This window comes from Falco rusticolus, chromosome 7 (assembly GCF_015220075.1).
Source record: "Falco rusticolus isolate bFalRus1 chromosome 7, bFalRus1.pri, whole genome shotgun sequence".
NCBI lineage: Eukaryota > Metazoa > Chordata > Aves > Falconiformes > Falconidae > Falco > Falco rusticolus.
Genome location: NC_051193.1, coordinates 67,238,729 through 67,382,907, shown reverse-complemented (window position 1 = coordinate 67,382,907; position 144,179 = coordinate 67,238,729).

The window sequence follows — 144,179 nt, the reverse complement described above, 5'->3', positions numbered from 1 at the left end:
TTCAGAAGGATGAGTACAGGCTGTCACTTCAAGCTAAGGGTTTGGCAGGCCTGTGGTGGCCAGGCTGGAAAAGATGATGAAGGACAGGAACTACTGCAAGTTCAGTGTCTGCAATTATCTCACGCTGATGACTGGCCAGGGATAACAGGCTGGCAAATCCAACATGGAAAATTTTTTTAGCCTGAATAGTGGAGGCTGGCATCTGTGGTCTTCAGTTCTCAATGAATGACCACGATTTCTGTTTAGTTGGTGTATTGTTCATCCTGCTTCCTCAGCACACTTGACCCTTGACTGTATCTGTTAGTAGTTAGCAGAAAGAAAACCGATCCCAGTAACCCTGCCTCCTGTGGTATCACAGATGCAACCTCAATAGAAACAGGACTAGCTGGAGGGATATAATGCTTTGAAAACTGGATTTTGTGTCTCCACCCATCCGTAACAAGACTGAACCCTGCAAAATCAATGTCTGTATCATGTTCCCCAGGCGCTCTGGACCACGATAGAACACACAATGAAGAAAGGACACCCAAGGAGAAGCCAGGCTGATGAGAGCTAACAGCCTACCAGGGCACAAAGCATGCCCAGGAGCTACTCCCCTCCAACCCCGGTTCAGAATTCTGCAGGAGACTGCAGCTGCTTGCGAACAGCAGGAGACCTGAGAGGTCCACTTTGAAAAAGGAGTAGAAGAAAGGCTCTTTTTCGTTTGGTCATTACTCTGTCTGTCAAGCTGTAAAACTCTCCCCTAGATCATGTTTTCAATACCACACACAAAGTCATCAACAGTTCCTGTTAGTTTTTATAGGCTGAGCACAGGGAACATTTTCAACATCACTGAAAAATGAACTCTCAATTGTCCATCCCATTTTGCCATTCACAGCATTAAAAAAATTAAAAGCCAGCTCAGTCCTTTTCTGGCTACTAAAAGCATGAAAACAAATTCAACTGATGATTTCAATAATACTGAAAACACTTCGGAATAAGGACTGAAAAATCTCTCATTAAGTAGAACTCTAATTAAGATAGTGATTTGCATGTTAATGACCAGGTGGCAATCTTAAAGATTGGTCTTTTTTTATTATTATTATCATTAAGATAGCTTTGGTCTATTTTAAATAAAGGGAGCTTTATTTATGAATTCTAGTAGCCTCTGATGTTCATACATTTAGTTACATTTCCACTAAGCGATCCCTTTATTTCATGACATTTGCAATCTCAGAATAATTATCCTCTCCCTTCAGGCATACTTTTAATGTCAAAACAAAAGGCTTTAGCAATAGTCTTTAGAACTTTAAACATGGATCTAGGCTTTTGAAATCATACTGGATGCCACGTATGGAAAAAAGAGCGTTGGCTATGTCTGTATCTAGTCTAGCCCAAATGGTGTGTTAAGGATGTGTTTATTGAACTTGAAATTTGCCAAAGCACAGACTGACATAAGGTCCAACACCAGGTGTCAAATGGAACAACAAGCTGAACTGCAAAGATGGAAAAGGGATTTTCTTTCTCTTTTAATTTTAGTCAAAAACCCGAAGTTCTTTGACCTGATCAAATGTTTACCTCAGAAACAGGAGCTGAAAGAATTGCCAGCTTTTGCTGGAGAACTTCTGAGGAAGTCAGTGAAAGTCAGTCTGTCTTGGTTAACAAAATACAGATTAAATATTGACTGAATCATCTCCAAGTTACTAGGAGGAATCCTTCCTTGTATAGAGGAGGGGCCTTTAATGTAAAGAGAAGTCGAATGCAGGTAAATTGACCGAGTACAAATACATGATAGACATGACGTGTTAGATCTGACCTGCTCCAGAGAACTCCCCAGACCTGACATGCTGCACCTCTACTGTCTTAGAGGCTACTTAAATGTGGCCTGTGTTCAGAGCGCTTAGAAACTCCTCCTATCCTTGTAGCAGCTGATTCTTGGGACTCTTCTAGGAAAGTACTGGGTGCCATCTGGCCTGCTGGCCATCAGCCATGTAATACCTCTCACAGAGCAGATGGATTAGACGGAAGCTGCTTGTCTCGGCAGAGTCCTGGAGCTTTAGTGTGTAACAGCCAAGTGGGCGCCTGAGCGGTGTGCCCTGGGAGTTTGTTCTGGCTTGTTCAAGAGGCAGCCCTGACAACACACCCAGCAACAAATTCAGCAACTAATAACATAGATGGTTGGTCAGTATGACTGTGTGCTTGGCCTTAGGGCCAGAAAAGGGTAAATGCAGTGATTCAGGCTGCAAAGGTGGCGTGTTGAATTCTCTCGTTCTACCAGCAGTGTTGAACGTGCAGAAATCTCCAGGGCTGTGTCATGGAGGTGGATGAAATTACCATAACTGTGGCAAATAGCTCCGGAAGGGACCCCCAAAAGTAATCTAACCCAAGGCACGACCAACTCATGTTTCCAGTTCTAAAGATTTCAGTCATTTTTCCAGTGATTTGCTTTCCATTACTCTTACAAAGGGAAAGACTCTCCTACTGCCTAAATTCTTTGCCCCTTCTCACCATAGATGTTGCTAGTCATCAGCCCCTCCCCCTTTATTTTTTTTTTTTTTAAACTAAGTATTCCCAAGTGAACATTCTATCCAGTCAGAACCTTTTAGACAAGTGACTGAACAGGGCAGGAGAGGGTAAATCCACTCCACATTTAAGAACACTAGATGGATCTCACAAGGAGGCGAACAGCCAAAGGTCAGCTATCACAGTTTTTTCATTTATATATTTAACCATAGTTACATTAAGTTGTATCTGTGTCTCAGAGTCTAGCTCAGTCTGAAGTATTATCTTAAACTATCAGTGAAAGTCTGTTGCTTTCCTCTCATTAGTGGTAGCAGCAAAATGTACTGGACAAGTATCTCACAGAATATAATATTTAACACAAAAGTAGCACAACATACTTAGAACTGATCAGAAGCAGTGGCAGCACACACTTCATTCACGTTACCCTTTTACAACTTCATCCTCAGGAAACTATAGCCTAACAGAGTAATTAACCATCTAGGCCTGAGCATAATCCCAATCCTCCCATGCAAAATTTGTTGAGCAGTTGAGATTACTCAAGACTAGCTCTTCTAGACCAGCTGGTAGCCTTGGAAGAAAAGTGGATTCTTCTTATGATCAGATGTTGCAGCACAAACAAACTAGTAGGCAGCAACAATACTTCACCACCAGTCAGATTCTACTGTCTGTACTGCAGCTCCTTCCTCCAGAGACTAAACCACACTACTGCTCCTCCTCTATCCAACCCCCTCTGCCATCATCCTCGGAGCTATTTAACCACTTAGTGGGAACGAGCTACAGCTGCACATCATCCATGTCAATCAATCCACTGCCGCTGAAGCAAGGCCACAGCTGCATGTTATCAATGCTAATCAACCCACTGCCTTCATTCCTCTACAATCAGACATAATGATGGGGGCAGTACTGCATTACTAGGTCCTCCTAACTCCATTCAGCTTTGCTACCGTTGGATTACTGCTTGGTGGTGAAACCGCTCGGTACTGCTGAGGCTGGGTACATTTAAGCAGGATATGTAGAAATACCTAAATCCAGGTGCCAAGCACTTGAGCTATTCCCAAACATATCTCCACCTGCAGAAATTGATCAGTTCTCTGTACTAAAACTTCAAAAATAAAATAATTAAAAAAAAAAAGAAAACAATCTATGTCTATCATGAAAGTAAATCAGTCCCAGGCAAAACTTAATAATTATTGTGAACCTGCCATTGAGAGAAAGGAAACATATTAACCATGTTTCATTTAGGAACAGAAACTGTACACAGATAGCTGAAAAAATAACTACATGGAACCAGTTCCATGCCAAGATCTTCCACTTATTTCCACTGGCATAATGGCCTTTCTGGTCAGGATGCCAAGACTGCTATAATCAGCACAGTTAAGGGCTCTCAGCACTTCAAAAGACTGGGCCCTAATTGCTGCAAATTTAGCTAATGCCAAGGGGGAAACACAGGCATCAGGATTTGGGCCTTTGCCCCAAAAGAGCAGTACAAATAACATCCATATTCATTAGACAGTTGACAGGAGAGTGCTAAGAACTGGGCTGTACAGCAGCGTGCCTGCATATCTGATGAACTAAAAAAAAAACATTAATGAGCTTTGGGTTCAAAAGCTTTCCTTTAATGTGCATCAAGCATTTTCATGAAACACAAGTAACTACACATATTTGCTATTTAGCAATAATGGGTCATGTCAGAGCTGGATATCTCTTGATCTCCTGTTGAGGTGACAGCATACACCATGCACCGGTCTTCTGCCAACATGAAATGAGTGTTAGCAAATTTACCCTTAATGAGCTCATCACACTGAAGGACCAGTTAAAGGGAGCAGGTCACAGATTACGTTTGTTTAGTTGCGCTGATGTTTCTTACTTATTAATTTAACACACGAACGTGGTGTTGTGGGTAGGAAGCACCCCCAGCCCGCTGTGCCTGACCAACCTCTGCACTGACATTTATAAGCTTTCTCTCTGCCTGAACCTGGGGTAAACTGGCACAACTCCAAGGTCTACAGTCAGACAAATTTGATTTGTGTCGGCTTTGGATTTGGCCCTGCACATGTGTACTTTCTCCTCTCACCATCCTTTTGACCTCTCTCGCTACTGAAAAAAATGGTAGGCAAAGTTTGGGATAGGGGGAAGAGTTTGCAGCCTTATTATATTGGTGCTTTCAGATCATATTTATGTTTATGCATTTACCTTTCTCTTGCATGCTTGTATGTGGTAGAAGCCTTAGTCATGCAAACTCTTTGGATTTAAAGATGATCACAGCAAGATTAGGAATAAGAGGAGACAGCCCTACGATGCAGGGATACAACAGGTCTGCTGAAAGACTCACACTGTGTTCTCTTCAAGGTACATGAGAAATCTGAGATCAGCTTGTGGGTATTACTATAGCACATAACAGCACGCGCAGCCACATTAACAGATACTAATGTATAACCACCGTCCTTCATTTGCTCCCCTCCACAATGAACCCATGCCTACCTACCTTTTATCGTAACGCCTTTGCACACTACAGAACATCACACTACATGTGAAAGAAGGAGCCTTGCTAGAGGAAGAAGATCTTCAAGCCCCAGAAGCTCTGCTGCATCTATGTATTTTGTTGTGTGGGGGAACTAGGTTGACTGTTTACTCCATGACTCCATTTCTTTGTTGGAAAATTCTTGAGATTTCATGAGAAGTTTTAATCCCTTTCTCCTGTATGAGAAGACAGTATTCAGTGCCATATTAGGAAGGAAAGACATTTATTAAGCTAGAATAACCTTATACAACTATATATGTACCAGTAAATTAATTTTCTTGCAGCTGCATCATCTCTCTTGCTATTCTTCTAACATCAGTCTCCTTTTAAATTTTCTGTCTTGGATTTCATAGAAGAAGCAGTATATGGTAAGGCTGTATGAACATTTAACAGTAAATTCTATTTTAACTGAAATCAGTTTTGTGTCATAGCCCATTTGGTACTTCAAGGTTTGAAACTGCAAAAGCTTTAGTAGGGCATATAGATTACACAGTAGAATCTTCTCTTGCAGGATATGCTTAAACTGTGACTTTGATGCTGAAGATAGTTAAAAGGACTCCTATTCCTCCCTTCTCTTCAGTTTTGTTCACAGAGCTATTTGGGAAACCGCATTACAAACTGATTCTTTTAGATAATTAAGCTTAAGGATAACCCCTCCTCTGCTTTGCTGAAAAGAGGCTGAATCCAGAACACAGCGGCGTAACCCCACTAACAGTTGTACTGGCACAAAGAAGGGACAACACAGTGTTGCACCAACAAGGAACAGAGCAAGAGCTACTTGAGCCATTTGCAGTGCTCGCAGTCAGTATCTTGTATAATCTACACTTAACCAAAAGCTAGTCCTATCAATGACTAGTTCTTGCAATTCAAAGCATATTTTGGTCAATGACCAGTTTCCTGAGGATTTGTCCCTTGTGATTCTAAAAGTATACAAGGATTTTCCACCAACTCAGACTAAATTATACTCCACAAAAGGCAATTATTTGGAATACAAGTAAAGCACAAGAAAATGCTATATAGTCATGGTGTCAAAGCTGGCTTCATTTTGAAAACAAGGAAGTTAAGGCAAGAATGAATTGCCATTACTGATAAATCATAAACTCCACGCCAACAGCAAAAGCATTTCCCTGACAGAAAAAGAGTCAATACACAATAGCCCAACTGTGGAGGAGGTTATGGTGGCTACACAAGACAGAGTTCAGGAATAGTAAGAGTAGATCAATGAGAATGCCAGTACCATGCAAGCTCTTAAGAACACAAGCATAAACGCTCTAACCTGAAAGTTCAAGTTGTACGTAAAAACTGTTATGAGCACAAGCTTTTTGTCACCAGAAAGCGGTACTGGCAATACCACCTACCAAGCACTGCTCTGCTTCAAATAAGGCAGCTGGACCCAAGTGTCTGTATGCAGTCTTCATTTTGACACCTCACGGACTTCATTATCCATCTCCATAGACTTCATCATGGCTATCCCTCCAAGTATTTTCCTCCTTTCCCGGCCCAGAGTTAATCAGCCTGGCTCTCAGAAGGCACCCTTTGGCAGCTATCAGTTTGCTCTTACCGAAAATCCTCTGCACTGTTGCTTCAGAAACCACAGTATTTACCCTGTCATTACCTCACCTCTTTCCAGATGTCTTAGCTCATCTATGTTTACATTTTACTTAATTGCAGGGACTGAATTCAAACAAAATCATCCACTGCGTTCTTCCCTGCTGCTTACTTACAGAAATAGAAGCATCACTGCAGTACAAGCATGAAGGTTAGGTCTGTGTTTAACAAATAACTCTGCCAAAACTTGAGGGGTTTGTTCTGTCCTTAATCACACACAAATGAAAGGGAATTTGGCCAGTGTAGGAGTAAAAACTGAGAATTAAATTCTGCTTCATTCACTCAGTGCAGCGCTTGATTCTGCCAACAGTTCCATATATTTTGAGCTATTACTCAAGGGTACAAGAGTACAGGTCTCTGGATGCAGAAAAGTGAAAGATCTGGTTCTCAACGTATGAAGTTCCATTGAGACCCATGAGATCTTTGAGAGACACTGATATTACCTTGACATTCATTTCATGTTTTAGCATCCCCAAATTGCCTCGTATTACAAAGTTTTTGAGGTACTTCTTTAAGGCACCAACCCTTAGAAGTATTTTTGCAAACATAAATACTCCTTAGCTTTTGCATACTTGTTACCTAAATCAATATCCAATTACTTAATCCTACAATCAAAGTCTTAGGCCTCCTTACTGTCTTTTATCTGTAAATCTCCTGATCCTCTCCTTTCTCTAACTGCTGTGAAGGTCTCAGAGGAGACACCATCCAGCTCCTTTCAATGCTCTCAATTTCTACTCAAACTGTGTCAGAAGTTACACTGTTCCTCTTTACAGACTTAGTCATCAGACCTCTCCAGGATACACCATCCTTTCTCTGCTTTATTTCGTTTCTTGCTTTTGGCAGCTCTTGTATTCTAAAGTCCCTTGATGTTTTCCAGGCTTGTCTGTGATGTTATATGAATACTGTATATCCCTTGGAAACAAGTAACCCCTTAATTCTGTAGTTTTGTCCTATACGCTTCAAGAATTTGTCTGGAATATATTTACCTTGTACTTTGAAATTCCTCAGGTTTGTAAGATACAAATATGAACGCAGAGTACAAGAACCCAAACACAAGGAAAAAAAATCCTATATGAGAAAGGATCAGGACTCTGGACTGGGATTTAGAAGATCTGGGATTATTTCTTGATTCACAAATTCTGCATGTGATCATCAAGTTACTGCTATACCATTATAAATAGAAGTCTTTAAAGGGATAATGAAGTTCTGCCTCCACCCATCCCCTCTTGAAATCATCGCCTTGGAGATGAATTGGAAAGACTCTGTATGCCCTAGGGTGTTAATGTACTGGCTGGATGTTTGAACAGGCAGATGTTTGAACACATTAGTCCTTGTGTGCTTCAGAAAGCATAGCCTAGATCCATATATAGTCTGCATTTGCAAGTTGGCAATCTGTATCTGCAGCCTGTTAGAACTTTCTCAACCCAGTGGTGTAGATATGACATTGTTGTCTTTTCATCTCTATTTCTTGACTTCAACACCACTTTTTCTTCCGTTCTTAATCTTAACTATTGAGACTATATAAGACTCTGGGCACAAAATACTCATAAGACAACAGTTAAGCTGTACATGCAAGTAACGCTAATTAGGACGAGGTAAAATGTTCAGACAAATGCCTTATATTCTGCACAAATTCAGTGACTAGTTTCAGGATGAAAAAAATACAGATCTCTTTCACCTTTTAGTATTTTCAGGACAATTTTAAAGCCTTTTATGCTAAGCAGACTTTTTGTTCAAAAGATTCCTCATGTTTGTTTAAAAAGAGGTGTCAGGAAAAAAATGGTTTCTTAAATTTCTCCAGTGCTGGGATGATGCAATCTCAAAACATTTTCAATTCACCTAGCATGTAAAATAAATCTATAAAATTATGCCCCTATGTCATAGTTTCAGCTATTTTCTTCCTAGTAGCTGGTACAGTGCTGTGGTTTGGATTTAGGATGAGAATAATATTGGTATCACTGATGTTTTCAGCTGTTGCCAAGCAGTGCTTACACAAAGTCATGGACTTTCCAGCTTCTCAGGCCCTGCCAGCGAGAGAGCTGGAGGGGCGCAAGGAGCCAGGAGGGGACACAGCTGGGACAGCTGACCCAAACTGGCCAGAGGGCAAAGGGACACTGCATACCATAGAATGTCATGCTCAGTATAGAAACTATGGGGAGTTGGCCAGGAGCTGCCAGTCGTTGCTCAGGGACTGACTGGGCATCGGTCAGCGAGGGGTGAGCAACTGCCTTGTGCATCACTTGGTTTGGGTTTTTTTCCCCTTGAATTTTATCTTTTTTTGTTGTTGTGTTATCTCCCTTTTCATTACAATTATTACGAGTCATATTAGTATTATATTTTACTTATTTTCAATTATTAAACTGTTCTTATCCCAGGCCCCGAGTTTTACCTTTTTGTTTTCCGATTCTCCTCCCCATCTCAGTGCAGGAGTGAGCAAGTGAGCAGATGTGTGGTACCCAGTTGCCATCTGGGGTTAAACCACGACACCCTGTTACAACCTTCTTAGCTGAAATAAATCAACTGCGCTACTCTATAGCATCTCTTGGGAGCTTGCCTTACAGTTGAACGGCATACTATTCAAATTCACTAAATATCCTTAGAGCTGTGCTGATAAAAAAAGGATCACTTACAGTCTAAACAGGAACCTCGTAACAAATGTGGGCTCCTCTGGGCAGGTCCCTGGACACCAACATGGTAGGAGACAATAAATAAACCTACACTAGTGATCTCTTGGCAGTACACATTAGCATTCAAAAATAAAATCAGGGCCTCGTTAGCTGTTTCCTAGTTTGGGTATGTGGGGAATAGGGTTGTGAAATAGATGCTAAACAAGTCACTTGAGGCATGTCCCAGGCTCTTGAGGTTGCTGGTGATTAACGCACTGGGAGTGTGCCTTAGGGGACCTCCCCTTGGTGCCCACCAGATGGTCCACCACAATGTGTCCCAGCACCAAGGACACAGAGTTAAAGCAGGCAGCAAAATCTGAGTTACTGGAATTCATTTCACTAATCGACTTAATTAAATTGATTAATTTAATTAATTGATTGATTTAATTAATTTAAATGTCATTAATCACTTTACTTCGTTTCTCCAATGACAGAATTACAGTGGGAGCCAAAACAGCACAAAGCAAACAGGCAATTTGGAGATGCAAGTTACATGCGAGGCAGTTAAAGCTAAATTAACGGTGTAAACACAGCACATTACCATACTGCAAGGTCATGGCTGCCCAGTCAGACCAGGACTGCATCCACCTTACCTGTTTCCAACGTTTTGTGAGAGTTAAGTTTTCTGAGGGGATGAGAACCTGGCAACTCCTGGCTGCTATGCTAACACATATTACGACTCAATTTAACCAATAAATCCAAAACAAGAAATGCACATCCGAACAGTGAGTACAGCTTTGCCCTGGAAGGGAAGAATCGATACTTCCAAAGGATGGTTTAGCCCACAGTGGTCCCTTCTGTCCCTGCCTGGCTTCCCTGGCCCATCCCCACGGACCTGCCACACCAGGGCTCTCTTTGACCACCATTCTCCTCACTGAGCCTGAGCCTGATTTCCTAATTTACAAGCCCTTGGGCAGCAGCCCTGGAGATGCAGCCAGGAGACCTGTCTCCTAACCATGAATCACCCTGACGGTCCAGACTCTAGGCTGCCCCTGGCTGCACCCCCAGGCGTGCTGCCTGATGGCCTGTGTGGTGCCAAAGCTGAACCAGAGAAACAAGTGAGGTTACTCCAGAGCTATACCCTCTCCCAGAGGCTGATCAGGACAGTCCCAGCTTGCCCAGGATGGCGCCCCACTGCCCTGGTGGGGTGGAATAAGAGCTGCACATTCACATTGTTGGTTTCAGCTTACTTCTGTGACCTTGTCTGTGCTCCTCGCTACTCCCACCACCCTATAAGTAGGGCTGCTTGTTTAGTTCTGCCATAATTTCCTTCACATGTTCTACTTCGGTCTCCATTCTAGGGAATAAACTGCTGGAGATGACTTTTAGGATACCAGTATGCCCATTTAAATCTTTTCAAAATATATATGGACCATTTCTGCCAAAGCAACTTGGTAATTGAGTTGATTTAAAGTCCATGTCTCAGCACAGAGTTGCTCCATCTCTCTCCCCACAAAAGTAATTGTCTAATAAAATATAGACAAATGCAATTGCATTTTTTTAATACACGATGCTCTTTTCTCCTACTCCCTCCACATCTTTGTCTTTTAATTGCTATTACTAAATTAATCACGTCATCCTAATGCCTTGTGGATACCATCAAAACCCATTAATAAGTCACCTCAGAAGTCAGGTGGTCTGACTTTGAACACACACAAAGAGCAGATCTCTTAGGATGGTGCCATCATTCTTCAGCACAGAATCACACTTTAAAGCTTTGCACACAAATGCAGGGATTTTTTTCTAAAGCAGATAGCCACAAATGTCATGACAAATGTCTACACAGGACTGTGTTCTCCACATTATTTTTCATTCATTTGGACTGAATTCCATTCCTGTCTTGTGGGTTAAAAACAGTCTAGCAGCTACACTGCTCTGAAAAGTGGAGTCGTCAGTTCTTGTGTGGCCTGTAGCCTATACCCTCACACTAACTTTAATCATTTAAATAACTACACGGTAGTTTTCTGCACTTCAATTGAAGCGTATAAAACTGAACCTTATTACTTTTTCATCTAATTTGGTAGTTCCACAGAAAATAACAGCTGAAGCACTTTTTATCCCTTTTTTCCATCCCCCTCCCCCCCCCCCCCCCCTCTTTTTCTTAGTCAAAACTACACTACTTCATTTAATGAGACTTGATGGGGGATAGCCAGCTGGAAATACATGTTTGGGTTTCCTTTAATTCTAACTAAACCTAGAAACTGTTTAGAGTCATACTTGTCTTAAGTGGAAACACAAATTACTCCAAAGTTAAAAGGTGGTCAGCCTTTCAATGTGAAAACCAAGGAACAGCTTCAGCATCTTGGTAAGTCCCAGGCTTGGTTAGTCAACACTTCTGTACACAGCATTAGTGATCGTGATAAACACTGTCTTCTGTCTTTTTTAACAAAGGCTGATGAAATTGCCGTTGACAAAGTACACAAGTAGTGGGAGCTTTAAGTCTCACTTGTAACAACACTGAAGTCAAAAGACTGAGATGCTTAACTTTAAAGACATCAGGCTCTCTGTTCAGATATAATTCTGAACAGTGCACATTGCCAGGGGCTAGAGTGAACTGTGTGAAGGAGGCAAGGAGCAGCTCCAAGCTCCATGAGGGCTTAAATTCTCCAGAACTGCAGAAAACCGAAAAATATCCAAACAACTTTGTGTGCTGTACCCACAAGGAATACATGATAATAAAAAATAACACTATACATATCTTGTGCTTGATAATAAGTGATCCTTGAGTCATTTGATATGCTTTAGCAGCTTCAGTTAACTCAAACTAAGCCCACTATTAATGAAACCCTAATACAGAAACATAAATTCCAGGCAAAATGAAACACAGAGGCTACAAAACCAGCATAGGAGTACAGGAGATTTTGCAACTGTGAGGAAGCCAAGGAAAGGATCTTTTTTCTGGATTCAACACTAACGAAAGATCAGCTCACAACAGCGATCACACACCAACACAATCACTAATGAGGCACAATCAATTGTTGACAAAGAGATTGGAATTTATCCAGCTCAGAGCCACCCAGCCCCAACGATAAAGTGGTTTAGGGTACAATAGTATTCTGGCAATGTAGATATGAAAACAACTTTGAAACAGAGACCAAGTGAGAAGCCAAGGAAGCACAGCACAATGAGCTCACAAATTACTTGCAAAGACCAAGGTTTTCTTTTCCAGCAGAGAATAGAACATCCCTTTTAAGGACTGAATGACTGTTAAATTGTCTGTCTCACTGGACAGTAGAAATCCAAAGCAATTAAGGAAAAGTCTCAGGATGTTGCCATGTAACATAAGTCGCCTTATCAAATCCAGAGTTTGGTAAAGAATTAGTATTTTTCCATGTGCTTAAAAATCAAGCTCTTGTCAAAAATCTCCACTGAAATTTTCTAAGGCTTTAAAGGAACGATATGTGGGAAGCAAGTACAAGTGCACAATAAAAAAAATTATCTTGATTATTATTTCTTGAAACATTACATCCGATCATACATCCAATCATTATATCCATCTAAATGGAAAAAATAATCTATAAGTTAACAGCATACCAGTAGCATCTTTAAGGAACTAGTTGAAGAATCTACAAACACAGCTGAAAAATTGTGTGGCATGTTTCATCAGGATTGCTCATGAATATTTATGTCGCATATTTAGACTAATGTAAAAGGCCACTGTCAAGCAGAAATCATGAGTCAGATCCCAAGAGCCCATTCAAAGTTCCAGGCTGCTTTTTCATCTTTGATACTGTTTACTTTGCACCTTTCAGTCATCTTGAAATACAACACTAGGCTCATCTTGCTTTGCTTACAGTACAGATGGCCAGAAACAGCACCTAAAATTCAAATTACATTTGGTAGACGTGGGATGGATTAGAGGTGATTAGAGCCTCCTTTTGCTGCAGTAATTATAATTCTGACATGCTAGAAAAGTCTATCACTTTTAAAGTAATTTTTGTTTCTAATGGAAAATAATCCCCACCCAATGACTGATTTCTCAAACACTTCCACCTTGACTTAACCAAAATCCACCAAAAACCCAAAAGTCGATTTCTGTATATGCGCTATGGAATTGATCTTCAGTACTTAAGTATAGAAGGCATTACAAAATAGAGCTCAGGACCTGTGTCATTGCCTCAGAGACGCTTGGCAGGAAAGGTACTTGTGCAGCAATGCACAGCTGCAGGGATTTGGGCTGGGAAGATTGCAAGTCTGGAGATAACCCCACTGACATCATTAAACAAACTCTTTCCCCCTACCTGGGCAAAGATAATTCTGGAACAGAGAAGATGAAAAGTTGAGAGGCAGATCAACAGCACAGAAACAGTCCTTACTGCTCTAGTGGGAGCAACTTAAAGGCAGTCCTGTATAGCTACAGGGAATCACTGGCAGAACTTCTATTACTACCTCATTCAAAACCCTGCTTATGACAAAAGATTGCCAGATGGTCCTCTTTATCCAAAGAATAATGCAGTGGGAAGCAGCAGGAATAACCAATCAGATGACTCTATGGAAAATGCTTTGATCAGGACAGCAAACACGCACCAGCCAGTGTCCATGGAGAGATTCCCTGTCATTGTTTCCTAAGTTGAGAGCTACTGGCTGCCTTTCCATCCTCTGCTTTAACATAGAATTGTAGAATCATAGAATGGTTTAGGTTGGAAAAGACCCTTAAGATCATCAAGTCCAACTCCTAACAGTCCACCACTAAGCTATGTCCCCAAGTGCCACATTTCCACTGTCTCTTAAACACCTCCAGGGATGGTGACTCCACCGCATCCCTGGGCAGCCCGTCCCAGTGCCTGACCACCCTTTCCATGAAGAAATTTCCCCCCTACCCAATCTAAACCCGCCCTGGCGCACCTTGACGCCATTTCCCCTTGCCCTGTCGCTTGTTCCGTGGGAGCAGAGACCGACCCCCCCTGCCCACAGCCCCTGTCAGGCAGCTGCAGGGAGCGACCAGGCCCCCCCAGCCCCCTCCTCTCCAGGCTGAGCCCCCCCAGCCCCCGCCCGGCTCTGGACACGCTCCAGCCCCTCAGTGTCCCTCTGGCCGTGAGGGGCCCAGAGCTGAGCCCAGGGCTCGAGGGGCGGCCTCACCCGTGCCGAGCGCAGGGGGACGGGCACTGCCCCGGCCCCGCTGGCCACGCCGTGTGGGACACCAGCCAGGGCGCTGCTGGCCTCCTGGGCCACCCGGGCACGCGGGGGGCTCCTGCCCATGGCTGTGGCCCAGCGCCCCCAGCCCCTTCCCGCCGGGCCCTTCCCAGCCCCCTGCCCCCAGCCCACAGCCGCCTGGGGCTGGTGTGACCCCGGCGCGGGGCCCGGCACCCAGCCCTGTCCCACCCCACACGGTGGCCTCGGCCCCCCGGCCCGGCCTGCCCAGAGCCCCCGCAGAGCCCCCTGCCCCCCAGCAGCTCAACGCTCCCACCCAGCCTGGTGGCACCTGCAAAGGGGCTGAGGGAGCACTCGGTCCCCTCGCCCAGATCATCGATACAGACACTGAACGGGGTGGCCCCAGCACGGAGCCCTGGGGACACCCCGTGTGCCTGGCGCCAGCGGGATGTGACCCCGCTCCCCACCGCCCCAGGGTTGGCACCAGCTTCTCACCCAGCGCAGAGCACACCGGCCCAGCCATGTGCATCATTCTAGCATTATCTTTAAGAAAAGGTTAGCTCCTCTCTTCCCTTCTCCTTTTTCTTACAATGATAGAGGTTAAGTACAGATAAGAGAGACAATTAAAATGGGTCTGTCACGCATTTGTTACTCCGATGTGTCATGCTGTATCCCTTCTCTGCAGTAGCCTGACACTCTACCACAGTAATTGAAATTCACTGTAGACAGCTCATAACTAATATGGTGATTTTCATTACACTTTCCACTGAATATAGCATAGATGAAAGCATATTAAAACTGGCAGCTGCTTAGGCCTGGGTAAAACCACTGCTTGCTTAATTGAGCACCATCATGGCCACATAGCAACAACGGTCACTAGCGTTATAAAAAATAATATGGAATCAAGGTTCAAATCCAATCAAAGAAACTGCCATGTCTTCTAGGCACCTCTTAGACAAAGTACCTCTGAGCAATCTCTCTCTAACTCACAGCATGAGTTTTACCTCTGTCTGAAAAAATACACTTTTTGCCATTCAGTTTCCCCACTGCATCAGCCAGAAAACAAGTTCAAATGAAACATAAACCTCCTTCCATTATTCCACGCAATTTGGAAAGCCATGGAGTACTCTTCAGGTGGAGACCAAAACCTGCAAGGTAAAGGAGCTGTTCCACGACGATCCAAGCTTTGTGGTACAAAAGTCTAGCTAGGCGTTCTGAAAAGAAATGCTAGTGAATAAAAAGGTGATAGAGCAATGAAGAAGCAGGAACATTGGACACTGCATCCCATCTAAGCATTTTTCATAAGTGTTCTTATGGGTTGTTCACACCATATTTGTGCTTCCCTGACAAAGTACAAAGAGAAGCAGAAAGAACAGTGTTTAGGATAGTAGTTGTTCCAAAGTGAGAGACTATGTGAAAATGCAGTGTCCCAGCAAATTTGCAGCTCCTGGCTCGTCAGAATCACAGTGAAAGTGTCTCTACTATCACTTCCATTGGCCAAAAACAATCACTCATTTGGCTTTCCTGAAAACCTATAATACATATTATGGTGTATATTATACTTACCCATCAGCGCTGTGGCTGAAAGGGCAGAGACCCCTCAGCAGGGCTGCGGGTGGTACAGGATGGGGGGAGCGGCCGGTAGCCCAGAGGCTGCGCTGCTGTTCAGCGGGACCCCGGGGCTGGGGGGCTGGGCAGGGGGACCCCATGGAGCTCAGCCAGGTCTGGTGCCGGTGCCGGGCCCTGCCCTGGGGGGGGGACAGCTCTGTGGGGGAGGGGCTGCCAGTGCTGGTGGGCAGCCGGTTGCCCACGGGCCAGCCCCGTGCCCGGGTGGCCAAGGGGCCAGTGGGACCCCGGGGGGCACGAGGAGGCGCGTGGCCAGCAGGTGGAGGGGGGGGTCCTCCCCCTCTGCTCTGCCCTGGGGAGGCGCATCTGGAGCGCTGGGCCCAGTGCTGGGCTCCCCAGTTCCAGAGGGACAGGGAGCTGCTGGGGAGGGGCCGGCGGGGGCTGCGAAGGGGGTGAGGGGCTGGAGCATCTCCCCGGGGAGGAAGGGCTGAGCGGGCGGGGGCTGTTCAGTCTGGAGAGGAGCAGCCGAGAGGGGATGTCACCCATGGCTGCAGGTATCCCAGGGCGGGTGCCCAGGGGACGGGGCCAGGCTCTTCCCAGCGGTGCCCAGCGGCGGGACGAGGGGCACCGGGCACAAACCGCCACACGGCCGGTTCCCTCTGAGCAGGAGGGAGAACGTGTGTCCCTGGCGGGTGGCGGGGCGCTGGGCCGGGCTGCCCAGAGCGGCTGGGGAGGCTCCTTCTCTGGTGACATTCCCACCCACCTGGATGTGACTCTGTGCAACCTGCCCTGGGGAGCAGGGGTTGGACTGGGTGATTTCCAGAGGTCCCTTCCCACCCTGACCAGTCTGGGATTCTGCAGCTGAGCCCCAACAGAATATGGAAGAATCAAAAGGTAAAAACTGCGGTTATGTGTTTAAGATTCAGTGTTGCTATGAACCATCCTAACTTAGGTTGCTTTTCTGAGCAAACTTTGGAAATACAATATCCAAAATACAAATGCTGAAGTTCTATTTCATTTCTCCCATTTCTTTTTTCCTAATAATGACATTGAAGGAAAGCAGCACCCTATGAATCAGCTGCAGTGCCAAAAAAATATGGAACAACTGTTGGCATTTTCACATTTCATTGATGTATAATTACATGAAATGAAATGACAAATGCTTTCATGCAAAGCTCCACAAGGGAGAAAGAGTATTTAGATATATCCAAGACCGTCTTCTAAGTTACGGAATGGCCTCATTGGTTCAAGGAACAGACTTTTTTATGATCTGATTTTAATTCATGAACAGAAATGCAAAGAGATTATTTTTGTTTGGGGGTTTTGCCTAATGTTTTTTACTGCATATTACCTTGAATGCAATTTCTTCGCCAAAACCCAGTTATGAAGAAAGGTGGCTGCTAAACAAGCTGCGTAGACCAGCTAGAACTTACAGGGAGGTACATATCTATGCCAGGTTTATTATCTAAACTATTTTGCACAGTTCTGTAAAAATACACCGGACAACAGTGAGTTCCATTTTCTGGGCCACCGTAAAGACGATGCCAAAAATACCATTTAAAACCTTTTTATCTGTGGATTATTTAGTTCTATGGATTACCAACCCTAGAAAGCAACAGGTTTTGTAAACTGTAGAACAAGCATCACCAGCCAAGCACAATGCAGGGGAATCTCTTCCTTGCCTGTGACTGTGCACAAGTTTCTACTTGGAGATACCACGGCATGCCAATAAACAGAATATTCTCTTGGAGTTAATCTAAACTAAAACATCGGTGTGTTATCAACATAATTCACATAGTAAATCCAAAAAAACCCTAGCACTGTGTTAGCTAGTAGGAAGAAAATTAACTCTATCCCTGCCAAAACCAGGACAATTTCTTTCAGAAGACTCAAATGGAAATGATCCATTTGATCCCTCCCAGCACTTATATTGATCTAAACAGATAACCCAAAGGGGAAAAGCTGCATAAATCTCAGACACAAACCTGTCTATTCTTCAGTCAAAAGCACTTTGACATACTAGTGGGGAATGTTTTTCTGTATTTCACAATGAAACATGCTGTGCTTTTGGCAAGTGATGGCTTGTACCCATCTGGCAAAACATGAATCACAGTCAGAAACATAGCCTAACTCTTGTTATGAATTTGGGACAAGTCAAAATTACAAAACTTAATGAAGGCTTAAGATTTCCCAGCGCTGGCCCCGGCTGGGAGCCGCTGGCCTGGGCTCCTGGGGCACAAGGCAGCTCTGGGCAGCACGTTGCATGGGCCCCCCTGCCCCCCCAACAGCACCGCGTCCCGGACCCAGCGTGGGGTGGCTCAGACACGGCCCACAAACACTGCAGCGCACCCAGGTCCGGAGCAGTTGTTAGCGATGAGTGGGCCGGGCAGCAGAGAGCAGAAGGCATTGCCTCTGCATCGGTGTGGAAGCCCCCATCTGTTTCTTTAAAGCCAAAATTGTCCATACAAAAATGTTTCCGTGTTATCGATGGGGTTTATGGCTTGTGATTAGATGCAAATGTAAAAATCAATTAGTTTAAATGGAAAGAAACCGTGCAGGTTCCCAGTGGCTTTTTGATCAGGGTTTAGCCAGAAGCTGGCTGCCACGACACATATCTGACACAAGCAGCAGCTGACCGGTATCTTCGTCAACTATTTCAAGCATGTAATGGACTTGTGATATGTTTTTAAAGACTTTATATCCCATAAAAAGAGAGATATTTTTTTCCCTCTGTACCATCTCCCTGGTTATTTCCATAAATGACAATACAGCAAAACCTGCTTTTATTTGCCACTAGAAGTGGCAGGCTGATTTATACTAGAGAAAGATTTGGCTTTATCCACTAAATTTATCCCCCAAGTAACATCACAGACTCTGTAAACATTGTATGAAGGAAAAAACTGGCCCATCACCATACTATATAATTTGCTTGATGTCTTAAACACAAATTTAATTTCAGTCCATTTTGAAAACTGGTACTGATGCAAAAACTAATAAACAATTATTGGCCTGTATATCCACTTTGGCACATATTTTTAAATTTTAAAAAATATTCCTCATTGAAGAAGTGCAAGCAAATATAATGTTAAAAATTAAATGCCTTTTGAGTTATGTGTATTAGCATCACTCAGCAATAACACAGAGTCAAACGGCATTTATTACACAGTAATTACACATCCATAAATGTTTTCATAGTGTTTTGGAGAGGATGTCTTGCTTCTGCTTAGAGCAGACACTAATAGTTTGGACAACAGCAGGGGATGCAACAAAACCAGGGAACTGGAATATGCTGGTCAAGTTCTGAACTTCCTTGACTGGAAGACTCATGCTGAAACTGTATCTTAGCCTTATCCCTGTAAAAATGGAACTACTAATGAATACAGTTTCACAGCCAGCCATCTTTTAAAGAAATAAGACTCAAGCCTAAAATGAAAGAAAGACAGAGGTAGTTTACCTCTGCTGATTTAATAGGATATTTCCTCCACCTTAAAGTCAGCCCCAACTAACAACAGGATTAAGTCAATTTTAAAAGGATCGGGACTGAGTCTTTGAAGCCTAAAATCAATGATTTGGAAGCCCAAGAGAGTTTCTGAGTATCACAACAGGAAGAGAGAGTCTGGTGCGGCCAGGATTCAGGGGCTAGACGCTAACCAGCAAGAAATAAACATGGATCATTATCCATATAGGTTGACTAAATTCCAAAAGCTAAAATTCAGCAGAAAAACAGGCTTGAATAGAAAAAAAAGAGTTTGACTCCACAGGACTTTGCCATTAGGACTTTTACACACAGATGGACTGCAATCTCTATGTCCAGAGCTGTTAAGCTTATTCTTTATTTATTCAACTGGGTCTTTGAGGTAGAAAGAGTTAAATGAGAAGGTTCCTACTCTCTTGTTAAGGACTGGCACTCTTTTTTCCCCACAAGCTTATAGCTTAATCATACCGTCCATACAGAAGTCTATAAAGAGATGAACTTGTAGGTGGATCTTCAATAATTAATGCTTCAATTTTAGCTTTTTTCAAAGAAATGGCTTATGCTTCATTTGAATATATTATTGCCATTGCTCTTGCCCATGTGTTATGTGCACTGTGACTTGGGTTTAATTCTAAATTCATGCATTTCCTAGGATTTTCTTACAATCTTATTCTCCATGCTCAGGGGCTGTATTTCGGAGTTTTAAAAGTCTATTAAAATGAAAATAATTGGTTACTTTTAATATTAGAGTGTGCCTGTAGGTATAATCTAGTACAAGGTCCAAACCCCTAGGAATCATACAAAACAAAAAAAAATTATAGACTGCTGAAATCCTCCAAGCCCCTGCAAGTGTTATAAAGCTTTACAACAGCATCTTAGTATATGCAACAACTAGCTGAACTTTCTTAATGTTCTGCCGGGAGATGTAAAAGACAACCAACAAAAAGCTGAAATCCTATTTATTGGGTACCTTTTCCATCTGCAGGTGAGGCACAGCAAAGCTACTCAGGGAAGAAAGGAGGGGCTCACTGAGTAGTCATAGCAAAAACTACATCCTTTTAAAGGATTTGTCTTCAGCAAAAGAAGCCTGAGAGAGAGGTAAGAGCAAACAAAGCAGTTTCAATGGAATAGCTCCATTGAATGCTTGAATGGCCCTTACTAATGAATAAAGCTCTCTGAGATGGAGCAGTGAGTCAGTAAAGCAGGTGCTAGGCTGAGGGGCAGACACTGGAATGCAATTGCCAGCTAGGTTGCCTTTCTCTGCCTGTTCAAAATAATCACTTTGGTGCCTGTAATACATCTTTGTGGGAGTTATTGCCACAACTCAAAAGTTTTGAACCCATTAGCAACAGCTGAAATTGTTCAGGTTGGAGACAGGACGGAGAACACTGAAGAAATACAAATAGCAGAAGAGAGGCAATTCCGTTCTGTTAGTCTTTGCGACAAACAAATGGGCTCACCTGGATTAACAAAGCTAATAATATTACACAGCGCTTCATCCTTCTCCAGCAGTTTCTATCTGAGCCTCTCAACATTTGCTTCAAGGAGGGAAGCATTTATTTCCCTTTTGTGTTTGGGCAGCTAAAGAACAAGAAATGAAGGTGATTTGTCCAAAGCTGCACAAGTTTCAAAATGAGCTGAATGCATAACCCCCAAACCTGGGTTCTCTAAGTTCACCCATGCTTGCAGAAAGGTAGTACTAGGTACAGAAATTTTTTCATACCATATGGACCAGTCAGTTAAGAAAAAAAAAAAAAAAAGTGCTGTTTTAAGAAAAAAAAAAAAAAAACATAAAAATTCTTGAGAAAGGAAGTGTCAAAGAATTTGTACATGCTCAATAAAACTAAAAGAAACATTTCATGTCGTATTACCATTCATATGTAATGGATTTATTTGGGCGCTTTTGTTGTTGTTTTGTGAGGGTTTTAATTGTTTAAACCAAAGAAATGAAAGCTTTATTCCCATTGAAACAAAATGACAAGTACATTTTAATTACAATCATACCTAGTGCATAAAAGTCATCACTCATATTTCCTGCCATTAAAAAAAACCAAAAAACAAAACCAAAACCGAATCAAACCAAACTCAGTAGTTCTTAGAAATTGATGCTTTTGTATTAAAAACTTGATTCAGTTACAAACTTATTTTCCAAGAGGAAAATCTGCAGCATGAAAGCTACCGGTGACTTGTGCCATTTCCTCTTTTGATTGGATCCCTGTTATAAGTAACTTGGTAACTTACTAAAAGCACTGTGATAATCCAGTTCAGCAAACAGTCTCATCCTAGCTTTGAATGTGAGAGCTACAGAGTGAGACTGAGACTGGGAGTCCTTGCCATACACCTAGTAATTTCTAAAATTAATACACTTTTAAAAAAACTCTCCAGAGCAAGACTGCCACTGACAGAAAGCATCCCTCATTCTATCATGATGTCAACTGTCAAACCTGTTCACAAAGCCAGAGGAGCAAAAATGCTGAACTCAAAGCCACAGGACTTGTCTGACTTTCAAATACACAAATACAGAATGTTTGTCCTCAGGGTTTGCTCAAGTTCTTAAAACCTCTGCCCCAACCTCTTTTGAAATCAGCTTAAAGCTAGCTGTTCAGATTTTCAAATTTTGCTTTCTTAGTTTAAATTAACTTGAATCTGTGCAGATTACAATGAATGGTAGAAGTCTCTGATAATTCCTAGTAACAACATCAAGCAGGATTTAAATTCTGACAGCAGGTCAATCCACTGAGAATCAATTCATATTTTCTTTTTTTGTTTTGTTTATAATAAGAATGGTTCGATTGCTGCTTCTCATGGAGAAGAAACAATTCCACACCACTAATATACATTAGGAGAAGTGTAGGATGAGAACTTAGATTCTATCCCAGATCTTCCCTTAAATTTGGGATAGATAATTTTACCCTGTATTTCCATTTATTCAACTCCAAAATGCAGCTAATAAATGTGACTATGTACCTTGCTTGCATGGATTTATCAGCATATGGGATGCTTTGGGGAACGCTACTCTAACAATCTATTATTAAAGTACACTTCACCCTACTAAAACCTATTGAGCATTTATTTTATTACTGCAAAAGAGCTTGTACACAATGGTATAAATTCTCTGACATGTGCACATCCCTACTGTGCCTGATCAGATCACCATACTTAAGTGCTTTGTTGATACCTATCATTGCATCAACAATACGGTTAATCTGGATATTTTCTTAAACCACCATTTTCTCATCAGCTGCTACTCCTCTCTTATCTGGCACCCTACTAGGTACATAAATGATAATTACTGGTCTCCTGACTTGGCACCTCAATACCTTTCAGAGGTGATAGAACATGCACTGTCCCACATTTCCTTTCAAAGCACAAGGTGGCTATTTCATCACAGCTGAAATCTCTGAATGTTCTTAAAAGTAAATAACATTTTTCGCCCTTGGAAGTGGACAAAGTATGGCAATGATCAGTGATTCACAATGTGGGATTTTTAAATACTTCATTTTCATCTTACTTGAAGTATTTTGTCTTTGAAATAAGGAAGCTAACATGAGATCAATTGCCTTTCTGCCTAGCAGCAGTGTGTCTTGCATTAATGATCAATTACACCTACATCCGAGAACAGACTTGTGCTAAGAAAAGGAATAGGATTTAAACTTTAAATTATGCAGAATAGAATTGTAGCACTTTTGCACCTCTTTTCACTTACATGAGAATATCTCGCAACTGGTATGGTAATTCTATATTTAACACAAAGTAAGATTTGTAAGGTTTATGGTTGGACTCAATGATCCTAAGGGTCTTCTCAAAACAAAATTATTCTATGATTCGATTATTTTTCCCAAGAAAGAATGTCATGTGGTATAGTTCAAACCCCTGACCAGTTAATTCTTACCAAGCATCAACCAGAGAACCCAAGAAACTGAGCTTTGGAGCTTCTGGGTTCAGTTTTCCCTCAGACTCATGTCAACTTCCTCATGTCACTTAGTCTGCCTCTTTTCTCCTCTGCAGAACGAGGACACTACTTCATCTTTGTCAACACAGTGTTGCAAAGCCTACTCGATAGTATCGGTAAATCACTCTGTATCTTCAAGTGCAAGGCATTCAAAATACTTCGGCCAGTAGTTTGCTATTACACAGAAGAAACGTATGCTGCGTTTCATGTTATCCTTTAAGATGAACAGACTTTAGTGATCCCCCACCCCACCCCCAAATCACTAAGTGTAATCCAGGCTTAAACATTTTTGGAACAGTGTGCCTTTATTGCTCTAAACAAAGTTGGAATCTTTATTTCCTTTTTAATGGAACGTGACTTTCCCTTGTTCCATGGTATTTTGAAAAAAAAGCTGAAGATAGGTTTTCCTGAGAAGGTAAGGACACAGAGAGTATACGATAATAACACTAGAGACAAAAAGGTTTTCAGTGCAATTTTAAATGAAAATAAACATATCAACCACTTTTACCACTAGAATAGTAAGAGTAATTCGATTATTTCACACAGATCCCTGTAGGAAGATGGTACTTTCTACTACAGGGCTCTTTCAGTCTAATTCAGAAAAACAAATCAAGAAGCAATTACTGTAAATTAAAATAAAATTGAAATTAATACAATAAGCAAAATTTTTAAACAGTGTGGATGAAAAAAAACCAAAATCCACCTTCAAAATAACTACTCAAAAAGTAGCAGATTGCCAGTTTCTCTATGAACATTTTTTGAGTCAATAAACTTCGGTCCAGCACAAAGTGCTAGATACAATACAAGAAAAACTGCATGAGTCTTAATTGGCCTATGATATGCACAAGGCTAGACTGAATGATCTCTCCTGGCCAAAGAAAACTATGAATACTCCTCATCTCCAGCATTATACATGGATTCAGTGGCAACATCCTTCCTAAAAATTCACCAAAGAAGACATGACTCCTTTGTCTTCCAGTGAAATTCTTAAGTCAACAAAGATTTAGCACAGATTTTGACAATGACAGGCCACTTAAATGACTGGAGTGTGACTCCACAGCTTCTGGAGCATCTGTGAAAAAGGCCATCTCCTATTTCCATGCTGTCAACTTCATAATGCAATCCTTATCCAGGCAAAACTCCAGCTGTCCTCATGGAATAAGGCCTGAGCCAGGGAAAATGATGCGCGGCCCTTCTGTGAACAAATGGACATCTACATTTCTTTCCTGAAATAGCAGGCTGCAGCGTGCAAACTAGATTCATTATCAACCTAGTTAACAGTGCTGCCTATCATCGTAATGAAAATTGCCTGGCAGCCTTGGAGGTTCTGATGTCATGCCACTTATACAGTCTGAGTTCGACTAGGGACAATGTGGGCCTGCTGCTGCATGAGGTGGGTGCCCCAGTGAGGAAGGACACAGAGAAGGCAGAGTTACTGAATGCCGCCTTTGCTTCAGTCGGCACTGCCAAAGTCAGCCCTCAGGTCTTCCCAGACCCTGGAGGCAAGAAAGAAGTCTGGACAGAGGGAGAGTCTCCCTTGGTTGAGGAGGGTCATATTAGAAATCACTTAAGCAAGCCTGACACCCACAGATCCATGGGCCTTGGTGGGATGCGCCCCCAAGTGCTGAGGGAGCTGGCGGATGTTATTGCCAAGCCACTCTCCATCATCTTTGAAAGGTCACGGAGGACAGGAGAGTTGCCTGAGGACTAGAGAAAAACCACTGGCACTCCAGTCTTCAAAAAGGGAAAGGAGGAGGACCCAGGAAACTACAGGCTGGTCAGCCTCACCTCCATCACTGGAAAGGTGATGGAACAGCTGATCCTGGAGGTCATTTTGAATCATGTGGAGGAAAAGAAAGCTATCAGAAGCAGTGAACATGGATTCAGCAAGAGGAAATCATGCCTGACCAACCTAATAGCCTTCTATGATGGAATGACCGGGTAGATGAGGGGAGAGCAGTGGATGTTGTCTACCTTGACCTCAGCAAGGCTTTTGACACTGTCTCCCGTCACATCCTCATGGGAAGGACGAGTTAGCTGAGTGGACAGTGAGGTGGGTTGAGAACTGGCTGGGTGGAGGAGCTCAGAGGGCTGCGAGCAACGCGGCAGAGTCTGCTTGGAGGCCAGTAGCCAGCGGTGATCCCCGGGTCAGTGCTGGGTCTGGTCCAGTTCACCTTACCCATCAGTGCCGTGGTTGAGGGGGCAGAGACCCCTCAGCAGGGCTGCGGGTGGTACAGGACGGGGGGAGCGGCCGGTAGCCCAGAGGCTACGCTGCCGTTCGGCGGGACCCCGGGGCTGGGGGGCTGGGCAGGGGGACCCCATGGAGCTCAGCCAGGGCCGGGGCCAGTGCCGGGCCCTGCCCTGGGGGGGGACAGCTCTGTGGGGGAGGAGCTGCCAGTGCTGGGGGGCAGCTGGTTGCCCACGGGCCAGCCCCGTGCCCGGGTGGCCCAGGAGGCCAGCAGCGCCCCGGCTGGTGTCCCACACGGCGCGGCCAGCGGGGCCGGGGCAGTGCCCGTCCCCCTGCGCTCGGCACGGGTGAGGCCGCCCCTCGAGCCCTGGGCTCAGCTCTGGGCCCCTCACGGCCAGAGGGACACTGAGGGGCTGGAGCGTGTCCAGAGCCGGGCGGGGGCTGGGGGGGCTCAGCCTGGAGAGGAGGGGGCTGGGGGGGCCTGGTCGCTCCCTGCAGCTGCCTGACAGGGGCTGTGGGCAGGGGGGGTCGGTCTCTGCTTCCAGGGAACAAGCGACAGGGCAAGGGGAAATGGTGTCAAGGTGCGCCAGGGCGGGTTTAGATTTGGTATCAGGAAAGATTTCTTCACCAAAACGGTTATCAAGGACTGTGACAGGCTGCCCAGGGATGCGGTTGAGTCACCACCCCTGGAGGTGTTTAAGAGATGCACAGATGTGGTGCTTAAGCGCTGGGGTTTAGTAGTGGAATGGGTACTGTTAGGTCGGACTCAATAATCTTAAAGGTCTTTTCCAACCTAAATGATTCTTTAATTCTATGATTTTCTTTCCTGTATTAACGTTCAGACAGCTCAACCTAACACCTACAGGAAACCATATTCAGGTCTTTTCATTTCCAAAGGGCAAACAGTTAATTCAAGTCTGAATTTATCCCTCCCCGTGTGTGGGATAACCATCCTTTCCTCACTTAGTAGAATTTTGAAGGAGAAATTCAGCTCCAGCATGAACAGGGACAGCACCTATTGAGCTCTGCCTGGCTGTTACATTTTATCCATATAAATACGTTTTAACTTAAATCTGGCTACTTAAGCCAGTCACAGTCTCTTAACGCAGGAATCCCTGAAAAAAGGCCTCAAAGAGAAAATTCAGTGCTAAGAAGGGTATGTTTTGCCTTTTGTACCCTCAGTTATTCAGTCACTGCTAATCTGTTACAACTCTAGATACTACTGAAGATGCAAAAATTAGGAAGAAATAGAGCATCAGGAGCCAATGGCATGAAACCCAAGGTAAAACCAAAACAAAACCCAAAGAATCAGAAATCCACTAAAGAGCACTTCCATAGGGACCACAGGATTGTTTCCAGTGCTGATCTACCTTGCATGAACCTGGCATTTCATTATCCAGGGGGAATGAACATTTGAGGTTTTCCCTATGACAGAGACACATTTTGGATAGGTTATTTGGATACCCTTTTCTGGAAAACTGAGGTCCTGTCATTTTAACCAAATATTATTTGCACCCTCCTGCACCCTATATTTATTAAAAATTAATTATTTGTTATTGAATATGTATTGTTAAATACTGTAAACAATCATTTATTAACATTAAATAAAACCCCTATATTTATTTTTAATAAATTTCCTATTGACACAAGGAGCGATGGCACGAAGTATCACTGAAACAAAGAACATGTGCTGGGCTTTTCATGTGTCCGTATGCAATTTAGCCAGTGTTTTCAGAAAATCTCAGCCTTTTTGTCTCAAATTAACAGGCACACCAACAGCATTATCTCCATTAAGATTGAAAGGTCTAGTCTAATCGTGAAACTATATTTTTGAAATAGCATTTTTCTAAAACCAAAGCGCTCATATGCATGTTTGTGTGAGCAGATGGAAAGCACATCTGTTTTAGTTCCATCAATGACCTTATTTTAAAGCAATTAAATATTCTTGCATAGTACATGTGATGCAAGCAGTGGAGCTACATGAAAGTGTACCAAACCCGGGAATTAAAACCAGTGATTAATCAACAAGATGACTATTTCCATTGCTGAAACTGAGAGCTATAAAAGAAGGAAATAATTACTACAGAAAATGAACTTTTAAACCCATTTCCATCACCAAAAGATGCATTATAATTTTAGCATAAACAAATATATCTATATAAGCTTGAATAAATCAATATAAACTTAGAGAAGTATCTCTTATGACCTAAGTGTTCCAACTTCATATGTACAAACCTAAGCCTCAGTGGCACAAGCCCAAGTACCCTAAAATTCCAGTCTTCAAGGAAAAGCCAGACAGCTACAATTCTCATTCAGTTTTTCTAAGAGTATTAATTATTCTCCACATACATGAAATGCTCAGGCTCTGGTTCTGATAGAGTGCAATCCTTGTGATTATATACACTTTATAGAACAGAAGTGCTGCGACGTTGCCAATGAATCGACTATGCAAAGTTTGAGGATGGGAGGTGAAATTTTATTCTCTGTGACAATGAGTGCTTAAAAGCAGCTAATGATACTGCCCAAGAGGTAGACAGGATAGAAAGAGAGAATCATGCAAGCACGTAAAAACTTAGACCCTTAGTTTTACATTTAGTCTTGCTTTCCTGAGCCGTTTTCCCACAATTAACACTACGCAGCATCAAGGATTAGCAATTCTTATTCTTTTGTTCTTATTACAACCTTTATCTCTAAGACTAAAGAGGAATTTAGACAAGTCTTCAATATATTTAGTAGAGCACAGTTCCCCTCTTCAGATAATTAATAGTGCCACAAGAAATCCTTGTAAAAACACATGCCTGCTTCTCATGCTGAATATACTTTTCCCTCAATATACTTTTGCAAGGAGTACGCTGAGCATTAAATGAGTTTCTGATCACCCAGGGCAAGGTCAGTGAGACTGTCACTGCTGTCCCAAGCAGAATAATGGAGCTATCAATAACAGTTAGATCAGGGTTAATAAGTGGAAGATAATGAGGGGGAATGGGAGGTCACATTGAAACACATTGCAAACTCCTTGGCTTACAAGGATGTTCTGCAGCAGGGCTGGCTCTTATTTCCACCTTTTCCACAGAAAGGATCTATTTTTTACTATGCATTTAAACTGATTCCATCTTCATCAGATGTTCATTTTCCTGCCAGCTTCAGGCAAATAAGGGTCAAATCCTGCTGCGTAATTGAGTTCCTACAGTTCAGAAAAAAACAAAATGAGGCCAGAATGGAGTGAAGAATATTGCAGTACATAGATAGCTTTGTCCCAGGTTCCATTGGTTAAGAATAATGAGATAAAAATACCTATAGTTCTTCGGTGCATTGCACAAAGACACATAGTTCATTCTTACCGCTGCTCAAAGGTTGAGATTCAAGGGGTCTAGTTTGTCTTGCAGAGTGTGCTAGACAAGGTCATGGCAGAGGTATCACCCTATGGTCCACCCATTTGTATAACCAAACACCTATCATGCTTCTTTCTCCCTGAACACATGGTTGAATAAAACATGAGATCGTGCTTAACCTCCATATGTTCTCCAAAAAGCTACCTCCTCTGTGAAAGAAAGAAGTAAATTCCTGAGTCTAAGGTTCAAGAGCCTGGAGTGTTTTCACTTTTTCAGAGCCCAGTAGCCCAATCCAGCTCAAAATCAGCATGACTGTTCCACTACTTTGAAACCGCTGACACTCAGGGAATACACGTGGTGCTCTGCAAGGGCACAGAAAAGGACTCTGCGTAAGCCTGATGTCCCACCCTTCAGTTCTGATCCAGTCCCTGGGCCTCCAAGACCACTAGCTGCAGCCACAGCTGTAACTAAGATTTTTAGACAGGCCAAAGCATCACAATGCTCTACAGTCTGTGCTTGCATGAAAACTCTCAGTAAAACATTTCTTTTCCTTTAGCCTCTGAATGCTGAAATGGTTAATCTAACACAAACTACTGGGCTGACTTGGGTGAGCTTTAATGGGTTAATTCAATCCTTCTAGCAACTTGCCCTCAGAGTTTCTGGTGGTCTCTGCCCAAAGCCATTTTGTGGTATTGAGGTGGGGGGTACGCTCTACCACTATGTGGTTGGTAAAACTGGCTGCTGACCTAGCAGCAGCTCCACTTCAGGAGTGTGAAATGCCACGCAAAGGGATGCGTTAACACAAACCTCTGTCAAAGCCTGCAACCCACTGTAGGGACCACTACCTCCCAAGCTCCCCATCAGACCCAGGCTGATGTGACAGCATCCTGCACGACTGGATGACAAGAGAGTCCAAAAGCATCACAGGGCTGTAAGGCAGGTCACGTTAAGGAAAAGGCTTGAGAACTTTTATGGGGGGCCTTCCGATCTCTGCTTGCAGAGACTGACCTCTCAAATCAACACATCTTATCGTCAAGGTTTGGAGCTAACACCAAAAACATGACATCCTTGAAACCTATCAGCACTTGATAATAGTGTGCTTTAGTATCAGCATGCCATAACTGGACAGTACTGAAAAGCATACCCACACCCTGATCTCTGGTTTTATTTTGCTACCTGGTGCAGCTATCTGCACCTTTTCATTCTGAACAACATGGTTATCATAGAATCATGGAATGGTTTGGGTTGGAAGGGATGTTCCAGACCATCTAGTTCCAAACCCCCTGCCATGGGCAGGGACACCGTCCACCAGCCCAGGTTGCTCCCAGCCCCGTCCAGCCTGGCCTGGGACACTGTCAGGGATGGGGCACCCACAGCTGCTCCGGGCAACCTCTGCCCGTGCCTCGTCACCCTCACAGGGAAGAATTTCCTCCTAATATCTAATCCAATTGAAATCTACCCTCTCCCAGTTTAAAGCCATTACCCATTGTCTTATCAGCTATGCTGAGGTCTGGAATTATTTCTGAGGGTCAGAGATACACGTTTGGAAATGGCTTCAGTAAAAAGAGATGCATGCTGTAGAGATGCTGAGTGAAACAAATTGTTATAAAGCTATTTTTCACCTAGAGAACAAAAGAGGTTTATGAAAAATGGTCAATCGTGTCTCCTCTTACTGGGTACTTTAAGACTCACGTGAATGAATATTGTACCACACTTGACTGCCACTGAGCAATTCTAATTTCTTACATGTCACCATGCACTGCAGCTTCAGCTAAACAGACTGGGACAACGGCTTCTTCCCTCAACATACCACCACCACCTTTTTATTCTACCAGTGTCACTGTGAGTATCAGGATTATCTAAGAGCTGCTCTTTGGATCCACGGCCAGCTGATTCCCACGTATTCAGGCAAAGAAACATCACTTCTCAAAAAGGAGATCTCTTTTTCAGCCTCCCCAGTGCTCTGCCCACACATAAAGAATAGCAAGATCTTCACCAAAAAAAGTTATTTAAGGAGGTCTGTATCAGTGCTGCCCTGTTGTTTATCCTCATTACTGCATTAGCAGTGAGCTCCCTCAGGCATGTGTCTCCTGCATGCCAGTCATAGGGGCCCAGAAATAAAAAACAGGGTTGGCAGTTGATTGGTGTAAAGGAGACCTAAGAAACTGATGTAATGCAAAGAAAATAGCACTCCCTTCCCCTCATGCACAAATATTTGCACACAAATCCACAGTTAACATGCTGCTGCTCTTTGCATAAGCACAAAGCAACAGTACCTTTGAAGAAGTGTTTTAATCAATGTGTATATAATTTACTTCTTTGCAGAATTACCTGTCATTGAGATAACCATGCACTTCCTGATAGGTACTCAACTCAACCTAAGTCTATTTGGTGAAGAGATTCTACTCACTTGAGTATTTTCCAGCCAGCCTTCCTGATTCTCTTGCATCCTGGTAATCATGCAACGTGCTCCAGCTAAATTCTTAGTTTCTCTTGCTTTAATGTTATGTGACACTCCATGCTGGTTTCTTTGGGGGATGAGGGCAAAAGGTTAGAAGCACCAGCTGCATTTTTCAGCACCTATCTTTGGTAAAATTTCCATTCCCAGGAAAGATGTAGCTGGCTTACTAACTCTCAGTAGCTCTCAACCTAAAATAACTAGTATTTCACCACTAAACAAACCAGGAAGACAATTCTACATTACAACAAGGTCAGTGTGGCAAGGCAACTGCCAACAAAAAATCATTTCTAAATCTGCATAGAGCTGGCAACTAACTGGAACATTTATGAACAGCCTCTTCAAAAAGGAAACTATAAAGCTGCTTCAGACCTGGCAGTCTTCTTGGAGATGCAATACAATGGAACACAGCAGAGGAGACTTCCCATGTCTGTTCCCGGAAGATCTGCAGTCTTGATACCGATGCGGAAGGCACATTGGTCAGTCCACATTAAACAGGTAACTGGATAGATGTCATTTGTTGTCAGCACAGAATGTTTTATGCAATTATTGCTGTTTCTTTTTTTTTAGGGAGAAGGAAGGAATTAAAGTTTTAAAGTTTTCCTTAATGTCTAAAGGAGTTTCTCATAAAAGCATAATGGCATCTGTGGTTACATTGCATATCCTCCTTTCTTGAAAATATACTCTGACTACGTTGCATCACCTTTTTTTATATATATAACACATTTTAAAAGTCGTAAGATTACTAATGGAGAGCATATAAGCAGATGCTTGCACATATAGTCAAACACGCTGCCACCAAAAGGTACTCCTACACCGAGTATCATGTTTGTTCACATACTCTCTTTCATGGGTTTTTTTAACAGCCTGGTATTTTAGCATTGCCAGAGGATTATAACATCCCCACCCTGATGCTACCCAGCTCCGGCATTCTCTTCCACTCCAAGAAAAGGTCACTCTGCCATATGCCATTCTCCTCCATTTCACTCTGAAAGTGAGCTTCCCTCAAAAGACAATTCCCAAACACACGCTCTCTTGCCTCTGTTGGAGTGGTTCTTGTGCTGCATCATCTTTGGCCTTACAGCAGGCTTATTCACATAATCAATGGACCTTTCAAACAATCATCTCCTTCCTCTTTCCCACACTAGTCTGGTTGAATTAGAATGACAGCTTGCCAGCCCCCAGGGAAATTACACTGTCGATCCTAATCCTGTAGAGCTGTAAGAGGGCACTTGTCCACCAGCTCTCTCCCTGATGCTGTCTACACAGTTGGAATCTCTTCTCAGAAGAGAGGGAAGAGCAATCAATAGTGTGTCTGAAGAAGATGCCATCACCAGCACGGTAGCACTTAACCACTGCAGCGAACCACATGCTTCTGATTAAGATGCCCAGGCAGGGGCCAATTGATTTGTCTGTCTGCACAGCATACTAACCACGCGTCTTAAACTCAGCAGCTTCCCCACCCTGCCGTCCTCCTCCTTCCTCACACTTCTCCTCCTCAGAAAGGAGGGAGCATATTGGTGAACATGGAGCTTAAATCCACAGATTGGCAGAAGAAATGCTGATAGCTGATCGCACTCGGTGAACTCAGCTACTGAAGTAATGCAGTGCATGGCTACAACTACTGGAGACACACAAGGAAGAGATAAAAATGGCCTGTTAGATTACACTTTGCCCATCTCCCTGGAGATTAGTGCAAAACAGTGTATTCTTTCGGGCTGCATTCAGTCCACTTTAGAGTGACTAGAGCAATTCCTCAGCAAACTATTTCAGAGCCTAGCAGGCTCCACTGCTGGTAACAACATGGGATTTTTTTCCTCTCCATGCTATTCAATTTAATCTTTTCGGGGTTTTTATGGTGTCATTATTCTCATAAGATCCGCTCCACTGGACCATCCAAAGTCACTCCTTTCTTACACGCCTTGCTAGTGTTTGCAGTCTCAGACATTTGCCACAGGAATGATTCTTATTGCCGTTAAGTATTTTTGAAACACTGCCGCTGTATCACGAGCACTACACAAATATAATCTCTAAGGATGCTCGCTAACCCAGCAATTTCAAGAAGAAATAGATGTGGGAAGGAAGGGGAGGTTAGGAAAAGCAGTAAGACAGAAGGGCTGAAGACAGGGTACTGAAGAGCAGAGCCTGTTGCGGAATCTGATGTGGCAAAGGTGATGTTTCATTCTGGGAAGATATTTCCATGCTGGCATGGAAAAAGATCCACAGGGCTATCATTTATTGTACTGAATCAGTTTCTGTCACAGCCTTGCATCAAGACTCTAATCCCTCTTAAAAAGTCAGTGCATACAACTTCGTTATGCCCTTGCCAAAGGACTAAGGAAAGTAAACTAGTGCCCTGAGTAGCCAGGAAGCAGCCGAAGGATCAAACAGCCATTCTGATTATTTCACCCAGGCTGGCTGCCACTGCTGCTGGCACCAGCAGTTAGGAAAATCTAAGGTTATAGGAACAGTAGTTTTGGAGCAGCAGTCAATACAAGATTGATTCCCACCATCAATCACTCATAGGAACAGCAGACCTGACTCTTCACAGCTGTCTTCCCAGCACAGCTGTTTCTTTTTTTTTCCCTCCTTCTCCATCTTTTTTCTCCTAAGAGCAGTTCAGCCACAACTCTGTGCCAACACTTCATCCTTCTGGGAGGCACAACTTCATTTTACTGGCAAGCTGAGAAACCCCAAAGCATCCTTGCCTTCAAATATTCTTCTTTCCTTCTTAACTTCTTCAGATTTGATCACGTCTTCCTGATAACAAAAAAGGAAACATGGTACTTCATTGCAATCGCTTCTATGTCGGACAGTTCATCCCCATGCAAACAGCCACTGCACCACTCTAAAATAAATCAAAGTTCTCAAAACAGTGCTTAAACAAAACCTAGACTACAGGCATCTGGCCTGTTGTCCCCTCTGTTCCTTGACAAGATGGCTCAGAACATGCATTTCCAAAACTTTCTGCAATAGCACATGCAGATGCAATTTCAGTTGCAACTCACTAGTAGCTGTATTTTTTGGCATTGTACCTTTGCATGGGCTTGCATACCTCAGAGAATCTGTCTGATTCCTTCCTACTATACATGTCAGATTCTTTTCCTTCGTGCAGGATAACTCTGTACACGTTTCCACTCGCATGGCAGTGACGCAGGCATCTATGGAAGTGATGGCCTCTCTGGAGGCCCCTTCTAAACCAACCTGCCAGCTGACATTTAGTAAATGCCTTTGTGCTTAGGCCTCTTACCTGCCTCACAAATCTTCCTCTTTTAGTTCAAGAGAACTGAAAGCGATGAACATGGTCTGTATGCCACCGCTCTCTCCTTTTTCCTTCAGCTTGAGTTTTTTCCTTCCTTGCCTTAGCAGTCTCTAGAAAAATACAGATGTTTGGGCTTTTTGAGTGTCAATATCTGGACTGTCAGATTCTCTGTGTGGGCATCGCTTGCAGATTCCAATAAAAAGCTGGTTCATTCCATTTCTTAGATCAGCAACGTATGTCTCATGTAAAACCAAGTTAGTGCAGCACTTTACTTGACACTAGCTCTTTCAAGTCTAATACCTTGCTTTTCATTATTTTCCTTTCTGTCCTCTGCTCCTTCAACCACACTTCAATCCAGAGTTACACAGCCCTCAGCTCATACCCAGAGTTAATTCATATCTGAAATAGACTTTTTCAGCCATTAGGAAAAACACAAAGGAAAATAATGCCACTGATTTCTGCAAGCCATAATACGAACTAAATCCAGAGGCAGGGATACATCTCTATAGCCAGTACTGCTGGAAAATTAAAAAACAGCCTATATAATTATACCCTGGGGAGCCATCCTGTATCTCAACCACCAGGTGGCAATTTCATCCCATTATATGTTCCATTAAGTAGGCAATGGCCTAAATGGTGTGGAAAGATGAATGTGTTTTCAGTTGATGCAGTCTGTAGAGGGGCTGAGAGATTTCCATGGCAGGCAGGAAAAATGGCTTTTCACCAGCGACGAGAGCTGATGCCTCCACATAAGTGGGAGAGCTTTCCTTCATTTCTTTGTGGCTATTGTAGTGTTCACCCACAATTGAAGAAAATCCCTAGCTTCTCACCTGAGAACTAGCATCAACATAAAACTTGGCAATCAGAAGGGAAGTCCTGACCTCACTGAAGTTCAAAGGAACTTATCTCCCATTCAGTCAGGGGGTTTGATCAAGAAGGGCACATGAAGATAAAACAATTCTCAAGAAACCAGACTACATCCTGTATCAGCCCCTTCTGAAATGAAACCAAACTTGTCTTTTTTGTATTATATGGGTTTCGAAATGGTTCGATAAATCTTTCCTGACCCTCAACATTTTCTTTGCAAACACCATATTCTCTGAAGTCTCTGACATCTCTCTTCAATCCCAGTGATGTTTGTCTTCACATCTTCCCCTCAGTAGATCTCCTAGATCTGGGGCTGTGTAAGAAAGAGAATATATCTCCTTTGCAAGCCACATCAAGGAGTAACTCTTTCTAAATCATTCACTCTTGATCTTTACACACAGCATAACAAAATAACTAATGACATACTTAAGCAAGCCCACATGGCAGTCAGCTGTTCTATATTGCAATGTCTCACATCCGGTTCTGCTTTGAGCCCATTTCCAAAAACACATAGACATTACAAACCCAGAGACAAATTCAACTTCGTTCTGAACTCACTACTGTTTACTAATGAGCTAGAGTTCCTATTTTGTTTATAAAGGGTACTGACTATCAATCTACTTCTGAACTTCGAGGGTTTCACACTCAAAACTACATGATTTTGATATCAAAAAGGGGGAGGAGTCACATTATATATAGATACACACAAAGTTCTGCTTTGTTTATAAAATATACAAATATTCTAAATCATTGAAACTGAAGTTAAAGCCTTTATGTGATCTGTGTTCAACTTCCAGCTTTAAATTCTCCAACTGCCTGGAAGAGAGTAGTTAACCGACCTATTTCACATCAGTGTGGAAGTTTTGATAGAAATACACCACACCTACAGATGAAAGGCTGTAAGTAAATTCACTTCTTTACAAATCTTTTTTTCCAACAGGAAAAAGGATATATTCGTGTGATGAGGCTATTTTCAACCCTTTAGCAATTATAGATGATTCATTCTGCATTTCCTGAAGTGTTCCTGATGAAGTTTGTCAAGCAGAAAAGTTGTCTGGAAAGCTGTGCTCTGGTACTGACTATGCATTTTCCACTGATGCTGGAATAGTCAATATTTTAGCATAATAATTCACGAGGTTTATTGTATTTCCCTTCACTGCAGATATGACTTGAGGATTCAGTTCTTCTCCTACATAAACCAGCACTGTAGAGGAAATCTCTTATCCCTTTGTTATATTGCTCCCATATTTGAAGTCTGAACCCAAACACCTGGGAGCATAAAGGGAAGTATTATTCCAACTCCATTATCACAGAAATCTGTCACACCAGAACAGACAAGTTTCATTTTGCTTTGGCAAGTTGATCAACAAGCTTAACCTTTGTTGGACACCTCTAGGGCTTTAACAAGTGCTGTGCTGGTGGCAGACAGACCTTGCCAGTGCATCCTTCCCCTGGGGCTATTAGCCAGTACAGACTGAGCATGCCCTTCCCCTTCAGAAACCCAACAGAACGACAAGAATACTTGAAATTTCTTTAGGACAACCTTTTCTTAATCTCAAAAATTTAAGATTATTAAACCTGTATTGTGTTTAAGTGGCAAGGTTTTGCTAGGGGAAGAGCTCTGTGAGAAGACACCAGAAGCTGCCCCCATGTTGGACAGAGGCAGGGGAGAAGGTGGGTTTAGTTTTGTCTGTTTCTCACTATCCTACTGCATTTATAATTGGCAAGTGTTTTCCAACCAGCAGGATGTCAGCTTGGACTATCATTTGAGAAGCTCTGGTCACAGTCAGCAGGCCCACAGAGCCTCCACAGAGGTTGTTGCTCAATTACAGCCATGCCGCGCTGGTGACTCAATTTTTCCCTAGCCTACGTGGAAAGCTACCTTCGCCTGACATGCAGCAACCCCCGAATGCTGAGCAGCGTCATGGCTCTAGAAGGACATGCCAACCTGAAGGCCCAGACAGAGCTGGGGGAAAGCAAAAATGAAAATAACCCATATTAAGCACCTTCTTATAAATTCTTATAAGTTGTTCAGTTTCAACTGCAAATATTATCCACTTCCCTTTTATCAGAAGTTATGGAGAACCTACAGGTGCCCCTTCAATCTGCTTGGGGATGCACAGGTTTGCTTGCAGCCATTGTCAGCTATCTCATGAACCAAGACTGATGAAAGCATTTGGCAACCGGGCTAGTAATTGAAAAAACTTATTCTTGGAATAGCTGCTTAAAGCAGCTATTACTAGGTTCACGGAAAATTATGCCTTTAGCAAGAACTGCATTCTAAGGCCCTTCAGCTTCAGACAGATAATGTGAATTTTTTCACACCGGTGGCACATCAGTGGAGAAAAACTCCTTCCTTCCGTGTTCTGCAGATCTGACACGGCCAGCTGTATGGAAGAGCATACGCAGCTGGTGCACCTGGCCAGTAAACAGAGGGAAGATCAGAGTGTATTCTCTGATGGGGAAGAGTTTGCCACAGGAGATATTGTATTTGTCTTGTCTCCTGATGAGGTGTGTACACTATTCACTTATTATTGAAACGGGGAACTTTAAAGCAGAAACAAACTTCTCAAGAACTTAATCAATTTTTGTTTAACATTGCTGTGTATGGAGTTTTTAAAACTAGTATAGAGAAGAAAACACTTTTTGACTACTTGTGAAAATGGACTCTCACCCACCACAAACTTCATAGGCAAATTCTTACTCATAAGTCCTGATGTCAAAATGGGTTTGATTCCTAGTGGCATCCTGCTTTTCCCCCAACTCTGTTCTCAGTTTTCTGTTTTCTAGAAAGACGATGAAATGCTTATGCGGAAATACCCTGGGAAACACAGAATATTTCAGCCTAGAATTCAAGAACTTCTCTGTTGTCTGAAGTAATTCTCCCTCACAGAAAGGGTTGTCTTCTGAACACATTTTGAAAGCATATTCTGGTCATTTAGTTTGAAAACAAGTAATTGCGATGCCACTCATATATATGTGTGTATATATATATACACATATTACAGATGTAGAAAATCTATCTGTACTAAAATGTACTATATACACTTTTTATACTGTATATACAGTATATGCTACAGACCGGTTTTGACAGTCTAGGTCATTTCAAAACCTATTTCAACAAATCCACTCTTGCCTTTGCAATTACCCTATTCCTTAATAAAACTACATTGCTGCAGTCTTGTTTTATTTTTAGACGCTTACAGAGAACCCCTGTAACGAAAGAGCATGCTAAGGAAACACAGAGTTTATATAAATACTAAAATCACTATATAAGAAAAATGAAAAAATACAATTATTTTAACCAATTCCAACCTGTTAGTTTTTATATTTGACAGCTTTAGCATGCAGTTGACATTTCAGGTGTTCTGGTATGACCCTCCCAATATATCTGCGTGTAGTACAACATGAGTTCTTCCGTCAGACCAGTGCTTTCACAGAAATACGCCCATTCTTCATAAAAGCATCCCCAGCATTAGGTGTGTTGTAATGACACAGACGAGTCTGGGAGGCACGACAAACTAAACTGCACATATTATAACCATTAACAAGAAAGCCCTCGATTATCCAAAGGGTAAATGTGTCTGCTGGTGCATCTTCTGGAACAGACATTTCTTCCTACAATATGTTTTATACAATACAAGGCTTTCTGACTTACAAGGTAGGTACTGAATCTGTTACGGATGTCTATTTTCTGCCTGTTTCAGAAGACATTATTGACTTTTCCTTTATCTGCATCATCCTGCCTCAAATGACAGACACCTCTGAAGCATAAAGAAGCAAGTTATACTTTTCTCAAATTCATTTAAACGGAGTCCTTACAAAATAGCCTTCACTCCACAGCCAGGACCTGAGCTGCTGCAGTTCTTGTTTTCCCCCTTTTCAAGCAAAGCCCCTCATTCCCCCTCTTGTGACTGAACACCAGATCTATTTTGGATTATACACTCATTTTACTGTCTCAGATTAAAACCAATAAGCAGAAAATACAGCAAAACTTAGGAACAGTCTGATTTACACCCCTTCCCCAACTGTTTCACTGCCATTGCTTCTTTTATGAGAGAGCTTTCTCTCTTAAAATCTCCAGATTTTAATGGGGGTTTTACCTCTTTTTAAGGACTCCCAATTTTGAGTCCCATTGAAAGAATGTTTCCTGTTAAGATGTTACAAGATGTTTCTGAAATGGTTGTTATTCCATCATGTGAGAGCAAAGTGCATGTGGCTTTCTCTGTTGGGGGGAACAGACTGGATGAGTTGCTTTATAAGAGGTTTATTTCTCTTCACACAGCTGGACATGTTTTCCTTCAGCAGACTCAGGCTTTAAGAGTCTGTTCCTACATCATTTTATACCCAGCAGTAGCTCTTTTCAGTATGTCAACCACTAGCCAAACTGATGGGAGAGCTCTACTCTTAATCAAAAAGCTTCTGTTATAACATCTAAATCCATCAGCAATTAATCACAATGCTTTTGGGAGCATCTTCAAAATTTTCTACAAAGAAATAAATGCTACTAGATACATCAGTTTCCTTGTAGCTGTAACTTGCATGTTACACCAGAAAGTTTTAAAAATAAAGATGTTTGCTCTCCTCCCCTGCCCAGGGACCATGTTCTGGAGTATCCACCTACTATTCCGTTGCCTATAATGTAGATTTTCCCAGTTTCATTACTTTCACAAGCAGATGACATCAAATAATCTACAATAACTTATTCTTATTCCATGGCTGGTGAACAGCTGGCTAATCAAAACAAAAGATACACTCTCTACAGTACTAGTAAAAGGATATTTGTAAAGCAAGTCTATACAGAGGCTGCCAACTATTATAATAGTCTATTCTGTTCTCAGACCTACAAGCAATGCTCACGTGGCATTATTCAGTACTTTTTTCATAGAGTAACTTTTACTGAAGCTGGTGGTCCCTGTAAAATTTCAGGAAAAAAGGTGTTTCCATTGTATAACAATTTCCAAGAGCCATCAGACTGCAATTTATCTTTCTGGGTTTAAGCCTCTAATTGTGAATACTGCTGAGCTCAGGATTTTTCTTAAAGTGTTTTTGCTTCTATTGCCTGGTAGTGCTCTTCCTAACAATTGGCACCTGTGGTGGCTCTCTTGCTTTCTTTAAGGCTGCTTCCCTTAAGAGCTGCACCATATTCTGAGACCGAATCGTTCAAAACTAACAAACCTCATTTTACATGGTTCAGAGTAAGCCCTTTGCTTTTTATACACACCTTTCTACCCAACATTTACCCACACTTTTCCAGTCCAGCTGACACACAGAGCACGATATGTTGATTTTCTCTGATCTCATTTATGAGTTCCCTTAACTAATCACCCACTGGATCGTTCCAGTCTGGCTTATGATTCATGAATGTTGCATCACCTGTCAAGGTATTGGCAGTAATCTTGCATTTCTATAAAAAAGTGCTAAGTGATTGTAAGAAGAAGTTAAATGGGCTATGAAAATATTTTTATTACTAATATGTAACTGTCTTTGGCATGCTTCAAAGGCAGGCAAACCATTTCATCACATCTACAATGGTATAACGAACCCTGGTAATTACTGGGAGGGAGAATAGTAAAAGCATTTACTGGGGTCAATGACAGCCCCAAAAAAGAAAAGCCTTATTCCTTCACCACATTTACCACATGAAGAATTTTAGAACAATTTAGTAATTTGGCATTTAGTGGGCTCACCGATTAAATTGTTTGATTAAATTCACCTGCCATTCTGACCATGCAAGTGGAAAAAGATGACACACATGTTAACGCTGTCAGTTCCCAAAATAACCAAGGGAAGGGAATGTGTCATAAAAAAAGCTTTGGGGTATTCAATATAATTCTCCCTGCTTTTGCTTACATAAAGGAATGGAGTACCAAAAAAATAGGAATAGATGTCACCAGCTTTAACTCTGCAGTGCAAAAGGGTATCACTGCTTCCCTGCAGATGGTACATAACTGGGCACTAAGGGCTGGGACAGCCAAATCTTTTTTAGAGAAAACCCCCATCTCCCACCCCAATTCAAGCCGTGCTGTTCTGCTTGTGCTCCTAGTGGGTTCTACTGGCACGTCCTCATCTTTTGAGATCATTGGCCTTTTTCTATATCTTGTAATAAAGAAAAGCATTATCCCACATCCCTTTAAAGTTTTCACTCCATTTTAGAGTAAGAGGAGACACAACATAGGAAAAAATAAATATTAAATTGAAATTAAATTGTGGATTCCCTGTCTATTTACAGCATGACCACCTAAAAAAGGACTCACTTTCAATTCCTCACCCTGGAACGCCTAACATACCTTAATGGTTTTTTTCTCTGCAATACACAGTAGCCACTGAATAGATGGAGATGAATACCTGTCTGCTATCCCTGCTTTGAGGAGGAAGTGCTATGATGCTCTGAGAACATAAAGCTGTAAATAGCTGTGAAGACAGATGCCTGGATCATGCACTGAAAAGGATTATGATGTCATCTTACAATATAAATTTCCAGCCACAACTTTTTAGAAGTACTTATAAGTAAAGGGCCTGTTCTTCGTGCAAGTCTAAAGTCTTATCTCAACACATACAAGAAATTCCACTTTTTCTCGCCAGCACATTGATGCCAACTCTACAGTATCAGTCCTGGTTTTGGCTGGCATAGTTAATTTTCTTTTCAGTAGCTTTTACAATGCTGTCTTTTGGATTTAATATATTGTTGATAACACTCTGATGGTTTAGCTGTGGCTGAGCCGGGCTCACCCTCAGTCAAGGGCTTTTCAGTTCCCGTGCTCTGCCCCTGAGCAGGGGCACAAGGAGCCGGGAGGGAGCACGGCCAGGGCAGCTGACCCCAACTGGCCAGGGGGACATTCCATACCACAGAGCGTCACGCTCGGTATAGAAACTGGGGGGAGTTGGCCAGGGGCCACCAATCGCTGCTGGGGGACTGGCTGGGCATCAGTCAGCGGTGGGCGAGCAACTGCCTTGGGCATAACTTGTGGGTTGTGCTTGTTTCTTTGGGGTTTTACTCCCCTCTTTCTCTCCTTTTCATTACAATTGTTAATATTTTCTGTTGTTGTTTCTCTTGTTATATTTTAATTTATTACAGTTATTAAATTGTTCTTATCTCTACCCACAAGCTTTACCTTTTCCCAATTCTCCTCCCCATCCCACCGCGGGGGGGGTGGGGGGGTGGGGGCCGGGGAGGGGGCAGTGAGCAAGCAGCTGCGTGGTACTTAGCTGCCAGCTGGGGTTAAACCACAACCACAAAGGCATCTCAGATTCTTTCCAAGCACACTGACATCAGCTCCACAGTACCTCAGAGTGGGTAAAGGACCAACCTAACACTGCTTTATTTTTTTTTCCTTTCAGTCTTTCATACAGAGTAACAACCCATTTACCTCTGAAATCTCAGCAGTGAAACCTCAGCAAAATTTCACGGGTAGAATCCAGAGTTTCTGAACAGAGCACTTAGAAGCTGTACTTCTCTGCATGCTAGGTCTTCTGACAGGTGAAATCCTTCAGCAGCTTTCCAGCCATGAAGCAGCCAGGTGAGCTTTGGCACTGGAGCTGCAGGTCCATGAAGGCCAAAACGTGTTGCCTGTCTTCTGAGCACAATCACGCCATCGAGAATATTCCTTTCTACTGAAGTGCATCAAAGAATCCAGCCCCATGAGCTATCAGTGCTCATAATGCTTCCCTTCACAGGTATCACTGCTTGCTCCATAAGAAAAATGACAAAACTTTTAATCTGGCTATCAGACAAACTCCCACGTGTAACCTAAACAAACTACAGACAGGGCATGCCTGAAGCAGTCCGCAGTGCTTGCATGTGCTGTGTTCAAACAGATGGCACTGGGCTCTGCACGTGAAGTCATGGCTGCACAGTTTTGTGTGTCTGGGTTTTTTACTCATTTTAATTAATTTAAATTTTAAATTTTGGAGTTCATTTTACTCCAAACAATTTTTCTTTTTCACATCCAGACCTCTAAAATTAAGGTTATCATGTACCTAACTGAAGTAAGTCTTGTGGTATAAAAAGATTCCTCTTCTACAGAGCCGTTGTAGTGTTAGATCTGAGAATATTTTCTAAAGGCAGTTATAGTGCTGATTGCTACCTTTTTTTGTCTGACTGCTCCACTGTCTCCTGCAGCTTTTTTGCTGCTGCTGCTATTTCTGCGTCCATGGGGACCCCAAAAGAAACAGGACAGAACAGAAAACACAGGTCACTAAAAATGTTATTTGGATCTGCTTTACGTTACCTCTTTTTGTGGATGAACATGCTAGAGGCGACAAGATTCACATCTATGCAACCTCAATTACAAACAGATATAATTTCAGACCAAGTTGAATTCCTTTATTCTTTTAAAGCAACTTACTGATCCATTTAAAGAAATCCATGTCAGAAAATCCCCTTTCATTTATATTCAATGAGAAGGTCAGTGAAACTATCAAACGGTAAATACCACTGCAGAAAATAACTTTGTGAGCACTCATTTCACTTACAAATTGCTCCATCATTGTGTCTAGCGCTTCAGAAAGCAGTTGGCTCAGTACATGCCCCACAGCGAGAAAGCGAAATCCTTCCGAAGCGATCCCACCTCTTGCCCCAAACCACAGTGTTCAATCCCCCCAGGTCTTCCCTTCTCCACCAGCACCTGTGGTAGGGCCACTCTTCACTTCCAACCTCACCAAGCTTTTCTGTCACCATGAGGAGCCAGATCTCCCCTGGGGAAAGGACCTCTCTGCATCCCCACCCTCCTTAGCAGGCTCTGACAGGACCAGCAGCCAAGGGAGACGGGGATCCCGGTGATTTTGATCCCAGTGATTTTTGGAGCATTCCCTCCTCAGCTTCCCCCAGGACATGCTACACTAACATGGAGTCATCACAGCCTTTCCAACTGTGGGATGGGGTTTTTTGGTCAACAAATACCCCTTCACTTTTCTCACCCTCTTAGACAAGCTCCTACTCTTTTATAAAAATAAAAGACTCTAGAAAAGAGTTTGCCTCCTGAGGCTCTCACCAACAGTATTTACTCTTTTAAAAGATGAATTGTGTCAATTTGAAGCTTCTAGACTTGCTGGTGTTTAACACATTTAGTTACATACCTGCCTGAAGTAAGCATTTAGCCTAGAATTTTCTTTTTTGTTTCCTGGCCTTTGCCCATCCTCAGCATTTCTTTTGCACGGAGCACAAGCTGTACAGTCTTGCAAAGGCTTTACTGCCATGAATAGGGTTCAATGCCTGTGATCGTTTCTCCTTTTTTCTTCAAATTCTTATCAGGGTCTGTCTCAACAAATAATACAGCAAATATCATGCTGTATATAACCTTTTATTCAGCAGTAGCTGCTAAGCTGGGAGTCCTGGGAATCTTATCCTCAGCCCTGAAATGGATGCTTAGAAACTGGATATCCTGCAAAACTTAGCACATGCATGCAAAAATACCTGTTTCTTATCAAGTCCTGAAGTATCTTAAAAATGAAAGCATGAAATCAGGTACATCTAAAATGTATTTACTTCAGGTCTTTTGTACGTTTGTCAACAAAACTTGAGACTTTTCCCTTTCTGTGGCCTCATTTTATTTCTTTCCTGCTTCTCAGCACCCTGAGGGGGTTCTGGTTTTGACAGAACTGTTGTTATTATTATTATTATTATACTTTTATTACATAACTAAAATAGATTTGTAAATTTTAAGATGTACAATATGGTTAGAGTTTTTTCTGAATATATATTGATTTTTATAACATTCAGAGCTAACTGAGACAGAATAGCACAGAAAACAAACAAATAAAATGCACAGGGGCTACAGACACACAACCTCCATCACAGACTCTCCTACATGTTTCTGGCAATTTTTCTTTTTACTCTGGTCTTAGTCACAGTTGGTCTGGCATTCCAGAAAAAATTGTGGTTTTTGATTAATGGGCAAATAAGATGTTAGTGTGGAGTCATATATGAGAAATACAATAAATGACACTGATACTTCCACGGGGCACACTTTTCTAGAGAAAAGTATTACAAAAGTATTAATTGTAGTACTGCTGAGGGCAATCTTACCTTGCCTCATGAATTACTTAAGGATTTCAGTAATCCACTGTTAGAGAGAAAAGCCTTAAAGCGAGATACAAGCACTGATTAGTGAAGGTACGTATATACAATTTTTCTATCTGAACATATAAATGTAATTGTAAAAGTAGTTATAACCAGTACTACTGTTTTGCAGTGGCCAATCCGGGGGTGTTTCAGACAGAAGAAAATAGGTACATTTAAAGGGGGAGTTTTCCTATTCTGCAGCAGGAAGGTTACTTTAAATCAAGTCACAGTGCAGTGTGACAATGTGAAAAGTCCCAGAAACATTCTCTGAACCCATCACCCATCACCTCTGCAAGTGTATTTTACTATGAAACTCACAGTTTTGTCCTTCTTTGTAATAGCAAATACATTTCTCAAAACCTATGATTCTCTACTTAAAGAATATTTCTGTGTTACTCTGAAATACAGAAGAATAATTTAGGGTTTTTTCTTTCAGCCAAGGACTAGAAATGTAATTTTTTTAAGACGAGAACAGACTCACAAAATCACAGGCTGCCAGAATCTCTGGTAGAAGAAAAAAACTTTGTCTATAGCCATAATCTCAATACATTTGTGGCAGAAGTAGCTGACCACTCCCTGAAAATTAATATTATTAGATAGAAGAAGCTGTTATCTCGTGATTCTCCATGTACTGCAAACTCACATTCAGAGAACATTTTGCTTCCTTCTCGTGACATGTCACGGTTTAACCCCAGCCAGAAACTAAGTACCAAGCAGCCACTCACTCACTCCCCTCCTCCTGTGCTGGGATGGGGAGGAGAATCAGGAAAAAGGTAAAACTCATGGGTTGAGATAAGAACAATTTAGTAATTGAAATAGAATAAACTATAATAATAAATACAACAGTAATTGTAATGAAAAGGAGAGAGAGAGAGAGGAATGAAATCCAAGTGATGCACAAGGCAGTTGCTCACCCCCCGCTGACCGATGCCCAGCCGGTCCCCCAGCAGCAATCAGCCGCTCCTGGCCAATTTCCCCCAATTCATATACTGGGCATGACGCTCTATGGTATGGAATATCCCTCTGATCAATTGGGGTCAGCTGTCCTGGCTGTGCCCCCTCCCAGTTCCTTGTGCCCCTCCAGCCTTTGCTGACAGGGCCTGAGAAGCTGAAAAGCCATTGACTTAGTATAAATTACCTAGCAACAACTAAAAACATCAGTGTGTTATCAACATCATGTTCATCCTAAATCCATCTAAAAACAGCTATTGAAAAGAAATTTAACTCCATGCCAGCCAAAACCAGGACACAGATTACAGAATTTTTTTGTCTGTTTCTTTATATTTTATACCATTTTGAATCTTCAGGGTCACAAGACTGTGCCCTAAGACTGCTTTTTGCCTGCATCTTTTGTGTGCATGCATGTCTGTGCGTGTTTTTGCCTGAAGAGGCATCATTACAACAGGTCGCTGCTTCTGCATTTTGCAGAATTCCTCTGGTTGGAAGAGACCTCGGGAGGTCTCCAGTCTAGCCTCCCGATCAAAGCAGGGTTAACACTGAAAGCAGTGTGCTTGCACATGACCCTTTTCAGTTGTTGTAAGGCTTCAGCTTGGGGTGGCTTCCAAAACCTTGAACTAAAATTGGCACTGTTAGGCATGGGAACCAAGTCCATGAAGATTCACGTCTAGCACAGTTTATATTCTATGCCTATACTTCTTGGCCACCTGGTATTCATCTTCTTAAATTTAATTTGATGAACCTAATACCTACACAGACAGGAACCAGTTACAAAAGGACAAATACATGTTTTCAGCTTATTTTATCACAGAAGTTAAGTTTCATTACTTGAGTCATATATTTGCTTCTTTAGCACCTCCACGTTTTTCTTTCAAATAAATGCTTTTCAAAGAAGTAGTTTATAATCTCTGTTACAAAGAATTCATTTTTCATACTGTGTTAAGTGTTCATCTGTCTGCTCAATTACATTAATTAAAAATCATGATGTAAGACTCCAGATTCTTCCATGGCTTTTAAGGAAGCACCTCAGCGGTATTTTTTTAACTAAACAAAGAGTCTGTCACAAACAAAGAGTCGTATCACAGAGCTAAGATAATATTAAGAACAGTTTCCAGGTTTAATTCAGCATAGGAAAAGTCATAGGCTTTGTTCCAGGTTTTCTTGGTAATGTGGAAGTCATGCAAGCAAAAATCTGCTGGCTCAGGGCACCTGACCCATACTCATGAAAACACAGTTAAATAAGGTGTGTGTGACAAGGGTTTTCTGAAAATATTTCGTAGCTGGGAAATCCAAACATCCTATAGCTTTTGAGGTACTTGAAATGGCATTTGTTCCCTGTCCTGGGTGCAACAGACTTTGTTTTGTGAACCTTTAGTAAACATAATATGTGAGGGCCTCTCAATCTCTGATACAGCTACCAGCACTACAAACATCATCGGATCTTCACAGGTGGGCCAAGTACAAAGGCATGTAGTAACTCGCTTAACGAAGCTGCTGAACAGAGACTTGAAAACAGATCTCTAAAGTCATAGCCGTTATCTGACTTCCTTTCTCACTGTCGTGGTAGGTTTTATAATTTCACTGACACACCAAATCCAACATGCACCTCCAGCATCCGAAGGTATCAGTCATTTCACCTGGCCTGATAATCGGGATGTAGCCAAGGAACTATTTGGTGCATGCATTTGTCACTACCACCTGCATTCTTGTCCGTCTGTACAGCATGCTTCCTATAAGTTCACCGTGGAAAAGTTCCCCATCTTTCCTTTCCTTCCCCTGCTTTTGGTTAGCAAAATAATCACTGCAAGTACTCTGACAGCAGATAATTAATTCAGGGAAGGGCAGCTTGTCTTTCACAGATCTGTAGCTAATAAATCCACTTAAGCTTTTCCCCTTGCTTTGACCAATCAGTTTAAAATTCATAAGCCTGAGCCATACCACTTCTGAGGGCAGTCTCAGCCCAAATTCAAGCGCCAACCATCCTCAGCCAAAAAGAGAAAGTCCACTCAATACTCAAAGTCACAGTCTCCACAGTGACCAGAGCACAGGGTTCTCTTATACCGCCAGCAGAAGGGGAGCTGATGGGGCCCAAACACAAAGTCATACTGTTCTATTCACCCTGTCACCATAAGCTTTAATGTGAGTCTCATTGCAAGTTTCAACAGTAGAAGGTATTTATCATAAACTACTGATGTTCACAAAGTTCTCTGAAATCTTGAAGTCCAAACATGGCATTTGTTTCCATGGGATGTGAGGGTTTCAGACCTCAAGACGGTAGGTGGACTAAGTAGTGCAGAGCTGCTGTCACCGTGCAATCATTGCTGAGCCTTCTGCAGCATCTTTCCCCAGATGCCATTTAATTGAGACAAAGGTCATACTCTCATGTCAAATTAATGAAAGATAATACAGTTAGTTTTCCTTAGAGATGTGTCACTTCTTAGCAGAAAGCTTCAGTGAAACAACGGCTTGCAAGCTCCTGGGGATACAGTTCTCATCTTGAGCCTTTTAACTGTCAGTCACACCTATGGCACTTTTGAAACCAAGGTGCGGTTGGATGTTTCACCTGGGTGAGCTGTTCGTTCAAAACCTGCATCAAGAGGAGACAGAGTCATCCCAAGGACTCACAAAGGTCATGGATCTCATGTCTGTCTCTCCGTTTCATTCCTCAAACTAGTAACACTACTGCCACAAAAGAGCTAATGAATCAGAGTCCATGGTTCTTGCTTCCTGCCTCTTTTTATCCAGTAAAAAAGGGAGATAGCGACAGGGATTCCTGCTTTCTGGATCTGTGTGAACACAATCAAATCATGAGCCGCAAGGAGAAATCAGCTCAGTGTTTCGCTCCCGCTGGACTTGTCCCTGGGATACATACCCAAAGCAGATGTTAACAGGAGGAAAATTCACTTGGAATGAAAGATGGCACACGAAGCTCTGGTTCAGTGCCTTGGCAAGGCTGGGGAAAGAAGGGCTTTCACCACAGCCTGCCTAGCTTTGGACAGGTGCAGCTGCTTCTCACTTCCATGAAACTCCCCCCTGACAGCAGTATCTGAAGGGCTTTGCAACAAGCTTGTTGCAAAGCACAGCTCTCCCTGTATCCCTTGCTTCCAGTCAAGGGTCCTAATTCTGGCACCTGATTTCACTTCCCACGGAGAGTGCTGTGGCTCTCACATGCTGCCATCCATTTATAACATCATCCTGGAGCTCGTCTCCCAACCCACTTCGCTCTTTCCTCCCCCAGACTCTTTTTGAATTGATCTGCTGTCAAGTGTCTTGTCTTATATGTGCCTTGCCTTATCTGAAAATACGGCACTTATCTGAAAATACAAGCTCCTTGGGGCAGGTAACGTTTCTCTTTCTGTGTATCTAAAATGTGTGCGATTTGATCCCACTCCATAAACGTTTTAGAATAGCAACAGTTCCAGAGGATGCTTGCACATCTCAAGTGTCAGGGCAAATAAAAGACAAACATTTTACACTCTAAATGTTAGCTGCTAGAGTCTTCTATTTGTAGCATAATTGAAAGACATTATTGTAATTGGTTAGCAAAGCCACCGAAGTTTCAGCACAGGCCTTCACAAAATGGAAATGAATGAAGTAGCTATGGAAATGACATCTTAATAAGAATAATGAAATTCAAACCCCTAGTGCAAGTACAGTGTATAATCCATTACATGGAGATTAGATGAGATATAAATACCTCAAGGATATAAGATTATTGATCTGACATAAGTCATCTGGTTTTGTAACCGCAAAATGGCAAACAGGCATCCAGACACTGTACAGTGCCTAACTACAAGTTTTTCATGAAGAGTGAGACGAGAATTTAACAGTGTGCATTGTCAAGCAGCGCCTTACCCTATTCTGGGTACAGCTTTGTTGCTGGGGTTTTTTTCTTCCTGTAAACCTAAAAGTATTGCCAGGGCCACAATCAATTTTTAATTAATTCCCTGGCTCTGGAAATTCAGTGGCTGAAGGTTCAATTCCCAGTCCAGCCACAGCGTTAACCTCTTTGTAACTCAGTCGCTTGCTCACGAGATACAGCAGCAAGGGTTCCTTTACCGCACCTGCGTGGAGGAGACATTTCGTAATCATGATATGCTACAACACTGCAGCAGCGCTGGGTGCTGGTGTATTCAGACAGCTACAAAACCTCAAAGACACGGAAAAAGGAGCATCAAGACTGGATTGCAGAGCATGGGAGCTGAGGAAGGTCTGGCTCCTGGAAGAGGTTACTTCTCCCAGGGACTCAGCCGAAAAAGCTGGTAGCTTTTAGTAGACAGTTTCTTAGTCCTAGCAACATCCTGTTTCTCATTGATTTTGAAGGGAAAACGATGAGGGTTAACAAATCTCATAATGCCTCCCTGTTCAGCCAGGGAGAAATCCTCAGCCAAGTGCAAGCTATTTCACTGGAAATGACCTAACCTGATGTTTGTATCATCCCTATTTCTGTTGTGGTCCAGCACCTTATGAACCGATACCAAGCACGGAGGTAGCGCAACACAAAGGCAGCACAGGCAGCTCAGAATTCAAAGGGTGGCAAAAGTCAGAGACTGTTTATCTCTCTCTACAAAAATTTCAGTGCCTCCCTAATGCAGCACAAAACACCCAACAGAGCAGGACCTTAAACTCGTATCTTTAGACACCAGGCAGATCTTCCTGCTTTCACCCAAATCATCCAGCAGCTCCAACAGCGGACAGTAGTGAGGGCATTTGGCAGCAAAACATGTTTCAGTTATGGATATTTAATGCTCACAATTTAATGGCACAGCACGGTCAGTGTAGCTAAGTTAAAGGAACAGCAAGAAATACGAGGCTCCTAGTGCACATTTAGCATCGCCAGCTTTTCGCCTGAACCAGCCATGCTGGAGGTAGCTGTTATGCACCGACACTGCACCTTAAGGGCAGGCACTGCATTTCCAGTCATGAAGCACAGCTGGGGAAAAAATATCTCTTGCTTAGCACAGGCCCAGTACACACATCACTTCATTGCAGAGGACACACGACTATGCATCTTCAGTCTGAGCATGCTGTAATCCATCCTGCAAGATTCTGGCAGATTTCTGTCTTGTCTGGCTTTTGTAGGAAGTCAGTCAAAGGCTCCTGATTAGAAAGGTCTTTTGGCATGCACACAGCAAAAGACTACAGGACCGCTAGTTTAATTCAGTGAACTTGGATAACAGTGTACAAGTGATAGCCTTTTGATAAACACAGATTGGGAGTACTTAGCTGGAAGTAATGTCATAATCTACAATAACCATTAATGTAAAACCAAAATCCACATTCTTATTTCATTGCTTGGCAGTATCTAAACCCTTTGATCTCCAGGGCTGAGTCTCCTTTGCTCGTAACAACCTTACCAGTACTGATTATAAGAATGAATGAGTTCTTTGGAAGGGAAAATTGCAGCAAGTTACACAGGTTGCTTTAGAGACACTTAAAGAGAAGAAAGAGACTATTTTATTATCTTGAAGTCTTTCTAACTTTACTCCAAGCCTCAGCTGTTGTGCAGGATCTTTCCAGAATGACTGGAGGAGTGCTTAACATTCCAGGAAGGCACAGCCTGCTAAGAGCAGTCTGCTTTCAGACACGCATCCTGAGGTTTCTGTCTGCCGGGTCTACTGCTGTCCAACACCAACGTTACCTGGGTGATCCCTCCCCACCTCCTGCAGAACTCCTCTTTATGCTGTGCATCTGAGGCTCTCCCCACTTAAGCCATGTGTTTTTTATACAGATTTCATTAACATCTGAGTCGTTACATTTGTTCTGCAGTTAATGGGAAATGTTAAGTGTACTGGAATAAATAAGCCTAAGTGGAAGAGGCATTAATGTTTGGCTTTCGGTAACCTTTCTTGTCCAGCCACAAGCCCTCACTTTTCTTGTGTTACCGTCCACACGTATCCTAGAGAACAAGCTATAAGGAAGGCAGGCTGGAATAAGAAGACACCAGGGGCACTACTCTGGCGTAGCTATAGGATAGCCCCAGCTGCCATGTCACCAGTAGCAGTGGTCGTTTTCAGCCCTGCAATGTGGTAAGTGGGACCCTGAAGTGGTTTGCAGGCAACTACTGACAAACGCCACAGCTTGGAAGCTCTTTTTGTGTTCTAACGATTAAGGAGTGACTGGAAAATTTGGGTTTCTGTTCTTGGCTCTGTACTGAGTTATGATGTGTGACTTTAAGGAATATTTTTTTTTCACATTCACCCACATCACTTTTTCTGCCTTCTTCATTTAGATTGTTGCTACCCAAGTCACATACTACACCCTCTGCATACTTGAAAGCTTCCTGATCTAGTGGGGATCCTTTCTGCTTAATATCAGAAGGCATGAAATAGGAATATTTCTGGGGGGTTTAAGTCTTTTAGGTATAACCTGACTGAGCACCATGCACCAGGTGCAGTCTCAGTAGAGCTACTTGCCAGCTCTACTCCTGGCTGCTCCAAAATTTACTTTGCTGCTATACAACCCTTGTATCTAATTAAGATAATCTCAAGGAAGTGAGGCATTGGAAGGAATGAAGACTTCAGAAAATATAATTGCCTTCAGGAGAAAAAGAATCCCTTGTGAATTCAACTTTGCCTGTCTGGTTTAAATATCATAGCATTTTCCTCTCATTCCCCTCACCTCACTCTCAGCTTCCAAGGTCTGCAAACCGAAGGAGCAGCACATGTTGACATGCAACAATGTTGGACCATTTTTACACCTTTGCCTCATTCCCATGATTTTTTTTCTGTCGTTGCTCCATCTCATCTTTCTAAGGCATCAAACGGTGGGCTTACTGAAAACACCCCAAGTACCTTGCAGGAAAGACCAGAGAAGCTGGCATGCCCCTTTGAATTCCAATCTTTTGCCTCCCAGTATAACAGGGAATGGGAAGAATTAAAGCCCAGCTGGTTGGGTTTTTTTGTCCACTAGCATTCTTAGTGCAGAACAGCAGAACGGTGATGTAGCTGCTTGGCGTGCTTCCAGGTTTATTCCTGTATTTGTACTATTAAGCAAATACGGTTCGTAACCAGCCGCTCTCTGGGCTGCTGAAGCCCATCTTGCACGCAGACAGATTGTTGCCGGTATCGAGTCAATGGTACCGTGGCTCTGGTACCAACATCTCAGTCCCTTAAACCATCTGCTTCTGCAGAATGTGTTACATGCTGGAACGTGCCACTATTCAATAATATGTCCATGACAGAGCATTTTCTCCAATTGCACTATTTGTGATTGCTTCCCAGTTTGAAGCAGAGGGAATTGATACTGCTTTTAAATGTCTTGACTGCAGATGAACAGATATTCTGAAAGATTTTTCTCCAAGCAGCCCCAACCACTGAATTTCCGCTGCAACAACTCAAATGGCTCCTTCAGCATCTGCTGTTTATTATCAGTGTTACCCACCCTATTTTTCATTTTGCTTGGCTCAGTCATAACAGACTTCTCAATCCCTGCTCCAGTTTGATTTAATTTTGTCTGAATGTAGGGAGGGAGTCAGAAACTTACACAGGCATCCACATAAAAATTCTTACCATAGCTTTTGTAATGGCACTAACACTTCCCTTATTCTATTGGAGGTATGTTGAGAAATATCACTGCTAGCTTAGCTGATCCTGATGTTTGACCATGAGTTTACTTCAATATGTTTCTTCTTGTTTCTGGTCATGTACTCATCTTGAAGATGTTCCTGTTAAAAATGTTACTCTAATATATTCCTACAGATGTTTTTTCACCAGCAAACTCTTCACACTTTTGTCATAGCTATTAATTAGGTATCAAAGAAGATTAGCTGCTAGAACAATCTTTGAGGAAATCTGTTAATTATCTACATCCAACATGTTGGTTCATCTATAGTTCAAATTCTATTGCCATCATAAAACAAAAAAGCAAAACCCCAAACCCTCTGTTAATTTTTTTTTTAACAAATCTACATTAGAACAGCATGAGATATTTTATTTCATTTTTCAATTCTCTACATGTATTTAATTTTGCTTTCAGTTAATATTTTTACTAATAGGTCATATCTATTGCTCATAGAGCATTTTCCTCCTTTTTAATTCTATTATTTTTTATCTTTTCTGGTATTTGAAACTAAAGCATTTTATGAACTTTAGTTTTGTTTTTAACTCACTGTAATCTTTCAGCTTTCATCTATTCACCCTTACTAATCTTTCTCTGTACTTTTAATATCAATATCACATCACTATTATTATCAAAACACTGTAGAAAAGAATTCTGTTTGTTTTGAGGTGTATCTAAATTACAACCTCAGTCTCATCCTCACTGCAGCATGATTTGAATTTTCTGTCCCCTTCTTTTCTTTAAATGTTTTAAGAACCCATTGCTGCCCTTTGTAAGACCTAACTCATCTTGACTTCTTCAATTCCCCTTTTTTCCTACACTTACCAGCTTGTTCTGCTGATTGATGCTTTTCTCTCTCTTTTTTTGCTGATATGTTTCACTTGTTTGTTTGAACACACTTCAAATGCACACTTATTTATATTCTCCTCATTTCTTCTCATCCTAATCTGTTCTCCGTTCCTTGACAAAGAATACAAAAAATTCAGCTCTGAAATACACCACGGAACAGTTGCACTGATGACCATTTTAGCTGACAACTAGATCTAAGCCCTATTTTCCATGCCTGAAAATCAGAACCACTATAGTTTACATTCCAAATGCAGATTCCCTAGCCAACTACAGAGATCCCTACCTTGTGTAAAGGAAGAGGTTACCTAAGACAAGCAGGCTGGGTTTTATACTCCTGCAATGAATGTAGCCCAGCATTTCCTTGCAGATCTCAAAGATTTCCTCGATACAGTTCTTGCCATCTAGGCAGACTCTCTGTCTTTCATCCCCTTTCCAGATTCAGCTGTCCCTATGTCACTCTTTTATACTTGTGCTTATCATTTTCTAAAGGTCCCTCCTGGGGCACAGCAATATAGTCAAATTTGTATTATATACCTACAAACGAATCTCAGACACTCCAAGGAAAGTTCCAGGCTTTTTATGTACTTAAAAAATATTACTTAACCTTTTTTCCCCCTTAAATTGCTAAGCAGCAAGAAAACTCAGTACCAGGGACTGCCGTCTTTTTAATTATGTAAATGAAGAATTTTGTGGACGAGTTACATGCAGTAATGTCTTAGGATTGGAATATCCATTGCTGGAGGGCTAATTCTGTTCTCACTCAGGCTGGTCAGTACAGCCTTCACAGATAGTACTTTTACTCCTCACAAGCTTCCTCTTCAAAGCTTTTTAATAGTCATTTTCACCTGTAAGAGGTGGTCCAGATAATGAAGATGTGTGGTTAATTATGATGGAAGTCCAGCCACTGTGCTTAGGGTAATGCAGTGGGATTTGCTGGTGACACTGCCTTAAGGAACACTTTAGAGTCCTTTTAATTTTTAATATTACTTTCAAATCCCCTTCAAAGTTGTTTCTAATAATCTGGAAACTTTTAACTTCAACCCACATGCTTTACCCCTTGGCAGTAGACTACGGATACGCATCTCTAACTGCCGAGTTGCTGTGAACAGTGTTAGAAACTTACACTAGGCTTTGTGCCTTCATTTGTCACTGTGAGCTTCTGAATGACAGGTTGTGTATCCTTAGCTAATGGTAGCAGCTGAGGACCATAATTTCTACTAAGTACAGAACCAGTGTTAATGTTTAGAGACTGAACAACTCCAGGTTCCTGCCATCCTTTGGAACCATCAAATGCAATATGGAGTTACTCTTCTAATTTCTGTCTATCACCATCCATACATCGGGTATATATTCCTTTCCAAGGCAACAGATATGATCCCAAAGCCAAAAATTCAAAGCATAAACACTAATTTCCTCAGTTCTGTATCCCAGTCAAATCAAACTGTGAAAGGGTACTGCTACTTTTTGGAAACAACCCATGATGTCAGACTTCCAACATCCAAGATGGCAGAAATCTTCCCAAAGAATTAACGCCATTTTGCATTACACGTATTTAGACTATATGTCATGTGAATAGTCTAAAAATACAGGGGGTTCTCTAGCTTTGCTTCATTATATAAGTCAAGCAAAACTCAAGACATCAACTCCTGTTTTCACTCAACAATTTGCTACAATCACTAAGCTTATTATCCAACTCTTGGAAGCACTTCTGATCTTACATACGATGTAAGCCACAAAAATGGCAAAACATATGTAGCTCACTCTTTCTCCTCTACATCACAGCTCAGCACTCAAATATGCTTCCCAGGGGTGGCACGTAATTATCTTTCAGTGCCAAAAATAGTGTTCTTTCTGACCAAAAGTAAGGGGAAGGAACATACCAGTTACAACAACATAAGACATTACCACTTGAAAACCATCTAAATGGCTCTTTGGGTCACATTTGTGCCTGCCCCTGCTGCCTCCACTAGGATTAACGCAGCTTGTGGCAAACTGGTTAAAAAAAGGGGAGAATAAAGCACCTGCGGGGTAGTGCTATGGCAGGTGGAGCCACAGGGAATGAAATTACATTGACCACAGACTTACTATGGTTAAAACAGGAAATCTGTTCACACAATTTACCATTTCTGCATGAAATACTGAACGCCTTCCATATCTGTATCCTTTAAAACCCACAGACCCCATTTTGCATCTCAGCGCTGTCCTTGGTCTCACTGCTTTTCTCTGAAACACCTATTTCTAAAGCTCAACAAGAGAGTGTCAGTAATTTATGCAGCTCTCTTTTTATGCACACAACTTCTAAGCAACAGGCTGGATCACACCCAAAAAAGTAATTTCATAGAATCATAGAATGGTTTAGTTCAGCAAAGACCTTTAAGATCATAGAGTACAATTGTTAACCTAGCAGTGCCAGCTCCCTCAGTAGCCTTCGGTGAATCCCATCCAGCCCTGTAGACTCGTGTGTGTCTCTGTGGTGCAGCAGGTCACTGACCATTTCCCCTTGGATTACGGGGGCTCCATTCTGCTCCCTGTCCCTGTCTTCCAGCTCAGGGGGCTGGGTATCCACACAAGAACTGACCTTACTATTAAAGACTGAGGCAAAAAAGGCATTAAGTACCTCGGCCTTTTCATCATCCTTTGCCACTTTGCATCCAATAAAGGATGGAGATTCTCCTTAGCCCTCCTTTTCTTGCTGATGTATTTATAGAAACGTTTTTTATTGTCTTTTACAACAGTAGCCCAATTAAGTTCTAGCTGGGCTTTGGCTCTTCTAATTTTCTCCCTGAATAACCTCCTGACATCCTCATAGTCCTCCTGAGTCGCCTGCCCCATCTGCCAAAGGTGGTAAACTCTCCTTTTCCCCTGAGTTCCAGCCAAAGCTCTCTGTTCATCCAGGCTGGTCTTCCCCACTGGCTCGTCTTTTGGCACACGGGGACAGCCTTCTCCTGTGTCTTTAAACTTCCTTCTTGAAGGACATCCAGCCTTCCTGGAGCCCTTGGCCCTTCAGGACTGTCTCACCAGGGACTCCATTGACCAGGCTCCCAAACACGCCAAAGTCAGCCCTCTGAAGTCCAAGGTAACGCTTCTGCTGCCCCCCTCCTTACTTCTCAAAGAACTGAAAACTCTATCATCTTGTGGCTGCTATGCCCAAGGTGTCCTCCGACCACCGTGCCACCCACCAGCCATTCCCAGTTTGTAAGCAGCAGGTCCAGTGGGGCATCTCCCCTGGCTGGCTCCCTCACCCGCTGTGCCAGGAAGGTCTCTTCCACGCACTTCAGGAACCTCCCAGACAGTCTCCTCTCCCCTGTGTTGTACTTCCAGTGGACATCTGGTAAGTTGAAGTCCCCCATGAGAACAAGGGCTAGTGATTGTGAGATTTTTCCCAGCTGGTTTTAGAAAATTTTGTGCGCCTTTTCATCCTGGTTGGGTAGTCTACAACAGACTATGAATGGACTACAATTTGTCAGGGAGAGGTCATTTCTGGTTGCAAAATCAGCCAAAAAAGAGCTATGATTATATCAGGCAACTGATCCAGGCGTCACCGCCTGGAGGCCAGAAACTACCCTGTTTCAAGGAGTTGTCTTTACAAGCTAGGAGGAGCATGGGTGCTCATGGCAAGAGAATTAGCTTGATAAAGCAGGGATAACCCTGCCTTCCTGGACCCAAACACCACCTAGAGTCAAACAAGAGTGAAGGGCCTTGAAATTACTTTGTTGTTTGTTAAACAATTTCTCTTCTGATTTGTTCAGTAGGTAAACCCTTGACATGTTCTAGAATTCTGCTCCCAGCTAATGTCTCTATCTGTGTGTAGCTGTTGCGTATGCCTGACTTCTGAAGCTATTAATCTGCAGGTTGTTTGTTGGGGGCAGGTGTGTTAAGTGACAGAAGAGTGTGAAAAAATCAGCAGTGATCCTGTGTGCTCCAGACTGGTGGGGTATGCATGGGCAACAAGCAGGCCCGGACCCTGGAGCAGCGTCTGAATCTACTCCTGGAAGATGTCATTCACTTGACAGGTTCAACGGCTGAACTGGTCCCTTGCCACGGTGGTCACCTGAGACAGCAAGCTCACCATACCTCAATACCTTGTATTAGCTTGTAAAATTACAAAAAGGTCATCTTTTTTGTCCTGTACGATTCTACTTCCCTTCATTATAAGCCATGGTACTGAGCTACAGCAATTAAAACCAAAGGAAGTGTTAAATGGGAAAAAAGCTGTTTCTCCAGGTTTCTCCGCTGTAATACATAATGGCAGCTTCAGAGGCACAAGGAACCAAATAATTCAACTGGAAACACCTTGGTTTGCAAGCACGTATGTGGGGAGGGAAGTGTTAGGAAAACCAAAAATAAATGTCAGTGCTTTATTTTGCAGAGAAATCATCTGAGCCTCCCAAACTCTCGCTTATGTTTTGAGGGGTACGCAGCCAAGGCTTCTATCGATCACCCATGTGTGGAAGTGTAACAGCAAATAAAATGAAAAACCCTTCTGGATAATTGTTACAGAACATGTAGGCGATTCGGGGGGAAAAATCAGAACCAGGGATGTGCCAGGGAAAAGAAAAAATGATGATATTTAAAATGCCAGCCTCCTGTGAGCCCCTCTGCTTCCTAGTGCTTGTGCTGCCACGCACAGCTCCCACCGTGGACTGCTGCTGCCATCTACTGCTGCCTGCACTGCCCGGAGCTGGGCTCCCCTCCCGGACCCTGGCGTGGGGCTGCGGGTCACAGGCAGGTGTCAGGCTGTGAAATATTTTTGAACAAAATAGGAAACCCAAAAACAGTTTCCAAGCAGAGAAAGGGATGGGAGAAAGCCTGGGAGCTGAAATTAAAAACCCAAGTACAGCTTTGCCTGTGAAAGTCAGAATGCAAAAAATGTCCACGCTCTGGGGAGGGAGGCCTAAATGGAAATGCTCTGGCTTTCAAAGGGGAAGGGAAACCCACATCTAGATCCACCCTTCTGTCGTTCAGTGACCTAACCCTGTTCCCAAGGCCTTAAAGGTTATTCAGTTCAAGTGACATGGCTGACAGCCTATGCTCAGCCTCCATCAACTGATGAAATGACCTGCACAGCAGGAAAGCTGAGGAAGGACATAAAGGCGTGGGCTAAGTCCAAAGTTCCTGATTCAGACACCTGTGTCACACCTGTTCTAGGAACAGAAAGCTTCAGGCACTGGTGATGGGAATCCCACACCTGGCCGCAGCTTTGAATTCCCATCAACAAAGAGTGAAAGAACAGACGAGCCTTCCATTATTGCAGGAATTTCTAAATGAAATCTGAAAGGAAAGCATACTTTTACAATGTTTATTGAAAGACAGACTATGGAAAGAAGGGGGGGGGGGGGGGCGGGGCGGAAACTGGCAATGGAATGATATTGTGTCTGTTACAACCCAGCAAGAGATCTACTGGGTTTCATAACCTCCAAATTTCACACTGCTCCATTGCAGGGGGCAACAGAGATCAGACCCAGACCCTCCTGATCTCAGTGCGTATTTCTTGTCTGTTAATGTTAGGTAGCAGTATTCGTTAGCAATGCTGTTCTACACAACAGTAGCAGGGGACTGAGAAGCACCATAAATTAGCCTTTCCCCTTCTCTGTGCAGTTTTTGTTAGACTGTTCTCAGTGTGTAAGTCAGCTGGGTGTCATTGTCTCGAACTTGACTTTATCACATGACCTGCAATGCACAGTCCAATAGTCTTAAGTTGATTTATCTCAGCACAGTGATAAAGTCAGGGGTTTGTTCCTGACACCGTTTATCTTCAATAGCTACACTACACCTTGTGGGCACTTTCTCCGTGGATTAAAATGCAATCCAATCTGTATGACTAACACGTATTTCTGGTACGACTCCATAAGAACGTCCTATCTAAGCATGTCACCATCTCTACCCTACACAAAAATATGTTCTATATAAACAAGTACTAAAACGTAAGTTATAATAGCACTGATGCTGTGTCCTAGCAGTGTGATTGAAGCCAAAAAGCTGTCCACATTGAGACAGCACTGAAGTATTCCCAGGATGTCACTCTTTCTTCCCTCATCTCCTCCAGGAGCTGAGCTACCAAAACAAGCCTGAGAGAAAACACTTTGCAGACCTGCCTTGCTCTACACTTCAACAGCCAGATCCCCCATAGATTCAATTCTGTAATGAAATAGGAACTAAAGTTTTACAGAAACTTGCTGGGCAAGAAAGAAGACAAAAAACACACTGGAAAGCATGGCGTTTGTGGGGATATTTTTCTTTCAGGTTCTCCTTCAGGACAGGAGTGTTTCCCTCTAAAATTGACTATTTCACTCTTGATACAGAAGCTGACCTGAGTAGGTCGCACTCCTTGAGACACTGTCAAAGGCTGTTTGAACGGCAACAATTAATTTAAATGGTTATCTAAGGCCCAGAGTTATTTTTTGAGGGTGTTTTTTTCCTTTTTTTTTCTACAGCCTTTGTCTCTTGCTCAGGCTTTGTTTCTCTTTAGGCTCCTGATGCAGCCTGCCTCTCCCTCACTTTGCGGTAGGCCAGAAGACAGTCCCCTCCATCTAAAGCTTCTGGAGAACTACAGGTCATTACATCTCTCTTGGTGACACTGTTTTACAGTGTTTCAGGGAGCTGCCTGTGAAAATTTTGTTTCCCAACAGCTCATATGAGCGAGGAGAGCAATGTTTTATCCTGGCCAACAACAGTGAGTTTTGACCTTTGCCTGGAATAAAGTGTAACTCTGAAGAGCAGCGCTCGTCACCCAGTGCCCCCTCACAAAGCCCGCACAAGGGGAGGGGGGACGGGTCTGACACTGCCGTCCTCTGGCAATTTGCTTCTCGACCGCACTAGTGAACCACACAGACCCTCCAGCCAGAGCCAATGCTTCCTCGCAAGAGGCAGGATAAACCCAGTACAAGAGAGACCATGTCCCAGGAGTTGCACCATTTAAATTGTTAGGATGGGGAAAGTATTTTTAGCCCCATTTCCAGGTAAGAAAGAAAGAACACAACTTGGTCCTCTGCCTTTCCTTAATAATACCTTTTCTGTATGACAGAAACTATACATGTGCAGTCCCAGAGGACTAACACAGATGCTTTAATAATGAACAAAAATATTATGTGACAACAAAAAAAGATGAATCATCTGCCCAATTAAAACTGCAAATAGCATGAGGCAGCTACTGTAAACTATCCCAAATTGTATTGATGAGTATTCATTGTGTATATCTGTACAGTATGTGTCACAGAAAGCCTTTTGAATGTTTCACTAGACGTTCTCCATCACCATGGAAGTATCTACACAGATTTCATTTTCTGCACAGTTTGAGTTTTTGTCTTTGCTTTCATCTGAGAGCTGAAATAAGTGCTCACCACTGCACAGGGAAAAAACCCACCTTTTATTCCCTTTTAAAATCTGGCAGATACAGTTGCAGGAAAAAAATGCCATTTGTGCTTACCTGCTGTACACTGTTACCTCATGTACAACCACTAGACCATCGCATCTGTCATGAGAAATGAAACAAATCAAAGGCCATTGAACACTGTGAATTGTAAGAGCAAATCAAGAGAGAGGGATTCTCGCAGGTGTTTGTGGAACTGTGACACACAGGACAATTCATGGGGATCAAAACTCATCACCACTTCAAGCCATAGTGAAAGAGAAGATTGCTATGCTGGACTATCATCAAAACATTCAGGGCATCGACAGAGTCAGAATTTTCAGCTGGGAATTTTTTTGGTTTGCGTCTCCTCTGTTATTTATCAGCTTATGTTTTTTGCTACTGCATTTACATAAAACTGGATATGCATATAAAAGAATATGGGAAAAAGAGGAAGCCTAACGTAGTATATAGCACAGATCTACTTCTGCCTCTCCCGAGTATCCATTTTGACTTTTTCAACGCCATCTCTAATATAAATTGGTTTCAGAAATAATGAATTTATGAATTCATAAATTCAATAAAGGTCACACTCTTCCCAGTTACCAGCAGTTTGATTATAAGGTGCACTCTGCTGCTATATCCTGACCACTTACAATGTTTCACAATGATGGCTTTCTTAGAAATAAAGGGCTATCCCCAATATATTAGTTCTTACGACCATTCTTTCTGTTGCTCTTCTACTATATATGACAGGCTCTTCATCTTATCTCATGCTATTGCTTAGAATTGCTGCGTTCAGTGAAGCACCTGCTGTGTTTCTCTCCAGAAATGGAAGCAATTCATTGATGACTACAATGATCCTTTTACACATACTATAAATCAATGTTGCTACCTTTCAGACACTCAATAAAGACTGCCAAAACTTTGAATGCGTTCAATGAAAGGTGCACAGTATGTTCAAACAAAAGTCAAAAATAGACACAAAAATGAAATAACCCACTTCCCCCCCAAAAAAAGTGTAGCTTCCTCAGAGCTGAAAATGGCCATTAGCCCTGTATGACTGCTTTGCTCTATTGCAGAAGTGATGGGGCCATAACCTGTTTACCTCTCAGCACCTGCCTGAACTGCACTTTATTCTAAATACCATTCCAGAGTGCTCCAGTTCTGTGAGTTAATGGCAGCCTTGTTCCTAATGTTTCCTGTTTATAAAAACTACTTACATTTTTTCGGTCAAAGTTTTCCTCTAATCTGCCACAGGCATGAGAGAGTGAGAGGAGCAAGTGGATAGAAAATGAACTACCTTACAAGAAGCTGTCCAACAAGTCCACATCCTAAAGAAGAACAAGTCCAGGTCTTTTAAAGGTCCAGCTTTTCACCTTGCTCTCAGGAGTCCCATCAAGTGAGATGCACTCTAGATAAAACTGCCTCCTTCAGATAAGACATGCAAAACCATTAAAACTTATTCCTTAGTTCTAGCCTGATTAGGGATTCAGAGGAAAAAGTACACCTTTTTCAGTCATGAGAAAGATTTCCAGGAGCATCCTCAGACTTCTTTTGAGACTTGCCGTTCCACTACTGACCAATTCCTATTTACCCTGGGAGCTGGATCTGTGCACTAATACTTGCACTGCAAAAAATAGTCCACTATTCCATGAGCTGAGACAGGAATCTGATGGATTCTCCAGAATATATGTTTAGGATCACAACTGCTTCTGATGCATTGATTTTAACTGAACTCTTACTGGTGGAGATAAACATGTGCTGGGAGTTTGCAGGTTTAGTTACATACTGATCATCTCTCTTCTCTGTTGGCAATTAACATCACTTAGACCTCCTGTCACATTAGGTTAAAAAGCAGGTCACAGCTCTAAAGTTAAGAATATAAACCAGTCAATGTCAGTGACCTCTTTTTTGGCAGAGCTTTCCCTCACCTTCAGATACTTCCCAAGTGCTGGATGCAACTGAGTAAACACTTTCTCTAGGTCACATTTGTGAAGGAATGTTATGCGTTGGTCCCTAGGATCTTGTTATGACCCTGTGCAGCAGACACTGGGAGGTTATCTTATTTGACCAATACTGCAGACAATAAGAATTCTGATGAGACTACACTAGTTTAACGCAGTTGTCCAATTTAATTTGTATTTGATGCAACCATTCTCAAATACAGGGCTAATTTGTACAGGGTATTGGACTTTGAAGAAAGTTTTGAATGCTGAGGAAAATCCACTGTGTCATCCTATTTAGACTGGTTAAGCAATCTTACTCTGCTATCATCTCAAGAAGTGTTGTAGAAGTGATTAGATTTAGTCCAAAATTACTACAGAGTGATGGGGAACAGAATACGTTGCCGTATTGTAAAGATTGTAAGTGTAATTTTGAGCTCAGGTAAATGATGATAGATGCTGTATCTTATTTTCCAACATATCATTCCTCACAAAAGCAGCCAAATAAATGGAAATGGGATATGACAACATAAATAAAATTCCATCTCACTTGTCAACTTCTTCCTGCTGTCAAATCAATAAAAATATTTAAAGTATTTCTAATACAGTGGCGTTGTATTGTTGAAGCTTTACAAATGTCTGCTGTGTATATCAAGCCATGTGTTTAATTTAGGGGACTTGTGGAAATATTGTTAAGGTTAATACAAGGAAAGGAGAGAGTGTGCATAGTGTGCCGTACTGCGCAGTGGACTCCCAAGGTCTCTCTTCCAATAAGGCCAATAAAGGCTTCAGTTCTGACCACTGTTATATCTAAAATCGTATTTAGCAACTCAAATAGCGGTAATACAATACAACCTACTTGAGCAACAGGTGGGGAAGCAGGAGGGGACAGCATCTGGCAAGTCAGGATCAAATCCAGACATCCTTCCCATGAATAAAATAGCCACTACAGTCAAAGTAAGGTCTGAGTAAACAGATCCTTCTTTTCACAGATCTCTTCAAAAGCTCTCAAAAAGTAGATCAGAAGCCTTACAACTTAGCTTGAGATCACGCATTCTTTAAATGAAGTGTTTAAATGTCTATGCCACACTAAAGGCGTACTAACAGGGGAAACTCGCCTTTCCATCTAAACATGTTATAGCCTATGTAGCTGGATGTGATATGCACAAAGCAAAGTGGCTGAAAAACATTAAAACTAGTTTTATCACAAACCCTTTCAAAAGATTTACCCATTCTCTGGAACATGTCACTGCTTTCCCTCAGCCCTTTCTGATGGCAATGGTGAAAAAGCCACATTGCACATGAATTAATATAGCTTGTAGCATAGAAAATCCCTATTCAATAAATTATTCACAACCATTAATTACACACTGAGCCTATGCATTGAAAAATGGGAAAGGAGAGAGAAGGAAGATGGCCTACTAGCACCAAATCCCTTATCTTTCCTCATTTTCTTAAGGGAAAAGTGGTTTGAGTGGCAAAAACCATTTGAATCTCATTGGCTTCAGCACTTGCTGGGTGGTGGGGATGAACATGATGTTCTGAAGAACATGCAAAACAGCCACCTTTCTGCAGCACCTTTAACACCTATTCTTTTAGGGTTGCACCATGCAGTGCTAATTCAACCATTTTATTTCATTTAAAATTCAGCACTTTTCCTTTTATGTACTAGAGTACATAAAACAGAGCTGATATTTTTAATACTTTCCCTCCTCCATAATACAGCTTATAATTAGGCAGCTGCAATTGTAAGTAGGTGTAAAAAGCAGACTACACATTAGTAAAACATCAGCATTTATTGCAGTGAAGAACAGCAAGAGCTTCTCTACAGGGCACAGAAAGATATCAGAGAGGTGCGGAAGAGAAAACCCACATAAATCCCTTGTTTATAGAATGTATATATGATGGGGGCTTAGGTTGCCTGGCAGAGAAACATGAAAATTGTCAAAACCAGCTGCCTAAGAGTCCTGTTTCTGCCTCTGACCGGCACCAACCGAAGGAAGGTTGCACACTTGAGATGTTCACCCCAAGCCTAAAGGTGCCGGTGAAAGGCTGAACCCCGACATTAGCCCAGGTATGAGCATGCTTGCAGAGCACGTCACCGCAGGACAGCGACAGGGCGTGCAGTAACGTGCTGCTTTACCCATCCCCCTTCACCTCAGCCCCCAGCTCAAATTTTGGGTGTTGGGTTTAGGCCCCGAGGAAAACGTTTCAACAACCTTCCCCCAAAAAAACAGTGGAAGTGGTGGTACTGATGAAACTTCTAGTTATTTTGTTCCTTTAGATGAATATTCTTTTCTCATATATTGAGAAGCTATTGCCTTCGGTGATAACCTGTCACAGTCATTTTCAGGGTGTAATCGCTTGTGTGAAAAACAATTATCTCTGCTTTGAATTTCTCAGTATATTTCCCCATAAATTTCCAGATACATTTTTCTATAGAAATGTGCTAATATTAGTAAAATTGGCATTTTAGACAAGAAGAAAAATGTGCATCAGAGTGCTAAAGAGGAATGCTTTGGCTGGATACGTGCTTTTTGCTCGGTATGTGCTTTTCCCAGAGAGATTGTTCAACAGCCCGGTTGAGACATGCCCAGATTCCTACACCAGTTCTTCACCTGCTCATCTCTTATTTCACACTCAGCTTACTTTGAGCTCCTCCCATTGGTGCATGTAGTAAGATGGCCTTTATTTCTTGCTGATATAGGTGGGTCTCATGCTGATTCTTTCAAGTGAAAAGGAAGGAAATCTAAATTGTGCTGGAGACCTGTAACTTGTGCTCTTTCACCACAGAGATAAAAATCCAGAAAAGCACCATTTTATAATTGGGGTCTTTTTAAGTGGATGACAGTTTATTCTGGTTTGAGGTCAAACGTACAATTTCCCCTTTTGCTAAGGCTTCATAGCCAACTGCAGCACTTAGCAATCCAGTTGGTATTTGCTGTTTCTCATCTCATCATCACATTAAGCATCCTGCAAGGAGCTTGATCTTCAAACTGATCTCTGTGAGGCTGCGAGGATTCAGCTTTTTCTGCTGTAGCTGCATTTAGGCTCCAAGGAAAAGAGGAGTAAAAACTTCATTTTAACCAGCAGCTGTGACTTCAAGACACTAAAAAAGTAGGTAAGTCATAGAGGAATTTGCTGCTTTATAGTTGCTTTTATGATTATTATGGTACTTAAGCTCCATCTATAGTGTTTTGTTCTGTAACGTTAAAAACTACCATGAGAATCCTGTTTCACTGCAAGTTCAGGGACAGTGAGGTTTACATCAGGAGTGAATAGGCAAATTGTAGCAGGTAAAATGGGCCTGGCAGATGACCAGGATGCATTTAAACTGATAAATTAGAGCATTAAAATTTGTAACGTAGCTGAAGTTTAGTTTCTTAATGCATGCACACACATGCGTGTGCACACACACAGACGTATATATTATATACACAGACACAAGGCTGTGACTAATTTCCCAAGCTGTGAGACAAATGCATGGGCAGAATCGCCTCTGCCTCTAAACAGAGAGGGCCACTTTTCTTCTCATGTAAATTCACTGAAGACAGGGGAATTACACTAGGGAGAGGTCTGACCCAGAATGTCAACAGTTTTGAGAAAGAAGAGCTTTTATTTACTATGCAATTATTCACACAGAGGGACTTGCTTTCTGTTTTAAGAGGATGTGTCATGCACTTTGACGTTCGCTGCTTCTTTTGCAGAAGCTGCTTTCCCAGTTCGGGTGATGGAAGAACAAGCAGTGTCAGGGCCATACATATTTGATTTCCCTGTGTTTGCAGAAGGAAAATAAAGTTTGCAAGCCAGCCATACCAAGATAATTTGCATGTCCTAGGACAACAGGAAAGATGGGATCCCTCCTTCCGGGGTGAGGAAAGATGGAGATGAATTGTGATGTGCTTCTCCTGCACCTATGTGTTTCCTGCTCTTTTTAGATCTCGCTCCTCCCTTTTTCTTCCTTTGATAATATTTCAGTTTGTTTATCTACCAGCAGCACATCATCTTCCTAGTGCGTGCCTAAAACTCACCAAGATAGGACCAAGGAGTCCTTTCTGGCACCAATACCAGTAGTTCAGGCTGACTTGTACACCCTTGGTTTAGAACTGCCTTCCCTCAAATCATACTGGCTGTATTCACACGCCCTAGCACTTCCCTCAGGGTCTCCTTTCAGCTGTATATGACTTCTCTACGGTCCCACAACATAGTTACGATTGTTTTGTGCATTCCTTCCAGTTAAGAGCCAAAGAGCAGACACATACTTACATAGTGGGGATGGTTGGGTAGAAGAAAAGATGTTGCTGTCACCATTCCTACAATCTTAGGTAGGTTTCTGGAGCAGATTGGCTAGATGTCCCTGTACCCTCTTGTGTCCCAGTGGCAGCACAGCTGCCTCTAGCCAGTAGTTACTGGAACCAATCTACTGGATTTCCTTTGCTCAAATATAGAAGTCATTCCACAGAGAATTATTACCAGTGCCTCCCTTCCTTCCAACCAAGCGCATTAACTTGTTTAAGCACCCAAGTCCAAGCTTGCTCCACCTAATCCTAGACATTCAACCAAATACATAAGACACCCTCAGCTCCCCCTGGGCTCAAAGAGGTGGGGAGATTTCCTCTAAGCCAAGTCATCTCGGAACTGCATTATTTACTGTAGGCACCTGCATTTTTCTTCTATCAATATGAATGCCAAAAGCAATCTTATTTGAGCATACTAGTTAATACATATAACTAGGAGAAAAGGCAGCCCCTAGCAGAAAGACTCTCACCATGTCTCTCAGTGCAAGTCTTAAAGGTAGCTATTCAATGATGCTGGATCTCTCCATCAACAAGTCCTTTCCCCAGGACCAAAATCCAGGTCCCATATAAAGTTCCAAAGCAAACTCTTCCTACATCTCTTGGCAGCTGGTTTCTATAGGAACAACTTCAGGTTCCCTGTCATCCCTCATCATATTTACTACTCACCTTATAAATCAGGCATTTAGTGGTAAGTATTAACACCAAAATCTCAAGAAGCTGCCAACAAATCTGAATTCAGAGATCAAACGCTCAGTAGGAGCAAATCCCTCTATAAGCATTCTGTTTCTTGATAGATACCATCCCTCCTTTGCTCTCTTTCAAAGAACGCAGCTATGTAACAAACAGCAAAACACAGGACATACACAGGCTACAGACATATGAAGAAGAGATTCCCTGTCTTGATACTTCTTAGGACTGTTCCTGTGCCTCTAGTGCTCAGTCACCAAGCAAAGTGCATGCTTTCTTAGACTATGATGATTTCCAGTGTAAGGAGTTAGTATGGGGACCACCTAAAAATGAAACGAAGTCCTGGGGACAACATTGCCAGGTTCCTCATCAGAACTCAAGAAAAGGTAGCAAAAGCTAGTCTCTAGAAAATCTAATCCAACTTTCACAAGAAAATTAAGTTGGATTGGCATTTAATCAGTACCTTAGAAACTGCATGCAAATTGACTAACCATTACATTGATAGTTAGTGTAAGTGTTATGAAATTCTGCCTTCACCTTGTAAGCTGAGAAACAACAAAAAGATGATTTACAGACTGGACAGTCAGTATATCAGGATGTACAGAGTAAGTAGGAGAGATCTTTGGCTTTGTGTATATTTGAGCTTCTTCCTACAAGGTAGGATACTTCTGATTGTGCCTGCCTATGTGCTGAAAAAGGGCTTTTATCTTTACGTGGTAAGAATCTTAAACAGCAGTTATGCTCAGTCCTCAAGCTCAGGGACAGTATGGTGCCAATTGCCAGATGAGGTTTGGAAGAAATTGCTTACAGAAGCATTGCGATGAACTTCTTTATTTTCATGTAGTGTCTATGGAATATATGCCACATAAATTATTGGTCTATATTGTCAGTTCCAAACTTCCAACACAGTACCTTAAGTCCTTTAAGCTGTTTGGGACACAGATCAATCTGACCACAGTGACACATACCACTCACTGCGGTCACCAATAAAGCAAAGGCAAGGAAAACAATTGAATAACAAAAATAAGTTATCATTGCGTAGTGACTGGATCCATACAATGGCAATGCCTTAAATAAACCGCCCATATGGAGTATTTTATATCTGATCCTAGAGCACTTCTATGTGCCCATCTGATAAAAGGAGACTAAAAAAAACAAACCACCTGGAACACAAAGATATTCACCATGATCAAACTCACTTGAAATGCATCCTAAAATTAAAGATTTTAAAAGAAAAAGAGATAGATTTTGTCCAATGCATTATTAAAGCATAATGGGGTCCCCTAGGTCCCAATTAGGAGACAGATTAAAAAATGTTTGAATTTAAAAAGCTGCAGGTAGGGAGTTCTGCTCTCAGCTGCTTTGAATTAGCATATTGATGGCACCACAGCTCTAGCTGCAAGGAAAGGCAGAGACCCAGCACAAATTTTGCCAGGCCAGCACAGTGCTTTCTGAGCGCTCCTGCCTCAGTCCGAGGAAAGAATTACTTACACAGCCAGACCTGAGCAGTAACAACAAAAAAAAGTTACAGTACAGAAATGTACTGGGCAAAGTATTTGCTGGAAGTGATACGAGGGGAAAAAGGTATTCTCATTGGAGCAACATGAAAAAGAGCAAATGCTAAACCAAAACAAAACCCAGGAGGTTCCTGGCTTGGATATGGTAGGACATTAATCTATGGCCTTGATCCCTAACAGAGCTACGGCCACAGTTTCAGCATATAGCGAGGTTCTGGCACAAACCCGGAAAATTGTGTTAAAATAGCCCTTCCAGTCTGCATTAACCTCCATTCGCTTGGAAATTTAGGACAACTGGTCACAGCCATTTCAAACCGGAACCCACATAAAAGATAGTTTTAGCTGGATATTACTTTAATTTTCTGCTCAGAGCTCCTAAACATTAAGCTGATGCTAGTGTAATACCTTACCCCGCTTTCATCCTGCAAGTTACCAGATCACTCAGGCACTTACTGAACCCTACAAGTCCTTGTCAGCACTGTGGACCCTGCCAACGGGTGCAGTGGGAATTTCCCATGACACCTGCCCAGCCTGCCTTCCTACCTGTCCCTTCCTGACCTGACACAGTGTCCTTCAGCCAGAAGCAAAGCAGAAACTGGTTAGGCACCTCTGTAGCAGCTATTAAGGAAATTGCTTAAATAAGGTGCTCAGGAGATGCTGATGAAGTTCGGTTTTGGTGAGCTAAGGGAAAGCACTGGGAGGGACGGTTCTGATGAGCTGTGGAGAGAGCACACAACCGACAAACTGGTGAAACTTACGGAATTTGCACACTGATCGCCATTACATAAGAAGAGGAAAGTGACTCATTGTCATGGTTTAACCCCAGCCAGAAAGTAAGTACCAGGCATCCTCTAGCTCACATCCCACACACCCCTGCAGAGGGATAGGGAAAAGAATCGGAAAGGAATGTAAAAGTTGAAGGTTGTGATAAGAACAATTTAATAATTAAAATCAAATAAAATAGGAAAACCAAAATAATAGCAATAATAACAATAATAATTATTATAATGAAAAGGAGGGAAAAGTGAAGAGGAACAAAATCCAAAGGGAATGGAGAAAAGAAAACAAGTGATGCACAATACAGTTGCTCACCCCCCGCTGACCGATGCCCAGCCAGTCGCCCAGCAGCGATCAGTGGCCCCTGGCCAACTGCTCCCTCCCAGTTTCTATACCGAGCGTGACGCTCTGTGGTATGGAATGTCCCCCTGGCCAGTTGGGGTCAGCTGCCCTGGCCGTGCTCCCTCCCGGCTCCTTGTGCCCCTGCTCAGGGGCAGAGCACGGGGAACTGAAAAGCCCTTGACTGAGGGTGAGCCCTGCTCAGCCACAGCTAAACCATCAGGGTGCTGTCAGCGTCGTTCTCAAAACACAGCGCTGCACCAGCTACTAAGAAGAAAATTAACTCCATCCCAGCTGAAACCAGGACACTCATCTTTTGATGGAAATGGGGTATTTTAACGTAAAGAACGTCACTTTTGCTTCAGGCTGATCATTTGGCAGGAGACATTGGAGAGTTTGCACATCATCAAGGATTATGCTGGTGGATAAGGTTTAAGAAAACACACAACTGTGCCAAGATCTCCGAGGATAAAGGTGAGGGGAAAATAATTGGGTTTTAGGGATTTTTTTACTGTCTTGCTCCATTGCTAATAAAAACAATAGGACTAAGTACCACCTTTGCATTTTCTTTATCCTGGATAACTACGCAGTCTTTAGGCTCATGATGGCAACCCACCGCAGAAACGTGCCCAAATGCAGAGGCAATCTTCTTTGATTTTCAGTTCAGGGACTCCCTAGTCTCTGTAGCTTCTCAGGTTATAACAGCTCACTCTCAACTGTATGGTTTTCTCGCAAAAAGATCTTATTCAAGTTTTGAAGTGGCTCTTCTCCCAGAAAGAATGTATGAAAATGCAAACAAAGCCAAGAAAGTCACAGTTATAGTTCCCAGAGCACTCATAATTCAGCTCTCCCCAGCACACACAGTACATTACAATACTGAAGTTGCTGTTAAACTTATGCCTTGACTGCACTGTATGTACAGTACATTATGGTGGGTTTGATCAGTCAACAGCTTGTTGCAGTCTGTTAAATACGAGGGGGCAGTTTTACATCTGCTGCTTATCAAACTCTGTCAATCTCCTGGCCCCACTCTGGTCTCCATCACAACCTCTGCCATAGGTCCTGGGCTAGACTCTTATGGAAAAGAGGATTTTGATGGTGCAAGGATGGAGGAATGCCCTAATGCTTCCCACCTGCACAGCCTTACATGTATGGAACTGTGCCACAGAACGGCTGTGGGAGAGAGGATGCACGCTCAGGAAGAAGACACAGTTAAGTCACTCAGCTCTGAATACACTGGGCTCAATGCTGTGCAGCCAGTATTGTTGTTTTGGTGCAGCACCATCATAGGAACAGCAGTTCCTGATACTTCTATGCCTTATTAATCCCAATCCTCAGTGAAGGTTTTTGAACCTTCTTCTCTGAACCCCATTTAGTTCCTCCCCTGAGGAACTAACCAACACCCGCAGCTAAATCAGTACTTCTCACCTGCTGCTTCCTTAGAGAAATGTTCTTCCCATCTCCTAGAGCAGGGTTTGCCCTGTGCCTGGGAATGACATTGGGTCTTTGTGAAACACTTTTTGCTAAGTGTGTGCAGTCACTGAATGCCACACTGCATGAGGGCTGAAACCAAGCTGTTTTCTGGAGAACAATGCTTCTGATTCCCCAGGTTTGTGGATGCATACTCAACAGTATTCAGAGACTACCTAAATCAAGCTAATGCACATAAACACTTTCTTTGGAAATGCCACCTAAACATGTCAAGTGATGCCAACAACTTAAATCCAGACTCTGAAAGACTCTGTGTGAGCTGCCCCTTGTGCGCATAAGAGAAATGAGTGCACGAGTTCTTCTGTCACATCCTGTCCCCCAAGGGCACCCAAAGACCTCACGCCTTGTATCTTTGAGTGTAAGATGGGGGGCGGGGGGCGGGGGGAAAGACGCAGTGTTGCCTGCTATGCTGCAGACAGCAAAAGTAATACGAGAGACCCTTCACACAGCGGTGAATGTTCAGGAAGAGTCCCTGTGAAGAAAAACAATTCTTTGTGGAAAGCCCTGGAGTATTGCTAACTTCTGAAACTGGATATATATTCTGATGAAGATACACAGAAACAGAACAGCCATCCTGGTCAGACAAAAGGTTAGTCTAACTCAATATAACATCTCCAGGGATACTTTAAATGCATAGAAAGAAGTACAAAACTAGGACAAGCACATAGCAATACTTTCCTAAATACTCTCTCATGCTCCAGATATTTGTAGCTTTACAACTGTGCCTTTAAAATATGCAATCCTTCCCTCAAGAGAAACTCAGGTCATGAAAGGAGAATGAAAAGAAAACAGTTGCTATGAGTGGATGCACATACTGCCACAGCAACATCAGCTGAGCTCCTGAATCTATGCACAGGGGAGTTGCTGGTTTGAGGCAGGAGGAGAGAACGTGCTCTCATGCCAACGTTGCAGAGACCCTCATGGTTAGGTAGGGCAACAGCAACTCTTACCTACTTACTTAAGACCTACAAACTCCACTAAATTCATAAACTTTTTCTTTTGTAGATCAACTACTTGAGTGAGGCAAAGAATATTTTTTTCTCAAATACCCTATATTCACCTTTAGCTTTTTATTTTGAATAAAATGCATTCATATCTTAAGTGTAGTTATCTTTCTTGCATTGAAAAGTAGGATTCTGCTGACTTCTTAAAATCCCTACTACCACTGAACCTGGTAAAAAAAGGAGGGAAATTATCTCAGAAAACTGTCTTACAATACTTTTGCATTTTTGATACAAATTGAGTAGCCATCTTCTCAAAAAACTTAGTGAAAATATATGTATTTGGGGAATAGCAAAACAAAATTATGATTTGACAGTCTTTGCTGTCAGTTCTTTTGATGTTCATAAATTTCAAGAATTCAGTTACAGTAATGGGGTTTCCATGAAGCTTATTATATGGGAAAGCAGAGGAATATACACAGTTATGCAATCAAATAAGCACACAGATCAATGCCCATTTATTTTAATAATGTTGTGTAAGATCCGAAAGGGAAAATAAATGTAGGTCAATGGGAAAGAAGAAGAAATCAGAGAGTTTATTCAATCAGCTCTTTATAATTGCTTTAAAACAGTTCTTGAAAAATTCTGGGGATGAGTAGCTGACATTTTCATATGTTACATCACTTGAATTTGTATTTCATTTATCCTAAATGGACTGGAATATCCGGAGTGCAACATGGCATATCTAGTGGCAGCTCAGTTACCATTAGGACCCCAGTTAGAGATCTTTCTAGACCCTAGAACAAGTGGTTTGCACAGATCTTACCTACTCTAACTCTGCTTTGCTAGCAGTAAACAGAGTTAGTACCAAGTGATGTTGTTGCTAATTTACCATCCTAAAGCTGATAGTGCTTCTAAAATCCCTGGAGAGGGCATACAGAAGTCCATGGCCTCTGTAGCATCATGCTGAAGCACTGCTGCGATCCTGGCTCAACAGAAGAATGCCCCAAATCCTGCTAACTCCCGTGTTACACGGCACCCGGCACGTTACGGGCAGGCCTGCAGACCAAAGACCAAACAGAAAGCACAATTAGTGTGCATGTCCCCCTGTTGCTCCGTTCAAGGTAAAACATTTGAGATTTTTGGAAGCTGGAGAACTACATGAACAGACAGGATTTCCCTGAGCTGATTTCTAAACAGCCTTACGGTGATCCCTATGGGGCCCGACGAAATGCACAGAGGAGAGCTCCAGAAAAGGCAATCACTCTATCTGGAAGAGGACACAGAGGAAGAATGCACAAAAGCTTTGGGTACCTACCTTGGGCAAGGTAGAGTGGGGCTACTAAGGCTCCTGGAGACGGTGTATGTGCATCGATTTACTATTGCAGTTTATTTCCTTTGTATAAGCAGTGTTTACCTTGCAAGACTACCCTGGGGAGGAGCAAACAGCTCTGGCCACAGACCTATATTTTAATTAGGTTTCTTAAGACTCAGGCCAGAGAAGCAGAGTCAGGCAATTAATGGGACTCAGCTAGACAGCCCTGGTCTCGTTATCGCAGCACAGATGTGCCCCCAGTACATGGAAACATAGAAGGAGAAGCCAGAGAATCAACATCTCCCTGTCCTGTACATTTCTTCCTCACAACCCGTCTTTTACCAGATTATACACCATGTCATACATTACTATCTTGGAAACTGTAAACTCTTAACACTGGGGAGTAGGAACTACATATCGGTTCTGTGCATCTAATTGAATGGAGTAATAAGTACTCTACAACAGCCCATTTGTTTCTCAGGCCACTGCTTCAAGCTGCTCTGACTTCATTTTTGCCAGCCATTTCTCTTGCCCTCTGTAATCTGCTTAAGATGCATGTTTGCTCTGAGCCAAATCATCTGATATGGGAAGAATCTAGTCCCTGCCCAGATGCAATGAATTGGCTGCTACTGTCAAGTTATTCACAATTTTGCGATGGCAGCACCACTCCTAGCAGCTTGTTTTATTAGTTCCCAATTTACATTAATTCCATATGTTGCAGTGTATTAATATCTCTCTTCCCTCTTGCCTTTAGAAATAAAAAATGGGATTTATCAGCAGCCTCTTTATACTGCCAGCATATAATTGCATGTGGGTTAATTGTTAAAGTTCTGAGGGAGTTATACTAAGGGATCAATCCCTTTATTGCTGTAGTAATGAGCTTCTAATGGTCGGCTGGCTAGACCTCCTGGCCTTCCCAGGGAAGCAAGCTTTAGCCATCTCCTTTCCGCCTGCTCATTAATCATTGGTCTCCCCTAACAGTGTATCAAGGGCAACAGAACTGCACTATTGAAAACAGGTAGCAAAAACAAAGACTCATTCCATCTCATTATCTCCACTAACATATAAATATAATAAGAGTGCAGATAATTTCCTTACATAGTTTGAAAAGAAGCCCTGATGGCTTGTGGCCATGGTAAAGACACATCAGGTCTGTCTTCTCTAGGTCACTGATTCACATCCTGGCCAGAATAACAGTGACCTACAGTCATTACCAACTGGTGACATGTTTAAAACCTCACACTCTGGGGAAGCAGCCTGGCATCGCCGACAGTTGTTACTCACGTAGTGGGTCACTGAAGAGCAATAGCAGGTTCCTTCTGCAGGCCAGAGAGTAAACCTGCCAATTCAACTGCACTCCCAAGCCTGGAAAAACTGCAATGAAACTTGGTGCTGAAAGGAATGTTACGTGTGAAGAAAAGTGTCAAGAAAAGAGGGGAGGAGCTGAAACTGGCCTGTTCAGGTAGTGGGTAGTGCAGTTTAAAGTCCATTACTTGGGATAGAACAGGGATGGGCTTGTTGTCCCATACAGTCTGTCCAGTCCTACATTACCAAACCAGCGACCCGAGAGATCAGCTACAGATACCTCTTTGGGACTTAACTTAGTATTACTGCTAAGACTCATGGTTACCTAAAATGTGTACCGCAGCTATTGCATGCACCTCCTGCTGAAAGGATAACACACATGACTCCACTCACTTAAACATGCATAAGCTGCTGCAAATGTGGTTCTTCATCAGAGTATAAAGCCTCTTAGTTTGGCACCAAAGAAGCCACCTACCCAGGCTGATCCCCAGTCCCAAAGCAGCTGAGGAGCCACCTTCTCTCCCTGCTATAACCCAATGACTTGTGGATAAAACAGACTTCAACCTGAGGCATATGACTCAAGTGCTTTGCCATGTTTGGTGAAAACATAATATTTTACAAGACCAATAGTCTCTTTTCCTGGAGACTTTAGCCCTCATTTTCATTGTGGTACCTTTGCCCAGTTCAGGACAGGGTAAGAGGCTCCACATACTGCCAAGCGATAGATTTGTGAGCCAGTAAAATGGCCAGTGATCAAGTGAGCTACTTTCCTCAAGCTTCTGAGCAGGGCAGGATGGACACAGGCTACGGACAAACCGCCAACTACCCTGCAGAGCTGCACATGTCTCCCAAGGCAAGTGCTCTGCACACTCCAGCCAGGAGGTCACCTAGCAATTAAATCCGCCTGCTTCCTCGCTGAGCCATCGGCTATGAGGTATGGGTTCTGCGACTCAGCTCCTTTTCAGGCAATGCATTTATTTTCCAGTTGAAGGAACCTATATACCACCTCGCTGGCAACAGCAGCACTGGAGTGGTTACACACAAATATTTTCTGTCTTGCCATGAAAAACACAGGCCAGGTGAAATAACACTAGGCTTACTGCACGTAATGTAAATGACACCATCACATCTCGTGTCACACATTATTTCTACCAATGTGCAAAGATTGGGATGATCGTAACTGACGCGTGCAGTGTCTCTGAAGGCCTGGTGTTGAGGGAAGGAAGCAGCAATCTGGCTGTTCAATAAGCAGAAACAACATCTCATTTCCTGGCGGTTACCTCAGGATCTAACATACAACCCACGTAGCTCTCCTTCAAAGAAGAGGACCAAAAAAAGATTCTTACAACTGATTTTTTTGGAATGAACTCTCATCACCAAAAGCAAAGATTGTTCTAAATACTGCTGAGCAGGAAAGACTCTGAAAAAACACAGTGATTACAAAAATCAAATGGTTCCTTATTCAAAGAACTACATTTGGAGAAGCAAAACTGCAGTTACATTTCCAGCCTTATATGCTCAAATTGACTTCTTGGTGCCACCTCTGCACATTTGCCCTTACACCTCACGCTTCCTCCATCCTCCTCTCCAAACCCTCAGATTCTAAACAGCCAAATTACTAACACAGGAAAAGGCAGATCACACTTGTGGCAACTTCAGTTTTGAGCATTGCATCCTGTATATCACTCACTACCCATGGAGTCAAGGAAGCTATTCTCATCCCAGTCCCTGGGATTCTTCCTCAGAGAAGGAGGGATGCAAAAAGACCCTCCGCTGGCAGTCACTGAGGAACTGTAAAGGCAAGTTGTCATCAGGACTGTGATGGCACTGCAGTCCAGTCTACTGGCTTCAGTGGCTCTGCTTTGGATGCACAAGTACAAGAGCAACCCTTAACTTCCTAAGGAGATACAGGAACTTTGTGATCTCTCTCCATGAAACAAAGGGAGCAGAGGACAGCTTGGAAATTACACATTTACCTGTAGTTTCTGCATCCAGAGGTTTTTCTTTGGTAATAGACAAAACATTTTCCTTTAATTTTGGTGGGCAGGGAAAAGTAAACGATACAAAAAGGAAAATACAAAAATGTGGTATTTAATTTCATTTTCATTCATTTACCTAGGAGCAGCAGTAGGCAAACACTTCTGCCAGTGTTACAGCTTTGAACACTAGGCTACTGCTTTTAGCTGTAATACACTCTTACCTGTTGCATCAATCTGCTGGCTTTCCTGGCAAACGGTCACAGTGACTACACGAGCTTCTGGAATCGCTGCTCTTGTAACGAAGAGTCAGTCTATCCAGGCAATACATGGCCTGGGTGCCAGTGCATGCCTAGTCCGGGAAGTCTGGAGCATGTAAGACTGAGAATTCACACATGCTGTTGTCCCCAGTGGAAACAGCATTGAGGACACAGAATCCACATAATATACCTGCAACTCTTCCACAGATTTTATGTTGGGGCTCTTATGCTTTCCCTTGCACTTCTGGAAGACACACTGGTGATCACCTCAACCCTGAACCACCTGCACCCCGGGGTTTTTAGACGCCCAGCCGTTCAGGGACTACACTGAGTGGGCATAGGGTTGAATTCCCAGTAATTTTTCTTATTATCCAGTCACAAACAGAAAAACAAGAATATTTGCTTAAACAGAAATGCAAGACTCTGGCACAGTGGTAGACAAGATTAGTAAACAATTTCTTGCTTTAATCTTTCGATACCCTTTATCATTCAAATCAGAAGAAGAACTGGTAAAATGCAAAAACTTTCTTTTTATACTTTGAATGAGCAGTAGTAAGAAAAATCTTTTTGCAAGGGTAAATCAATTTAATATTTTAAGATGACTACAGACAGAAAAATCTGAAAGATATCTTAATAAAAAGATTCTGCTTTTCTTATTTATATGCTTTCTTAGTCTGCAGAATTGAGCCCTTGAGTTCCCACCTTCCGTGGCAGGACAGGCATAGAACCCTCCACCATCCTCAGTAATGGGATGCACACCACTCATGAACCACGCTGCTAGCAAACCATATTTTGGAAATGCACACAAAATTAACCTAGTCAGAATTATCTGTGACCCAATTCTGGAATACTTTCTACCCTTGTCCTTCGCCCCAGTGTGAAAAGCACATAAAATGAAAACCACACCAGAGAGGAACTGATGTATGACGTTTTGCATTATTATTGGTGGCAGGTGTATAAGAGAGACTTGTGTTCTCATTTTCTAATTTGGTGGTATTTGATGGCCAGTGTGCCTAAATTTAAGCAACTCCAGGAAAGGCAGCAGCCAATCAAAGCTCTGTCATCCAGAGAGCGATCTGTCTTTGGCTGTCAGTGTACAAATGCATAGGATCTGCTCGAACACCTGTTTAAGGCATTAACAGCAAGAAGAGGGACGTAAACCCCTGCCAGCCCTGAGCTATGGGCAGCAGAGCCAGTCCAAAGGCAATGAAGTGCACTGTCAGTGGAAGCTGAGGATTGCACAAACAAGTCCTGTTCCATCAGACTTTGCTTCTTAAACGTGTTACTTGTTGTCTAGTAAATTGGAACTCATCAGGATTAACAAGCTTTCTGAGCCAGGCCATGGGAACGGCTGGACACCAAGTGTGAAATGCTGCAGTTCAGAAAGCAACTTCTAAGCCCTTATTGGATCTAGAAAATTAAAGACTCGCACTCGCCTTCACAGCACCTCACTACCCATCACTTCAGGACAACCATCCCCTGCTCTCCTCCCGCCCAGTTTCAAACAGGCAGAAGCATATCTTAAAACAATTAGCAATTAATACAGTTGGCATGCAGTGGAAGCACCAGAAAAATTAGTGTCATCAATCATCTTTCAATATCCACTGCAATATCGAATAGAAATCTCATCTCCGTATTATGATGCAGCTGAGAAACTGAACTAGTATTGCTATCAACCGAGATAAAACCCAATCTACAGGATTTCAACCCTCATTTGAAATTCAGTTTATTAAATGCATCTCCCATTAAGCCAGTTTCATTATTTAAACAACATCGTGCAATAAAAATACCTCAAGATTAAACTTACCATTTAAGTGATTTAGCTGTAAGTCACAAGGTAAATGGCCTCGCGTATCTCTTCCAAGCACAGATTAAAATACCGTTGCACAACTTGGCATGATTTGCACTCCCCACTTAAAAGGAGTCTGGTCCTCATATATTAGGGATATATTTCAGACTGGGACTAAGCCTCCTTACATGGAAGATGCTCTGTGTTAGCATCAACTCTTCTTTTACATGTGACGCTGCACCCACTGAAGAGGAGAACTTGGTGCAGGTAGGACAGACCTATCATCGTTTGGAACTCACAGAACAGGGGAGTTACGGGTCAGAAAGAAGATGTACCAACAATATTAGGCCAGTGGGCCTGGAGACGATGCACATGGAAGCATGGTTCACTCTCTTTTCCGCAAGGAGAACAAGGAGAAATCAAGGCAAAATAGTGGGCTGCAGGTGCAAAAGAAACAGTAGGAGATTCCTCCTCGTATAGTTAAGCTGTTGAATTCACTGTCATAGGACATGGCAGCTGCTATGTGTTTACAAGGACTCAGAAGGCAACTGGACTAAATCCAGAATAAAAATCCATCATGATTTAATAAGTACAAAGATACTACCTCCAGCTGATGCTGGATCCAGCTCCATTGGATGCTGGAACAGTGCACTGGGGAGTTTTTACTACAGGCTTAACCCAGTTCCTGTAGTCATCCCTGGGCACCCACAGCTGGCCACTACAGGCATTTTATGTTCTTATCCAAGTACCAAAGGGAGAGACATCATACAAAAATTTAGGTAAACAGGATGAAAAAAAAATTAACCACAGAAATTACTCTTGGATAAGCCCAATTCTCTCCAAAACTTAAGAGCCCCTTAATTTTCAGGAGCATCAAATTAATTTCTATATCCTACAGTATTAATTGTAAAGCATGGGTCAAGTATGTACTAGCTATTTCACTATTCTACAGAGGAGGAGCAGAAATTTTGTTACTGGCAATGGAAGAAAGGATTGTCCAAGTGTAATATTTCTTCATCCAGGAAAAGACTGAATGGACCTGTGGTTTCCTTGCACTGAGAATCATTCATCTGTGTAGTCCCATGCCAAGATAATGTTATTACTGAGAACAACAGCAATCAAATTGCTTAAAGGGCTTATACCCATCTGAGGATTTTTACTGTTCCCATTTTCCTAGGGTGGAGAAACAACTCTGTTCAAATTTAAAAGGCAGGCACAGGGTCAGTCCAGTAGACAAATGAAGTTTTATACACAGTTAATTGTTGTGTGAAGGTTTCAAGAAGATGCATTACAAAATGTTTGAAAACACCATGTTGCATTTGTGTATGTTCTCCTTCAGGCATCATCCTAGGTGAAAAGTATTCTGGCTGGACAATCTACCAAAATATAATGTAAGCAGTTACAAGGAAAAAAAAAGAAAAAAAAACCAAACCAACCAAGTGAAACAGTGAGAAATAAGTAAACATTTTTCTTCCCTCAGTATTTAGTAAGCACTTATTAGTCTCTAACAACTCTGCAAAACAGAGAATATAAGAGGTCATATTACCATTCCATAAATACAAATACCAGGGTAGTTCTGGAAAGTCTGTCTGAGGCTTTGCATTTCACCCCACATTTTGGTTTGGGACATCCTCATTTCTAACCGAGCCTCCAGAAGCTTTCCAGAAAGTGGTCCTGATTGCTTTCTCAGAGGTCATGAAGCCAAACCCTACCAGAGGTGTGAACATAGGTCAGTACCACCCACACTGTGAGTCTGCATCCCCTCCGGGTTCACACACGAGGGAGGACACCTTCCTGCAACACCCTACGTGGTGCTATCCCCGTCTACGACCGTAAGCCATTTCCCCAAAATCTGTAACCACCTGCCCGAGTGTCAGTCACAAGCAGCTCCCAAGCAGGGCTGGCCCGCCATCCCTTGTCAGTGGGTTCTCAGAGCGTATGGCAAAACCCACGGTCTTCTCCTGCAGCCGCTGAAAATGCAAGCACCGTGTCAAGGGAGCGTGAGTGGAAAACATAAAGGGTCAACCTAACGGATCTCATTCTGAATCATGAGAGCTAATGTGTACTAATGGCAGAGGGCTGCATCTCTCCTGGCAATGATGTGCAAAGGCTCACCCAGTGCTGACCACAGAGCCACCGTGTTGACTTCTTACCTCGCAGGAAGTGTCTGGATTTAGGGGAATGGAGGAATCAGGCGTACGCATCTTGCTCGAACAAGATGGTAATAAACAAGCTAATATAACAGAAAGACACATATAGGGAAATGGGATTCAATACTTTAATAAATTCCCTGTTTAGCTGGAGGGAATAAAATATGTAAATGAATGGCAGGACCATAAGACTTTACTAATGCCCTTTCTGTGAGCAGAATATTTAATTGCATGCAGGCTCCTCTGAACACTAACTTTCCAAAGGGGAATGCAGGCCATTTTGGAGTGAGGAGGTTGGGACTGATAGCTTCAGACAGATTAAATTTCTAATCTTACATGTACGCAACCACTCTCCAGCCCTGAATGGTGATCTCTGCTTGCTTCAGTGCTCTTTGCATTTGGGAAGAACAACACGCACACAGAGGCACAAAGACAGATAACTGTAAAGGAGAAGATCATTTGCAAAGCCAGAGCGGTTCACTGGAAAGAGAAGAAATGACCCTGTCACTACATGTAAAAGGAGAAGGGGTCAGGGTGAATACAGCAAGAGGCCACTGAACCACTTACGCTAATATTTTGCTTTAATTCTTCCCTAGTTGATTCTAAATTACTGAAAGAAAATCAAATTTTAATAGCCAGGGTAAGTCTGCTAGAATATCACATTATTTAGTGAGCCTAGAGGCAGGAGAGAGGAACCAGCAGTAGCTGATTTATATTTTGCGTATTTATTTTTTATATAAAAAGGACAAAACTATCCATATATGTAATTTGTTCACCCAATACCAAGGGCTTTGTGTCCTTTTGCTGTCATCAGATACGACACTGCAGACTACCACTGAATGACACTGTCAGTTCCTAACCCCAGCTAAGGCATTTTTACTCACTAACACAAAGGGAGACAAAACTGTGCTGACTGCAACCTTTAAATTCCACTGCCAAATTAATTTTATCTGCGTCTTTCCCCATCTCATCTAGATGTCATTTCCAGATTAACATATTTCTTTCTATATAATTTGTAGGTGCTTTTCTCCAGCACTGCGTCTAGGATGTGGGGCATTATACCACCGCTGATCACTAACTGAACTCCTGGTTCTCTCCTGCTCTTGGGCTTTATGAATATATCTCTACCCCTTCTCAGCAGGCTATTGATGGACGCAGCACTGTACTGCACTCAGCTGCTCTTGGAAAAAGCATGAGCTCGGAGTTCAGCCACAGGCAGGGCACTAAGACAGGAATTAAAGCAAAGGATGCCAGAAGGTAAAAAATGGTAAAGTGCACTGCAAAAGCACTAAGCTCTGAAACATCTTGACAAAATACCATATTATGGTGGCAAAGCAATTATAGAGTTCACAGTCTTCCCTACCAAGAGAAATGGGTCAGTTTTCAGTTCTCCAGCCTACTGTTTCAGGCTTTCTGCAGAATCAAACAGAATGAAATGGATTTCCACTTTGTTCACTTGCAGAGGTACAATTAATAAGTAAAAAGAATACAACTGCATTAAGAAAATCTGATACTAAAAGGTACGGATGTGTGACAAAAAGTGAATTATGTGGTTAGAGACCACAAGGCCATTACGACAAATTAATTTACTCTTTAAGCAACCCTGTGGCAGGTCCTACTTTTTCAGATGGGAAACTGGATCACAGAGTGCTTAAAGAACAAAGTTCCACCTTTTCCTCTATGAAGCCTCCACTTCTCTTTTTAAAACTTTCAGTTCTGTTTTGCCCTCTCTAATAGAAGAGTCCATGCCATAACCCTTCAGGGCAGAACATGCCAGGCTCAGGTCTGCTTCCAGTCACGGACTCTTTTAAAGATAAACAGATAGAGTTTAGCAGGTCAGCAGAATAGGCTGGCGAGGAGCAGACAGCACTGTTATCCATGTCAAAGAGCAACTTAAAACCATTCTTAGCTTAGTCTAGCAGAAATCTTCTGTATTGGGGAAAAGTGTGCAGGACAGGGACTACCGGTGCCACTGTGAGGTTTGGTCCCGCACTCCTGCATTACTAAGGCCCAGAGTCATACACAGAGGGACTAGAACTGCGCATGCAGTTTACCTTGCGTTCCTTGCAAATACTGAACTTATGACAAAAATATAGGGAGGAGACGGAGAAACAGAATATCTGAACAGTACCAAGGGAGTATCCACGGGAAACACAAAGTATGTCTGTACGTTTTTGAATATGGAATGTATTTTCCCTTTACACGTCATTCAGTAGAAAATAGCCCAGCCATTTTAGCTGAACAACCAGATTTTATATCTGGGCTCTAGAAGAGCTGCTTAGCAAGAAGAGTCATTAATCTGTTTTCACACCAGTGCTAACAATTGGCTCTTAATTAGTGTTTTTCATAAGAAAAGACATAAATAATCTGGTTTAAGATAAGGTGACTTCTGTACCTACTCCAGCACAAGGCCCCTGTGCAACATCAGCAACACATGTCAAGTGCTTGAGGAAAGGTTTCCTTATGACCTGCAGCAGGGACACAGATTAATAGCAGATTTCAGAGTTCAGCTAGTGGTGGCATCACCTCCTATCCTCGCTTTGCCAGTGCACTCCATCAAAGGCCTGCCACGAGAAAGCACCCACTCGTAACCTAGAAAGGAAGCTCTCACTCTGCAGCCAAAGATCTAACAGTACTTGACAAAGCTGAAGGGTCTGACCGTTGCAGCACGCTGGCAATGCACTGACTGCGAAGGGCTTTCAGGAGCAAAGTGAGAGCCCAGCTTGTGTGCCTGCCTGCCACGTGTGACCGTTCGTAATTCGTTAAGAGGCACACACCTATGGTCTGCGTGGCACTTCTGGCCCTGGCCACAAAGGCTGACAGATGGACAGACAAGCATTTGACCTTAATAACTTGTGCAGATAAACAGAGAAACTGAGCCACTGAGTCAGGCTAAAGTGAATTTTAATTACTATTCTGTGCACACTTGCTTTCACACCTCCATGAGCACTCCCCCAAGCCCAAAGTCCATGGCTGGACCAGAGCCATTTAGTGCCGCTTCAACATACGCTGTTAGCGCAGGGCAGCCTGTTACCACAGCGCCACTTGCTAATGAACTACTTAATGGTTCGATTAACAACTTTTAACAATTGCGCTTCTAATTTCCTCTTTTCACTGGTGTTTGTTTATTTATTTTATTCTACTCCTCCCTCCTCCTCTTGTCAGGAAAACATAACCAGGAGAGATCTAATTAGCTGAGGATGTTTCTTTGTAAAAAACTTTGCTAATTACTTACTCTTGCCTACAAACCCCTGGTGTGTCAGCTTCTCATGTGTCAACAGCTTCCTGTGAAGCCTCATCATTTTGTATGTGAAATTTGATCCATATTAGAAAATTAATGACTAAGTCATATCGCTTAATGTATCAAAAGGCAGCAGTTCAGAACCAGCGGCAGAGATGTCTCCATTTGTTTATGGATCTGCTTGCGTATCTGTCAAGAACATGCCACACAACTTTATCACATGAAAAACTTTCCAGTGAAGTCTCTGGCTTTAAATGGGCCTTTTTTTGCCTAGTTCATCTGCTTGCAGCCTAGGCCTTTAGCTGTCTTAGCTTTAGGGCAGGCTTTTCCAAAACAGCGTCAAGGAATCGTGATAAAATCTACTTTGCTATGTATGTATGCACTGACAGCATGGTACTATGGATCACAGGACTTGACCTGGCTTGAATTAAGTCCTTCAGTTGCATTTGTCCCACCATCTCCTCCACATTCATGGCTTGACTCAGGACTCCTAATTGGCATTTTGCTCTAATTGTCCTAAATGGTGCTGTTACCACTTTGCAGGTTTCATCAGAGCATGACAAGCTTTTGCCAACAGGGACGAAACAGTGCATTTCTGGGCAACAGCTTTGCCTGGGAAAGTTTCTCTGAAGTCAGATGAAGGAGAATCAACCAAAAATATCAAAGAATCTAAAATATTGGAAAACATTCTACTTCTTAGAAATAAATAAGCTATGCTCTACAGCGTAATTATTTATAGATGACATAGCATCCACATGTGGTCTGGTTGGTAGAAGGTGGCAGGATTGACAGCATTCACAATGACAGAAAGCTGCCAAAAAACAGATTCTAATTTTAACATGAGCTAAGAGCCAAATCAGTACCAAAACATGCGTATTTTCAGTCAGGTGACGAAGCCAGAAGAGGGATTGCTATCCTGGGTGTATAGCACCAGAAAACCATAAGGGACGGTGGTGCTGCAGATGGAAGGTGAGGCAAAAGCTCTTGTAATCTTTCAGTAATTCAAGACTTACCTGAAGTGCCTTTGTCTCCAGACCCCGCATAGTATTTCACATCTAAGACTATATGAAACCAAACCCAGGTCAAAATCAGACCAAAGAACAGCTTTCAGCTTACCTTTGAGCAAAGGATGGGCAGCAGAAAATCTGGTTCAATGTTCTCTTTCCAGGGTATATACTTTTTCCCACTGTATTTCACACTACTGCACACTTCTTCCCCCCGATAACCATATACAACACAAGAATATAACACTACTTTTCATGCTTTGCAAGGGGCTGCAGCCTCGTCGGTAACTGGTATAATACAACTTTCTCCATTACAAGGACTACAGGCACAAAATCTGAAATGCAAATCTTACTAGCATTTATTTTTCTATAAACTGTATTGGCAGCAGCAGGTTGCAAAAAAGGGAACCGTGCACTCTAATTAAAAGAAAATAATAATGATAGATGCTTGTCATGGTTTCATTGTGTCAGAAAGTAACTGAAAGTCAGCTGAGCTTTAGGGAAGGCACAAATGGGAACTTTTAAAGGTATAATATACACTACTGACATTTAAGAAGGCAAGCACCAAGTACAGAGCAAAGGGAGCTAATTTAATAAAATAAGGGTTTGGCAGCAAGTGTTTATTTGTCCTGGAAGGCTTTTTTCGTTTTTTTAAAGAGCACCATTCACATTGCTCATTTTCAGGCTTGGTTACATCCCTGATGGATAATTTTCCAGTTACTACCCTTATTAAAAAATACTAGACTATTTCACAGCAGTAGTCCCAATCACTGTAGCAATACAATGCTGTGTATTATGCTATTAATCTTCAAAATGGTCCATAAATATTAAAGACCAGACCATAATACTGCAATCTACCTTGAATAAAGGTAGCCCATAGCTCTTCCAGCCTAAGAACTTCATCTTCTGTACCCAAATACTGCAGTTTCCCATTTGCATCCTTCTTGCTCTAAGGGGTTCAGTGTAAGTGTGGTTTTACCTGAGTTTTTATTCCTTCTTTGTTATCTAAATGAAAGCCGAGGTCTCTTTTAAAATCTAAGCATGACAGTGAATACCACACATGTTAAAACTGGCCTTTCACTCTCTAAGGTGTCCTCAATGCTCTATGAAGGACTAAGTGGCCAAGGCAGAATCTTCAACTGGAAGCCCATATACTAGTTATCCTGAATTTAAACAGCACTGCATTGGACTACACTACAAGCTTTATGAAGTGGCATTATGCAAAAACCATGTCAACACATCGCCCTTAAAAATCTTTTTCAAACCATTCTCTGAGGTGCTAGGTCCACTTATCTGCTCCAGAGGAAACTGAAAGGGAAACAGAGAGAAAGGATAAACCAAGATTTTCCAGTTTGAAGGCTGTTTCTAACACTACTCTTTCACGCCAACAGTGCTATTAAGAGGTTATTTCCCATGAAGACCACTTCCTATAACCTTCACTACACTTCAGCCTGGTTATCAGCAGCTGCTTACCCACGACCCTGGGGGGGCGAAGCAGGGGGTAGCAGGCACTGTCTGCCTGCATTGGGGTGTGAGCACACATGATTGCCAGGTAGAGAGAGAAATTTTGATGCTGCTCTACTATTACATTGGGTCTACATAAATATATCCTGCACCAAAGATGATGTCATGTTGCTAATTCATCTAGCATCACAATAAATACATAACCTTGTTTAGATCCCTACTGTATCTTAAAAAAAAGGGTAGGAGAAAGATACAACTTCACTAATACGCTGTTTATTTTAATGCAGAAGCACCTACAATTACGTAAATGTTAAGTAACCATAGCTGATTAACTCTGTTCAGGTGAATTGCAGTTGAATGTGATATAAAGATTGATTTGAAGTTAATTATATGTTCTTTTAATAATCGACATTTTCATATTGCATAAATCAGCTGGTAGAAAAATGCTGTTATGACTATTAAGTCCCTCTTGAGCTCTAAGAGATACCAGGAAGATTTCTCTGAAATGCATGCAGCTATTTTCCCTCTCAGCTTCAGACACTGGAATAGAGCCTTATAATCACCAAATGTTACGCAATTTTTTTCCAAAATTCAGACCACCTTCTGCACCTCAAACTGGTACCTCAAAACTTGAGCAACTTATCCAGAATTAGTCTAGAAAAACCTTGCCAGTAGGAGGCTTGTATCACAATGGGATGACAATCATTTCTGTCCTGGATATTTCAATTCACCAAAGATCCAATCGATCCTTTAACTTTTAAAAGGGATTACATAAATGATGGAAGAGTGAATATTCTAATCTCACAGAATGAAATGCTTTCAGTAAGAGCAGCAGCTCACCCAAGATTTTTGTACTGATACTGAGACATTCTGAGCATTCCGCTGCAGAGTACAGTCTCATTATTTTTCCGAGTCCAAATTATTGTCAACAGCACTCGGATTTCCAGAGAGGCACAGCCTTGCAGACTCAGTACACGAGCAGATACAGAAGTTCAAAACTACCATCATTTCATGTTTTTCCACGATGTTGCTTCAGGGAGGCAGTTTCAATTACCAGCCCTGGCTTCTAGCAGAGATAAAAACTTTCATTTAACGTCTTAGAGGTGATATTTTTCAGAGTTCATGTATTTCTTATAAAATCCCTGAAGCTACTATTCTAAAAGCACTGAACAATGCCAAAGTTATATTTATGTAAGTTTGATCTATCACCTATATTTTTTTACTCATGGTTCTAAAACCATAATTGTGATAGGCATCTGTAAGAGTTAACAAAAGATATGATTAGCAAGTATAGCCAAATTCTGCTATGGGAAGCCAGGCTCTCGCCTCCCAGTAATCTAGCAAACACTGGGCAAACAACTAGAAAAACATCTGTAAGCAACAAAAAAAGAATAGGGATGCTGACAGCAACATTTGTGAATTACAAGCAGAGAGTTCTAAAAGAACTGAGACTGGAAGTGAGAAGTCCCTCTTCATTCTACAAGCTACAAAAAAACCAGCTGAGCTATTAACCCACTTTTCATTGACTTAACTGGGGACCATGTTGGGTCTGTGTTCAGCACAAACCTGAACATCTTACTGCCACTGGAGTATAGAATCGTGCTTCTTCTGGTTCACATGGGGGTAAGAAACAAGGTGTCTTATGTTCTGGCTGTTTTGGGTATCTGGCCCTCATCACTGTAGCTGTGCTAAACTAGAGAGACTCCAGATCTGAGACAGCGTACTAATCCTGTGAGAGGGAGAATTTCTATTACTTAACACGATGGTGCTGTACACAGAAGAGACAGGCAAAGCCCAATAGAAGGATGACCAGAAACAACTGTCAAAAAGTTACCTATTGTTCCTTCTCTGCATTTCTGTTCAGCCAGCTTAGCATTTTTTGCACATTGTTTAATTCTAACAGGCTACATGCTGAACAGTCAACTGCACTAACAAAGGTATTGTTGATTTTTAAGGTTTAATTTAAAAGACAGGAGGAAAACTACCTGGATTACTGGGGGGTGGGGATGCTCAATTAATGCATTTCCACATGTCTAACAGAACTACAGATTTCCTCCTTTTTAATGACACCTACGATTGAGGAATACAGATGTTTATTTAAATAATTTTGTAGTATGTATTTCTTTTACAGAAAGCTGTCTTCAGTGAACTGGCAATGAAGCACAACACTAGCAGTAGTTTTCTAAGATCCTGGTGCTAAACCTCAGACATTAGACCTGCTTGTACCTCTCAATGTTGTAAATATTGACATTTTATTCTGTACATCTTGAACCATGAATAAAAGTGGTACCATCTTAACAGCATTATACAGATTTTAAGTTTTCTTCATGACAGCATGGGGCTGTCTTGCAAGAAATATTATCACAGGCTTTTAAAAAATCTATATAAAATGTAGGCTTATTTTTGGGCATAGCCCCATCATTTTTCTAATATGGGAATGATTACAAATCCTCAGCCCAGAATACACTGATTTTTCAATGATTTTTCACCTTTCTGTAAGCCATAAGCCTCTAATATCAAATACACAGCTGTACTGGTATAACAGTTTGGTAGCTGATGCTGTAACTCTTACATTCCAGGTTGTCTCCTTATGTCAAATCTGGGCATGTGATTCTTCCTTCAATACTTCAATACAGTTTCTGGAAGAAACTGCCAAATGAACAAAGTTAGTCCACACGGCCTTCAGTAAATTTATTGACTTCAATAATATGTGGAAGTACTGTCAATACCGGCCACTTGGCTGTATTCACATTATTTTCTCTTCAGAGTGTCATCCTTGCAGTTCATGTAACCATCTTCTATTTCTTTACTTTCTTCACACAACATACCTTTCAAGTTATCATCCTTCATTGTGTCAATAGCAACAGATATACTCACGTGCTCCTTCCCTTTTATCTTCAGTGAGTTTCAAATGCAAAGGATGATGTAGTATCACACACGATAAATCCATTTCTCACTAAATGCCTTATTGTCTTTCCAGCAGTGTAAAACAGTTCAGATCGAAGACACCCCTTTTCTGACCACCTAAAATGGTCACGAGGAACAACTTCTAGTTGTTCCACAACACATTGGAAGACTTCCTTTAAGTTCAAACAGTTCCCCAGTTTAAACTCCCAGTTCTCTCAAGAAACACTAGTGTCATGTCTCCTTTTCCGAAGACTGAGTGCCAAGAATTTCTTCACAACATTGTTACACTTTATGGACAATCCCAAGCTCAAGGTCTGGTGCCTTCTACTTTTCACAAATCTTGTGTTAATTAAAGAATACAGGTGGTGAACCAGCAGACACAAAACCAGGAGAAACGTTCTCTAGACTCTCCCAGTAAATCCATGCCTCCAATAGTTACTTCCAAACATACAGAATAAAGCAGCAAGATGACTCAGCTACCTGCCATTAGTAACTTTCAGAGAACTAGTTGTATGAGGGTAGTCAAGAGGGTTTTCTTGTTGGCTCGGCAAAGACAAACATTTATTCATATCAGGAAAAACAACTTGTAATGCCATCTCATCTACCATAACATATCATCAAGATGATCTCTCAGAAAAGTTACCCAGACAGCTGTAATTACTTCTTTTATTGTGAAAGCCGTACGTGCTCCTTGTGGAATAATATTTCATCTTCACATTTGTGTCCTTGCTCACTTACCAGCTTTGCTTGTATTCAGAATTTTTGATTCCTCCTCTCCCCACCCCATCCCCACACTCCAGTGAACTGGAGAGCTTCTGTTGTCAACACTTCTAAGCATGCTTTTGCTAGATGACTAACCCATTTAATTGTTTTAGTTGAGGTATAAAAACAACTAGAACTCCTTCTTAAACAGACATGAAAACCTAAGCCCTTAACTGAGCCTTCTGAGTCATTCAAGCCTGGAAAATAAGACTTTTAGTTTGGCTGTTCTAGGAAAGGCAGAAACAGAGAATTGTACTTGCAGGAGCTGTAGTAAAATCACTGCACAACAATAAATAACTTTTTTTTTTTTTCTATTTGAGCTCTGCAGCTCATAATTGCAAGTAAGCAAGAACATGTTTAAATTGTGGGAACTACTGAGGAGATCCAGCAAAGAGTGAGTCCCAGTGCTTGGGATCTTGGGATCAGGCTGCAGCCACCAAGGTGGGAGACAGGCTGGTAGCAACAGGGTATAACAGCAAGAGCAGAAACTTATGAATTTAAGGTGGATACAAAGTTGAAAGGCAAAGTAATAACATTGTCAGAAGCCAGAAAAATAAGGAGCCAAATATGGCCACAAAGGCTGATTTGCAGGAAGTACAGGATTGCTGGTCAGGATTCTGTCTCCAAAAGAGAAGGGGCAAGAGCAGAGAATGCAAAATCCAAGTGGCTGCTCAAACAAAGGAGCAAGGCCAGAACCAGGAATCAGAGGTGACTAACCAGCTCACACATGCAAACAATAAGCAGCCCAAAGCAACTGCTGGGTTAAATCTCACACCCATTTGGATGCAGTAGATCACCCAGCAGTTACACAGACCAGTTCTGAACTGGTTGGGCTTTGTCAGGCTCTCTGCTGTCCAAGCTGGAGCCCAGATGGCGACCGAAGAGTCTGGTTGTTCAGCTGAAATCTAACAGACTATAACCCTTAAATAAACCATGTGACTTTGAAAACTGCTCGGCAAACACTAATTCTTCTGACTTCATTTTTACCCAAGCATATACTGAAAACTTCCTTCGCCTCCCAATGGAGGTTTTACAGAGTCACGATACAGACCAAAGCACTGAAAGTTGACAAATGAGTTGCTGTGGGATATAAAATCCAGTTAAATGTAACCAATGTTTGGGACCCCTCTGTAAGTAGCATATAAATTGCTCATTTCACAGCCCCCAACAAATGCAATTGACAATCTATCAACAAATACAATTTACTTACAGCTTTCAAATCCTGGCGTACAACATTTGTGGAGTCAGCAATCTCAGGAGAAAGAAAAGCCAGATTAAAATCTGCATAACAGAAATTCCCTGACTTTGATTACAGTGGGCAAAAGGAGAGTTTAGGATGCTGCAACTGCCCTAGGTATTTTACATGAAGTATGAAGTACCAAGAAGAACAGTGCCTGACAGGGTAGAAGGAGATGCACTTCTTTTCTCTGGATCTCAGTTCTAACTGCTTGCTCTGCCCAGAGACCTCCGAGAGGTAGTACTGTAACAGCTCGTAAGCTGCCTGCCCTCCACGGCCTGACTCTTTGTAGAAGCATAAACATGTCCATCAGGACTGTTATCACAACTGCCTCAATGAAATTATTCCATGTGGAGTCTCTTGTCCTTCAGGAAACAAAAGCTGCAAGCGTGAACTGCATGTAGGTGCGGTTACACCTATGCAGATATTAATCACAGATTGAACTAGATAGACGAAGCATCAGAAGTCAGGACTTTCCATAAACAGAAATACTTAATGCATAGAGATGACTGGTAGAGTAATTGTCTGCTAATAATCTCTGTTAGTTCAATGTAATAATATAAGGCTCTGTTTTAGGCTCCAGCCACAAGTACAGGTCAGCCTCAGACTGACGTAGCCAACTTTCAATTCAAAGCAGAAAAAGGCAGGAATCCACAATCTGCCTGCTGGTTAATTACTACAACACAGGGGCAAGAAGCAATCTCTGTATCGTAGACTGAGAAACGATAAATTTGAGATGGAGCAAGGACACTACAACACCCTCCAAAGACACACCTGGGTTTGAGTAAAACAATTATTTTCAGCAGTGTTTTAAAATTGCATCCCCGGCTTCAATCAAGCGCATCTTGATGTAACAGGAATACAGTTCAGAGGAACTCGAGCGACAAAGTGCTAAAGAATGTTTTACATAAGACAGTCACAGCATGAGGAGACCTGCCAAGAACTCTGCTGGCAGGACTCAAGAAAGAGCTGAGCAACTTTAATAAGACGAGGATAAATGAAAGCAGAATTAAAAAAAAAAAAAAAAAAAAAAGGAGAAGAAGAAAAGAAAGGCCAATGTAATAGAAATCTTGTCTGACTACAAAGGCTGAAGAGATGAAAGGCAAAAGGAACTTCATGTGTTTTCTACCTTCTTGTTTTGGGGCTCTGATGCACTGGCACATCTCTGCAAATGTCAGAAAGTAAGAAAGCAAATCAAAAGAAACAGCTCTGATCTGGGGAGTGCGCTTTTGAAAACGAACACATCTACTGAGGGTGTAATGTGGCACATCAGGCCACCTGGATAATGAGGGGCAGCAGATGAGAAGGAGGATGAATTATGTCAGCTCCTAAATGAGAAGGCCGATGGTGGCGATGGGTCCGTTTCGCTGGAGCTTTCATTAGGAATCATTTGTGCAGCAGCACTTTGGGCCTCAGCTTTGCACTCTGCTGTACGGAACAAGTGCTGTGGGTCATGAGATTTCAAGGAGTTAATCTCTGGCTTGGAGCCACGGACGACCAAGCTCTCTCCTCAGACCATTTCCAGAAAGCCTGCAAAACACTGAGCTAAAGTCCATTTTTGTCTCCATTTTCCTAGAGCTTCAGAGAACATTGTGAAGTTAAAAGAAATTGCCTAAGTGTCCATGACTTGTGAATTGCATCTAAAAATGTTGATTTATCTTTTGTTTGTCAGATTTTTAGCTAGTTCAGGAATTTCTTCTGATATCCCAAGAATTTTGTCTTAAAATTGTAACGAGTAAGCAAGTCATATTCATGACATCCATAAATGTCATGTCAAATATATTTTTTTCTCGTGACGTTAAAAGAACAGGGGGAGAAATGAGTGTGTAAATTGACAGAAGTTTAAATAAGCTTTTGAGATTCTGTCGAAAAGCTTTAGATAGCAAGTTTTCAATGAAAATTCAGGAGAAATGTGGATAAGTGTAATTATCCTCATGAATAAACAGAGGGCTCAAAGAGCAAGTTGAAAATGGCATAAAAAGGAATAGCCATGGTCTCTTCCATTTATGTTATAGCAACCTGTTCCTTTACTGTGAAAAAAAACCCAAAAGGATGGATGTGTAAGCAAGAACAACTTTTTAACTTATAAGAAGTTTGGAATGAATCCTGTAATGCTGTTGCTGTTGTTTTTCTCATTGAATGTTGTGTTTTACTTCCACAAATATTTATGTAACTACATTTACTGTGAGTTACAAAATGAATTTCATTGCTTGTGGCTGGTATGCAGAAAGGGAACTTCACAGCTAGTCATGTAAACATTCAGACTACTCAAGGTGCTTAAGGAATTGAAAAGCATCATATGACTATTTACAGCTAATCAATTAAACTCAAATAGCTAAATAACAAAAGCAGAACAATATTAAATCTTTTTTATTACAAACGCATTTTGTGAATTAATTTAGAAACTGGACACTGCTACGCTTGTCATTAAAACAAGTTCTCTGCTGGCTAATCATCACTTACAAACACTGTGACAACAGGACAAGAAAGAGGTCGGGTTGGGTCAGGTAATGATTAAGTGCCAGCACTACATTTTGATCAGTGCTTGGACTAGCTCTACTGTTTGATTGTCTCCAGAAAATTAGGTTCTTTTCTCATGAAATTTTGTATTATTCTGCTACTCAGTTTCACCTACAGCTACCGATGAAACTGTTGGGGAAGAAAAAATACCCAAAATCAAACCCATGAATGAGGCTATTTCTGTTCTGTTTCAAAGCCAGCCAGGGATGACAAAAAGGTCAAAGGAAAGTGTTCTGATGAGAATTCTTCTCCAAAGATTTTTGGATTTACTTGGGTACGCATTTGAACCCTTCAGGGTTTATCTGATCAGAAACGAATTTCTGGGCAACCCTCTTATGCTCATGGGTCCAAGTCATGACCAAGAACGTCTCGTTGTGCTAGAAATGGTAAAGCAATGCAACTAATACCTTTATCAGAATTAAAAGATCGAAACGGAATCAGGAGAAACATAAGACAATTAATTGGAGCCCAGTAACTTTTTCTAGGTGCTTGGCATCATACCTCAAATGCTATTGCAAGGCATTTCCACAAAAGCAAAAGATATTTATTATACATATTTCACACTATAAATGAAGGTGCAGTCTCCCTTTATCCAGACACATTCACATCAATACTGGCTTTCATTTGAGGATGCAAAATTGAGATGGCAAGAGAATGACAGAGAGACCTTGATTTGAGTGGTCTAGGGCAGAGTAAATTGATGGAAATACACAGTTCTGCAGAAATAAAAAGGATCTGCTGGCTGACAGCTTTTCAGCACAGCTGCTTTCCGGGCACTAGGGAATTGCACGTTTTGCTGTTGCTTCAGTATGTTGCCACTTTAGTAATTTAAATCTCTGTCCAAGAACGTAAACATTTGTGAATGAAATAGCCTAGCAATATAGTGCCTGAACCCATTCTTCCCCTCTCAGGAGAGGAATAAGCTACAACATGAGCGCAAGCTGTTAACCGAAGTCCCTGTAATATCATGGAGACAGGAGTCTCACCCACAGCTCAGAAGTCTGCCCTTACTCGGAGCCAAAAGCTCCAGCTGGAAAGGACTGTGGGAAATGCAGATGATGACGGATGGTGATTTGGGGGACTAATGCAAGTTGAGATGAAAAGAAAGTTTGAAGGAAACTGGACATACGACTTAGCTTTTACAGGGTTACCGACACTCAAACAGAGATCAGTCCAAAGAATAAGGGTTTCTAACAGTGAGGGAGATTTCTCGATCACCTTTCTACTTTTCTGAATAAAAGTAGGGAATAACACACAGCAGCAGAGAAACACACAGTGGCATCCCTGGACCATGGGGTTGATCTGCAGTTCCCATGGAGACAAGTGTGGTTACTTAGTCATTGAGAGAGAAGGGTCCTTTCCCATGTTGCATTTTCTTTAAAATGTTAGGCACTATAATGCATTGTCAGCCTTCTTATTTTTAAAAAAGGTAACACACTTCAAATCATTGCAGTTCTGGTCCTTAGAATTCCAGATCCAGATGAAGTGGTTTTAAGACTTAATTCCATCACTGCTGTCTTATTGAAATGAAAGGAGAGAAATAATTAAGGGCAGAATTTGCTTCATTGCTTTCAAAGCCCAAGGGATTTCTGCAAAGAAATGCAGGGTTATCTCAAGCATAAAAAATGAAAGAGCCAGTACTCTGTGCCAGTCTCTTCTGTGTACTTGCAACAGTCTTGCTATGTAGACACAGTCCCTTTGCTTTCTACAACAACCTTTCCCATTATTATCAACTTCACCTTCCTGAGCAGCATCCTGTGTTTTCTGAACCAAAGACAGTGCGTTTTGTCAGCAATCCTGCATTTCTGGAGTAGATGGGGATAGGCAGTATTTGCATAGATTTCTTTGGTCAAAGATTGCCGTAGGTTACTTCAAAGATAGTAGTTTTCCACTTTTTTTTTTTTTCCCAACCTTTTTTTCCATATGTTACTTGCCAGAAGTTTTTGAAAGCCTAGAGCATAAACCAAGAGCGGGTTTTAGTTGACTCTCAGCACTGATCACTTATCTTCATTAATTAGGGGGAAAAAATCCGAAAGAAAAATAATCCAGACATACTGTTTGGATTTTTACACCAATTCCTGTGACTGTGAAGAAGCTTCAGAACAAGAATTACTTGTAGAAGTGAGCTACAAAGGAATCAGAAACACTGATCTATTTCAGAAACTTTTAAACACGAAGGGCGAGAGATTCTCTGAATAGTGTCTTCATTTTAACAGACCATGCAGAGAAGAAAGGATTTGCAGAGGATCAGTTGAAGGTCTAGGTCCTTAATTAGCTCTAATGGATTTTTGCACAGAGACGAGCAAGGGCCAGAAGGATGCCAGATGGGAGCAGTAGCCAGGCAGGTGACACAATTAGTGTATGACAATACAAAGCACAGAACCAAGCCAGAGACAAACAGCTGTTCTATTTATCACAAAGTACAAAGGCAAGAGCTGGAAGGAAGAACTGCAAGTCCTGATGTGGGACATGAAACTGGGTAATTGTAAACATTAAGGAAAACTTAAAAGCACTGTAAGCGTGACTGGACATCGCATTGAATAGGACGGGCTGTTCAGAAAAGATAGAGGTGCACTGAGGCAACACAAAGCGATATGGATAAACAAATTCAGATCATGCCAAATCAGAGGTGGAAACATGCAAGCCAGGAATTAGAAATGTGGTGGATTTACTTAATAGAAGGGGAAAAGTCATATTGGCAACTACAAGGCCTGATGTCAATCAGGAAAATTACAAAGGACTGAATCGCAGTAAATATAAAACACCATGAAGGATAATGTGATCCTTTTCATTAGGGTAACTGATTTTCTAGGGAGATTAGGTAAAATCTAATACATCTGACTTAAGGAAAGCAATCAACATGGCCTCAGCTGAAAAATTATTATTTAGCATGAAGAAGATATGATGTAGCACTGAACTGTAAGATGAGTAAAGAGCTAGGCAGCATGAGGAGAGAATTGCTGGTGATTACAGCCCTATACAAGTTTAATGTAATATTTTAATTAATTAACAGTACATAAGGAGGAGATGGTATCATCTAGAACAAAAAATGGAGAAGCTTTGTCACCATAAATAAAAGGTGCTTTGTTTTGTTGGGGTTTTTTTTCCATTTAATAGGAAGACCTTGCTGCTGTTAAGCTCCAAAAGCATTGAAAAAATGTTTCGTAGCACACAGCTGTGCTTCCAGGCCCTGCACCAGAACAGGTACCTAAGGCCTGTATCAGAATTCAGCTACTAAATGGGAAACAGAAAAGAAAAGAGAAAAAAAAAAAAAGGCACAACAGTCTGGGACTATTAATTCACCACTGTAAATACCAAGACACGTGACTGAGCATGAAAAACCTCAATTCCAGGATATGTACAAGGTAAAGTACTTCCAGTGAAATTAAAATTATTTATTGTAATATATTCATAAAAGTTATGTATTATATATAAATATAAAATAAACTATATCATTATATAAAATTATATAATTAATATTTTTATAATAATTTAATACTGAATTGAAAAACAGAAAAAGCATTCCTGAGGGAAATGAGCCGTTAAGAAATGGCAACTGTTTGTCCAAGCAAAGTGCGAGCTGATGGATGGTGTATGCCTGTTCTCTGTGTATCTACAGAGAAGGAAAATTAATTATTCAAGTAAAAAAAAAAAAAAAAAAAAAAAAGAAGAAGAAACCTAACAAAAAAGTGTACAAACCAGCAACAAATACAGGCATCCTAACCTTTAAGGCAGAGAGGTTCTGAAACAATCGGAAATTGGTAGGAGTGTCAGAAAAAGTGCTAAGGTTTGTGATGGAGGTAATACATAACAAACATTTTGTGACAGAACTTCAAAGACCAAGCACCTGCTCTTTGCCCTTGTCTAGGTGCGTCACATCTGTCCCTCATTGCTCCATGCTAACCTCTCCCCCACTGGCCAGATACGCAAATACCTACCATCAACTAGGTAGGTGCTCTCACGCATCTAGCACTGATGCAGTGACTGCTCATCTCAGTCCTGTGATCAGGATCCTTTCATCATGCAAACAACTTTTGTCAGTGCCCCATGTAAATCAAATATATATATATAATCATATATAAACATATAAAGAGTTAATATGTAGCTGTTGTATAGAAATTGGTTTATAAAGATAGTTGCACATATGCTAGAGATTTAGTGTTTCTCTTACTAAAAGATATTAAGTGTACGCAGGGAAAGGACTGAACTGGAATCTGTGCTGCATTTGCTGTGCTCTTCATTAGAGCCACCAGAACCCAGGGTGAGACAGACGTCTCTATCACACACCACAGAAACATGAAATTCGAAGGTTTGGCAGAACACAAATTCATTCATTCTCAAAGAGCAGGCTTCGACTTACAACTGAAAGGGTATTTCTGCAGCCAAGGGTCTAGGGCACGTCTGGGTCCCTCCCACTAGAACTTAACACTACCCACCACTGGGAGCACGCTGTAATTGAGACTGATGCCCGCCTGCTAACTCCAATGATTCGGTGACAGCGCAGCTGAGATTTTTATTATCTGTTTTCTGGCACATTACCTGGACTGACTTACACTCCAAACTGCCACAGCGGTCCAGAAAAGTCCCTCTCATGGCCACCATAAACAGTTGCACTGAATTCTTGTTCATTATTCCCTGTGAAAGAAAACCACTACGTCTGGATTACTACGAATCCTTTTCTGTTAAAGCAGCTCTGCATGACTCACAGTCTGTGGCAGGGGAAATGCTGTAGCTCTCCAAGCAGCTCTATAAAAATAATGTCCTTAGAAATCAGGCTCCTCAGTAGTGAGGGAACATGACCTACAGAGCTCTGTCCCACATACCATTCCTGCCAAGTGGGCAGGGGTTAAGTAACCTCAGCCAACAGTGTGGGAGCTCTTTCTCTTTTCAGTAAGAGGTATTAAGCGCATTCACCTTAGCAGTGAGGTCTACAGGAACCCAGTGTGTTCAGGAGACAATGTAATCTGCAGGGAAGAAATGGAGACTGTAAACCTCAAGAGAAAACCAAACTGATTAAATGCAGAAAGCACGAAAGCCCTGTCACAAGTGCCTCCAAGAGGTTCCTTAGTCAGGCTTAGTTTCTCTCAGTAGCTGTCGACTGTAGATGTAGTATGAAAGTGTCTCGTCTGTCATGCTACTTCTCCACTGGATTGTGTGCTGACTCAGAGAGGTCAGATGTCAACACAATTTTTCTAGACTGTGTCCCAGTCTTTGATCCCTGATGCCCTGGCCAGATAACTTGGCAGCTTCATCTCTTCATTTCCTCCCCATTCAATGTGGTGAACTCATTTACAATAACAGATCAAATTTTAGAGGATACATGCATTAAGTTATACCAACTCTCATTCACAAGTGATCAAAGAGCACTATGTGTCAACATTTTCTCTGATAAGGATGTGACATCTGGAAGGATTCCCTACTGGTTTAGATTGAAAAGTTCCACAAAGCAGAAAAAGAAAAACCTCATTTTTTTTCTAAACCATACTATAAACACATACTTTGTCTTCACTTTTTTTTTCAATCATCCCTGTAACGATTTCACAAACTTCATTGTCTTGCTAAAAACCCAAATCCTGAAAGGCACGACTATGACAGAGTCCAAAAAAGGAAGCATTCCCCTCAAAAGAATCAAAATATATTTCAGATCATCTGTGTTCTGATAAGACTTGCTGGTAAGGCAGTTGGAAGAAAAGTTGTTCTGTACCGTGCATTTTTACTGTCTTATTACTGTATGGTGCATCTATTTATATCCAGTACATTTCTTAAAGCTTCATTTTCTAGAGGCCTCATATCCCTAAGGCTTTCTAAAGGATAAAAAAATAGTATGTTTTTTTTTTTTAATTATGAATTTCCGTAAGGACTCATGATACTAAGAATCTTCATTTGCTGTAGTAAATCAAGATTCTTTGGGGCTGGCACATCAGCCCAAAACTTCAGGACCTAGGCACCCCTTCCATTGCCTCTTCTTAGAACTGTATTTCCTTACACCCACTGAGATAATGCTGTTTCCATGTTTCCTCCACCCTGTCACAGTCAAGCTGCTGCACTGAAGGGCTGTGAGATGCCTCTGACTGCTTCACAATGCTGTTAAAAAAGGGTATTCATCTTCTGTCTATTGTCATCTCTCGGGGAATGTTTTTTCAAGGTAATTCAGCCCTCTCTGTTAGCAAGGAAAAAAATGGGGATGTATAGACATACAAGGTAAGTATGAGATGAAGGCAGAAATTCTTTGGAAGGACCATGTTTAGAGAAGGTTTCAGGCCATCATGGTGCGCAAGCATCCACACTTCCTTCTACTGCATTCAATGTGATCATTTTTAATTAAACGCCTCTGATAAGTCCATATGACTTAGGGCTCCAGAGCTACTTAAAGGAGCTTACTTCTCATCCCATTTGGGAATCATCCAATAAAGAGGTATCTATTTAGTTCAAATAGAAATCGTATCCATGTTGGGTCATCTCTGAACTCTTTACAGGATGGCATCTGTGCGGATGCCTCAAAACAGTAGCACAGCTGACAGTTTTAACAGATCCTGTGTATTAGGAGTAGATGCAAATTCAACAGCTCTACCATTCAACAGTTATATGCAGAATAACACATGAGATGCCTAAGGATCCTTAGAGAGATCTGATCAGAGGAAACAAGGCAGGAGAATTCTCTTTTTCTGAGTATTGATCACAAAGAAGCAGCAGCTAGCTGGATAATTACTTTATCAGATAACATGGTGCTCAACTTAAAAAGTTGACCACAGGGTCAACAGCTAAAACAGCTAGATTAGAAGAAATTGGTTCAGACATAATACCACCCACAGCTTTCCTGTTTTGAGGATGCTTAGAACTGGGTGTAGGTGGCAGAATATCACAAGTCCAGAAATGTTCAAAATCAAAGCCCTGAGGTCTCTGAAAATTCTTTCCAAAGGTAAATTATTTTCCAATGTCATCTCACCTTCTAAGCAATTTCATCCAGCACCAGTTGCAGCTGCGACTTAAGACTTGAAAGAGCGCCCATATCTTTTCATGTTTCACACCAACTGCATACAGCAGAAACACTGCTTAATAACATCATAAAGTCTGTACAATTCTTACCTGGTTGAAAAATTAATTTAATTAGACTGAAAGTTAATACAGATACCCTTTACCAGGAAATAAGCTGAGCTGAGTTATTTGGTGGTTCCCAATTCCACAATTCCCATCACATATCAATTCTTCCTGATCAAGATCCTTTCCAACATAATCGGAGGGTGAAGAAATATGTGAAATCATATTAACTGAAAGGCATTTTCAAAGGCAGTCGGTGTTAATGAGTCCAACAAGGAAAAATATAGCCAGCTATAAAAGTAAAATAGCATGGCACTTAACCCTTTGCTAAGGATAGTAATTAGTGGAAGGTCAGGCTTGGTGTTAATGAGGTAGCATATTTACTTCATTGAGATTAAGTTTAGCAAAGCAATTGGCCCAGGCTAGGGAGGAACAGTTGCTAAGTACCACCCAGAGCAACATGAAGAAGCAGATGCAAAATACCCCACTCAGGAAATGTTAATGAAAAGACTATTGATTACCTGTGGAAACCTATGGCATGGGGATACCTCGGTGAGGGGAGGGGAATGTTAAAAGCACATGAATTATTAAAGAGGCAAAATCCTTGAGTTTGTTAACTGAAGGCTTAAACTGAACTCTTAAAACTTCCAGCCTAAAATCTGTTCTCTGCCAGGAGCACATAAATGCACAATGTGGAGGTAAAATATGGGGGACACCTTCCCTTCACCCAATGCAACCTGCAGACCAAAACCTTGCCGTAGCATTCAAGCAACATCACACAGTGCGGTGTGATGGAGGACATCACACACTACTGCCCTTGGCCTCACAATGACTGTTCAACTTCCTCATCTATGCAATGATTTTACATTCATGAGAATGCTGCTTTCTAAACTATTTGCATAATAGCTTGACTCTTCAACAGAGTCAAAAACATCCACCGGAGAGAAAGGAAACGTTATTAAAATTAACCCTACAGATCATCTCCTCCCACTACATCACGGTTGCTCACTTCCCCAGCTAGGTGGGAAAGGATTTGAATTTTCTTTCTGGAGTGCTGAGAAGGAGGTTCCGTACACCTTGCTCACCACCACTGCAAAAGCGACTGCATGGCTTTAGCTGGCTGTGAGTCTTAATTTTTATGTTTTGTGTCACACCCACAGCCCCTGTTCTTATTGCATCCTGAAGTGTTGGGCTTGACTTTTTCTGCTAAGCATATTTGTGGCTGCGTGGTGGGATAGGGCAATGGAAAGCACAGACTTCATCCTTCACACCCCCTTTTCCCGTAAGAATCTCTCTCTATTATTCCATATGGGCATGAGCCCATATGCCCATGGCTGCGTGCAGAGCAGGGTGCATCTGGCATGAGGCTCTCCCCAGGTATGCAAGGGTGCACCAGGGAAAGCGGTGTTTGAAGCAAGTATGTGTTTTGGTCAGGGATTATTCCTGCTACATCTCGTCCATTGCTTCAATATTCAGCAGAGCTTTGAATTCTCTTTGCTCAGTACCCTTGTTCTCTACACCACAAAGCATACACCAGGCCCTCAAAGACTCAATTCTGCTTGTCACCCTCTTCAGAATTCAGTTAATTAACAGGGCAAATGACGAAAAGGCAGTTTGTTTAGACATAGCAATAGGTTCTGGGGTACTGGCTGGTATTTGGCCAACTTTCATTGCCTGTCTCCTTTAGTACCTTGATTCTCTTCAGCAAGCACTATACCCTGGGATTTGCTCAGGAATCCTGAGTAATTTTCAACTTCTAAATATTATTATTAAATATCAAGTATGATATCAAATATAGCATCCTGCTCTCCAAATCCCATGTATACTGAGATAAAGCTTCTCGTCACAGATCTTGAGAAGACCTGAGTATCTGTAATCTTCAGAAAACAGACATCAATTCCTAGAGCACTTGGATCAACCTCTTCCATCAGCCCGACAACAAATTTTTCTTCAGCATTTTCAGGTTGTTAGAATACTCCAGAAGGCCTTGTGAGCAACAACTTTGAATAAAGAATCACACCGTGTATATGGCCCTACTGCAAGTACTGCCAGATACTTCTCACTATCAGGTCTCTGAAAATCCTCCACATTTTTTCAATCCAGAAAATTGTACATGTCATTACACAAAGTGATTGCTGAAATCTGTAAAGCTTGAGAAATCGGTTATCTCTGGCAGTTAACAGACAAGACTCACTATTAATGCAGGTTAATGTGCTAGTAAACCATTTGTTAACAGCAGTAATTGACCAATTGTGAGAAAATATGCTGTATTTAATGAATAATGTCAGCAAGACAGAGTGCCCAGAAGCCTGCTGGCATTGCTATGCGTATTTTTTTGCTTTCTGTCATAGTGGATATGGGTAAGTGGTTGCTTCTAACAACAAATTGCTGTCAGAGCCCATTACCCTGTGCAACAACAGAACTGGACTCTGTGATAAGCTAAATAAAACAGACGCTCAATGTAAACACAGAAGTTCTCTATACAGAGACCTGTTGCTCCCCCTGAGTTCAAACTTCATATATGATCTCACCTGCCCATGAGATTCGCTAGTTTAACAGAAGAGCTAGCTTTTCCAAACAGTCCAGAAATTCCTAAATATTAAGCAAGAGTAGAAACAAGGCCTTTGGGGCTCTGTCCTCTCTTTCATTGAGCCTCTGAAAGGGCTAAAACATAATATGGAGTCCCAAATTATAAGAGGAAGAGACAAGTATTTATGTAAAAAATTCCCCAGTCATTCTCATCTCCTCAAAAGATAAAATTTCTTGCCCAACTTGCCCCAAAAAACTAACAAAATGTGCTTCAACAGAATTGCATTGTTTTTATGCTTCCCCTCCTTCCCACACTTTCCTTGCACTCCTGTTTGCAATTGAATGCAGCACATTAAATAGCATTCAGACTTTCTTTCATTGCTTTCTTATCACTTTTCTATACTCCTTTTCGACAGTACAGCTTTTTGGAGGTTGAAATCTTGAAATGCCACTGAGGAAGAAAAAAAGTATAAACAAAAGGGAAACCATTCAGTTATTTGCTTCCAATAGCAAACAGTACGGAAAAAGGACAATAGAGAGGAAGATAAAAGAATTTTGTGTCACTAATTCACATCTTTCGTTTTAAAAACTAAATGGAAGGCATGGATTGAAGAAGGAAGTTAAATGTTTAAGGAAAGTTTTGCAAATATACTTTAAAGACTCGTGTCAACTTTTGATACTACAAAGACAGTAGTGGCTCTGGAAACAGTCCAAAGCAAGGTAGGGCTCTGAAAAGGTGCAACCAGGTAGCACTCGCAGTAGCAAATCTAGCTAAGGACCCTCAACTTGTCAGTTTTACAGTATTCACATAAGAAAAAAAATATTTTCAAATATTCCCAACAAAACAAGAATGTTGTAATTCCCAATATTACAGCAAGAAATAATTTCTCTATGGCACAGAATGAATTATCTTCCTTCCATATTTTTACTGAAATTTTATTATAAAAATTAATTTGAGCTCCCATTTACCTTCTTGTTTGCAACCATTCTGGAAACATAATTCATCTTTCACAGGCATCCACTGGATTCCAGGAAAGAATACAGGATTTCTTTCAGAGCATGCTTATCAATAAACGTGCAATGATATATAATGGAAATATGGCTCTGAATTGAGACAGTTTAATTTGAGTAAAAAAACCTACTCAGCATGATTACACCCTAAAAATAAACAAACCAATGTTTCTCAGTTTAATTCTGATAAGTACCAGTTTTAAACTAATTAATTTTAGAGACATTGCTAATAAATCTTAATATTTCCCAAGGAATAATGAATGACTTGTAATTTAATTTTTAGTAAGATGTTACCAGGTCCTATGCTAATTAAATCCAGGCATCAATAGCAATTACTCCACAGATCTGAAAATGTAAAAAAAATATTGAAATAAATAAATACCATTGTATTGCCCTGAAACAAGACGAGCCAAGAGCACAAAGAGAGAACTAAGGAACTGAGAACTAGAAGGAATTTCTGTATGCCTGGGTCTTTGGTGTGATTTGTTCAATATTTTATAACACCTGCTGCATTTTGCGTGTATTTCACACCAACAAATCTCTTCTTCACGTAAGTGTTAAGGGTTGCAGCTGACATGACTTCTTTGAGCAAAGGGCTTGTGAAAGAACCTTTACCCTGGGGCTGAGATGAAATCAAAGACAGGGAGGGACCAGAAAGGATCACTAGACAGAAATGCTGCCTCAGGAACAGGCTCATTCCTGTTACAGAACAGAGACTGATGCCACAGGTTCCTCTCCCCATGCTGATAGTCCTTGCTCCTGACATGACAAACTCGGACCGACTGCAGTGGGGAAGCAGCAGGCTCGGCAAGAGCAGGAGCTTAGGTGAATGCGTGTCAGATTTTAGGTAAGTGCACGGGAAAGTCTATGGATCACATCATAAACAAACATGTAGGGAAAGATTTTTTAAAATCTTCCTCTGCTTCCCTTGCAATACATCTTGTTTTCTGTATTAGAATCATCTCCAGGGATGTCAATCAAGCTGGAGATTCACTATAGTAAGTATTTATATGGTAAGAGAGAATCCTGGAAGATCTTACAGTTAAAAAATGCAAGGTAGGGGGAAAAAAAAAAATAATAAAAAAAAAAAAACAAAACAAAAAAAAACAAACAGAGAAAAAACTGTTTAGCATCATGTTTTGGAGCTCAGTTAATGCCAGAAGATTCCCAGCAGCACCACTGGTATTTGCTCATCCATGTCCCAGCAGACAAATTAGCCATGCCAATTTTACAAATGGAAAGTGAAGGGCAAAAAGGCTGAAGAAATCCCTCAAGCTGACATAAGAAGTTGCAAAGGTAGCAGCAAGTAAATCCCACCACAAGTAAAGACCAGTTCTTTAGATGTTTGAGAAATACCTCTCTCAGGAACAGCTCAGCTTCCACATTTATTAGGGTGGGCCAGTGACGCCAGTATACTGAATCTGAATATCTGGTCAGGTATACTATAATCAGGCAGCCCAAGGACAGATGATGCTGTATACTGAAGTAACAGGAGATGCTAAAACATTCTGCCTTAAAATGAGGCAACAAACACAACAAAACAACACACCAAAAAAAAACGACCAGCAAAAAACCACACACAAAACCAAAATGTCAGTTTTCTTTTTCTTAATTAGTACCATTAGGTTTTACGAATTCTACAAGTTCCATATAGCAAAACATCACCCTGATATTAAAATGCACAGAACAATATCCATCAATTAATATTGTCTCCAGAAGTGACCGTGTTGACACCATGAAATAAATCTAACAAAGGCAATGTATCTTCCAGTGCTCACCTATCACATTTTGTCTTCAAAAAGAAGAAAAATGTTTCTGGCCCTTTCCAACGCCAAGTCCTCTGGTAAAGTACGCAACAAATATACACGCGAATACACACCACATTTACAAATACTCACAAACTCACTGAAAAACAGTAAACTTAAAAAAATCAAATCACCCTTGTGTCCAAATACCAGGTACTCCCTCAAGAAATAAGAGCCAATCCAAGATGACAGTAAAAGAAAAAAAGCAGATGTCAGGGCAACAAGTGTTCACAAAAGGCAGTCTTGTGACAGCTTTCCAGTCTGCATGCCTTTGCAGGAACAAAAGACACCTCCTCAGCAGTTGCAGGGTAAGGATCCAAAGTCTCACCACCCCAAATGCACTGGTTCGAGGGGCTCTGTAGATGTTTAGACCTGCTTTGCTCCTGGCATATTCCTTCACACTCTGGGTGATGCATCTGGGATAAATCTATATGTGGAGTCACACTGGGGGACAACAACAACAAAATGTTATGTAGCAGGAGAGTGTGCTGGCCCAAGGGATGCCAAGGAGAGAATATTCACCAATAGCCACTGGCATGCAGCATCACCGCTCTCTTTCTTCACCATGAGCACAGGTGCCAGATGTAGCTGGACAGTGGAGCACAGAACCAACCACCTGTTATACAGTGCCAAAGATGAGGAAGAGCAGCCATGGGAGCTGTGCGGCAGGTATCTGACTTACAGATGCAACAGCTGGGAACATGCAGAGTGAATGAAATATAAAGCTCACACTGAGTGTATGAGACTAAACAAGCTCAACCTAAGGAATTTTAGGCCAGCTGAAAAGTATTCTAACCTCTAAAGACATAGGAAGGATGTTGCAGACAACTCATCCCAAGAACGCTGTCATGGGAGCAAAAAGAACTCATTAAAAACATCTGTAAATATTTTAAAGGATATTTAGGAAGAAACATCAACATTTTTAATAGTTCTTGCAAAAAAAAATAATCAAGGGGTCAGCCTTCTTTTCAATCATGAAGAAGGGACTGTAACCATGGGTTGCATCATTCCTGTTCCCCTGGTGCTGCAGAACACTCGGGTATGGGGAGCACATTTGGGTTACAGCTTTTGGCCTGCTCTGGATGTCCAGCTTACATAGGCTGCTGTGAAGCATGTGGACTTGAGGCAGGGTTGTCCCCTCGACCTTCATAGACTACATGTCTATTACAGAGTTGTGTAGGACCGGATTCACTGACCCTGGTGATATATTCCTATTGTATGCATCTGTTTCCTTGTGCAGAGTTTACATTTACAATGATTGCATAGAGGATAATTTTGGAAAAGGTAGAACAGGATTTGTCATGTCTAGCATTCAGATCAAACATGCTTCTGCTACCTTACCTATATATCAACAGCATAACTTCTTTTGTATTTCTGATTATTCTGAGTTTCACAATCGAAGTCAGGATTAATACAAAGCAGGCATGTAATATAAATCCTGAGGTCTCCTTGGGCAGGTTTTGGGACATTTTTTTTAATGTCAGAATGCTCTATTTATCATACTCCAGTATCTCATAAATAATTGTATACACTACACTGTAAACCCTACAGGGAAATTCAGCTATTATAAAGAAACTACAAAAAATCCCCACCTCATGTTCAGAAAACCAACTCATCCATATATACTTCTTTCCTCATAAAAATCTCCCAGGCACTTTCCAATTTGTTTTAATTACAAACTTCTATTCAGGGAACAAATGGTTTGTACGTTACTCCATATAAATAAAAATAGCCACACACAGAAATCTCTTTTTCTCCTAGACTGACTGAGCTTTTCAAGTTTTTTGCCAGCAGGTTAAAAAAATTCTTCTTACAAAAGAAATTAAAAATAATGCCAGAAATAGTAATTTTAGTCCAGTCTCTTACACAATAATCATTTTATGCCTGGACAATTGTGCCTAAAATAAATGTTCCTGTGTGCTCCCTCTGTTTTGCACTCCCCCTCCTGCAATATTTTACTCTCAATACTTCTAATGCATTCAGCCCTTCCAAAAAACAAGACACATTTCCATGGAGGACCTATCTGTCAGATTATACTTGCTTCTCTTCAGTACTTCTTACTCATCATCCTTTGAGACAGCACTTGGAAAATTACCCAAGTTGGAAGTCCCTGAAAAGTGCTTCTATTCAACTGCAATTAGAAACCATGACAGAAACAATTCCCAGGTCTCCACTCAGGCAAGCACTAGGGCTGCCCTGACCCACGTTTCTCCCCAGCTCTGCTCTGAGCCTGCCTGCCCAGGGCTGCTCACACGATATGGCCATACAACTGGGTGCCACAAGCTGAACTCACCAGCCAGTTGGACTTCTGCTTTTTCCTTTTTATAAAAATAATAAATGCAGGTTCCAAACAGATAGACTTCTTTTAGATATCATACAGTCATGCAAACAACTGTAAAGCAATCTTAAGAAGCTATTCCATTAACATGACCATCCCATTCTATGTAGCATGCTCTTCACCATTTCCCTCCTACAGAACAGCACAAGTTCTACTAATGAGCTACATTTAACCTTTATGAACCACTTTTATGAGCCAAGCTCATACCATTATGTGACGCTTCTAAACCTAGTTAGAGCAATTTCATAGCTAGAGAAACTGAAGCATTGAAAAGCAATACAACCCATCACAAAGCAGGATCCTGCTGGAAAGAACGGAATCTGCCTTGTTTTTTCACTCTACCTTCCTGCACTGTTGTATGTAGTGCAGGAGACGAAAACTACTGTCAGTATAGAAACAGGAAGAATTTAATCTTATTTCAGCCATGTCCCAAGAACACAGGAAGTGCAAAAGTTGTATATTAGGCAGAGGGGAAACTAGCATCTGACAAAATTATTTCAGGCATCAGGCACCACAAATCAAAATGCTCCCATACACCCAGTTCTTCTATTGAAACCCATTGATTTATTGTTATAAAACTACATATAATGAATTCATCTACTAATGCTGTCAGCTCCAGAAGGTCTAAACCAGGATTCAGAACTGGAAGAAGAGTTATTTTCGTGGTTTTCTGCCTGTTGTGCGTTTTGGACATCACCTACTTTCCACAACTCTTGAGGGAGATTCACAGGTTCAAAAGTCAATTTGCTGTGCATGTACAAATGAAGGGAAAAGCCAGGAAGTCCTGTGATTACCCACCTCACTGCATCCCCTTTCCACACAGGACAGACAGTAAAATTATTGAGCTCGTTGCCTCGCTGCAAGAACACAGGGACTCTTTTGCTTTGAAAAACTATTTAGTAAGTAATCGGGCTCCTAAAGTTGCTCCTCTACACTCCTGCTTACAGAATTGAAAATCTACATGAATAGCACAAAGCTAAAAGTGTTTTCTTCATTACTGGTTAAAAATTCATACTTCATTTGAATTTAGTATTTATTATTTCATTTCTGTGCAATTGTTTTGTAATTTAGAGACTGTGAAGTCAGCTCTATCAGGTGACACTGTATCCAGGGAACTGCCAGCAGAACTGACATCCAGCCAATGCACCAACAGTGACAGAACCATGCCAGCTGTAACCACCACAGTGCCAGCCCTCCACAGGGCAGAGGACCAACCACATGTCATCTGGAGTCTTCTCCCAGCTCTGCCGTGCTATGATTTCTATGACCGACCAAAAATTTCATTTTAAACAAGGCTGATGAAATGCAACCCATAAGCCTAGTGGTGTGCAGTCAAGCAAATGCTACCTGTTCCATACGCCTTGCAGGTCTTAAGGTGCAGCCTGTTGGCTTTGGTGTTGAGATGGTGTAAAAGCCAAAACAAGGCATGAATAGATGGATGGTCTCCCACAGCCAGGGTAATATTAATTTATCCAGTCTTCATAGACTTTATACTGCAAACATCTATATCCAAGCTTTACATCACTCAAAGTATTTTAGATGTGTTTTAATAATGCTATCCCACTGAAAACCTCTGTGGGCTTTGATGCATGGAGCAGAGGGGGGGAAACTGACTTACACTGGGAAATCCACAAATGTGTTGGATAAGAACAGCTAGGGCAGTAAACTCCTTCTTCACTGCAGGGTACAGCTGCATCTGTACAGCCCCCTCACCCAGTCAAATCAGAGCCATATACACCCCAGAAGGCTACAGCACGTATTATCAGAGGAACTCTGGACAGCGTTACAGTCCATGAAGAGGGTAACTTAGTGCAGACCGATACTTCTGACAGACATCACTACCAACACCACCACAATTTTCTCCCTAAAGGTAGAGACTGTGTTTTTAGAACCAACGGAAAATGGCTGAAATTGCTGAGACACACCCTAGATTCTTAGTGGTAAGATTTTTAGATGTGACATATGAAAGAGCTATTTATGATCACTCATTAAAGAAAAAATGTAGCACCCCAGGAATATATGTGAATATCTTCTCCAGCTCACCCACAGTCAATAGTTCCCATTCTGCTAAAGAATAAAGCCCTTCTAAGACCATTAGTAAACAACTAACTTCTTTGATCTGTTATTTTTATTCTGGAACAAAGAGTTTCTGAGCAGCGTAACAAATTAGTTCACCCATATTACACTATGTCAGACATACTGTTGTCTTGAATATTTTTCATCTCCCAGCTCTGTTTAAGATATGCAGTACCATCTACACCTTTTCTGAGCAATCACATATAGATCCTGACCCCTCTGCACAATCCAAAACAGACAGTGAGAAAATACAAGAAATCAAAGCAATGAGCCCCACATTCTCCATTTCCTTTATCTTCAGACTTAGCTAAGTCAAACCAATGTGTTTTGTTTAGTTTTAATCTTCATTTGTTCTCAGTTCGAGCCTCCTCTCTTCTCCAAAATGCTCCTGTGTTAGTAGGTATGATACTGTCATACATACACCAGAAACCAACCAGTAATGCACTACATACTGAACCCATAATGCACGCAGGTCAGGAGCGCTGACGTCAAGTACAGGCACTGTGTGCAGGAACCATGAGTGCCTGGATTCTAGTGACAATGATTTCTAAGAGCAGAAACCTTCTTCGCATCGTAGCTCATTACTTTAATACTTTGCGTGGAGTATTATATCCATTATAGATAGAGGATGACATCCTCCATTAACAGCCCCAAGACAAAAAGCCCTTAACTTCCCATTACTCAGAACAGAGTTGCATCTCGTCACTAAACTTGTCACTTACAAAGCATTTAGCACCTTGTGTTTTTCTTGTAGACACTTGCAATTGAATTCAGTCCTCAAGGCAAAGATAATGCATCAGACATTTCCATTGTTATAAACTGTCATGGCAGAAGAGTCATTAATTTACTGGGAGTAAGAGTATTTGGATTCCCCTCCTCCTTTTCATTCCTTTGTCACACTCTTGCTCCTCAAGTGGACTTAGAGAATGTATAATCTTCAATTGAAGTTTTTGGGTTTTGAATGAAAGATGTTATTCTACTTCAAATAGAAAAATTTCAAGAAAAGATAGTAGTACTTCTTAAGGAAATGAAAAATCAAACTTTAGGAGGTTGTGTGTAGGTATGCCAAGCTACATTCAAAAACAGATGATCAAACATGAATTCATGTTTTCTTGTGCCACTGGGTAGATATTCTAATGCTGGAGTCAGTTTAAGAACAGGTAAGGAAAGAAAAATGAAAATATATTGAACAAACCTGGGCTTTAATACATTTTACTGCACTTACTGGTAAGAAGAAAAGACATGGCAGGTAAGCATGAAAATTCCTTTTCGTCCCTACAGAACATTATGCTTTAAAATGTATGTGCACCAGTTATTTTATTCTCTAATCTTGTTCTAGCTCTACTTTCTGACAACATGCTGAAGAGTTGATTCCTGCACCTTCTACTTGCATTGTGAAGCACTTTATTTTGTGATTACTTCCAATCCAAGTTAGAGAAATTATTTGCAAAGTTGATCACTAGGCTGATTATGGGTGACAAAACCCAATCTGTATCATGTCAAGATGGGGGCAAAAAAAAAAAAAAAAAGTGATTTGTGCAAATCTCTCTTCCCTTTTTTCTGGGTGGGTTTTTTTTTGTTTGTTTGCTTGGGTTGTATTTTTTACCTCTGAGAAGCACAGATTCAAGAAGGGAAAGGAAGCATAAATATCCAGTCCTCAGTGTAAGTTAGAATGATCTAGATGACAGACCTGCATCCTGACTGCAGCTGTCCTCAGGCACTTTTACTAACCCCAAAGCTCCAAAGAGCATCTCCTCTGCTCTCCTACTCCTTTATGTGGCTGTGGTAAAGGGTTTGGATCACCCCTCTCAAACACAGAGACACACACACACGTTTACTGGGACTGTCACAGTTGTGACTGTAGCCTGTTAGGCTAAATGTAATACAGTCATTCTTTTTTCCTAACTTTGCGTCCCTTGCACCAAATGCTCCTCCTTTACCCTTGTATCACCATCCATACTGCCTTAACACCTGAGGCACCTTCTGCAGGCCACTTCCACATGCTCTTCAGCATTTGTTCATATAGCATAAAAAAGCTTCAATAAAAGAGAAAACTGAAATTTAAAGTCCTAGTAAATTTCATTATCAGTAGCAATAACTACTGTATTTTCAGCTACCCAGTAAGTTACAGACTCCCTTACTATTAACTCATAAAATAGACCAACTCCTTTGAGTTCACAGTAAGTCATAAACTATAGAACTCCTCACCACTGCTATGCTATGTAACTTGAATTCTGCTCTTTTCATTCAAAACAGCTTCCTCATTACCTGCCTCTGACATTTTTTTGCTTCAGTTCTTATCTGCTTTGTTCCCCTCTCATCAATTCCAGCCAGCATTCCTTTTTCTAAGCTACCTCCTACTTTTCTAGACTGTGCAGGTATGCTCTGATGACAGGGGCTGAAAACATGATGTGTACTGGTTATCATCAAAAATACTTCGCATTTGTTGAAGCTTTCCTTTCCTAGCTAAGCATGACCTGAAGTGGGAAAATATGGGCTTCTAATATTTCAGTCCTCCCTGATAGATAAAAAAGCCTTGAAGGACTGTGAAGAAGTGCAGGGAAGGAGAAGGAAAAAGACAAACACTGAGTTGGGGTCGATGGGAGAGCAATTCCAGTCTCTATTGGACGGACTGGTCTTCCAGAAGTCGTGCCAGACTGAAACTTGTCAGAAGGAATATAACACCACAGGTTTCAAACAGCAAAGCCTGATTAGTTGAGAAAGAGAACATACCCTATTATTGTAATCTATTTAAGTTCTCGTAACGTTAAACGTTAAAGAAAAGGGAGATAGTAAGGAGGTAGGGGAAAAATAACTGGCTAACAAGCTGTAGGAGAGAGCCTTCTGAGTGTAATACTCAGTTCCCCTCAGCATACTGCTGAGGGGATATGGGAGCTCCCAATCTATTTTACTCCATTGCACTAAGTCTATTTTTATGACCCTGCCAAAGTTAAAGAATCACTCCAGTTTTTAAAAAAATTATAGTTATTGATTTCTCTCTTTTTCCTGTCCTTGTAGGAGAAATATGACTTATGAAAGGTCTCCCTGGTTGGTTCGGGCTTTGTTATTTTTGAAAGAAGACTTCTCATTCTTCCCTCCTATTTGTTCCTCTCTGTATTCCAGAGAGACCAGCACTGAAACTAAGAAAGAGACCCTGGCAGCCCTGGTCTTTCTAAGGTCAACCACCACAGTAAAGAACAACTTCTGTGGCTTCCTTTCCTTAAAAAAGGGCCCACACAAAGCTCACATGCTCTTTGCAGATACAGCGCACACAACTGCATCCTTACAGTCACATCAGACAAAACTCACTTGGACACCTGCAATCACGTTATCAGCCTCAGGAAATAGGGATCATTTGGGAAATACATAAACCCAAACCTCTGCATCACAACAAACAAATGAGATCACCCTATACTACCAACCTCACCACCTACATACAGCTCTTACATACACCCTACTTACTGATGAGAACTCCTGGTCCAAGGGAGGACGCTACTTGGCCTTCCCAGGGCTCACCTAAGGTACACAGCATTTGCAGATATTGATTCACTTTCTCTGCTTACTGGGAACATCGTTCGCAGATAAAGGCAGGCCGGTCGCCATGTGTGGCAATGCATCTCGACCCCTCCCTTGGGCTGCTCTACAATCACAGGAATCCCCATCAGACCTTAGCCTTTGTCAAATGAGTTGGGCAGTTAGGTATCCCTTGACTGTGCTAGCAACTCTTGCACAGCTGAGGTAGAAAGCTGCTCTGGCTGTGTCAGAAACATCCCTTATCTGAACATCACCACCACTTGCCAGCCTTGAACATCCCTTAACAAGCCTAGGAGCACTCTTTATTATAACTCTGAGAGGTGCAATATCACTGTGGATGGAATTTAAAAAAAAAAAATCCATTCATTACTGACTCAGATTGCAGCCCGGATGGAAAATTACTGATGACTGAAGCCAATCACCTCAAACCCCATAAACAGCAGTCCTAAGTGAGGCCCTTTGAGTTCTCCTGGACCACGGGGGGCTCCAAATGCCTCTCAGAGCTCACAAACTCCCTTCACCTGTTGAGAAATGCAAAGGCATTCAACATGAATACTTCACTGAGTTCAAGGGGAACTTTTAACAGGTATATGTATTCCTTTGTGCATATTTTTATACTTCTATTCCTTTGTGTCTGTGTGCATATGTGTGTAAATTGATTTAGTAACCTCATAATAGGTATAAGTATCACCATTTCAAATCCATACCCAAGCCACTTTCATAACTGAAATAAATCCTATTTGATTCACCTTGTAAATGATAAATTAGTCAATGATTAAGTCCTGCTAAAAACCTATGATCAGCCTCAAACTGTGAATACTCCTTATATTCCTTTAGATAGAAATGGTTGTCCTAGTCTGAGACTAACATTGGATCTAGTTGCACCTAAACTCTATCAAGACTTCAGAAAGCAAGGGGGACAACTCTGAACCTCGTGACTCAATGGGAGGTCTCCTTGCCCTTTTCCATCTTTAATCTATGGATAAATCATTCCAGGTTAATTTTAATTTGATTCTTCTTTGTGTGATTTATCTATGTAGTAAGCAAAAGAGTGAACCTTGCCATCGAACTTTTTGAAGTCAAATTTCCACAAATTCCTATTAAAACTATTTCGCTCATACCTTTGATAGTGATTCTTTAAATGACTTAACCTAAACCACTCATTTGTGACACTGTGCATAATCAGAATTCATTTTGGTAGCATTTCTCTTTCCCACTTTCCTAGTTTAATTAAGATATCCTGATTTCAAACTATTTTTAACAAGTCATTTTTCTTCAATCAAAGGGCAAATGCTTTTTCAAGAATGTCACTCATCTAAATTATCCATCATTTTATAGTTTCCTGACAAGCCATGACAGACTCTACTACAGAAATAAAATCTACAGCTGAATTAACTTAGACTGTCTTACCGGGACCTGCTATAACAGCAGTGCACTGAATCCTGAACACCACCAAAGGCTGTGGTCCTTAGCACTAGCTTTAGTTTTTGCAAGAATTACCTATAGTACACAAGGATACTGAGTCCAGAAGTCAACTTCTGTTGAATCTACATAAAGCTAACACTATCAGTGAAATTATTGCACATTTCCACATATTACAAATAAAGCAACTATTTACAGCGGTACAATTGAAATAAAAACCTAGCAAAGCTAAGAAAACCCTCTTTTTTTTTTCTTTTTTTTTTTAATGGGGTAAATAGGGGAATCTGAGAACACCTAGATGGCCAACCCCATGTTTTGTGTTTTTGTTAAATTTTTCTAAACATTAAATAGCAAGAATGTCTAATTTCTCAAACTCAGGCTCTCTTGCCAGTGCAAAATCACCGCCAGCAGCCCAGATTTTTTTCTTGCTTGGCTGTTGATTACTGATTTTGACACTTACTGGTACTCTGTGTTGTGAATAATTCAGGGATGCTGAGTTGTTCAGTGACAAATTCTGGAGGGTAAAATGAGATCTGACATTGCAGCCTACCTGTTTGTGCTTCAAAGCAGAATTAATAAGCAGGATCTCTCTGTTAAGCCTGAGGGTTACTGAGAAAAGGTCTGAATCAAAATGCCCTCACAGACACTCCAAAGTGTTTGCCCCACTCCAGCTGGAAGGAACACAGCAAAGAGGGTCTTTGCCCAGCATTGTTCGGGTACTTTAACTATTTACCTGATTGTTGTAAATTAAGCATTTCACTGAAGTCTAGAACAATGCTGTTTGGTTCCAAGCCACACACTTAGGAAGAAAATTAATTTCTTCTCTGGAAAAGAAGGAACTGAAGGTCACAGAGGGCATTTGGAGAGGAGGAATCCTGGGCTCTACCTGAGGCAGCTGTGGGGAATCCATTGTGTGTACCAGTGCTGCACCCTGCCTCCATCCTACACTGGGGTCTTTTTTCGCTAAGGTTAAAAAAGCCCTAGAGTGTGTTCTTTGTAGTGTTAATTGATCTCAGAAATATCAGCAGAAATACTAGGAACAATGGAGCAGAGCTGAGGTCAGTAACTTCTTCCACAGACATAGCTGGATCCAGAAGACAATATCTACGAAGGGCCTGGAGCCAAACGCCAAAAGCCTGTAGCCCAGCCTGAGAGAATGCTGCCAGACCACAGGGATGGGGCAGAGCTGCAAGTCTCAGGACTTCTGTAACATAAAGGGCTTTTGGAAAGAAAAGATTGGCATGAGCTGCACCAGTCAAAGTTTGTACAGCTTCTGACTGATAACCGAGATCATCCAAGTGGAGTGTCTGGGCTTCTGAGTCTCCAGCATTATGGAGTTTTCCTTATCTCAGTAATATTTATGTTGACTTCACATTTTTGAGGAGAGGGATTTGGGGACTGGAGTCATCAAAACACACTTGAATGAGAAAATGCAAATTCCTGTAGAGCCCTGGGTTTGGGCAACACAAAAGAATTGTTTCTCCACACGATTTGCATAACAAAGACACCAAATCCCTCTTTTCTCTGAGTCCACGGGGAAGGTTCCAGCATACCTGAGGTACAGTAGATTCATTCAGCCAGACTGAGAGGCAGAGGGAAGGAGGCATTTATGTTCCTAAGCTTTCTGTAGCACAAGAGAGGGTAGATAGCGTGGCAGTAAGCGCTTAGTTTCTTCAAGTCCAAAATAAAAAGGGATGCTAGTAAAAAGCATAAGCTTTACAAAATCAAAACGAGGTTCTGCAAAACCTTAAAGTGCACCTGTGATTACTAAGCACTAGTAATAGCTCACTGTTAAAGACCACTAAAACTTTCCCTGAAAAGCATCAGTTTATCTGCACCGAAACATTTCTCTACTGCATTAGAAACCCTGTATCACATGCAAGACCAAGAAATCTTAAGCAAATCAGGTACTGGCCATTAAGTTGACAATTCTCATTTCACTGCCTCAGAGGCAAATGCAGTCACACAAAAAAACAAAAACCCAGCATCAATAATGAAAAATAAGATGTATAACCTGCATGCAGTTTTACTGATCTACCGTGGCTGTGAAGTTGCGGCCTATTATATGACGTGGTATTCCAAAACATGGGAGACCTCATGAACTTAACAGTTACTGGACTAATTTTGTCACTTGATATGAAAGACATTTTGATTAGGTTAAAAGTACTTTCAGTAATAATAGTGGTGAAAAAAAATATTTTTGGCCTTTACATAGCCCTTGCAGTAATTTTTTTTCTCCTACATTTTAATTCCTTGTTTTGATTATTTTTATGATACCTGAAAAGGAGATGCTCTTTTAACACTTGCACTGTTATTAGGGATGCCACTGACCCCTGGCCTGAGAAGACTGGCTTTGTACTGTGTGTTTATTCCCATATACTGGATGCCATATGCTGTCTTTTTAACACCTGGCTACTCAGGGGTCCTCAAATGCACAGAAAATAGCCTGCTGCTGAGGCAGCACTTCTAAGTGCAAGATGACATGCTATATTCTCATTTTATTTCTTTATGAACCCTGCGTTGGACAAAGATGTTGTTTAGTGTTGCTAGAGTCTAGGGCAGGCTAAGCTGGCTTACGAAGTACATTAAATTTCAGGAGTTATCTGAATTACTTGATAGTTGTGGAGGGAGGGTAAAACTTTTTTTGGAAACTTTTGGCAAAAAAGCAAGCACAACTGTACCCTAATTTTTTTCTCACACATACACACATGGTCCCCATTTATTTATTTGTTACCATATATCCCAAAGCCGCCAAAGCTCCAGGAAATGCCCTGTATTGTCACACTGCCATGTAAGGCTGAAAGCTTGAAGCTAATCATTAGGCTGAGCAAATCGAGGGAGCTCTAGCCACGGATCAGCACTGCTGAGCTGGGCAATAGGGCTGATGCTCTGCAGGTCTGCTTCTGCCTGCTGAGGGCTCCCATTCTTTTGTTTTCTAAATTTTCCATGCGTATTTCAAATAGACAAGGGGAGAAAAAAAAAGTAATAATAGGGATTAGCTGAAAAATTACCTTGTCCAATCCCACTCTTAACCCCTGAGGTGATACAGTGTTGATGTTCCATGCCCAGTAGGTAGCCAGCACACCCTGTCACAGAGGTGAGGTCTCTTTTCAGGTTTAGAAAATGAATTTGGGTCATTCTGAGCAGTAAATATTTCATGACAAACAACATATGCAGAAAGCCCCACGCCACAGACTCAGCGAAGCGGATTTTGAATTTTCCATGTTAAAATTGAAAACAATGTTTCTTGTTCTAATTTTGGTCCTGATATAACAAAACTGGTGACCTGAAAGTCAACTCAGTTGGTTTCTTCCCACTTCAGCTCTGACCTGCTCTGTGCTCCTGACATACCCATAAATGGCACTGGGACCAAAGGCTCACAAGAATTGAGGAGATCAAGGAGGAGGGATCAAGTACCATTCACGTAGCTGCAGGAGTACTGAGCTGACAAAAGTCACTTTCAAGACGTTTCTTGACCCAGATTCATCCCCGGCTCTGTCAGCTTCTGACAGCCTAGATTTGGGGAAGGATTGATTGAAATGGCAAAAAAAGATTCTCAGGGTCTTATTTTGGACAGTGGAAACCTCAAGCAGCCTTTATAACACAGCAACAGAACAGGAAATGTTTACATTAAAATAAATGACAATTTGCTTCTTCCTGCCATGAGTCAGATCTCACATCAGAAACAAGCCAACGCTGTGCAGAAGCACAGGTGGGCAGGAGCTGCAGTACATCCTTCTGCAGAAGGGCAAAATGGTAAAGCAAGGTGCTACCTATCACCACCCGCATGCCAAGCCACATGTCCACCACCGAAAGCTCCATTAAAGCTCATCTGACACATGGGATTTGTACTTAATATATAATAAATTGCCTTTTATTCTTCATGGGACTGTACCTGAAATATATAGAAGTACTAAATATTTAGCAACAATGTACAGTCTTAATTGCTTCTCTCCAACTGTTTCAAAACCACAGAATTTCAGCCTGGAGCTAAGCTTGCATGTACAGCTAGACTTCTTACTACGTGTCATGCTAACATCCCACAGTGGGGATGTTCTCGCAATCAGGACAATGGTCAAATTAGTATAAATAAAATAATAATATTTTTCTGCATTCAGGGGTAGGTGACAGTAAAGCTAACTGAACCTTGATCTCTTTCTCCACTACATTTTGTTGCTTTTGCCTACTAAATTAGTCTAAAGACATCCTGAAAAATGACATGGTTTCTTGAAATGTGTCTGAATAGTTCTCACTTGTGACTCTCAGAAATAGCATTAGCACATGTTCTCTTCATAAGTTCACATTTTACGATAATATGAAAAATAAAATCATAAGAGCATATGACAGATCTTGAAAAAATGAAGCAAAAGCAGAAAAGCGGCTGCCCATTGGTACAAAATAAATAATGAAGAAAAAAAGACAAACTTGTAAAAGCCACTGCCTACCTACTTCTGATACACCACCTGCTCTGACAATAACTTCTAGATGTCTCCATCTTCTTTAGGGTCTTGCTTTCCAACCTAACTTCTCTTCTTTGTCTGAACTATATACTCCCTGAGACACCAAATACTTGCCTGTAAAGCACTGCATGCATACTAATGTAGAATTAGCTGGTGTCTACACTATTAACTGTGTCTACAGAAAGAGCAAGACAATCCTCAGAGGCTTAACCAACCTTATTTTAAGTTGAGAAAAATTACACGAATGGGTGAAAAATACTCAAGAGTATATTTTTGGAGTCCTCTCCATTATGTTGCAGCATTGTGTTTTCCATCATTTGGGTGTTACTTTTTCCTGTACCACACCTATTTCCCATCTCACAGACTTCAACTGAAATTGCAAGAAAAGAAATCTATAATGTAAAGACTTCACAGGAAACACAGCTGAACCAAAAAATCAAACAACTTGGACTTTGGATATTTATCCCAATATAAACTTGCTTAAAACCCTTCAGTATTTCCTCGTTCAAAGCACTATCTTAGAATAGGATTTGCTGATAATCTCAGTTTGCCTTCAATTCCAAAGAACAGCAAGGGCTATTTTCTTCTACATGTTCTTTAATACACTGCTTTCATCATGAATATATGAAAAAAGTTTGTGAATCCAAAGTGCTCTTATGAATTTGTATTGTAAAGATGCTTAGCAAGGAAATAAAGGAAAGCTGAGGGTAGGGAGCTCAAGTAATCCCAGCATCCCCTACAGGCCTGAGAAGATGCTTCTCAGGTCCCTCTACTTGCTCTAACATGCCATGTCAACAGGAACAATATGAAAATCCAGTTCTTTGAGGTTGTCCTACTTCACACAAGAAGTTTACATGCTGATGCCCTCTAAGCAGCTTATCATGTGTCACTGCATTATCAGACTGATGGCAGACATAGACTCTGGCAAAATTTCCCATGGCAGAGCTGTGTGACACAACACCTCCCCTGCAGACTGAGGAGTGGGAAAATAAGACATATTATTAGGTCAACTTTCTAAATTTTGTATCTAGGAAATTTTCACATATAAACTAATTTTCTGCCTTCTCACTCCATGTCAGCCTTTTTATAATCTCTTTCAATGCATATTACTAGTGGTAATTTAAAAAAAAAAAAAATTGCTTAAAATGTGGGTAGAACAGAAAAGTAGTCAAGCTAGCAGCCTGTAAATCCTTGTGTGGATATCAAGTTCAACAACCGTTGTATTATTTACTTCACTTACACATGCTAATGGTCTTAAAAGCACTTACAAACTGATCAATGAACCCAACAAAAGGTTGTCTTTAGCCAGCTGCTGCAGTGCTGTATAATAGCACATGGCAACCAGGGGCAACACCTTCCGAGAGAAGTGATCAACAGCCTGTCCAAATGACAGCACATGGACACTTCACTGACCTATAGCAGCAACATTCAGCTCAACTGCAAAGTGTTCTCCTGCGTCTCACACAGCCTCACCTGGGAACGTTTACATGTCAGGCTAAGGCTGTATCATCAGCTGTATAGCATCCCACCAGCACAGCTGTAGTCTTAGTTTTTCTCTGTGACAGAAGAAAAGTCCTTACCGATGTACTAGAGATTCACGCTGTAAGTGCAGCCTGGCAGCAACGTATTCAAGAGCAGACAAAGCATAAACTTTCTAGACTGGAAAAACTACTGGGTTTGGTTATCATTACCTCTCATAACATCTCTCTCCAGGGCACACCCCTAGCCATGGGAAGCAGCAGCAGTAGGGGAAGTGGGCTCAGCAAGTGGAAGAGTCCTCATTGCTCAGGCTGGTACAGTTGATGCCATAGCCAACACAGGCAGAACAGTTCATCAGCTATGCCTGACAGATTCATGGCCTTTGGTCAGCACCTGCTTTGCCTAGTGTCTTAAACTGGCTCCGAGAGGTGGTTGTGTTCCAAGAATAAATCTTTGATACAGAATACATCCAATTTCCTAGAAGTGCTGATACTTAGCTATACAGTATATGCAGCCTGGAACTGGTGTCAGCCAAGCAGGCAGATGACCTTTCTACTTATAATTGTCTTCAAATAAAATTAAAACCTCAGCCAGCTATAAATTGGCTTCAATTTTTAAAAGTCACTTTCATGCTTGGTTGAAAGTTCTAGGTGTGGACTAAACACTTTCATGCATCGGTTAAGTAAAATATAGCCAGTTGCAATGCTGTCTCTCCAGCAAGATGTGACCAACTCTGTAGATGACAGAGGAGTTCATACCCTTTGGTTTATTCTGCCGTGTCTCTCAGGTGACAGTGTCAGCCAGGGGACCAGCAGTGATATTTTCTCCTGCTTCTAGTAGCTGAAAAAGAACTGAACAACAAGCACTAGTGACCTGAACTGCATTTGAACTAGAATCCTATGTTGTACAAAGAGTCTCTGCAGCTGCAAGCAGTTCCTTGCCCTAGTTACAGCTAAAAAACAATCTTTTCTATACACAAACTTGAAAGTTTACTCAAGTTGTATGTTCTCTCTTGATTTTCCCTTACATGTTGACTACAAAAACAGATGAATGGAAACTGTCATATGTACAGAAACACAGGTTCAAAGCACACCATATGGGTAGAAGTACAGAATTAAAACATTAACCGTTTATAACAGTCTCCTCCCACTAGCAAATACTCTGTCCCTTCTGAAGAAAAAAAAGGAAAATAAACAAGCACAGATGTATTACAGACAGACTTAATCACCTAGAACTCCTCTTGTCAAGCAGCTTTATACAAGAAATTGCTTTGGCTCCTGAGCAGCCTTCAAACCAGACATGTGAGGGGATTTCAATTCAGAAAGGTGCTGACCAGTCTCACTGTCCTCATAAAAAGTTTTGTCATTTCTTCATTCACCATCCTATGGTTCACAGCAAGTGATTGAAAACAAAATGACAAAGAAAGTCAAAGGGAGAACTGAAGAACAGCTCTGAATTTGAAAGCTGGTCCAAGGTCAGAACAGGCATAACTTTATCCAGAAAACACAGCATTTCAGCACAAGAAGCTGCTAAAGATGCTTTTGTAATTTTATCTCATGGTTGCTTGGCATGCTGCTGAAACAAGAGAGAAAACTTAATAAAATATGTGCTCTTATGGGCAGTTTGTTCTGGGCCTGTCTAAATAATAGGTGTGTTATTTTGAACAGTGACAATTATGTCTCTTCAGTAATAGCACTGTTGCTTTTAAAACATTTCAGTGATGGATTACTGGTGTGATCTCCACTGCAGTGAGAACTGCTTAATCCACTTGCTGTGCTGCGCAATGCCCCGGTGTACCAGGCAGCACCGTACTGCTGAACATCCCACAGCCATCAACTGAGACAGCACATGCTGTGCTGCCAAGCATTTTGCGTGCTTAAGGTACTCCAACAATAACCACCTGTGCAGCAATAGTGGATTAAACGCCAACAGGATTTCTCTATTATCACTCATACGTGTTGAAATAGCACCCGTAACACATTTCACCCTGAGACGCAAGAAATCCCAGAAAAATCAACTACCATTAAAAAAAAACATTAAGCAAGAGATTCCTCTGGCACAATTCAGAGCTACACTCTTGACATAAAAGAGCAATAGCAGATAAGGATCTGGCCCATCCAATTTTAATTCTTTAATTATAGACATTCTTTAAAAATAAATAATTGAACTGTCAGTTCCGTCTAACTGTCTCATTACTGTTCATTCGTTTCCTGTCAGAACCACAAAAATAGTTAGGAGAAGGGTTCTGCGTAACAAGAGGGCTCAGAAGGGAAAGGGGAGGGTGTTACATGTGAAAGGGAGGGCATAGTACGCAGCACAGAGATCACGGCAGGGGAAGCAGATCAGTGGGCCAGTCAGTACCAAGGTGTGGGATAGTAAACTGTACCTAGAGCAGTGAGGCTTGGAAGCTGTTAAAAGAGTGTAGGTTAAGTTAAAGGGGACATTATGTACCAAGGAAAGATTAATTTCATGTCCCCTCTGTCCTCCAAGTGTAAAAAAGGCCCCTAACAACCCAGTTCTCAACAGTGGAAGGAAATCATACTAAGGCATACCCTCCAACCCACTTATCAGCACATCCAGAGATCCCTCCTGTGCCACTAGCAGAAGAAAGCCTCACAGCCAGTATTTTTCATTGAAAACAGCACTGAAAACTACCCACTTGGCAACTAATGAATATACCCTTATTTTCCTGCCTTTCTTATGCTACAGGCTGTGAGACTGACCGATCATATGAATTTCAGAGCAGCTTCTGTATGGAGAAAGTAGTTAAAACAGCCTAAAGCCGTAATATCAGCCTGCCTGTACCTAGTACATTCATCTGTTAACCATGTCCCACCCTTGCTGGATCTCTTTCCAGAGAAGAACAATGCCTAGCTCCAGAGAGTAAGCTAGAGGTGTCAGGGCAGGAGGATGTCAGAGAGCAATGCTCAGCTCCTGCGGAATCCCAGTCCGACCTCCACCGCTGCTGTGTGTTCAGAGGACAGCTGGGGAGCAACAGAACGGGTGGATGGCAAACCAAACAGGAACCACCCACACTGACCAACTCTTGCACTCTGCCTTCCAGTAGAAGGGCATTTAACTCTGTCCTTTGCTCTCCATGGGCTGTGGATTCATATACTTTTAATAATGAAAAAACAGCGTTAAAGTTACTTTGCAGTCCGTACGACCACATCACTACTGTACAGTGAACTGCAATCCTTTCTGGCATTAACCAGCATTGCAACAGCTTTGCCTTATACCCAACATGAGGGCAAGTGCCATCAGGTTGGTTGAATTAATCTCTGTATATAGCACAGGAGTAACTGTACACCTTCAAACCCACATTCATCTGAAAACTGTGGTCATCTTGTGTTGATGTCTACAAAGTTTACATATATATGTAAACCAAACTATCATAAGAATAGATGTCAAAATAAACAGCAGAATTACAATTGATCATACAGCTATAGTAAATCTTTGTTTCTCTCCTTGTAAATGCTGTCTACAACAGTAACTATTAAATATGAACCATCACTGTATCAGATCTTGGTTCACTCATATCACTTCTCTGCAACATGAGAGTTCAAAAAATGGAGCATTTATTCAATTGTGTCTGATTATGAGACTAATATAACTGATTCTCTGACTAATAAGCATACTAGTGGGAATTTTCTTGGTCCAGAGAATTCAGCGACTAATGACACAAAGCCATGTTTTGGCAGAAGCACCATACAGATGTTTTACATACAATTCCACAGTCTAGCCAGCTTGAGAAATCCAAGCTAAATCCAAATAGATCAAGCTGATAACAACTGCTGCAGTACCACGTGATAACACATGGTTATTACATATCATTATCACACAAAGTCACCATATGTAGCTTGTCTCTGTCTACACAGGCAAGAACCAAACTGTAATAAACGATTACCATATTACTAGGGTGAATAAACCCATGGTATTCTAGGGCTGGGTTTCTGAAAATGATGACTGCTAATCACAGTCTAATGTTTACTGCAAGTCTGCTCTATTCAAATTGTCAGCACGTGTGTGCATAGGCAAGGACCTCCAAGGGGCTTCATGGTACAAGAGATCTGCCAGAAGCTGGGAACCATCCCTCTTCTGCATGGCATCATGAGGAGGGTTCTTCTGTTCAGATAGTCAGGAAAAAATTATAGAAGGATATGGAAAGCCTCAAACCTAAACCACTCAACATATAAGCACTTTCATTGTAGCATTTTGGACCTTTGCTGTTCCCCGGTTTAACTGCCCATTTAAATTTCATGTTCAGCTTTGAGCAGAGCTGTGTGAAGAAACATTTGGATGTCTCAAGCAGTCCCTCCCCCTTCTCCACAAATTATCATTTCCCCATAATAACAGAAGGAGCCAGCTTTCTGTTAATTGCTCTGTAAAAGAGTGTGCCTCGGGGCTTTATTAAGAAAGATTTCTGAGAGACTGAACCACGTGTGACCTAAATTGGCTTCATAAGTGGTTTCTGGAGGCCAGAGAGCAGTATTCACAAGCATAATCGCCTTTCACCTTAATGTTAATTATATAGTTTATCATTTGAAATAAGTCATGGCCATGAGCTGAAGCATTTGCAAAGTAAACATGTCAGGAAAGCAAGATACTGTAAAATGAACAGAAGTAGTCAATTCAGCACTATTAAAAATTCCCTTTGTTTTTACCCTCAATCTCTAGTGTGGCCTGAGCAGAAAACAATCATTGTTCTCTAAAAGAAGACAGCAAATTTTCACCTCTACAGGTTCCTTTGTTTAAAAAAAAATTAAAAAATATGCATAGCTCTTTTCCTCCAGATATGAAAATACAAAGGCCTTGCTGGTTGACAACAATCTGAAGAGCTAAAAGTGCTTCAGGGTCTAATAAAATACATTTCCCCTTTAAAAAAAAAAAGTTTCCCATAACCTATTTCTGAATAACATTTTTCTTTTTTTTTTTCTTCTTCTTCCCTTTTCTAAATCAAGGATATTTATGCAAAAACAGGATCTTTATTTCTGGAATGTATTTTACTCTACCAAAGTCAATATGCCTCGTTTTTGACGGTGCCTTTTTCTGCTGGGGTTTGTTATATACTGCGTAAGTGTGGACAACAAGAAGCCAACCAAAATCACCATGACCCAGGAAGCAAAGTCTCCGACCCAAAGAGATGGCATCCAGGACTGACTGAGCAGGTGGAGGGGGGGGTCCTCCCCCTCTGCTCTGCCCTGGGGAGGCGCATCTGGAGCGCTGGGCCCAGTGCTGGGCTCCCCAGTTCCAGAGGGACAGGGAGCTGCTGGGGAGGGGCCGGCGGGGGCTGCGAAGGGGGTGAGGGGCTGGAGCATCTCCCCGGGGAGGAAGGGCTGAGCGGGCGGGGGCTGTTCAGCCTGGAGAGGAGCAGCCGAGAGGGGATGTCACCCATGGCTGCAGGTATCCCAGGGCGGGTGCCCAGGGGACGGGGCCAGGCTCTTCCCAGCGGTGCCCAGCGGCGGGACGAGGGGCACCGGGCACAAACCGCCACACGGCCGGTTCCCTCTGAGCAGGAGGGAGAACGTGTGTCCCTGGCGGGTGGCGGGGCGCTGGGCCGGGCTGCCCAGAGCGGCTGGGGAGGCTCCTTCTCTGGTGACATTCCCACCCACCTGGATGTGACTCTGTGCAACCTGCCCTAGAAGAGCCTGCGGGAGCAGGGGTTGGACTGGGTGATCTCCAGAGGTCCTTTCCCACCCCAGCCATTCTGTGTGAATCTGTGTAATCCCGTGATCTGAACCAGTAGGGCTGTTCTTACACACTGCCTGAACAATAGCTCCTTTCTCTGTTAGCTCTTTTATGTTTCTTTACAGAACTGAAGACTAAGCTTCCTGCAGGACAATTTTCTTAATATCTGACATACCCTATAAACTAAGCAATATTTTGTAGGCCTGCACCACCCCATTGGGTCATACTGGATATTAGTTACAAGTCTAAAAGATGACATAAATACTAGAAGTAGTATTGGGAAGCACTTCCTTAAAGATTACAAGAATAATGTTTAGATAAAGGATTTCTCACCTCTTTCAGGATATTAACTGCAGAGAGAAAAGAATGATGATGGCATTGACTAAGCACACAGTAGAATAAAAAACTAAGGAAAATTATTAAGACTTTTTTAGTTCATTATTATCATACATAACATTTAATTTTCCTTTATAGGCTACAGTTTAAGCCTTCAGTCAAACCTCCAGAAAGGCATTCACGGTGTTCAGTTCTCTGTCCAAATGAGTTGTCCTCTAAAATCCACCGTGAGATCCTTAGACTGTGTTTCCTTTCTCTTTGTAGCATTTCAGGTTACACATGCTGCTTGAAAACATACTTAGTACTGAAGTCTGTCAGTGCTGAGAATGTCTATGAACACTTCCAGGTGTTTAGAGGGAAGATGCAAGAATCCCCATTACAGATTATTAGCAAAATTGTTGCATTAAAGTCTTATTGCCTTTCAAATTTAACTGATGTCTATTTCATTTCTTAGGAAAATGAGTAAACGCCAATACCTAGTTGATCACTTTTCTGGCACTTTGGATAACTTATGTCCCGTTACTAACATATTTTCTGAGATGTATCTTTTTGCCGGTACTATATTCCTCTCTATTTTCACATTGTTAAATAACAGCTGAGGAGTCTTATATGCAGCACTTGATTCAGATGCATTATTATATTCAGGTGGAACTATCATACCTTAAGACATCGCTCCGATTGCTCTGGCAGTCAGCCTTTTCCAGGTCTTGCTGTAAAAACTGCTAGTTTATAGCAAGCAGTAAACATTTCAGAGATGAGACTAAGCCACTCTCTTAATGTGAAGTTTTAAGTATATAAATCAACAACCACCACCAATAATAAAGATTCAAGGTATCAGGTTTCTACAACAGTGATGCAATTTATTAAACTGCTGACTGTAACTTGCAAAATAAGCAAAGTTGAGTCGAGATAAATAAGCCTAAAAATGTCATAATGAAGAGGAGTAGCTGAAAGAGCTAAATTGCTCATGGTAATGAACTGAGACAAAATGATCAGACAGCATTAATAAGTCACAGGGAGACAGACCTTCACCTCATCGTAGAGTTGTACCATCATTAACTACTGGATCTCACATTCTTCAGGTATCTCAAGAGATACCTTACCTTATACTGAAACATTTTTCAGTAACCTCTACTAGTTAAGTATTTTACAGAAACAAATACATGCATGTAATCAAGCATCAGTACAACAAATACATACCAACCAACCTGTAACTGAAAAAGAAGTAAGAAGGTAATAAATTACTTGGAAAATGCTTAAATATCTACATGAGAGAGAGCTCATGCAGGTAAGAAAGTATGTGCAAAAGTACCAAAGAATAGCTGCAACAGCCTACATCCCACAGCAACAAGGGGGCTGTATGCAACCGAAGATGAGATATTAGTGATTCCTCAGTATTTGTTGCTATTAGATATAGTAAATTATTTACCACATTTCCAATTAGCTGCACCATACTCATTGCATACACAAGTTACGGCTGCAGTAAATTATTTTGGTAGCCATTCTTAAGAGTAACCTTACTCCAAAGAATAAGAAATCATAAACAAATCAATATTTTTACCACGGTTGACTGAAGTACAGATAAAAATCTGTAATTACATCCACCAGCTTATCCAGTCATTGAATAGCACCTAGATTAATATGAGTACTATGAAAACTATGACATGGAAAGTAGCAATAGAAACCGATACCAAACTGCTACAAGAACACCCTTTTAATTTCTTTCCTTTGTTCTCTTCAAGCTTGAGGCTCCATAAAGAATGTGCAGGTCACAGCATTAATGAAATATACCAGCAACATTCATTATTAATCATAAAGCAGTGTTTAGTTTCAAGGATTTACTAGCACATCTAATATTCTTCATAAATTATCGTATGTCTTTTTCCATTTTGATCCCATTAAATTGACTAGGAGTCTTTCTATAAACTGCCTTAGGCCTGAATGGGATGCACAGACACTCCAATAAAGGAATTCAAGTAAAAGCAGTTCAAATAATGAAAGGGTTTATACAGCAAATATATGAATTATTATATAGCAAACTAAACGAGCCAATATTAGGTACAGGTATAGTTTAGTTTGCCGAGTTAGGCAAAATGAGAGCTATCTCCATGAATAAGCAGCCAGAATTGTCTCTGTTCCTCTTCCCAGCTGACAGAAAATCCAGCTCTGCGAGATAGAAGAGTTCAGTTCCCACGGGCCATTCAGTCCTCATTCCTCTGCTAAGAACATTAGCGGGTCTGCAAATTAGAATGACATTTCCTACTACAGGGGTGCACGTCCCACTAAAGCTGTATCAACACTAGACTGTACAATTACCTTGGGGAAATTATCAAAGGCTACTGGGACAATTACATACTTGCTGGTATCACTTGTTCTTGCTCCTCGAGCAAAAGCCTTTTGTATCACTAGCTATACCAGAGCTTTCGATCTTACTGAAACATAAAAGACAAACGACACTGCTCATTTACAGTAATACAGGTAGTATCTCTAATGTAACGAAATACTGTAAAAACCAAAATCCAATGATTCCTTTCATGTAAACCATTAAAAACATGTTGGATGCTTTCACTTGCAGCTATTACCTAATTGATTGGGATTCAGACCAGTTGCCAGGTATTAAGAAATGGCCATCTCTTATCACAGATTCAGAAATTTTTCCAAAACTTCTGATGAGCCTTTTTCTGTTCTTCCTCTCTTTGCAAGAAGAAAAACCACTACACATCTACTGAGAACATCATAGCTCGATCTTTATGAAAGAAAACTGACAAAAAAAATCCATGAACATACCAGGAATTAGCTGATTATTCAACATTTGTGAGATAACAAGGACAGGGACAGAATTAAAATAAATAAATGTTGCTGAGAAAAGAACTCTCTCCATCATCCTTTTGATGATTCCCTCCCCATTAAACTTGCACTATGTGTTCAGTTCAGTGCAACAGAAAGAGAATAGCATTTCTTTGTAGTTATTTATGAAGAGGTCAAATTAATCAAAATTTCAGCTCTGATGAAAACTTTCACATGTCCTACTTAAAACTTCAGTTCAATCATACCTGAAGCCCTCTAGCAAAATATGAGGAATTAATTTTGCCAGACCTTTAATGTAACAACCCACGATCATAAATACCCATAAGCACTATTTCACAGCATCTCGATTGTCACTCATTGTTTGCAGGTGAGAAAAACTTAACTAAAGCCAAAGAAGTGACACAATTTGTCTCAGTCTCACATGGGAAGTCGGTGGCAGACCATCAGATGCAGAAGCCTGGTCTGCTGTTGAGCCATGAGGCCACACTCGAGCACAACACTGGGGAAGACACTGGAGTTGCTTTACTTTTATTACTGTACTCACTTTGTGCCTCTCACGTCTTAGATAAGCAGACATGATAAATAGCACCAGGTTGAAAAGTAGAACTCATTCACTTCTCAGAGGGCTTTTCCTCAAGCACACATACTACATCTGCTGAACACAGTTTGCAGAAGTTTCCTTGAGGTCTTCCACAGCTTTTTTCTCCTATCAGTGATACCATACTCTTGACAGCAGCAATGTTTGTGCCAGCATTGACATGTGTGGCAAGCAGCTGGTTATAAGCCAGCATGGTATGAAGACTAAAGCATACCAGGTTATTTCCATTTAATGGAGTACTTGCCACTAGCAAAAATTGCCAGTGACTAGTTTATTTGTTTATTGAGCATCTTTCAAGGTCTGTTAAGGTCTCTCAAGGTTCTGCTACCACCACAGTAACAGCTTCTTGTCTGAATAATATGATCTAAAAGAATAAGGTATGGCAGACAGCAAAAATTTTAGACTCGTAATTTTGGATCAGACTGCAATTTTAAGTAGAGTTGGTAAGTGCCAACAGCAGTGAGGTTGCCTAACTATTCCACTAAAAGTCATTTTTCAGTATAAAAACTGTCAAAATTAAACTGTTCCAAATAAAGTTTTCCATAACAGGTGCCTCCCTCAAGCTTTATAGTTCCACCCATAATAATTTAGCAATTTCTAAGAATGAGGTTAAGAGAAAACCACCTGGGCCATCATGCCCTTGACCCTCACTCCCAGAACCATGCAGTCATTCATGACACGCTCCAGGTCTTTGCTGGCAAATCACTGATGCCCACGTAGAAGAGCAGCAGGGGAACAGCCAAGGGCTGGACAAGCCTCAGCAGTGTCTTTGCAATGTTCCAGTTCTTAAGGTGCTTTTAAGCAAGAAATCACCTACTAACGCTAATATTCACCTGCTCATTCCCTGAGCACCTTCAAACTCTTGGCTGAATACCATCCAGGCCTGGACATTTTTACTAGCATGTTTTACAAAATTTATAAATAACTTTACAATATTCTGTATATTTATTAACAGCTATATCATTTAGAATATGGATAACCCCCCCCTTAAATCTGCTCAAATGTCACTCCAGCAGTGGAATTCCATTTTATTAAGTGGAAAGTAGTCTACCAATGCACCTCATGCCATAGGTACTTAGCTAATAAAATTTTGCCTAGATTCAAAAAGCAATTGGACAAATTAATGGGGAAAAAAGTCTGTCAAAGGCTATTAAACATAAAGACTTCCCTTCGTGCCCAGGAATACCCTGGAGTGTCCTCTAGTTAAGTATCATTATAGTTTTTACCTGCTCACACAGTCCTTTGGCATTCACCATCAACCACTACTTGTAATTACATAAAAAATGAGAAGAACAAAGCCAAGTTAAAGAGAAAGTAAGTTCCATCTTTTTCCTGATAAAATGTCAGACACTCAGAAATACCCATCAGTGAGAGCCAAATCTGAGCACAGAAAAGAAACATTTATTTGTTTCTTGCCTTTGTGCAGCAAAGAAATATCTCTTTTCAGCGTGCTCCATTAAATCAGCTCTGGTCTGACATGCACTGCAGCAGATGTAAAGCTGCTGTGATGCTGATGGACAAGCATCCTCTGTGTAGAAGCAACGGCTCTAGTTTGAAGTTTGTTGAGCTCAAAAGACTCTCTGACAAATCAATGAGATACAGAGGCTTAACTTGCTTTCAGCCTTCTGGGGACCCTGGAGATGTGATGTAAATTGCACTGCTGTAGGCTATGCTGCATTGCTGCATAAACGGAAACAAGGCTGTCAGGCTGAAAACATTCACCAGTGCAAAATACCCTCACAGACTAAAGAAAAGAAATAAATATGAAAGATGGGAGGAGACAACAATCAAATACCAAAGATAATTGCTAGGGATAAAGAATAGAGCTGTTTAGCATTTCAAAAGGGGCCTTTCTTCATATATATGTTCACAGAGTTCCAAATCTGTCAACAAACCAGAAATCCTCAAGCTAGAGTAGCAGCTGCTCAGTTCCAAAGGAGATCACCTTGATTGATTGTAATATATGGAGCTAGTATGTCAGTGTGGGCTAATCTGAAGCTACAGGGGTGATCTGTCAATCCTAACAAAGATAAATACAGCGTCTGCCTCCCAATGTTTCGTCATGCCAGGCACTGGCCATTGGTTTCCCCAGCATGATGGATTTTATGGTCAAGTGTGGTGACATCTCATGACCTAAATAGCTTTCAGAGAATGGCTGGTCTGCTTTGAATGATGATAGATTACACTCCAGAACTCCCTGTGAAAAAATGATGTCTCGGGCTTGCAAGTATTGCATGGATATGGATAAGCCCCAGCCAGCTCTTGGACTTTCACTTGGCAAGCCTCCCCATGGTTTTATTGCAAGTGTTTGTCCTTATTTTTTCCATGCCTTACAACTCTCCCCCTTGTTTCTCAATCACCTCACATAAACTGATCATCACATCCTCCTCCATACAGGCTTGCAGAGATACATAAAGAAATATGAGGAAGACACTGAAGTCAGTAATACTGCTAAATGAAGGTGCTAAGCAACATCTGATTTCAGCTAGAGATCATGAATTTTAGCCATGATGGCAACAATGACAAAGATATTAACAGCTGGGAATCTGCTCTAACATGTGAGTTGACTTTAACAAAGTACTAGCCATCCTCTCAGCAGAAACTATCTAACTGAATAAATGAGATTTACAGGTCTAAAGATAGCTCCTTAACCCAAGTTTAATCACTTGATAGAAGAAGTTTAATCACTTGATAAAAAAAAAATTGTATTCTAGTTGTTTAAAAAAATCCCATTCTGGTGTTCTGCAACACTTTACTACATTAAAATGTCTGCAACATTTTATCATGTTAAAATCATCTTTAGGAATGTAAAGGTAAGGAAGGAAGAACATAATAAAATCCATCACCTGTGACTGCAAATCCAGCCCTTCCTTTCTTGCAGTAAGTAACTGTGGAGCTACACCAGTGACATCCCTCTCTGTCCTAGAAGCGCATACAAAGCCTGCACAGGAAGTACTACCATTGTAACCGGTTATATGCTCCCACACCCTCAGAGGAAAACCCTGTAAGCAGCAGCATCAGGCAGAAAGAGCACAAGGCAGCAAGCTCTGAAGGCGACAGAGCCACCTCTGCACAGAACCAGACGAAATGCAGTGTATTCGTCTGGTTACACTGTGTATGTGCTAAAGCTAAATTTAGCCCTGTGTGCTTTATCATTTGTCTACCAATCTAATAGAAAAATTGACTAGCACAGAGTATTGATACTCTGACAGCAGGGGAGAGCAGGGAAGCACCCACTAGCACTGCCTAATGGAGTAAACAAGCACCACCAAACGTAGGAGAATAAATTAAATTCCAGAATATTCCTTCCATCTGTTTGCTATACTGTTGCAAAGTCCCTTTTCAGTGTAATAGCCAAAGGGAGTTTAAACATGCTTCAGTACTGAAGGAATGCATTACCACTAAAGAAGTTTCTGTACCACAAGCAATGACCTCTTTCCTGTTGGAAAAGCATTAATTACTGCAGTTCTTCAGAAAGAGAGTGACTGCCTGCGGGCACAAGATTAATCCAGGCGAGTGTTACACAAGCTTTTCACGCACTGCTTTTTGGCGTGCCTGCCTTTGACCTGCAACACCCAAGCTGCTCCAGTTCTTCCTCAGCCCCTCACGTTAGTCACACCTCACATATGCATCCAGACCTTGTTCTTATTCTAGTACCAAGTATCTATTCAACACAACTCAGCTTGTGCCAGACCCTTCTCCCACAACGCATGTACGTACCCAGCCCGGTTTCTGCAAAGATCAGTGCCAGCAGAGCCATCTCAAGCCCCTTAATAACTACCTTGAAATAGAGCTCAAACCCAATTTACCATTCTGGTACAGGCAAACCTGCCAGAGAAGGCACGGAGAATATTGCCTACACGACTGCCTGACTAGATATTCTGGCTCCTAGTTTCTACTGTTTTGTTGTTTGGAGTGTGAGTGTTTTACAGGACTGGAAGTAAAGGCACGAGAAAATTAGCTGCTTTCTGTTGGATTAGTAACCCCGCAGGCTGGAGTCTCATTCAAATCATAAAGATAATAGGGAATGCTGGTCAGCTTTTAAGCTCAGGCAGTCACATAGCAGCTCTCCCCTCTTCACAGTTCATTCTGGGAATATCCAAATTCAGCCATGATCACACTTCAACTTCAAGCTCACCATCTGTACTCCAGTCAAGCAGGCAGCTCTGCTGCAATGTAGAAAGCATCAGATCCACCAACATCAGGGGCATTTAACATTACATACAGGCAAAACAAGCCCTAAACCAACCCAAATCTTCACCCAAGACGCCATTCCTTTGAGACAGCTCCCATTAGTAATGTACACATATTGCAATATCCAACAGACTTGTTTCATCTTCGTTTGTTTAAACAAATGCAGTGCTACCTGTGAGTAAATGGTCTCACTGAGAGATTAAGGCTATGATCACTTGTTGTCCTCTCACGGTGACAACCAAAGCCTTCCTTGAATGCCTGCTCCCTCTGTAGACACCAAAACTGTGTTTAAAGGATTCTCAAATCAGGCCACAGGAGCATATATCTGCCCAGGGAATTTTTCACAGGAAATCGAGCCAGTAAATTTATACCAAAGAGCTGAAGAGAAGTTCATTTATGTTTCTTTCAGAACTTGACATTTAAAAAACAGTTCCAGAAACTCTACAGGATTTGTTTCTTTAAGGGCTGGAGAGTATTTTACAGCCAAATTCCTCTTAGACTACAAGGAAAAAAAAGAAAAATCCACAAAACCATTTACTCTTATTTGTTACAAGTAGAACTCTCACTGCAGAACGTTTAATATCTACTGGAATCCTGACACATTCTCTTCTGCGCATGAAGAATAAGGGCAATTTTAGAAAGAGTTTCCTCTGACTTAACCAAAAAAGAAAGAGAGAAAGGAATAAAAAAGCGAGAAAACACAAATTCATTACTTATCTTGCTTAGACACTGAGAAAAAAAAAAAAAAAACCAAAGCCAGAGTCTCCCAGTTGCCAGTATGCATGATATTATAGATATTCCCATGTATCTGATGACAGTCCAATCCTGCCTGCTTTGAAATGCATGGGTAACCAATCTGAGCCTAAGAGAAATTTCCTCAAGCTATTACCACTGCAACACCCATGAGATTCAGTAAACAGTTCTTATATTATTGATAACATTTGTCCCTGCCCAGAACTTAAGTGTATAGCTTTATTAATCTGAAATATTCAGCAAGTGGTTGTCATGCTCTAAGGTTTCTTTAAACAGGCTGATACCACCAGAGCTTTCTAACATTCAGTCTGTTAACAGCATGGCAACTCCTGTCACTTCAGCAAGAGATTTGTGTTGTACTTTATAAATTCCATTGCACTAAATAAAGAAGCAAGCAGAAAGTTTGTAAGGATATTTGGAGAGCCTTCTAGTTTGCTGCTGCTCGAATTCCCCAAATGCAATACTCATGCTGATTTCTGGACCGCATGCAGGGACACGGGAAAATAGAAGATGAGCTGAAGAAAGGAGAAAATTAGCTTCAGAACTGCAAGCAGATGTCTAATGGGAAATTAGCCTTTCTGAAAGGGTAGTGGAAGTCCCATGGAAGTTAAAAGTAAATTTACTCAAAGATCAGCCTCAGGACTCAGCTTATTTAGTATCATTAGTAATTCACACCCAGTAAGGAGGAAGAAGTACCTATGTCTATTTAATCTCAACATAACTATGAGTAACTGATGTGACATGAAGGCTGAAGAGCCAAACATGATTCTGAGAGGTTTCAGGAAAATACTGACAACAAGCAGGTAAGTACAAATGTCACTATCATCTGCACTGTGATACAGTTGCTGTGCAGGCCCTCTGCTAATCCCACCTCAAAGAATAATATCACAGAAGTAAAGGTTCAGGGAAGGGTGAAAAAAATGGTCAAGAGCTTTGAAAAAATCACAGAGAGACACTGAAATGGCTTCTAGTGTTTGCGTTAGAAAGGGGCTACAAGGGACAGAACGTGATAAAAGTACATCTAATAAAGGAACCATACTAGAAAAGGCTGATGGAGAGTTTCTGTTCCATGTTGCATAATACTGTAACAGGGAGATGTGCAACGAAACTGTGAAAGGTGGAAATGGAAAACGAGCAACAGAAAATCACTTCCATACAACATGTAGACAGATGGCAGAATTTATTTCCACTGGAGGCTGAAGACCACAGACCATCAACCTGTGTACACCTTAGGCAGGTACTTACTTTTCCTCCAGGAGAAGGGTCTAGGCATTTGAAGTCTCCTTCCTTACCAGTTCCACCTAGGTGGAAGCATCACATATCACAGGGGCTTTCTCTGTGGAATCACTGGCTTTAACTCTGAGGCGAGGTGCCAAGAACTTCACAGAACTTAGTAAGGAACTCGGTGTTCACAGGGCATAATCCTATGTTCTCAAACCATTATGATGCGTGTACTCATCTGAACACATTTCTTCCTCACTAACATTCATGTTACCAACCTCTAAGCCTCCCCATCCCAGAGAGGAACATCGTATTATCCTCAGGGGTTACTTGTATTCAAAAGCCTGACACAGCAAGAGCAAACTCCTCCCCAGTTTACATAACCACAATAGCCAGAAGACAGCCCTGAAACCAAGCTTAAATCAAGCCAAAGTAAAAACAAAATAAATCTACTTGCAAAATACAAATACAGATCTTAAAAATACAAGAGTTAACAGTGCAAAATGTAAGAGACCTACAATTGTATCTACCCACCCCTATATAAGCTCCAAAGTGGGGTTTTTTCATTATGTATTGCCTGGCTAGCAAGCCAATCTGAATTCCTGTGTACTCGTATGGTTGAGAGATTTCCTTTGGAAAGACCTTGTTCTTTTTACTGAAATTATTGACCACCTCAGCACTATTAAAAACTGCTAACAAATCATCCTCTTTCTGTAAGGTAAATGTGTACTTTTATGCCTGACCAAGTGATGTTCAAACCTGAAAATAAAAGTTTTTCTCACATTAAAGCACACACTGTGATGCTTCACTTTGATATTTAGTTAGTTCTTCTGAAGTATTGCTAATACAAACCAGAGTCCTTTGCCATTTTGGGAACAACAGAAGCGTTTCTGAGAAGGATGCTTGCTATTAAATCCTGCATTCACTGTGGCAGAAATGTTGTGAGGGTAGATGTGAATTACTAACTGGGTTAAACTGGGTTTTACCAGTGAGAGCTGCTGCTGGGCACTGACGTATATCTTGAACAAAGTATAAAAGTGTCCAAATGTATTTTTCATTTCAATGTTAAACTGAGAAAAGAGAGGTTAAAAAAAAAGAGAAAATAGGTGAAAAAGGTACGAAGGGACCATTAACAAGTGATATTCGGTTCTTTCATTCAAGGGCTGCAGTGGGCAGGTGTGGCCTTGGAAGATGACATGGTCCAAGGAGAGGAAAACTTGCTGGCAGCCAGACTGCCCCAGCCACATTTACTGTTCACCTCAGATCTGCCCCCAGATCTGTTTCTCTAAGATACTCATGCCCACATGGAAAGGACTCCTGGAGCCTGTATGCACCTTGCAGCCCCTCCACCACGCAGACAGGGGTTCTGGAACACGAGACAAAATTAAACAGTAAAAATAATCTCTTGCCTGAGCAATTTCCTTCTCACTCAGAGAAGCATTTTCTGCTTTCCTACACAGAAAAAACAATGCAAGATAGCCACCTCAGAGGTGGACACTTAAGTGATAGGGCAGATATTTATCTGCTATATATATGGGGAAAGCAGAGACCCTTAAAGTCTGCTGGCAATTCTCTTTGCTAATGCTTCCTGACCTCCTATTACAGATCAAATTAATTTTGTTTCTGAATTCCCTCACAAACCACCTCCCTCTATCTCCCTCCCCTCCATCGCCTTTCAAACCTGGTAAACATGAGCATGTCAGGCACAAAATGCTTCAGCAGAGAGCATGACTCCATCAAAGCTTAATAACTTTACTCCCAGCAAGAATAATGGAAGGGGAGCTTCTTGGGCTATATCCATCAATTTTTATTAAACATTTCCTTCAAAGCTGTCAGGCCACTCATTCCTCCATCTAGTGAAAGAAAAGCTCTGATGTGGGGCAGTGCTGAAAGGCTCTTGGAAAAGAAGATGAGAGCCAACAACGTGACCACAATCACCAAAACTTCAATCTCACCAAGGCTATTAAAGGATCCACTGCTGGTTGCTATGAGTCACACAGAAAGATAACTGCTCTGCAGACTTCAATACACCTTGGGAGAATTAGATTTTTCTAAGTTGCGGATGGCATTTTTTTCTCCCTTCTCTCTTTTTTTTCCCCCTTCCTAGTTTACTCCATACCTCACTCAATCAATTTTGCTTTCTGTGTGTGGCAGGCAGGCAACACTGTGCTAAGCATATCAGAGGCCTGGCACCCGATGGACTTTGGTATCATTTCAACAGGGTTCTGGTGTACATCACAGGAATGGTTTCACTTTTTGATGAGGATGACTGCAAAGCTAGCAGATGGAGATCAGAATTGGTCCAAACAGGAGGAACAGGAAGAACAGATTACCTCATATGTGCTTTCAACAGGGTACAATAACGTCCACTGAGCCACCTGGGGACTCTGAGATAGAAGACAGGATGAAACGGACATAGACCCCGATCTGATCTGTGATTCCCATGCCCTCAGGAGAATCCAACAGCAGAAACAAGTGAAGTGACCTGCTTTTCTAAGTCACAGAACATCTGCCACAGCCTTGCCTTTCAGGAATGCAGAGCACTCACTGGAACAGACCCAAACTGAAGCATCCTGAACGTTCCTGTGACAATGGCGACAGACTTTAAAAGCCTCTAACTTCCCTCTGGTATGTAGAGATGCTCTGTGGCTAAGGAAAGTACACTAGAAGCCAGAGCTGGGTCTTCCACCTGACCTACTAAGTGACAGTTGTCTTAATCTATTCTTTGTGGGGATTATCCAGGTTACCAACTGTTCATGTCAGTGGTGCAGAGACAGTTCAGGTCCAGCTGGATAATAAATAAGGCATAGCACCACAAATGTGTTCAGGCTGTTTCTAGAAGCATCTTGTTCCAGTAATGGCACAGCCACTGAAGCACAGCCCAGAGCCAGAACTAGTAAGAACCGCTAGGCTTCATCTGGCACCATGCAAGCTCTAGGATTCACACACAGATGTGCCAAAGCTTTCCTATACAGTCAGCCAAAGGCCAGCTGCACTTCCTTGCTTTAATCTGACCTGACTCCATAAGACACTTCACCTACACTCCATTCCTAATTTCCAGGAATTGTGTACTTGAGCCCAAGCTGTCATGAACCAGCATCACTCTTGTTGAGGCTGATGAGCCATCCTGGAAACCAGAGTACCAGGGAACATAGCAAAGAGACCCCCCAACTCTGGATCCAGCAAACCTGGTCCACAGTCAGCAATGATTAGAGTGGTGGGCCCCAAGCCCTATTTATGATGGGAAGCACTAAACTCCACACCACATATATGCTATTTATGTTTCTCTGTTTTCCTGGATAGCCCAACCATCTACTACACCGAGTAATTAAAAGCTTTAAAAAATATGTAGAAGCATAACAGAAGTGACATCATATCTGTGGCTTCCAAGGTCTTGTCTGCTAAATGTGAATCATTATGCAAAGACTACTGCTATAGCAGTCAGTTGGTTAATGGGCTAAATTCATAAGTGAGTTCAGTTGCCACTGACACTACAGTCAAGGTAGGTCCCATTTCAAAGCTCATAACGTCCATTATAAAAGTTGCTTGATCTCATATTTCAATATATAGATCCTGCTTAGAAAGTAGAGAGATCAGAAGTTTGATCTGTGTACTGAAGTGATGGAATTTGTTTAGCCAGACATTACTGCACCCTGCTGCAAGCACATATGAGGTAATCTGTTCCTCCTATGTCTCTGGATATTTTTCCTCATCAGTTCTCCAACCTCCTGATTGTATTTGTCTCCCCTGATCTTCCTCCAGCATCCCTCTGGCACAAGGTAGGCCAGCTTTCTGCAGCTGAGATGCCTACCAGCCTCAGTCCTTCAGCTGGGTCCCAGTGAGGACTCAGACTCGGCTAGCTGGAAGTATCCCTTTTCCCCACCTCCATGACAGCAGCCACAGATGGACCTTGACTAGTATGTGTTCCATACAGAGTGAATGAGTGAGCACCTGCATATGTTTGAACAGAAATTGCTACCCACCCACTTACTAAATACATTTCAGATTTTATGTCACTGAGTGAGGCAGTTTTATTCCTGCGGTTACCTCACCCTAAATTCCACCATGACAACCACAGCAGATTTTTGCTTCTCTATAGGCATCTTATTACCGCTAACTCAGCCACAGTGGCATGCAGCTGAGCTGCGCGTGGGATCTGGCCCATGACCCAGCCACTTGGCACAGCCCAGGGTCAACCAAGTACTGTTTCACAGCCTCAGTAAATTTATCCTTTTCTAGCTGCAAGTTAGTTAAGTCTCAACATTCCCACAAGGAGTCGAGTGAGAATGAATGGCTCTGCATCCAGCATTCCTTGCCTAAGGGCAGGTTTGTTTTGGTCACAGTTAGTAGTTCCACAATCTCGCAGATGAAGGAAGCTTTAATGAAAAGACACTGAACCACATCTTGGGCTCCCAGCTGTTTTGTGATGTGGGTGATGAAACAGGCTTGCTAAAAATACCTCATCAGAAATATGATCCAACCAAATATAGCTCTAGTTCCTTTATGTGACTTTAAGAGAGCATACATGGGGATGTGACATCCTGGCACACAAGCTCAAAGGCTGTGCTGTCTTCCTTCCTTTATTAAAGCCTTCTTGCAGACATGTGCTAAATAGAACAGCACTGAAAAAAAACCCAAGAAATGCATTTTTGGCCCTGAACCTAATGGGCTGAAATAATTATACTTGCAGTAAACATC